The sequence below is a fragment of the Patagioenas fasciata genome, chromosome 23 (genome assembly GCF_037038585.1).
Source record: "Patagioenas fasciata isolate bPatFas1 chromosome 23, bPatFas1.hap1, whole genome shotgun sequence".
Taxonomy (NCBI): domain Eukaryota; kingdom Metazoa; phylum Chordata; class Aves; order Columbiformes; family Columbidae; genus Patagioenas; species Patagioenas fasciata.
The window spans coordinates 7270131-7392026 of NC_092542.1; the positions used below are offsets into that span (position 1 = coordinate 7270131).

Below are 121896 nucleotides of genomic sequence, written 5' to 3' on the forward strand. Positions count from 1 at the left end.
AAAGGTAGACAAAGCCATGTCGTGGGAAGCGTAAGTGGCAGCTGGGCCTGAACATCAACACCAATAGAAAGCAAGTAGTAGTGGTGGGAGGTGACCACCTGCTGACCTGAGTTACTATGTAGGGAGGTTTGCTGCCTACTAGGGGCTGAGGTCTGTCACATTATTGAGAGATTGCTGAGGCTTGTCTGGGGTTGGACTGCAACCACGCACTCCTCATCTGCATAAAAGAGGTGTCATGGAAGGACCTGAGTGCATCAGGAGTGACTACATGGCTCTGGAAGTGAGGGCTTAGGGCACGATCAACACCTTGTGCAGTTAGTGGTGTTGTCAAGGATTTGGTTTTTGCAACCATGGGACCTTCTTTTAGGAATAAGGACTGATGTAGAAAGAGGAGATCCACCTCACAAAAAAACCCAACTCTGCCAGCAGGTTGACCCATCTGGTGAGGAGAACTTTATACTAGGAATGTCTGGAGATGGAGACTAGAAGCAGGGAATACAGGGTGATTGGTACAAGACACCTCAGGAGTGGTACAACAAGGCCAAGGGGGTCTCTCTGAAGTGTATGCATGCAAATACACAGACCCTGGGAATTGAGCTGGAAGAACAAGAGCCCCAGCTGCAGTCACGGAGCTTAGAACAGTATTGGAATGGCTGGTGGCATTGGTAGCTCATGCAACTGGGATGCTGCAACAGATGGATACAAGTCCTTAAGGAAAGGCATGGAAGACAGGCAGGGTATTCCCAGGAAGAAAGGAAAGGTGTTGCCTTCTCAGGTTAGTTTGTAAGGGTTTTGACACGTGTACTTTCTGCAGGGAAAGGTAGCGCTGATGTTCAGTCATGTCTAAAGTGGCAGGTTGCAGCCCTCTATCAGCTCCCTCCAAACTTCCCCAGATGGTCCCCCTTCTTTCTATTTGGGCACTTTCTAAATAGGTCACCTCAGAACATCTTCATATGAAAAAACATGACCTCTTTTATGTCTTGACCCTACCGAATGATGATTTTGTGAAAAATTAGTGTAACACAACTCAGTGTTGTGCCTTATGGAAGGGGAAGGTGATATTCATTTCCAAAATTTGTAAGGGATGAGATTTCATTAAACTACATTCTCACATCCATGTATTCACAAGCACCAAAATGTGTATATGTCAGAGGTCTGGCCAGGATCACTTGGATGCAGCACTGATGATAAAGGACATGGGCTGTTGAGTTGTCATCACATCTCCAAGTCTTTTGCTGACCGGCAATGACAATCCAGTTTTTGATCACATCTTGAATATGTTGCAGATGTCCACAGTTACCGTGGAGCAGTTCTTTGGTAGGATCTGTCTTCCTGTTGATCTGTAACAGAAAAAGGAATAGCATGTGTGATGTTCTGTAAATGCATTGCTTTCCATTGATGAGTTATCTCTGCTGCAGACTTATCAGGGTTCAGCCTTTACAGGCTTCTCAAAAGCAATACGATCATCAGTTTTATTGCTGGAACCGGCAACCTTTGTTATCAGTGCAAGCCAGTCTTTCGAGTGTTGTTCTGCTGTTTCTTTGTGTGCTTACTCAAACACATCTGTCTGTTCAGACTTGATTCAACACTAATCATAAGATCTCTGTTAGATTACTTTACAGTCTCAGTCAACAAGGCAATCAAAGATATAGAATGACTTTAAAACATGAAAGGCTAATACTGCAAGACAAAGAGGATTCAGTGAAATGATCAGACAGCAGGTTCAAAATAATCACAAATACTTAAAGAAGTATTTCATTCACAAATAGTTAAACTGTGCACCACACGGACTTGGCACGATCTTTTGTAAATACAAAAAATATCTTAAAGTACTATGAAAGGCAATAGCACTCCAGCTCAGAAGCAAACTGAGTGTGCTGGTTTGACTGAAAATGGGTTAATTTTCTTCATGCAGTTAGAAACCTTTCTTTTCTATAGCTAGCACACTCATTATTTGGACTTAGTTTGAGAACAAGAGGTAACACCCAGCACAGGGTTATGTTTGTAATTGCTCTGGTCTGATTGCCAAGGACACTCTGAGCTCTGCCCACAGGTGTGAGGCAGCGAGGAAGGGGATGGACAGACAGAGCTGGACTGACACCCAGACTGATCAATGATCAATTCCACCCCATTAGTGTCATGCTCCAGATTTAAGGTGAGTTGTTTCTTCCGCTATTTCTTGCTCTCTTTCTGGAGTGCAGCCGGGGGAGGTCTGTGTGGGATGTTTAGTTTGGCTTTTTGACATTTTGCAGAGACCTCTGGGCTTTTCTGCCCTTTCCTCTCTTTTCTCTCTCTGGGATGTGCTTTAGGACTAGGTGTGGCTTACTGGGACTGGCTGCTCAGCTGTGGACAGAGTTTGTGAGGAATTGCTTTGAGTATCTTTTATTTCTATTTTATATATGTGTATAAATATATATATATATATTTACTAACAGCACTAAGACATGTATACTTGGAAGCATCAGGGAAGTATCACTAGATGTTCTTGTGCTTGTCCAAAGCTGCCTCCAACCATCTGCTGTTAAAGACAGGCCACTGAGAAAAATGGACTGCTGGGCAATTTATGTGTTTCTGTGTCTTCTCTTTACATATAAATATATATATGTATTTTTTTTCCCTTAATTAAGAACATGCAGAATATGCACCAAGAATGTGGATAATATCCCCCAGGTATACAGTGGTTTCATGAATCCTAACCTGGTCTTTTAGACATAGTCTCAAAGAGCTTAGGACAACAATTTGTAAGAGGTTGCACCCCATCTCTTTGCCTTCTCTCTCTAGTCTATGTCGCATCTATCCATGCTCAGGAAAAAGGCAGCACAAGGGAGGATCCCAACATCCTTGCACAGGACAACATCTATGTTAAATAAAATAGGGTAGTGACTATTTATTATTATTTTCTGCAATGTTATAGAAATGAGTCTTCAAGGCTGCTCTGAAGTATCTGTGCCATGTTGTTCATTTCTTCTTAAATTTCTGCAGATCTTCTGCCAGGAAAGATTCTGTGGCAACCCCTTCTGCTCAGACATATGAAAGCTAACCTTTCCATACTCACTATCCAGACAACTGAGAGCAGTAATTCACTCCCCAGTGAAGGTCATCTGGTCTGGAGAGTGGCAACTGAAGAAGGCCAAGTGCTATAGATGGTGTGTGTCCACTCTTCCAAGATGGTCCACTGGAGCTTCTATTGGAAGGAGTCAACACTGGGAAGACAGCTGTCACCAGCATTCTAGTAGCAGATGGCAAAAGATGGTGAGGAATGTGCAAGCTTCAGGAAAGATTGGGTGGTGAGTGGGAACCATATGGATGCAAGGATACAAGAATGTTTGTATGTCTCCCTCTCTGGAGACATTCAAGACCTGTGTGGACACATTCCTGTGCAGTCTACTCTAGGTGAACCTGCTTTAGCAGGGGGGTTGGACTAGATGATCTCCAGATGTCCCTGGTTTAGATTGGATATTAAAAGGAATTTATTTATGGAAAGGGTTGTCAAGCATTGGCACAGGCTGCCCAGGGAAGTAGTTGAGTCACCACCTCTGGAGGTATTTAAGACATACATAGATGAGCTTCTTAGGGACATGGTTTAGTGCTAGAGCTAGGTTGTGGTCGGACTTGATGATCCTGAAGTTCTTTTCCAACAAAATGATTCTGTGATTCTCTGATTCTGTCCCAGTGGAGCTGGTAGAAAGGACTTCTGTGATTTCCCATCCAACCTTCCATTCACTGCAGGACTATAAAAGCTCTGGATTAGGGCAGCTGTGTCTTTATCCAGCCAAGCTGTGGAAGGCTTCACAGTCAGAGTTCTTCCACCTGCCTGTTCAACTGCCACAGGCCTGCACCAACGTCTGGGGAAGGAGTTTTTCCGAATGTGCAGCTTTAACCTCCCAGGCAGCAATTTGTGGCGTTGCCCCTCCTTATGTTGCTTGATGTAACTGGGAAGAGCTTGGCTCTTTTCTCTTTGTAACCACCCTTCCAGTTATTTCATTTATTTCGCCTGTTATTTCATAGAATCACGGAATGTCCCGAGTTGGAAGGACCCACAAGGATCATGGAGTCCAACTCCTGTTCCTACACAGGACACCCCACAGGTCACCCCATGTGTCTGAGGACGTTGTCCAGTCTCTTCTTGAACACTGTCAGGTTGGGGCCGTGACACCTCCCTGGGAGCCTGTTCAGTGTTCAGCACCCTCACCCTGCTCCTCCATCTCCCCTCTTTTTCTTCTCCTGTTTACCAGATTAAAGAAGTTCATCTCCATCCACATGTCTTCACAGACCACGTGTCACAGATCCCTCACCACCTTGGTCCACCTGTACTGGACTCTTTACTGGTTTTGCCCAGGTAGCACCTAGGAGAGAAGTTGGGTGTGTGCCATTATTTATTGAGGAAAATCAGTTGCCTGGACTAAATCAATTGAATCCCAATTAAATGCAGGTACCAGCTGTGGGGAGACATCAAGCTGGGCTGTATTTACTATTTAAAGCAGATGAATGCTAAGTGGAATATCAGGATTCAGCATATCCCCGAATCCACTGCAATAGGAAAGCAGAAAGGATGCTGATCTGGTTAAATCATATCTCATCACAACTAGACTGACAAACATCAAAAGAATACCTGCATCATCAACTCTGATTCCAGTGTCTGGTAGTGAAAATACTCCTTTGCTGTGTCATTGGTTTTATAGGCTTTTTATTGCTTATAAACCAAATTGTGTAATCATTGGTACTTTATATGACCCTAGACATAGTTAAATTATTACTCAAAGGACAATCACACCTTTGTGTGTTCAGTGTTTGCTGAGCGCTCATTCTGGACCCTTGCATGTACCTGATTGGTGGGAGGGAGAGCACCACCCAGGGACAAGACCAATACCGTCAAAATTGTTTGCAATCATTTTGCATTTTCCTATGCGTAAGCTCTTGACATTGAAATTTCTTTTCCTCATCAAACAAAAAGACCTAAGAAATTATTTTCAGCCTTCCTACTCCTGAGCATTTGAAAGGAAGGAAATGTTTTTACTGGTAAGATAACGTCTTTTCTACCTGCCTCAAATTCTGCCTGGATTTCAACAACAATAACAACAAGAAGCCCTTAGGGGAAAAGAAATTGGGGGATTAGCAGACTTTCTGAAATATAGGAAAAATGGGCAAACCAGGGCATGATAATCACCAGCTGGGGGAGAAGAGGGAGGTTAATGGGAATAGAAGCAGATAGACACAAAATGTCTGGACAGAAGGGATCCAGGAGTGAGACTAGGGACCAATGTGGGTGGGAATTTGGAAAGAAATTATGAGATTAGAATTTTAATAGGATCTAAGTCTGGTTGTTTGAGAACACTGGTAGCTAGAACTAGAGAAGAGACCCAAGGTATGAGAAATATGTAGAAATGGATACCTTTTAAACTAAGAAAAAATACCTTACTGCCCCACAGAACTTTCACAGAATAGAAGGAGAAATGAGCAGGCAAATCACGTAAGGAACAAGAGAGTCCAGGGGCAGAAATGAAAGGAAAGTAATAAAGAAAGTTGGAAAAAGAGACACATTGCAGAATCTAGGAGAAAAAAAACCTCAGACTCCAAAAAGTAAGGGAAAGAGAATGAGAACTGGGTGTCAGTAGGAAGAAGGGCCAGAATTGGCAGCCCTTGGAGACCAGTAAGTAAACAGATGTATCTGGGAAGATCTGGAGACTGATGCAGAATTTTGGAAGAGCTAAGCAGAGTGTTGAGAAGGGTAAGAGAAATTTTGGGGGAAAGATGGGGTAAATTTAAAGTAGAACAGGCACAGAAGTCTCTGCATGCAATAAGAGTGAGAAAATGGAAAAAAAATCAGATTACTGATGATTGTAGACTTACTGATGGACATCGTAATACCAAGTTACAGAGTAATATAATGACAAAGGGACTCAGAGGGAGTAAGTATAAAGTGATGAACTTTGGGAAAAGCAACCACGCTGCGAGTCTCTGAATTAACCAGTGCTTTAAAAAGCTCTTGGAATTACATAGTTGATTGAATCTCTTATCTCAGTGCTCAACAACTGGAAAAAAAAAATCCAGTTTGGGGACTTACTAGTAAAAGAGCAGAGGACACAAAACAAAACAAAAAGTAATTGAACCATTGCATAAATCCAGGGAACATTAAATTTTACTCTGCATTGCATCAAAAACAGAGGCAAGGTGACCAGTTACTTTTCGTCATGCAGTGGTTCTGAGCAAAGCCTGACAACATTTGTGGGAACACAGACCACACTTTCCTTCCTATGACTCATAAGAGAAAAGGGTGATGATTTAAAAACAAGAATTCATAGATGGAGGTTCTGGACTAAAAGACCATTCTGCATACCTAGTCTGAACTTGGACTTAACTTTTACTAGAGAAAGGTAGGCATGTGTTAAGGAAGAATACATATGTGATAAGGAAGCGGATGCAGAATATCTGTTAACAAAGATAATTCAGGCAATACTTCAAACAGCAGATACTCATCCTCCCTTGCAAGCTGCTCCATTATTTAATCACACAACCTAAAAAGAAATTGCATCTAAAACTTTGAATTTTCTAACTGACATTTTGTTAGACCCTTGACATAGAATCCTCCTTTTTATCACCTTTCCCTCTGTGCAAATGTCATTCTGTGTTAGGAAGTCATCTCACCTCCTTGATACACTACGTTATAAAATACAACTGCGTACTTTCTGAGTGCAGGATCAAGTGAGCTGTGGCAGCAGTAGTGGGAATGCTGTAGTCTGTCAGAACTCAGCACCATTGCCAAGAGGATTTTCTCCACGCTGCTGCTCCATCCCCATGTACAGTATCTTGCTTCCGCCTCTCTAATGCCTGTGAAGCTACTCAGCGTGACACCCTGGGGAACCAGTTCTCCAGAAAGTAGTTATTTATTTTTGTCACTGGGTCAGCTTCCCAGTGTATCCAGTTTTCTGCAGAACTCCGGAGATGGGATGAGAGTAGCAGCTTTCATAGAATCACAGAATGTCCCGAGTTGGAAGGACCCCCAGGGATCATCGATTCCAACTCCTGTCCCTGCACAGGACACCCCACAGGTCACCCCGTGTGTCTGAGGACGTTGTCCAGTCTCTTCTTGAACACTGTCAGGTTGGGACCGTGACCCCTCCCTGGGAGCCTGTTCAGTGTCCAGCACCTCTGGGTGAAGAACCTTTTCCTCATGTCCCACTGACCCTCCCTGGCACATCTTCTGCCATTCCCTGGGGTTCTGTCACTGTCACAGAGAAGAGCTCAGCCCTGCTCCTCCTGCTCCTGCTGAGGAACCTGCAGCCCATGAGCTCTGCCCTCAGTCTGCTCTGCTCCAGCTGAGCAAACCCAGGGACTGCAGCCGCTGCTCACACGGCTTCCCCTCCAAACCTTCACCCACCCCAAAGCCTCCTCTGGACACTCTCCAGTAGCTTTATCTCCTTTTATCCCGTGTCCCCAACCCTGCACACAGTGAATGCTCCAGGTGAGGCCGAGCAGAGCAGGACAATCCCCTCCCTGCCCGGCTGGCCGTGCTGTGCTGGATGCACCAGGACACGGGTCCCTCTTGGCCCCAGGGACACTGGTGGCTCATGTTCAACTGGTCATCGACCAGAACCCCAGATCCCTCTCCATGGAGCTGCTCTCCAGCATCTTGTATGTATGTATGTATGTATGTATGTATGTATGTCTGTATGTACAACCAGGGTTGTCATGTCCCAGGTGCAAAATCTGGCACTTGCCCCTGTTGAACTTCATGGCGTTGGTGATTGCCCAGTTCTCCAATTTGTCCAGTTCTCTCTCCAGGGCCTCTCTGCCCTCCAGAGTGTTGATGGCTCCCCCCAGTTTTGTGTCATCAGCAAACTTACTAAGTAATCCCTCAAGCCCTGAGTCTAAGTCATTTATGAAGACATTGCAGAGTGCCAGCCCTAAGATGGATCCCTGCGGAACCCGCTAGTGACTGGTCGTCAGCCTGACATGTCCCCATTTACTAGAACCCTCGGAGCCTGACCCGTCAGCCAATTGCTCACCCACTGCTCTGTGTGTTTCCCCAGCTGCGTGCTGGACATCTTGTCCAGGAGGATCCTGTGAGAGACACTATCAAAGTCTCTACTGAAATCCAAAAAGATCACATCAACAGGCTTCCCTTGGTCAACTAGGTGGGTAGCCTTGTTGTAGAATAAAATTAAGTTCGTTAAGTAAGACTTTCCCCTCGTGAACCTGTGCTGACTGGGACCAATGACTGCATTGTCATTCAGATGTTTTTCAATAACTCCCAGAACAATCTTCTCCATGATTTTGCCAGGCACAGAAGTGAGGCTGACGGGACTGTAGTTACCGGGGTCATCCCTATTGCCCTTCTTGTAGATTGAGACATTTGCCAGCTTCCAGTCATCTGGATCCTCCCCAGATTCCCAGAAGTAAAAGACTGTAAATGAAAATTGTAATAATTTTCAAAAAGCCAATACAACCTCAAAGGTATGGATGGATAAGCTTTATTTTTATGTTTTAGGTACTTAAGTTCTTCCCATGCTGAATGAGAAATATGTTTGCAAGTCTAACCTTATGGCCATGGTTCTTCTGTGTGTAATGGTTTCTGCTTGGCTAGCACATAAATATGTCTGCAGATGAACTCAACTCTCCAACTACTTTACCAGAAGGATCAAAATGGAATCATAAACTAGTGATGACAGGAGATCACTTACACTTTTGTAGACCATGTGTCAATATCACTGGATGAAGCAGAAATTAGAGTCAACCCCACAAAATGTAAGATAACGTATAGGGAGGTCATGTATGAGGGTGCCTTCTGGGAAGGGGACCACAGACACATCTGGACATGAAAGGTCACAGTCTGTCAAAGAACTACTGTTGTGACAGAATGTGGTGTCCAAATAGATGCTTTGTATTGCTGAAAAGTGCTCCTGACATGGAAAGCAATCTGAATGTCATCCTCTATAGGAAAATGTAAATGCTTTCATTGCACAGAACATTTGGCTGATTCCTGGGAAGGTGTTTGTTGAGAAGCGAGATGTTCTTTCAGGGATTAGTTCCTGAACAATGTCCCTGTGGCTGAACTGGTGTGAAGAACTTGGATGGAAAACAGATAATGCAGGATGGGTTCCTGGCCTATGACTCAAGAAAGGAGAAACAGATAACTAAGGAGTATGCCTCACTGCATGAACTCACACCTGGAAGGTTTAAGTACACAGCTAGCAGAGAGGTGCTGGCTGATGTCCTTCTGGAGAAGGATTTTACAGTTCAGAAGGTAACTCAGAAGAAAGAATGTATCAATACAAAATACCTGAGCTTGAATTGGCAGAAATACACGACCTGACAGGAGCTAAGGGAATTGATACCTCATTTTCCCTGGTGGGAGCCAGCTGCTGATGCTGGGCCCGTGCTTACCAATTGCCACTGTGTCAGGTACTTTGCCAAGGTTACCTGTGACATTCAGTTCCTGGTGTGCTTTCCTTCATCAATAGAAATGGGGCTGGCCTGACACAGGCCAATCTTTGACTCAGCTGAACATCAGACCTTTGTGATTTTACTCATGGTATTTCTTTCTCTTCAACAACCACATTGTCAGCCACATCTCTGTCATGAATGAGAAAAAAAACATTAGTCCCCTAGGATGTGTATTGTGTACGAATCCTTTTTGTACCTCCAAATGACTGGCTGTTCTCCAAGTCATTCCTCTTGTTGGTGAGCCTGTACCTTGTCTACATGTGATATCCACCATCCTTGATTCGGGTGATGTAAGCCACTTTGATGACAGAATCTTCACAGACATCTGATGACAAATCTCTGTATGAAGTGTGATCTCTCTATGATCTATATATGATGTTCTGAAGGCCTCATGCATAATTAAAAGACATTCCTGTCTAACAGGTGTGAGAAGTTTGGGATACCATTTTGGAGACTGTGAGGATCCATTAGGGGAGGATAGACCCTGTTGTCACTCTTCCTGCATCCCCTTTTACTAGAAGCTACAAAGGAGAAAAGATCTTATATCTAGGGAAGCATCTCTGAAATTTCTAAAAAGAAATGAACCCATGTCAAGGCATACCAGCATCACTAGACACCATAGTCAAGAGAAAGATAAGCATCTCCCTGAAGAATCCTAGCTTTAGAAGATGTCTCAGAGTAGGCAGGTGAGATAGGCACCACTGTCTTACCGTTGAGTAATCTCAGCTTTGAGCAGCGTGCAGGGTTTGTGTGACCAGGCTGCCCAGGACTCTGGACACAGTCCGGCTGGGCCCAGGGCGCAGTGCTCAGGGGAGCATAGAGCAGACCTGTGGGCTGGAACATTGACTGAGGGAAATTGTGCAAGGATTCGGGGCTGCAGAAAGAAGGGTTCAAGTTGTCTTCACAGGAGGAGCAGAGGACTTTGTTAACAAAGGGAATACCTGCCACCACAATCACTGAAACCCTTCGAAATCTTTATCCAATATTCTTTCTTTGGGACTTAGTCCTAAATCTCCTTTCAATTTCCTACACCTTGATTCGTCTCAAGCCTTTCTTGCTATAATTGAGAACAGTTTCAGTAACCAACAGGAGAATAGAAAGGTCCTTTTATTTTCCTTTTTCCAACTGCAGTCTGTATCACTTCAGCTGTGCTTCATCATGATCGTATAAACACAATGGGTTTGCATGTGTTCCCATAAACAAAGAGCACAGATAAATTTGCGTTGCTTAACACAGACACTGTTATGCTAACTAAAAGCATAACATTTGAGAAAATTTTCCCAAATAATTAAAAAAGAAGTCAGAGAAATGTACATATTAGTGTTCCCTGCCTATTTTCCTTGTTAAAACAATGTCAGTCCTTTAACAAGGGAGTAGAAATAGTGCAATGTATAGGAGTAACGGTTTGATTTGCCCATGAACGTGGATGAGTCCTAAACTTCAAAATTAGTCTAGAACTATATCAGATCAGCACATAAAAGCCTGTAGCTTGTTTAAAAACTGATTATAGAACTGCACTTCTGTTCCTCCTCAGATATTGGACAAGCACTCAGAACCAAGGCCATGGCAGCTACTGAGAAAACCTCATGATATTGGGGCAGTCCCCAAAGACTGAGTGTATATAAAGTTTGTTCCAATGGCATCTTTCCTTACACAACAGATTTTATTACCAGAAATGTACTGATCACTACTCTCATAGATTTGTTTGAAGTTAACTTGAGATGCAAGTGCATCCAAGCAATATCTCCTTGCTGAGACATGGGAAACTTCTGACGCAAAGAAACTGCTTAGTATTCACTTTGATTAGGCTTCCACGTAAATCTGATGAAGATGACCAGGGAAATGTGGACACTGCTGCTGTCCTGTACTCTCCAGAATACCTACTGGAGGTGTATTTCATCTGACTGACAACTTTGTCATCAATGAGGCATGAGAATGTATATTAAAGAATATGTGTAACAAGGAAAAAAGGATAAAGAATATCTGTGATCAGCTACAATGATTAAAATGTGATTGCACCAATATTCACATTGTGTTACTCTTCTAAAGAAGTCCAGTCTGCAGAAGATTAGGCATTTCTGCTGGTGAATGTATTTACCTTTGAATTTTATTTCTCTCCTGCAATGTGTTCTTTGAACTTAATGTTCTGATTTAAAGGTTATTGATTTAGTGACATTGATAATAAAGTGTGATTTATAGCTAAATTATGGGTCCTTCTGATTCACTGATTTCATCATAATACTGATTAAACCCTGCCAGCTCTTCCCAGGCAGCACACAATGACAGGGAACCTTGCTGGGCTTCAGGGGTCCAGCACTGTGGGGAGGTCCCCAGTGATCCAACCTGTACTGTGATTAGAGGTAGAGTGAGAGGCTGACAGCATGAACCAGCATGGAAATGTTGTATAGATTCTTTGTAGGATCTGTTCACAGCACTCCGACATGATTTCCTGCCTTATTCCGCCCTTTGCCCTTCTTGCATGTTGTGCGTACTTATTACATGCAGCAATATAGAAACACAATACAGATTTTTCTAACAAGAGCCCTGAGCCAAGAGTTGATTGCCTGTAAACCTCACATCAGGTGGGGAGAAAGATAGCAGCAACATGCTGACGCTTGTACTCTCATTAGTGATTAAACATTAATAGGAAAAGCACGCAGATGCCACCATCCTATCATCCAGCATAGCCTGGGAATGGAGGAGGTGACTGTGCTGCACCGCAGTGGGGAGGTCAGTCCTGAGGATTTCCTTCCTTAGCTGCCTGGAGTGGTTAAATGCTCCTATAAGGAATATGCTGGATTCCAAGATTTATCCCAAATTGCAGTTGTCACTGGACTAAAAGAAAAAAAAGATGGAGATGGGAGGATGTTCCATCATGCATGTGATGCTGTTGTGGAGACAGCTCCAGGCTGTAGTTATAACCCGCAGACTTTGAAATCCATTCTTAATCTCCCTGTGTGACGTTTTGGCCTTGAAGCAAAAGCTTGTGCAAATGTAATATATGATATGACACTCTTATTACACTTATGTAATAACAGTATAATTGTGTATTAAATTTCAAAATGCTTCTGGTGCAGCGGGCTTTACCAAATTTCAGAAAAGACTTTTCTTTACCGCTCATTTTTCCTTCACTGAGGGGATGCCATTTATTTCTGTAATTTGAGCACTCCAGTCAGGAACACTTTGAAAAGCCGCTGCTTCAGCTGGAGAAAAGGAATTGAACACTGTTCCCATGTCCCACTGGGAAGAGGTTTAAAATTCAGGTAGCTTCTATGTGTTTACATGTGTTTACTCCCTTTGGTCGCCTATTCCTCAAGGCTAGGCAGGAACAAAATCATTAACCTAATCACAATCATTACCGTCACAAACTGAACTACAGTCACTAGCTAAAGACCGCATCCTTCCAAGATCACATCTGTCTTCTGCCCGTGGGCTCAAGGAAGATGTGAGGAACATGGTATGAGAAGTAACTAGGGAAGCTCTTTGTGAGCTTCCATGTTACCCAGGCCAGCAGCAATGGACAAGGTTATGTTCTACTCTTTTACTATCCCTTGGGTACTTTGTGCCACATTTGTCACCACATGCAGTACATGCTGTCCGTGACGCAAAACTCCTCTATCTAGTCCTCACACATAAAATAAGCAGAGCATGAAATACAACCATGGACAGTAAGAAATATTTTTCACAATGATTTGTTTTTCTACTCCCTTCTGAATTTACACAAAAGGAAGTGTTTTTATGGCTGCTTCATTGCTGCTTGCACATTATAGGAACCTACTTTATATGTTTATCTAGCAACAATGTCATAACATTGTTTTCATCTTCCTGGAAAGATACTAACTATACAGGGAAAGGAAGTAGACTGGATGCAAAACATGCTGAATATTTTGAGAAGGGACATTGTGAGGAGTGGCAAACATTTTCTTGATGAAAATGCTGCCATTGGGAAACATAGTGTTGATCTGATGTGTTATTTTTTGATGCCTCTGAACTATTTCCATTGAGATGATTTCTTTGTGTACATCAGATATATGAGGTGCTCAAGATGTTTTACATAGTAAAAGGACTTTCTGTTCCCGAGGTACAGAAAGGCATTCGAAGGTCAAGAGGTGCCTCAAACTGTTATGAGTCCGCATCTGAGAATGAGCCGTTTCAAAAGACATTTATAGTTGGGTGATATCTGCAAATCATGCATTGTCTAGGCAGTGTAGGATTATATATCACATATACTATGTACACTAAGGCTACGTATTATCATGTATATCACAGAATCGTAGAAACACAGAATGGTTGCAGGTGGGACGAGATATCTGGAGGTCATCTTGTCCAGCTCTCCTGCTCAAACAGGGTCGCCCAAAGCCGTGTTCAGATGGTGTATGAGTATCTCCAAGGATGGAGACTCCACAATCTCCCTAGGCAACCTGCCCCAGTACTCGGACACCTTCACAGTGCAAAAGCATTTTCTGATGTTCAAGGGAACCTCCTGTGTTTCGGTTTGTACCCATGGCCTCCGGTCGTGTCACTGTGTACCACTGAAAAGAGCCTGGCTCCATCCTCTCTGCATCCTCCTTTCACCTATGTATATACTTTCATAAGATCCTCCTGAGCCTTCTCCAGTCAGATGAATGAACCACCAGCAGACAAATGAATGTGAAACTTGGTCATGCAGGTCAGAGATGTTAGTTAAATCTCATCCAGATGTAGAAAATTACTGCCTTGACAAAAGGCAAAACTTCTCTGTTCTTTCCCAATGGGACAGACCTCTGACTGCTCTCAGGGAAGCATTTGCAACATGAAAGGTGGTGGCATCTAGTCTATCCAAACTATTTATGGACTTTCTAAGAGCTGACAGAGGCAAATTTCACTTCAGTTCTGCAGTTCTGACTGAATTAGAATATTTGCATAACTCCTGCTATGGGAATGGAAAACAAATCCCAGTTAAGGCATCCACCACACTGCGGTGGTCCTGTTTCCATGACCAACAATGAGTAGAAGCATTTACAAACTACCAGTCTCTGCTGGAAAGAAAAAGTGATCTTTTTCGCATTTATTCCCTCTCAAACTTCCAGAACGTGGAACCTCAAAAGAAGATCTTGCTTTTTTTCTTTTTTCGTTAATACATAAGGGGTAATTTTCATAAAGATGCCTCAAATAAACCAATTAAATTGTGTCAGCTTAACAAACACATTAAACGGTCTGAACTCTCAAAGGACATTGCACTAAGACTTTTATGTGGTCTCAGAAACTTGCAGGTTTGATCTAATTATTATACTAGAGAAAAATTCCTTCATCCGTTCATTGTCTTTTTCTTTTGCTTTCCACCTCTGCGGCACTTCATACCTTACAGGGTCCGACAGTACTTAATGGGACGCCATGTACAGTTAGAAATCAATTTCTATGCACAAGAAGTACCACACTCCTGAAATCAAATATAATTCAGACCATTTTTTAGCAGGATGGTGGTGGTGGTGGTGGTTAGGGTAATCCTGTGCTCAAAAGTAAATCTGAATCCTCAGAGCTTATAAGGTCTGACTGTTTCCTAATGGAGACTGAATTACTGAACCTAATGTTTATTTTAAAATATCATAGAATCATTTAGGTTGGAAGAGATCCTCAAGATCATTGATTCCAACCATACCCTAACTCTGGCACTAAACCATGTCCCTGAGAACCTCATCTATGCATCTTTGAAACACCTCTGAGGATGGTGACTCCACCAATTCCTGGGGCAGCCTGTTCCAGTGCTTCACAACCCTTTCTGGGAAGAATTTTTTCCTAATATACAATCTGAACCTTTCCTGGTGCAACTTGAGGCCATTTCCTCTTGTCCTATCACTTGATATCTGGGAGAAGAGACCAACACTCTCCATGCTACAACTTCCTTTCAGGTAGTTGTAGACAGTGATAAGGTCTCCCCTCAGCCTCCTTTTTCTCCAGGCTGAACAGCCCCAGGTCCCTCAGCTGCTCTTCATGAGACTTGTGCTCCAGACCCCTCACCAGCTTTGTCACTCTTCTCTGAACTCGCCCCAGCACCTCCATGTCTTTTCATTAGTGAGGGGCCCAAAACTGAACACAGAATTCAAGGTGGGGCCTCACCAGTGCCGAGTACAGCGGTACAATCACTTCTCTAGTCCTGCTGGCCACACTATTCCTGATACAAGCCAGGATGCTGTTGGCCTTTTTGTCCACCTGGGCACACTCTGGTTCATGTTCAGCCACTGTCACCAACACCCCCAGGTCCTTTTCCACCGGGCATTTCCCCAGCCTGGAACGTCCATGGGGTTGTTATGACCCAAGTTCAGAACCCGTCACTTGGCCTTGTTAAACCTCAGAGAGTTGGCCTCAGCCCGTCGGCCTCAGCCCGTCAATCCAGCCAGTCCAGATCCCTCTGTAGAGCCTATGCTGCCAGCCACCTTTCATCTGCACCACGAAGTGAAATGCCTGCCATTCTCAAGTGAAACTGCACACATTTACTTACATATAAAACAAATGAAAAAATGGGAAATAAAGTGGGTTACAGCATCTCACATGTAATTTTTGATCTGGTCATAGTTTCTTTTCAGAGTGTCTTAGGGGCTTTTGACCAGGGCAATATAATTTACATGATGGTGACCACTTGTTTACAACAGGAGACCCGTTCTGGATTTTTGTTCAAGAGTTCCTTTAGTTTGGCCTTTTGCCATCCTGCGGTTTTGCAGGGGCCTCTGGGCCTTTCTGCCTTTTTCTCTCTTCTTCCCCCAGCAGTGGCTGTTCAGGACCAGGTGCTCTTTTCTGGGACTGGCTGCTAGGTGCAGGTAGAGTTTGTGAGGAACTGCACTGAGTATCTTTTATTTTCTATTCTATTGCCATTTTATTAATATTAGTAGTAGTAATGGTGTATTAGTATTATTTTGTTGTTTTATTAAACTGTGTTTATCTCAGTCCACGAGTTTCTCCATTCACTTTTGATTCTCTCCCCTATTTCTGTGTGGGCAGGGGAGTGAGCAAACAACTGTCATAGTTGTGATTGCTTGCTCAGGTTAATCCAGTCTTCCTCAGCTGTTCGGTCTTGCAGCCAATGTAAGAGTTTTCCCCTGTAGCCATTTTTGGATGCAGAAGCAAAAGTGGCTGGTTTTCTTAGCAACGTGTAGTCAGAGTAGCCATCAGCCGAATCTCTGACTGAGTCTCAAGTGGTCAAACAGTCCCTCCAGAATCTTTCCAGGGGATAATTTTACTGGACCATTTCAGTATTAATTTTCATGTCTACCTCATGTTTGTGGCTCTTGGGCTAGCTTGCATCCCGCACCCTGGGCTCTTTCCAAAGCAAATAACACCTAGGACATGGTAACAGGAGTGTGCCCGCTCACCAGTGCCAGTCAGGGTGCACCATCCAGTGTGCGTGTTCCTGTGCACAAGTGAACGTGGTCCTTTTCCTAGATGTGCATGGTAGATGCCTGGGTTATTTGGGTAAGGAATAGTGACAGCTGATTGTGGTTTTGAAGCTTTGGTATGGCTACTCAGGTTTCCAGCTTCTGTCTGTCACATGCTGGAGTGTAAAATCTTTTCATGGGAAGAACAACAGGTCTGTATGATATCCCTATTCTCCTTTTCTAGCCCACTTCATTGCTGTTTGAGGATGTTCAGCAAAGGCAGATGGCTCGGAACATGATGAATGTAAAAGTCCTCTCCCTAATTTACTGGTTCCCTGTTATTAGTAATAGCTGTAATTCCCAAACGTATTTGGACTGCAGTCCCTTTCAGTACCAAATGTAGTTCATAATTCCAGCTCTGGATGACTGCCTGAAATAATGTGAAGCATTGATGATACCAACACAAAGGATATGGTGAACCTCAGCTTAACCCGTGAAGCTCAGTTTGAGAAGCACTAACTGGAGACAGGAACACTCATACAATCTTCTTTCAGTTGAATGAAAAGCAGAAGTAATTTGAAAGATACTGTGTCATTACAAGGTAAATCACTATTTCTATCTTCATAAAAAGAACATTTGTTTGTCATTCATACAGAAGAAAACTCAATCAGTGAGACAACTTTTTATGTCATAATTCAGTAACTTTTATCACATTGTAAGTAGGAGGCAGGAAATGAAGGAAACACGAGACAATAAATGATAAGAAGTGGCAGTCCTGACTTTTCCAAAGAGAATGATGTGTTGTAAAAGTCAGTCTCACTTGCTTTATAGGAAAACACGGGACTATTTATGACAAATTTTAGAACTTCAGAGACATTTATGACTCACTGCAGCAGGCAGGCCCTGCTTCATGTTGTGCAACTCCCTTGTGAGCTCTTCAACACAGCTCAAATAAATAACTGGACGAAGAGCACAAACTGCCTTCTGAGAAGGAAATGATAGGAACACACATGACATGATGGACGTAGGATATAAAGGAGATGGCCAAACAAATGAAGATTGTTATGAATCTCTTTGAGCCATCTGAGAGATAATAAAATTGTTGACTAACAAGTCATGTACTATTGTGTACCCTTGACCCTGAAGAGGTTTCAGTAGTTCAAGGATCAAAAGTCAAAGGCTGAGTGAATTTTCTTGAAACCTGCCCCTGTGCAATGTAAGCCTGTATCTAACAAATGGAGTCCGTCCCTTTGCTTTGGCTCTGGGACATCACATTCTCCAAGTGCTATTATTAAAAAAAAAAATAAAGAGTAACTTGTGAGTTAAAGTATTTCTTAATGTGATGAGAAATGGCTGCATGAGGCCCTGGGCTAGGAACTGGGCTTCTGAATCAGTTTTTTGCAATGCTGGTCTTTTTCATACAAAAAACTCAGGTATGCTTGAAGTATTGAAGAGTGAAAAAATCAAGTGATTTTACAGCCCAGAAGTAGGAGAGCTCTCAGCTTCTGGAATCTGTGAAAAGGTTGAATGGTATTTTGTATCGAGGTGGTGTTAGGGCTCTGAGGGCACCATTAGGCCTTAATGGCCCTGACCCAACTGGGGTCATGAGCTTCAGTTCCTGCCTCAGCTTCCTTTCCAGCAAAGCCACAGATATGCATGTGGCCCTGAACCCTATTAAAAGGGATCTCAATCCATGTTCTCATTTCTAAGGCTGACTTTGGACCGGTCTTTTCATTATGGACCTGTCTGGCAGTTATGGGGTAGTATTAGCTGCTGACTACCATCACTAGACCTCAACCTGACATACACATTGACTTTCCAGATTGACCTCAGCACTGCCTCATCATCATAAACTCTTCTGCTAATCTGGATTTAATTGAGCTTAGCTATGACCTCTGGGTTTGTCATGGTGACCTCACCCAGGGGCTGTGGGACTGTGCCATGGCCAGTGAGGCCATTGCCCCACCAGCCATGGGATTCCTCTTGGCTCCACATCCCCATGAAGCATTGACTCTGGAGACACTTATAGAAAAGAAGTGGAAGAAAATAATGAATTTTATAATGGGAGGGTTTTAAAGGAAAAATAATGGATTTGGAAACTAGAAAGATGTGTGAGGTAACACAAGCCTAGTGGTTTGGTAAAAAATATGGGAACTGACCTGATCTTTTTGTGTAATACAAATTACCTTTTGAAGAAAGGGGTTTGGACTGTGGTTTCATGCCCACGAGTCAACTACGTCAAAATTAGTTCTTTCTGATGTAGGATTTCATTCAACTTAGAATTTGGCTTATAAACATAAACATCACGAAGCCCAGAGTGCAGTGAGAGCCATCTGCTCACTGAGGGATGGGGAACTGGGAACCAAGAGCAGACCCACAGCCCTGGGACAGGGCTCTTCCAGCCACAGCACGGCCCCACAGCACCTCAGCAAGGTGAGCAGGGCAGACCCAAAGACCAGGCTCAGGTTCAACAAAGAGTTCAAATTTTCAGAAGAATTCATGGTGGTGAGGCAGATCTGAACTTAATTTGGGAAGTCAATGTGCATGTCAGGGCCAGTTTTGGGGCCAGTGTCAGTAAAGAGAATCAGATAGAGCCCTGTGATCACCAGGAAGGACCATAATGAAGAGACAGGTTTGAGCTCAACCTGGGGAGCTGGTCTATGAGTTGGGCTCCTGACCATCAAGGCCCATGGCCAGGTACGTACATGTCATGGTGGAGACCAGTTCTCCTACAGTACTTTGGCTGTGGTGGAGACCAGTACTCCTACAATATAGCTCAGGTAGGCCCAGAGCTGGACTGAAATGAAACCCATGGGCAGGGGCTGTGGGTGGAGGCCTCAGGTCACCTTGTCAGGGCCATTAAAGCGTACTTGGTGCCCTCAGATCCCCAACAGATGACACTAAAAGACCTTGACAATGCAGTGCAGGACCTTGTTGGTACTCTTCGGAGACGAGTGTATGATTAGAGGCTTCTCTTTTGTGCCAGGAGTAGCCAGTCATCATCATTGCCACTCCTTCACATCTGACATGATGTGCCCCTGCCATATGATGACTTGCTGCTTTTGGCTTGTATACCAGTCAGCTCTGACATGGCTTGATAACAGAAACAGCAGATAAAAGTTGTATATGGAGCAGTATTTATCTGTTTGACTTCCAAGCTCCCAGTATCCCAACAGGAATGTGTTCAGACCTTTCTGACGATGGTGTGTGGATGGGCAGCCATGGCTCTGGTGGGGGATGTTCAGCTGCTCTGCCGGATGGCATTTCAGAGTGAGCACAGAGATGGCTTTCATCCGTGTTAGTGTACTGAAATGCGTTTTGGGTTTAACAGGGTGTCTCCTACAGGCATTCCCAGTTCTGCTCCTCCAGGCTGGGGATCCGCTCAGCACCAATGCCATGGGCAGAAGTGGGAAACCTGACACCTGTGGCTGCAAGGACACAGGAGCATTTCTCCATGTTGTCGCTCTTAATCTGTGCTTCTCTTTCCACCTACAGGAGGTTTCATCATGATCAGCTATGTGTGTTGTTCACTTTCTTCCCCTTTCAGTTCCCTGAGAGCCGGGTTCACATGTAGACAGGAGAAAGAGAGGAGGAGTGTGGAGCTCAGCCCTTGCAGTGGGGGCTCTGCTCTCCATGTGTGTCTGTGATGTGTGACAAATATCACCTGCTGGGCTTCTGATGCAGTTGTGTCATCTATGGGCTATAGAAACTCCCTGTCAGTCTAGATTTGTGCTTCTGTTGGCTGTGAAAGGTTCTAAACTAGTCATCAGGTTCCGATATTTTCTGAAAGTCAAGAGCTATTAAAATTGGGGGGGGGGGTATTAAACTCAAGTCTGAATTTGCATAATAAAGTTGCTTTGAACAGGATCCACTCCTGTTATTGAAGAAAAAAAAGCCAAACAGAATTTGAAAATAGTCTCTACTCTTTAGTTTTGAATTCATCTGACACTGCTTAATCAGAGAAAGTGTCCCTTACGTATCACCTGAATATTTTTAATTCTTATGTGTTGGTTCTGTTTAAGGTATTATCCTACATTTCACAGTGGTTTGAGGTTATGGCGACGATCCTGAAAAGCATCTGTAGGGCTTTTTTGTTACTGTTCTTTTTACAGATCTATTTATTTCTTAGCATGCACAAGGATATTTGGACCAGTTTGTAGCATCATCCTCTACAATGTGTGGTTTTACAGACTTCTCATGTAATAAAATACAAATTTGTTTTATGTAAAAACCATTTCACTACCAGAGTTCTGTATCACAAAGGTCCACAAAAACCCATGCTCTAAAAATTACACTTCTGTCCCTTGATGATTGTAAATAAAAATGGAGAAGAACAAAGGCAAGTAGTGCAATTGACTATTCTTTCCTAAGTGACATCCATGTGTTTATGCCACACAGTTGTGTTACATCCTTACCTTGAAATGTATTTTTTTCAAATAGAATAATCACCTATGTAGAGTTTCTTTATGTTGACCAACAAATTAGCATAAGCTTATATAACACTTGCTTAATGTTACTTTTCCCAGGTTTCAGTTCAAGCTAACGTGCTAAAATTCATTCTGTCATGCCAACATACAAAGTTCCCAGCCAGGTCTCTGGGTCATTTCTGCGCTTTCATGTGGGCAGTGACACAAGGTAGTTCTCATGCACAGACTCTTTCCACAAAGGTTGTATATGAAGGTCTGCTACAGCTCAGGACAAGGAGCGGAGCTGTGCAGGGAAGCAGCGTGTTTGCACACACACCTGCTCACTGCTCGCTGTCAGGGTTTTCTACACATACATCAGGGAACAGTCTAAGTTTGCTTGCCCTTGAACACACTTTGAGGTGAGGCTGTGGGAGGAAAAATATACTGAAAATATGTTGTTAACCTCGGGATATCTGACACTTGCCTGAGGATACCAGCTAATGTCACAATTTGGAATGGTTCTCCCCTCTACAGTCCAACGGTGCAATTAGGTGAGATACCTGAGCTGAGACAGCAGCTTACTGCTTCTGAGCAAAGGGCTGTGATTAGCTGAAGACCTTGTCTTATCTCTGTCAATAAAGGCAATGAAAACTAGAGGATATTTCATTGATATTTATCTTGTTTTTCCTCCATTCGCTCTCTTGTGTGTTTTTAGAACAGTGACCTTGAAGGTGACACTGATGAGTGCAGGGTCAGAGGAGGAGAGAACAGGTTTCCTGTGATGGAGCACTTTTAGAATTTGCCATGCGTGTTACTTCTTAAAGCAAATAAATCTTCTCCATTAAAGTAATAACACCCCGCTAGTGATGGGGATGCCTCTTCGCACATTATTAGCGGTTCAGCAGGTCAGTGTGGGGTTTCTGCACAAGTTTGAACCCTGCAGGTCGTTTTCCCACAGACTGCAGGTTACGGCGGGTCAGTGGCTGAGCTGGTAACGGAGCCTGATGAGACATTTGCTCTGCTCTGAGGTGCTGTGCCCTCAGCCCCAGGTCCCAGAGACTGCTGGGAAATGCAGTCCTCAAACATTGGTTTCTCCAGAAGGCTTTCTACAGGCAGCTACAAAACTGGAATTCCACTTTGGCTTTCTTAGTTTGTCTCATTTATTGTGTGCTCCCCTTCTTCAGGAGAAGTGACACAATCCTTCTTCTGTACGATCCCTCGTTTATTAGGAATCTCATCCCACAAGTGCAAAACAGAGGTCTGAGTCCCCCTTTTAACCCCCTTTTTCTGTATAAGACAGTGCTGTGCACACTAGGCCATAATCAGTCTGCGGTGCTCCTGTTGATGGGAGGGCACTGTGTGCAAAGGGGCAGAAGATTTGTGGAGAACGCACCCCAGGGTCCCAGCCCAGCCCTCTCCCCTCACCTGAACATGGCAGCGTCAGCAGCGGATCTGGGCTCAGGTCTTGTTGCCAGAGAGTCCTGGGGGTCCTGGGGACAGCAGGGTGACCATGAGCCAGCACTGGGCCCTTGTGGCCAGGAAGCCAATGGGCCACGCTGCTTCTGTTTGGGGCTGTTTTCTTGGGAGAGGTGTCCGGGCACTTGTACCACAGCACACTTGACCTGTCTGGGAGGGAGATGCTCCTGAGGTCTCCCCACAAGCGGTGCTGCCCGTGCGAGCCCCACCATCCACCCCAGGGTGTTCCAGGACCCCGTCACTGCACCTGAGCGTCCCCCCGTCAGACTCAGTCCCGCGGGGGCTGAAATTCAGATGTGTGTGACAGATTGGCACCCGGCCCTGGCCTGGGTGTACGTGTGGCTCTGTTTGCTCCGGGAACCAGAGCAGATTGCCGCTGTACACACACAGAGGAGCTGTCTGCCAAATTAAGTCGGTTGACATTTTACTTCTTAGAAACAATTTTTGCAAATCCTTCAAGCATTTCATGGACTCTCCATGTTTCAAGAAAGTATTTTTTGATAACACTTTGGTTTCAGCTTCAATTTGGCTCAGGGGAAGGACAACCAGATAAGGACTCAAAATCAAAACTGTGAGGAAATATGAAGTGTATTATTTTGAATTAGGATTTCCAAACACTCACCAAAATCAGCAGGAAAAACAGCAACAACAACAGCAAAGCACAGACCCCTGCAAGAAAACAGGCTGGGAGAAACAGCAAAGGGACTTGGACTGAAACCACCCGGGCTGCCCTGGACCTGCTGGAGAAGCACAAAGTGGGGAAAGAAGTGTCTGAAGTGAATGGCTGGAGAGGCCATGGCTGAGCAGTGTGCCAAGAATAAGTCTGATGGGGAGGGTGCAGAGCTGTAAATGCTCTTTCCTCGCGGTCTGGGATTAGAGAGCGGCAGCACGAGCACAGCTTTCTGAACAGACATCAATTTCCCCGGTATGAACTGTCCTGTAACCCTGCCATTGCATTCAATTTGAAGTCCTCCAGGAGAAGAGATGAGCTTCCCTCAAACAGTCAGACAAATGATTTTAAAACAATTGTGTTGTTGGTGCCATCCACGGGCCTGGGAGGATTCATCCAAGCCCTTAAACACTAAAACTGTGAACATTTCCTGACCTGTTTCTCTCCTAGCCTGCCTGGGAAAGGTCCAGGGGAGTGCTGCTGATCAGACAAACAAGACAATCTGTTTTCTGTGTGCTCATCTTTTCTTGATCTTTCTTATCTCTGTACCTATACTTGACATTTTCATTGTCATTAGTCTAATTCCCAAACACCCCAGTGATACCCAGGCACCTTCAGCACCAGGTCCAGATGGATAAAACTACCAGTGATACCTGGGGTGGGTTAGAAGGGGGTGGTCAGTAGGTCAGAAAGGTTCTCCTGCCCCTCTGCTCTGCCCTGGGGAGACCACACCTGGAATATTGTGTCCAGTTGTGGCCCCTCAGCCTCAGAAGGACAGGGAACTGTTGGAGAGAGTCCAGCGCAGCCACCAAGATGCTGAAGGGAGTGGAGCATCTCCCGTGTGAGGAAAGGCTGAGGGAGCTGGGGCTCTGGAGCTGGAGAAGAGGAGACTGAGGGGGGACTCATTCCTGGGGATCAATATGGAAAGGGGCAGTGTCAGGAGGATGGAGCCAGGCTCTTCTGGGTCACAACCAGTGACAGGACAAGGGGCAATGGGTGCAAACTGGAACACAGGAGGTTCCACTTAAATTTGAGAAGAAACTTCTTCCCAGTGAGGGTGTCAGAGCCTGGCCCAGGCTGCCCAGGGAGGTTGTGGAGTCTCCTTCTCTGCAGACATTCAAACCCGCCTGGACCCCTTCCTGTGGAACCTCAGCTGGGTGTTCCTGCTCCATGGGGGGATTGCACTGGATGAGCTTTCCAGGGCCCTTCAACCCCTGACATTCTGGGATTCTGGGATTCCGAGTCTTCCTTGCAAAATGCACAACCTGTCCTCTCTGCATGGGCTGCTCGAAGATGTTGTCTTAAAGATTTATCAAGTTAGATTTAACAGAAAATAATAAGCCATATTTCTATATGTAGATAAATAACTGTAAGGTTAAAACAAGTCCAGGCAGTCATTTGTGCCAGGGAATCCAGTTTCCAGTGGTTCCAATTTCAAGGAAGCAGGAAGAGCCTTATTCTGAGACTCTCTTTGGCATTTGCTGTTGGATGTTACTTGTCCTGGAGTAGTCAACATACTGGATGTGAGGAATTCCCTTCTGCACCCACATAGCTTTTCTGTCAAATAAACAGGAATTTATACATCAAATATTATTTTTTTTAACATCACTTCTGGATTTAGGCATCTAATTCCTGGGATAAATGCTCAGCTTTATAGCACTGACAGTCTTTTGAGAACTTGGTTGCTGAGTTGAGAGTCCCATATATATAAAATGGATATAATGATTCAACAGTTAAAAGTAAAGGGGAATAAGAACTTCAGATTGTTAGAAGTTCACAACAATATTAACACGATACATTTTACTCCAGTGAAGATCCAGACGTGAAAGACCTTATATAGCAGAAAAGTAAACTAAAAGCATCACTAAAAAATCCCCTCACCAAAACCCAGCAAAAACATAAACAACAACAAAAAGTCCCAGTTTACTACTGGCTTTTATTTCATATGCAGCATATAAACATGGCCAGATCTTTTCTTCACAATCTTTCCACCAATAAATAAAAACACAAGGCAATGTTTTAATTTCAAAATTATTTCAGCTTTGCAGTTTGGACTTCCTTTCTCCGAAACAGAGCTTAATGAACATGAATATCTGTCAAAAGAAGGGAGCTTCCATACAACTATGTAGAAAGTGTTCCTGTGCTCCTCTATGTCCATTCCCTAAACTGGCAACAATTGGTACAAGTAACAGACTGAGAATTTTCTGGCTATGAAAGTGTTGCTAAACACCAGTAACTTGTCCCCAGGTTACTTGCTGCAGTTCTGTTACAAACATAAGCATGGCACACGCAGACCTACAGGTAGAGAGACAGTTATCCCACAGGCTGGAAAGCGTGGGCTGGAAAACATGATAACCCACTGCTGCTGGGTGTTATGTGTAGGGGAAGCCGAATCACAGGCAGATTTAGATATTAAAAAGGCTGCAGGAAACTGCTGAGGTTCACCTGTTCTGTTCCAATCCAGACAAACTAGTGGAAAATGAAACTGTGCCTGGGACATTTTCATTCCAATGTGACACAACTCATGCAGAACTGAAACCTCCCAGGTGAGGTTTACAGCCTCCTTGTTGCCAGAACTGCACTGCTGGTGACATCTGACCCAACCACTCCAGGAGTACCCCTGGTATATGTCTACATGAGCTAGAAGCTCCAGTTTGACTGTAGTGGAGATGGAGCCCAAATATTGATTTGTGAAAGTATATGATCTTGCAATATGAATGCAGAAACTTCCTAGCTTGACACATCTTCTTCTGATTGTTGTTCAAAAGCAACCAGCGCAGGCAGCATTTGCACAGATTTCACACAAATCAGCGTCTCGGACTGCCATGTCTGTTAGAGAGAAAAGAGATGGTTTCAATGAGATGGCAAGAGAATTTCTGGGAGAACAGAGCCACATATCAAGGCATTTGGAGACTCCTTTTTATTACTCTTGTATGAGTTTTAATGTTCTTTGAAGTTGTTACTAAGTGAAATTAGTTCTTGCAAAAATATGGCTTAAAGAGTTAAATTGAACGTGAATTCATTGCAGAAACAATGGGGACATGTGGAGGCAAGAGAACAATAGGACGTCTTGTGGGAGGGTGGTGCAGATATGGCTTATAGAATTATGACATTTCTTACATTGGTAGTATTTCTTCCTACAGTGTCAATTATATTAAACAGTAGATAAATGCAACATAACAAAATTAAACAAACAAACAAAACAACAGACACTGTAGCAGTCAGTTCAGGAATTGTTATGTGTGTCTTGCAGACAGATCATGCCAAAGAGTGATTCATCTCACTTGATCTTACACCTCTTTTAGGTTACCTGGAAAAATACCTTCTTCTATACTGATTGAAGAGAGCAATTAGACCTGCTCACAAGATGTAGTTAGCTAGAATGACTGATATAACCCTTGGTTGTGGGCTCTCACTTTAAGTCACAAGAGTTGTTGTGCAGCTCCTCGGAGGAAGTTCTTCCATGGTTACAGCAGCCTGATCTGCAGCCAAGCTCAGCACAGCAGGAATGTTCTTCTAGGGGGTTCACACCTAATGTAGTCCAACCCTCACAGGAGGGGCAGGAGAAAGGCAGCATGGACTCTCTCAGCTGCTTTAGAAGTGACAGAACGGTAATTAAATGTCTTTGCTTGCTGCTATTTGAATGTTTATGGTTGAAAAGTGTGACAAAAATGGCAACTATGTAATATGAGATACATACTCAGCCTCTCAAAAATCATGGCTGCATCTTCTCTTTCGCACACGGGTTGAAACTCCTCAGGGAGAGACTTTTCATCACATGGAGAATAGCCAGCCATTGAAACAACCATGCGAGGGTTACTGGGTCTGTTCTCATCCATAAGCTCCTTTAGCTTCTTCACAGACTCAAGCGAGAACTTTAAGTCTCCATCCTATGTAGACAGAACCAGAAACAAAAGGCATCAGGAAGTCAGTCATTAGGCAAATCCGTTCCATTTCAACCACGAGCTCTCCCAAAGACTGTAGTAGAGGGAAAAGACAATGTTGAAACAAAGCCTAGATAAAGCCAGTGCTGACTGAAGGCAAAATGACCAGCTCTTCAAGGCAAAGACCTTTCAGAGCAGCAGCGAGACCCGGTTGGCTGGTCACCATGTGTCACAGTGGATGGAGCCAGAATTAGTGCATTTCTCGTTCCCATGACAGAGACCCACGAAATCTGGGGTCAAAAGGTACAGGCTGGGAATCTTCAGCCTAGAAGAGAGATGACTCGGAAATACATGGTAGAAATTTACAAAATCATGAGTTGAATGGTGGCAAATGGGAATTTATTTATTTCTTCTAACACACCAGTAGAGAACTTCCAAGTGCTGGCTGTCATGTGGCAGGCTCTAACCACACAAAAAGAGTTATTCCCTCACATTACACATTATTAAGAGCTGAAATCCTTCATCTCAAGGTACTGTGGCAAGTTCCCATTAATTTACTACTTGTCCACACAATTAAGGGAACACAAATTATTGGCAGCATAAGACACTTCTGACTGAAGTGTCTCATATCAAAAGCCTCAGGAGGACAGGATATTATTCAGGGAACTATTACTCAATGTTTTAGACGCTGTGCCTGTTAACAGTCATGCTCTTAGTTTCAAGTGAATCCCACAGTTGAGGTCATAAACTTAAATTGCAGGTGTTGCAACTGTTAAGCTATGTGCATAAAGTCTGAGAATGTCTGCAGATAATCAGAGTTTGGCCTAGAAGAGAAAAAAACATTTTCAAATTGATCCTTAGCATGTGTTTTAAACTGGTTGAATGACCAACATGTAGTCAGTATGATGACCAAGTAACACCTACTCATTCAAGGAAATAAAGTGAAGCGGCTGACAGAGCATGAGACCAAGTATTGCCACTGGTGCCATAGTCTCATGAGCCCAGTGTTGGATAGTGTGAGATAGGGGGGAGGTAGCTGGTTTTGGTGCCTTGGGATTTTTTTTGCAGAATCACAGAATTTTCGTGTTAAAGAATTAAAAATTCCCATCCAGATAAACTCCAGCCATGCATTTGCTTAACAAAGTCAAACTCTTTTCTACTTACAATCGGTTTATGATTTTACACAGGTTAATTTATCCACCATGGCTGCCTATTAATTTTTCCTGTATAAATGCAGTTCTGCATTCAGTTATTGGTCACAGACCTCAAAAGCATAAAAGAGAACTAGAAAAGGATGGATTTCCATGGATACAGTTTCAGAGAAAACAGAAAGTAGGAATTAACCCTGAGATGTGTATGTCCTGGTGACAAAAAACAACAACAGAACAACAAAAACATGAAACAAACCCCCCACCAACATCAGTTAAGAAAGATGTATTAGAGAGAGCTCAGGCTGAGCAGTATTCCCCTCCAAGCTCCAAGTGCGTACTGTGTTGCTGAACTAAGAGATTTTATCACAGAAATATTCATTCAAGATCTGTCATGGAAAGTGTTGAGATAGTGATAATCAGTCTTCAAAAACATGACACGAATCAAATGAAATTCACTTCTGCTTTGCAAAACATTTTGTTAAATGAACTACTTCTGACATACTACAGGAGAGGGAAGAATTGGGAAGAGTTTCAGAAAACAAGAGCATAAGCCAACTTTGTGCACCAAGTAATTAGTCAGACCTTAGGGACCTTAATAGAACAAGTGAAAGGAGTGCAACGCACGTGCAGAGCACACTGCACATATATGGGGGGAAACACAGATTTAATTATTAATGAGATAAGACTTCAAACTAGAAACAGGAACCAAAGCTGCACTTCCTACACTTTTACCCAACCTGGAAAAAGCTATTCTCATTTAGTTATTTTTTTATGCCTCCAGGTGAAAGACAGGTTTTTTTTCATTAAGCAGGAAGCTATCTGTTCCCCTGGAGAATCCAAATGTTAAAGGATGCTTAGAAAAAAAGGAATAGCTTAAACCTGCTATCTCTGTATATCTCTGACATCCAAAGGAGAAAAACAGGATATTTCAAGTCACAAAGATAGTACCTTATCCCTGGAAACCTACTGTGCAAATATAAAGAAAGCACATAATTGTTTAAGGAATATTAGTTCTCTTGATACTCTCAGGAAGTTATTTACATTGCAACCAAATTGAAATCTCCCAAGCTGTTTCTAAGAATGAGTGCAGACAGATCCAACACACTCATAAGAACAGGCAAGAACACTGAAGTACCTTCTTAATTGCTTTCATGTTGCATACAGTATCAGTCATAGGTGCTGCGTATTTTGGAAAATTTGATATAGCCTCCTCTAATAGCTTATTGCCTACTAATATTTCATTGGATCCAGCTAAGCATTTCTTTCACCTTTTTTTTTGTGTGATATGTGTGTACGCTCCAACACATAAGCTTGCAGATCATTTTCATAGAGTTCTTGCAGTTCCCTAGTTCTTGCAGCTTCAAAACACGTAGGGTTATGTGCAAAAGAAAACTCTGGAAATGCAGTGCCTCAGTCAGCAAGGGATATCAGAGCAGTGAAAGGGCTGATGAAGTTAATTAAATTGCAGCAGCATGTTATCAAATTCTGCATCATTTTACAGAAAGAAAAACTAAACTGTAGGAAGATGAAGTTGGATATCAAGGCAGAGCAAAGCAAAAATTCAGGTCTGTGAGTTCAGTTCAAGATTCCTGTTGCAGCCACAACACTTCACATAGTATCAGTACTTTATTGAACTTGCGATAACAACAAATTAAAGAGCAGAAAACTCACCTGAACATAGACTTCCTGGGAGCTGTGCACCAGTAAAAGGACTGCAAAGACCGTAAAGGAAATAGAGCCTTTCATAGTGCCTGCGAAGTATAGCCTTTCCTAACCTGAATATATTTTATTTTCTCTGGCTTTGGTCTTTCTTTGTCTTCCGTTTGTGCCTCTAAGACTTTCTCTCGTCTTAGCACTCAGACTGGTGAGCAGTCAGAGCTCTACGCTCCCAGTGCAGAGCTGGAGCTTTATAAAGACTTCACACAACATTTTCTTGGTAATCCATTAATCTAGGCTCTTTATTGACCTATAATAAACCCTCAGTGGACTATCGGTTACCTACTAATTAGCAGAGTAGGCCAGTCACACCCAGGCAGGTTTATGAGTGTCTCCCACTTTGAGAAACTCGTCATGACACACACACTGGCAAAACATTCTGGCCTACAATAAAAAACTGGTAGAGATTGATTTAACACAACATCTGAAGCTCAGTTTCCATATGGGAAATGCGCTCAGGTTTCTGACCACTTCCAGCAGAGCTGTGAGAAAGAAAGAGATTTGGAAGGAGATAAAAAAACCCACAAATCTGTGATCTGCTCTAGGTGTTCTGGCTTTAGCAGGTGGGTTGGACTGGATGATCTCCAGAGGTCCCTTCCAACCCCAAACATTCTGTGATTCTGTGATTGCTGGCCAGTCATTTCTCTCCTCTGGGGACTCTAGGGACTAAGACAGTAGCAACAGACTGAGGCAGAGGAACACAGGTTGTGCCTGTATGCAATCATACATAAAATATCACCTTACAGCTTTTTGTATTAAAATGGACACACAGAAAGGCATAGGAAGTGTCACTAAGGATAAAGGATGCCACGAATCAAATCTATTTCTCTGTGACTTCCAGTCTTATACAGAACAATGATAATGTCTCACAGATGGAGAAACATCAAGATGCCTCATTCAGCTCAGTTCTGCCCATCAAGCTCAGGTCCTTGAATCTGTAAACGCATTCTGGAGTATGGTGGCTCTGGAGTAACAACAGAGGAGGGCAACAGTTAGTTACTAAGAATCACAGAATAACAGAATTGTTAGGGTTGGGAGTGACCTCTGAAGACCACATAGTCCAACTCACCTGCTCACGCAGGGTCACCAGAGCAGATCACACAGGTGGGTCCAGGGGGTTTGAATGGCTCAGAGGAGACTCCACACCCGCTCTGGGCAGCCTGGGCCAGGCTCTGGCACCTCCCAGCAAACAAGTTTCTCCTCATGTCCAGATGGAGCCTCCTGTGTTTCAGTCTGTGCCCGTTGCCCCTCACCCTGGCGTTGGGCACCACTGAACAGAGTCTGGTCCATCCTCTGACACCCACCCTGAGATATTTATAAGCATTGATAAGATCCCCCCTCAGCTTCTCTTCTCCAGCTCAACAGCCCCAGCTCTCTCAGTCCCTCCTCATAAGAAAGATGCTCTAATCATCTTCATAGCCTGTCACTGGACTCCCTCCAGTAATTCCTTGTCCTTCTTAAACTGGGGAGCCCAGAGCGGGACCCAGTAACTCCAGATGAGGCCTCCCCAGAGCAGAGCAGAGGGGAAGGAACAACCTCCCTCACCTGCTGCTCACACTTTTCTGAATGCAGCCCAGGTCTCATTGGCCTCTTGGCCACAAGGGCACATTGGTGACTCATGGCCAATCTGTTGTCCCCCAGAATTCCCAGGTCCTTCTCTGCAGAGCTGCTTTCAGCAGGTCACCCCAACCTGTACTGGTGCCTGAGGTTGTTCCTACCCAGGTGCAGGACAATACACTTGCCCCTGTTAAACTTTGTCAGGTTCTTCTCTGCACTTCCTGAGCTTGCCTATGAGGAGGTTGTGAGAGACAGTGTCAAAAGCCTTGCTGAAGTCAAGGTAGACAACATCCACTGCTCTTCCCTTGTCTACCCAGCCAGTCACATCATCACAGAAGACTATCAGGTTGGTCAAACATGATTTCCTCTTGGTGATCCCATGCTCACTGCTCTTGACAACCTTCTTTTCCTCCACATGCTTGGACATGATGCTCACAATGAGCTGTTCCATCACCTTTCCAGGGATGGAGGTGAGGCTGACTGGCCCCTAGTTTCCTGGGTCGTCCTTCTTGCCCTTTTTGAACACTGGAGTGACATTGGCTTTTGTCCAGTCCTCAGGCACCTAAATCCTCTTCTCCAAGACTGTTCAAAGATGATGGAGAGTGGCTTTGCAATAACATTTGCCAACTTTCCCAGAACTCGTGGGTGCATCCCATCGGGGTCCATGGATTTGTTCATGTCCAGATTGTCTAAACAATCTCCAACCTGATCCTCCTCAATCAAGGAAAGTCTTCTTTTCAACAGGCTTTCTCGCCTATCTCTAGGGTCCGTGATACCCGAGGGCCAGTTTTAGTAGTAAAGATGGAAGCAAAGGCATTCAGTAACTCTGCCTTCTCTGTATCATCCTTCACCAGGGCACCCTCCTCATTCAGCAGTGTACCTACATTTTCCCCAACCTTCCTTTTGCTGGTGCTGTACTTGAAGAAGCCCTTCTTGTTGTCCTTGACATCTCTGGCCAGATTTAATTCCAAGTGGAGTTAGGCCTTCCTCACTGCAACCCTGCACACTCTAACACCCACCTCATATTCCTCCCAGGTGGTCTGTCCCTTTTTCCACACTACATAAACATCCTTCTTCCACATGAGTTTTGACAGGACCTCCTCAGTCGTCCATGTTGGTCTCTTACATTCTTTCCTTCATTTCCTGCTCAGGGATGCATCGGTCTTGAGCTCAGAGAAAATGATGTTTGAATATTAACCCTACCTTCTAGAGCCCTATCCCATGGGATTCTTCCAAGCAGGACCTTGAACAAGCCAAAGTTTGCCCTGCTGAAGTCCATGCTTTTAGTCTTACTTACTGTCCTTCTTTCTCCACACAGGATCCTAAACTCCACCTAAACTCATCCTAAACTCACGGTTGCTGCAGCTAAGGCTTCCCCCAACCCTCACATCTCCAACCAGTTCCTCTTGGTTTGTTAGGACCAGCAGCACAGCTGTCCTTGTTGGTTCCTCCACCATCTGTGCCAAAAAGTTGTCACCAATCATCTGTAGGAACCTCCTGGACTGTTCATGCTTTGCTGTGTGTCCACCCCGCAGATGTCAGGGTCATTGAAGTTTCCCATGAGAACCAGAGCATGTGATTGTGAGGCTACTTCCAGCTGTCTGCAGAAAGCCTCATTGACGTCCTCCTGATCAGGTGGCCTGAGAGAAACTTTCTCAAATCTCAGCAATGTTTGATGCTGGCAAAGTCTCTAATTAGTTCTTACTGTATTCCAATCTATTGCTAAGATTACAATGAAAACCATCATGCTGCTTGGTTTAAAATTCCTGAAATGGAAGCAGCCTAGAGTTCCCAGGCAGTGGGATTGTATGGAGGGAACAAGACTTCTCTTATTCAGTATACCCCAAAAATGTCAGTAAGTTTGAAGCTGTCATTTACCTGACAGCGCTGACTGCTTACTGATAGACTTTGCTTCTCTCCTTTCCACCAGTCCAGTCTACTCCTCATCCATGCAATCTGAACCCCTAGGAGCATCTTTATTATCACAAAATTAGCTTCTTTTCTCTGCTTTCTGTGCTGTCAGAGCCAACAACCAACAGCACTTGCAACTCCAGAACAATTCATGTCTCTGCCCTTAATTACTCCAATATTGGTCAAGGGTATAACAGCAGAGGGCATAGAAACAGCCTCCTCCTACAAGCTTTGCAGGAGTCAACAGGACACAGACATGCCTAGCATTCAATTAGGTGAAGCCAAGGGTAAGAAACCAATTTAATGTAGGGAACAAAAAGATATATTGAGGGCATGAAAGGGGCAATTGAAACCCCACCTCTCATTACATACTTGGTTCCCAAAACCCAGGACACCTGAAGTCTCAGGCAGCAGCCCCAGAGTTCTCCTAGTTAGTTACTTGATGAGCTTTATTCATATTGGAGGCAGATCAATGCCCTCTGGGACTCCTCCAAGATCTCACAGATATCTCCAGGAGTGTTCTGGCTTCCTCTGGAGACAGCTGAAGTTGTGGGTAGTAGCCTCAAACTACTCCTAGGTAGTTCACTTAACTGTTTTGTCCATGTTGGAGGCAGGTCCATGCCTGGAAGCTCCCTGTGACTCCTCACAGGTATCTATGGGAGCGTGTTGGCCTCTACTGGAGAAAGCTGAAATCCCAGGGAGCAGCGACAGACTATTCTGCAAGTAGGAAGCCAAAGAGAATTGTGTATGTTGGGGCAAGGTCCATACCCCACACCTTCTTCAGACTCCTCCCAGGCAGTTCTGGCATGTTTTGATCATCCCTGGAGAGTATGGAATTTGGCAGGTAGTAGCCTCAGACTCCTCTAGGGAATCCACCTAAGGAGTTTTATCAATGTTGAAGGCAGGTCCATGTTCTGTACCTTGATGGTACAGGACCAGTTATTTGGAGTCAGTGATCCTTAAGGGTTCATTCTATCTCCAGATCTTCTATGATTCTCAATGTGCAAATAAGGAGGTTGCTGAAGTGGTTTTAATTGCTTTTAAAATCAATAACACATGGATTCAAGTGCATCTACTACATTCAGTTTCTGATGCAGTTTGGAGTTTCACCTGTAGTTCAAGTTCTCTAGTCCTTACCATCATAACATCCTATAATTAGTCACTTTAACACTAATCATAGAATCAGAGGATCATAGAATCATTTTGTTTGGAAGAGACCCTCCAGATCATCGAGTCAAATAATAACCTAATTCTAGCACTAATCCATGTCCCTGAGAACCTCATCTACATGTCTTCTAAACACCTCCAGGGATGGTTACTCCACCACTTCCCTGGGCAGGTTGTTCCAGTGCTTTATAACCCTTTCCATGAGGATTTTTTTCCTAATATCTAATCTAAACATTCCCAGGTACAACTTGAGGCCCTTTCCTCTCATCCTAGCACTTTACTTGGGAGAACAGACCAACTCTCTCCATGCTACAACCTCCTTTCAGGTAGTTGCAGAGAATGAGAAGGTCTCTGCTCAGCCTCCTGTTCTCCAGGCTGAACCCCCCAGGTCCCTCAGCTGCTCTTTGTAAGACTTGTGCTCCAGACCTTTCACCAGCTCTTGTTGCCTTTCTCTGAATTCTCTCCAGCACCTCAATGTCTTTCCTGTAGTGAGCAGCCCAAAACTGAACACAGGATTCAAGTGGTTGAATGCCTGGCCTCAAACAGTAGCGATCAGTGACACAGAGTCTGTTTGGAAGCCAGCAACTAGCGGTGCACCCCAGGAGTCAACACTGGGTCCAGTCCTCCTCAAAATCTTCACGAATGATCTGGATGATGGGGCAGAGTGTACCCTCAGCAGGTTTGTTGACACCAAGCTGGGAGGACTTTTGTCTGATTGAGAACTTCTTGTGAAGAGCAAAAAGGAAAGGCTGTGTACCTGGTTGAAATTTGCCCCTTTCTCTCAAGGTTAGTCTCTGGTTTGGGACAACTTCCTAAGTAACATGTACATCCCTGTCCAGTGATTCCCTGGACCTGTACCAGGCAGCAGCCAGGTTTCCCAGTGGGGTTTTCCATTCCTCCTTCCAGAAATGGGACAGAGTTTGCTCACACAGTGTCATACAGAAAGGATATTACTTTTCCCACATATTCAGACTTCATCATGAGACACATCAGATCAACAGGAACTGGGGAAGGCCGATATCAGTAAGCAGAAAAATAAAACTGGTAAAAGAAGAAATCCTGTTGTGTTGTTATTTATTACTGAAATCTCATCAGCTTGGCTACACTCCTGGAGTCTCTCAAGAGTTGATAAATTCGGGAAAATCACGCAGGGAGACTTGGCTTCTCATGGTATTTTGCATGTTAATGAGCCTTCTGGTTCCTGAACTGCAGATACTGAAAGAATGAACTTCTAAAGAAAGAAAAGGCTTTGTGAGTTCCATCCAAGTGTGGGGAGTGAAGGAGAGTTAGACAGGAAGGTCAGCTCATGGGCCATGTTGAGCACTGTCTAACTGCCCCCCGGCAGTGGCCATTCTCCATCTCCCAGGTTGAAAGAAGGCACACAAATAGGATATTAGGAAAAATTTATTCACAGAAAGGGTTGTGAAGCATTGGAACAGGCTGCCCCAGGAAGTGGTGGAGTCACCATCCCCAGAGTTGTTTAAAAGCTGCATTGATGAAGTGCTTAGGGACATGGTTTAGTGCTATAGTTAGGTTATGGTTGGACTTCATGATCTGGAGGGTCTCTTCCAACCAGAATGATTCTATGATCCTCTGATTCTATGATTAGTGTTAAAGTGACTAATTATAGGATATTATGATGGTAAGGACTAGAGAACTTGAACTACAGGTGAAACTCCAAACTGCATCAGAAACTGAATGTAGTAGATGCACTTGAATCCATGTGTTATTGATTTTAAAAGCAATTAAAACTGCTATCACTCAAATGGCAACACCTCTCAGAGAGTATTATTTTCCCTAAAAAATTTCTGCTTTCTATCTTTTATTCCTATTTCCAGTATGTGTGTGTGTGTGTATATGAGGAGCTGTTTATCCTGATTATTATATTCCTGGCCAGCTTTTTCTTCTTTGCCAGTACTGGATCCAGATGAGCATCCAGTGCCCTTGTTGGCGCTCCAGGAAGCTGTATTAAGAAGTTGTCCCAAGATTCTCCAGACTGTTTGTACCTCATTGTTCTACCTCGTCCATGAACACCAGGGCCATTACAGTCCCCCACAAGAATTGGCTCATTGACCTAGAGACTTAATTGAGTTGCTGACAAAAGAATTTTTATGCTGTAAGGGTGACACTGTGTTGGCAGTTATGAACCTCTCAATCAGGTTCAATGAACCTCTCTCAATGAGAGGTTCACACATGCCAACACAATGTACTGGCTTCTCTAATCCCCAGAGACAGGAACTAACCCTGCAAGAGCTGCATACATCTGAGCTGCCCATTCACACAGGGGGCATCCCCCATCCTCACCTTCCCTGTAGCTCTCTTTGGTAGAGCCTCTGTCCCTCCACTGCATTACCTTAAGTGAGTGAACTGTTCCACCACATCTAATTTCACCCCGAAACACCAGTGCTGCAAGGCTCCAGCTCCCCTCTGCCTGTACATGTTTGGGCTGCAGTCTGTCAGCTGTGGCACTGGGGCTGAGCACAGATAAACATGGTAACAGGGACCCAAGACCTCTCTTTGCTGGAGTGGTTGGCAGATGGTAATGCAACAAGGAAACAAGGTGCCCACAGCCTGCCTTGCAGTCTCCAAGGCCAGAGAAACAAGGCTGGGCAATGACACCTTGTCCAGAGAGGCATTTGGTGTAATAAACACCCACAACATTATCCCCCTTTGTAACTTCTACCTTAATTTTTACCCATAAGGACTCCACTCATTCTTTGTACCTCCCCAGGCAGAGTTCAAGACATCTGAGTTGCTCTCTCACATAGAGTGCAACTCCTCCACCTCGCTTTGCTGTCCTGGCTCTCCTAAATAGTACAGAGCCTTCCATGACAAAGTTCCAGTCATGTGAGCTGTCCCACCAAGTCTCTGTAATACCAATGAGATCATGGCCCTGCAAATGCACACAGATCTCTAACTCTTCCTGTTTATTCCCCATGGTACATGCACTGGTGTACAGACACATTGGAGAAGTACACAAGCAGGTGGGTTTTTCATGAGGGGTGCAGAAAGATCCACCACAGCCCTATGTATCCCTGAGGCGGTTGGCCTTCTGGTTCTTATATTGGGAGGCAGCTAAGGAAAATTTGTCGCTGCTCTGGTTGGCCTGGCTTGTTCCCCAGTTGGACATGATGGGATGAGCATCGCCACTTTGGACCCCACCCCCCGAGCTCGTCAGTTTAAAGCCTGCTTCACCTCATCCCTCTCTGCTTGGTGTCTCATCCCACAGCACGTCACAGATGAGCCTGATATCATCCCCCTCCACCATCAGGTCTAGTATAAAGCCCTGTCAGTGAGCCCTGATAGCTTGTGTGCAAAGACCCTCTTCCCCTTATGTGTAAGGTGAGCTCCACCTGACTGCAGCAAACCAGGTGCCATGTAGACCATCCCATTATCAAGAAAGCTAAAATTGTGTCAGTGACACCAACCACAGGGCCGTGTATTAAAATAGTGCACCCATCTGTTTCTTCTCATGTCATGGCCCACAGCTAGAAGGAGAGAGGAGAAAATAACCTGTGTTCCCAATTCCCTCACAAACTGTCCCAAGGCCTGAAGTCTCTTTTGATCGCCCTTGGACTACGGGTCGCAATTTCATCACCACCTGCACGGAAGATCATTGTCCCAGCACCAGAGTCTTTTTTTTTCCCCTCCATGCTGCAATGGCCTTTACTAGTGGAAGCAAGTTGGGCTGAGCTGGCCTCTGAGACAGCTCAGCTCTTTTCTTTTTTAACTGCATGCCAATGCTTTTCCTCTTTTCCATGTTTTCTTTCTTCTTCCAGTTGCATTCCCTGTTAAAGGTAATTATGATTTGGCTTTGGATAAAAGCCTCCCTGAATGTGTGCTGGATTCAGAGCAGTGTCATTGAGGGTAGAATTGTCCCCTTCTTTCTGAAGCAGAAACAACTCGATTTGGCTCTTCCATTAGCAATCCCATGTAGTAAAACTTTCTCCTCTCACCCTACACACACAGCCCATCCATGCTGCTTCCTCCAGTGCTGCAGACACATGGGCAAAAGTGAAGAAAGGAGAAAGAAAATCCTCTAGAAATGTTTTACTCTTGGGAACTAGTCCTAGCTCCAAATCTTTTTTACTTCCTATATGGCTACGAGCACACAGACTCCCAAGGGTGCAATTTCTTTGGCTACATTCCACACAGATTTTCTTGTGTTTTCCCAAGAAACTGACGTGGCAAATTTCAGATCAGGTGCCAATCCAAACACCCATAATCAGAAAGGCTTAGCATCTCCTTCAACTTCAGCAGATTTTTGTTAATGTACTTGCATTTTTTATCTTTTTATAAATATTGTTCTAATTTTTTGTTCCAGACTGAGATACCTGTCAAGTGCTAAAGACAACATAAACCTAGGGAACCACTATTTTTCAGGAGCTAACAACATACCAAACATCACTTGACACCTGCTAGTACACAGATGCCAGCATCACGAACTACTCCCTGAATACCTGTATTTTCTTCTTTCTCTCTCTGCTTAATAACCTATTAGTGTAAAGTAACAGCAAACAACCAGGGCATGTGTTGCAGACACTGAGGTCCCTCAAATGGGGAAGCCAGAGCAACTGAGAGCTTTGGTCTCTCGCTTCCTCCTAATATTAAGATCATGACACAGACCTCCTGGAAAAAACATCAAGAGGCACAAAGCACAAGGTGAGTATTTGACTGCTCTGCAGGTCAGGTTAGGGCATCTCTCATGCTGGCAACTGCAGGCACAGCAAATGGCTGTTACAACTGCTTCGCAACACGTATTCACATCTGGAGTAAGGTCATTTTTGTAGTGTTTGTTCAACAAGGTAGGAAACTGGAGTGTTTGCCCCGTCCAGCAGCTAAGCCCGCGCCAGCTGCTCGCTCACTCCTTTTCTCTCTGCAGTGGGATGGGGGAGAGGAAAGAAAGAGCAAAAGCAAGAAAAAAGTGAGGGTTCATGTAAGGACAATTTAATGATTCCAGGGCAAAAAAAAGGAAAACGATGCGATAGCAACCATTGACTGCCTCTCACCAGCAAACTGATGCCCAGCAATCTTCTGGCAATGGCTGTCTTGGAAAGACTCACCCTAGTACAGGTTTTCTTGCTGAGCATGATGCTACAAGCTATGGAGCATGATACCTGTTCAGTCAGCTTGGGACAGCTGTCCCGGCTGTGTCCCCTCCAACCTCCCGCGCACACCCAGCCAGCTCCCTGTGGCAGCGGACTGAGAAACAGAGAAGGCCTTGGTTCTGTGCAAGCCCTGCTCTGCCATAGCTGAACATCAGAGTGCTGTCAGCACTCAAATCAGCACCATGCAGGCTGCGATGAAAAGTTACCTGCATCGCAGCCAGGCCCAGGACAGAAACCCTTCTGTGCCTGCTCACAAATCTTATTCCTATGAGAAACCCATGAAAAATAGGTCATTTGACTGATCAGGGAGTAATCTGGAAAGACTCCTGATCTGTGGCTGGCATCTAGCTTTCCTTGCATAACCCAGAAAGTATGCACGAGTCTGCGCAGTTTCTTCTGGACCATGGGAAAGGCCTCTCTTGCCTCTGTTTCCAAGGATAAACTCCCAGAAGTGGCACCACAGAGTTATTCTTCAGCCCCGCTGAGAGCCCCCAGCAGCAAATTCTGCTTCCTAGCATGAGGCCCAACTTGCCCTCCCCAGGCAGAAAAAAAGTGTAGATGAAGGGACATCTGGAAAATAAGACAAGAAACAGAAATTCTAAATGTTCAAATGTCCATTCATATGATTATGTGAGCCCAACAGTATAAGAACATAAGACTGCTGGATCAAAGAGAAAAGTCACATCAGTTTTTCCCTCGCCGCATGTTTCTGCCATGCAGCCCTCATGGAGAGAGGAGAGCAGGAGCCTGGACGCTGTACAGTGCACTTCACGATGAGACAAGAGCTCTCCCCAAAGCACCTGGAGCTGACACCTCAACATCTTCTGCCCTGGGAAGCGCTGCTGCCCTCGCCCTCACCACACTCAGCGACCGAGAGCTGCAGCAGCTGACAACCTCATCCGCACCCACCCTCATGTCCAAGGACGAGGAAAGTGAAACGTTGCTGCTCCTCCCAGAGATGTGTCACACTGTCCTCTGTCAGGGAGGACACAGCTAACGGAACTGATTCATTCGAAGAGTCTGATCAACACAACCTCCAAGTTGAATGACCCAGCTCCCTCCAGTTCTGATGTGAATAGAGAGATGCTTCAAAATATTCTGGATGAAGAACCAACTTTTTCCCCAGAGGAGAAGAGAATCAGCAGCATGCTGGTGGAACAGGCCATCCAGACTGATGTGGTGCCGTCTAGCCCTAGATGTGGCTCATTCAGAACATCTTCAGAGCTCAAGGTGCCTGTCTTCTGAGCCCACCTTCTTCACCGAAGGAACTGGGTGAATTTTCTCTTGGAATCTGCAGTGATTCTAGTATCATAATAGACTTCAAGTGATCCAAAGTCTGTCATCTTTTTGTCTCCTATGGAGTCTCCATGCACAAAGTGGAGCACAGAGTTAATCAAAACCATTTAATGAAAGAACCTGACTTTACAGAACCTCATGCTGATGAAGCCTTTGGGTATGTCAATATTGTCTTTCAGCCACAGTCTCCTCAGAGATTTGGCTCTAGCAGCCCCTGCTGTACCAACTCTCATGCAGGTTTTCAGTACTCCAAGAGTACTCCAAGACCCCATTTACAGGATCAGGGCATTGCTTTGTGGTTGTGGCCTATGGCCCCACCCTGTTTATGCCATAAACCCTTCAATATCAAAACCTGAAGTCCACTCTTTCCCTGGGCACCAGCTGGCTGAAGCAGGGAGAAAGAGGGATGAGACATCATAAAAAGTTACTGTATGTTCTGGCAGAGTCCATCATTTTGTTCCTGGCTGTTTGATTTGCACTATAAATCAGTTTGAAAACATGTTCCTTGTTTCAAAATGAAAAAGCTGAACCCTGCAGCTCTATGAGATGTTTTTAACTGGTGTTTCTAACAGTACTGCTGCTTACAGAAATAGTCCCCCTGCTCCCAGGCATCGTGTCCCTCCCTTGTGCTGGTGTCCTTCTGGTGCCAGCACATCTGCACAGTGAACAAGACCAGGGAAATCAAGGAGAATTACAGCGAGTGCTCTGTGTGTTTGTTGAATTAGTGTTCAGCTCCATCGGTTGTGCTGGGTGGTTCACTGAGCAAATGCACAAGCACTTTGCACTGACCCAAGGGTCACAATGGGAACAAATGGCCAGAGAAAGGGAGGGTATTTCTTTAGGCATCACTAACCTAGAACATCTGTGAAACTACAGTGCTAATTAAGCAACAGGGAGACTTGTTCCCACTGTGGGTATCACTCATGTACTGCAGAAAGCATGCTAACATGTTCCATTTGTTGTCCAAAGTACCAATTCAATTTAGGGGTAAAACGCATATTCCCCAGGCAGGTTCCAGCTCATTGTTCATGATGCTCTCACGCAGTGCTCGTTGGCTTTGGTGGGATTGTGGTTCAAGTAACCTTGGAAGAACAGCACATGAAAGGCCACCTGTACACAACTGCATTTCAAAGCTCCTCTGTAACTGCAGGCGACTGAGCTGCCACACTCACAAAATTTCCTTCCTTTTTCCTCTTTTTCCTCCAAGAGCACTAAAGGTGAGCTACACAGTGCCTTGTAGTGCCAAAGAGTAAATCTCTAAGCATAAATGGTTGTGTAACTGCATCGCTAAATAATTTTTTAAAGAAACTGGAGCTCCTGCCAGCCTGGTTCCAGTGATAACCATGGAGAAAGAAAAAGAAAAGTAACCTCACAAGTATTGGGTTTGTGTAGCAAGGTTTTAGGAGCAGGGGGGGTTACAGGGGTGGCTTCTGTGAGGATTTTCTAGAAGCTTCACCCATGTCCAATAGAGCCAAGGCCAGCAGGCTGCAAGATCATCAGCCAAGGCCAAGATCATCAGTGATGGTGGGAGCACCTCTGTGATAACGTATTTAAGAAGAGCTTGGAAAACTGCTGGGCAACAGCAGCTGGAAGAAAGGACGAGAACATGTGAGAGGAACTACTCTGCAGACACTAAGCCAGGTCAGTGAAGAAGGAGGGGGGAAGGTGCTCCAGGTGCTGGAGCAGAGATCCTCCTGCAGCCCATGGCGGACCCCGCCGATCAAGGGGAGGCACCCAAAGGAGCTGTGACCCTGCGGGAAGCCTGCGTGGGGGCAGGCTCCTGGCTGGAGCAGATTTGTGGCAGGACTTGTGACCCTGTGGGGACCCATGCTGGAGCAGTCTGCTCCTGCCCGACTGGACCCCCGGGCAGGGAGCGTGGTGGAGCAGCTGTTGATGAACTGTGGCCTGCGGGAAGGACTCGCTGACTCTGCACTGCCTGGCTACTCAGAGTTCACGCACTTCTTACTCTGTCTGCCCTGCGCTCCCTCTTCTGTCACTCTGGTTGCTTGACTGTCCTCCACACAAGAAAACACAGTGGTGTTGCTCGTTCTTAGATGGGGGCTTCCCAGATCCACAGGGACAGTCAGGGAGCTGCTGGGCTGGGACAGCTGCAGGGGAGTGGGCTGGGGGGATCCGGGGCTCTGGGCTCAGGGGGCCGGTGCCTGCGCTCCTCACGGGTGGGCCCGGCCCCACCTCGCCCGGGCCTCAGCTGGAGCACAAACCGTGTGTTCCAAAAGCAAACGGCGCCGGCAGCGCCGTGCCCAGGACTGCAGTTCCCAGCGTGTCCGACCCTGCGGGGACACCCGCGGCCCCGGGGCAGCCGGGAGGAGGGGAAGGGACAGAGGGGCGGGGAGAACAGGGGGAGCTGGGCAGGGGGGCAGGAAGGAAAGTCCTGGTGAGGAGGCGGCAGAGGAGGGAGCAGGGCCGAGCTGGAGGGGCCGGGGCCGGGGCCGGAGGGTGTCGTGGGGTGACCCTGGTGGACACCAGGCCCACCCGGATGCTCCAGCCCCGTCCGGACCCGCGGGGTCTGCGGAGCCGTGTCCGTTCCTGGCCCTGAGCCCCAGGGCCCACGGCTTCCTCTTCAAGACTTGGATGCGCTCTTTGGAGCGTGGCAGGAGGAATCCTCAATTCCCGTGTGTCTGAACAGACGTACGTTAAAAAAATGTTATTGTTTTACACCTTTTTTTTAAAATATAATTTTCACAAGCTGATGATGAATTTCAAATGTAATTATTCAACTATTTTACTACCGGCCACCCGTCACTTTCCTGAACAGGATATTTTCAAACAGTTCAAAGGTTGTGTCTCGTTTGACATAATTAGGGCTACGAAAACCTGTTGCTGGGGAGAGAGGCTTTTTACTTTTCTGGGCCTGGCCCAGGACCTGTGCCAAGGCTTCGCTGCTTGAATCCATAATTAAGGCTCTGAAATTTAAGGATGATCTTTTAACTGCTCGCTGCCCACCACCTAACATTAATTTCCTATTTTTGAATAGCAAACCAGAGCAGTTTCAGGTTGAAGATGACAACAGTTGTCAGAGTGGGGCTGCATATTGCTGCCCCATCCTGGCTGGACCCAGGCAATAGGAGTTTCAGGGATCTTGCCCCAAAATATGGCTCAGGGCTGTGTTTTTGCCCTGTCCCTTTGAAACAAGGAAGGGAAAATAATTGGCAGAAACACTTTCCCTTGGAGATGCTCCTTTTCTCTCTGTCACTGCTGTGCCCCGGGCCTTGCTAAAACCCATCCCCTTGTGCCTCAAATCCTTTTGAGGCCTCTCTCCCCTCTGGGTGTTCCCTTTGGGTGCCCCCAGTGTGCCTGTGTGCCCCTCTGGGTGCCCCACATGTGCCTCCATGCCTCTTTGGGTGCCTCTCAGGTCCCTTTGGGTGTCCCCCAGTCCCCTTTGGGTGCCCCCCCAGCTCCTTCATGCCCCTTTGAGTACCCCCAGCTCTCTTTGGGCCCCCTGGGGTGTCCTCATCCTCCTTAAGGGCCCCCGGCCAGCACTGGCACCGTGCCCCGAACCTGATGGGCGTCCCCAGCTGCTGCTGCAATGGAGGAGACGTGAGTGCCCCCGGGGCTCCCGGCAAGCGCCCCATAACTGGACCCCCCCTGAAACCCCACTGTTTCCCCAGGGTGCCCTCGGTGGAAGCCTATGAAGCAGCTATGGTGCTGAGTGGGGTGGGGGATGCTCTTGGGTACCGGGCAGGCCTCTGGGAGTACTGCACCTCGGGACCCCAGATCCACGCCGAGCTGGCTGAGCTGGGGGGGCTGGAGGCCATCACCCTCAAGCCCCCAGGGTGGCCCGTCAGTGATGACACCATCCTCCACCTCGCGACTGCTGAAGGCCTGGCCACAGGTGCGGGGGAGGGAAGCCGGGGTCTCCCCTGCACCACACAGACACAGGCAAGGGTCCCCAGGGGGTGGGGTCCCCAGGGGGTGAGGTCCCCATCGAACGCCAGGCCGATGTTCTGGGGCTGTGAGCTGTCCCTGTTGTACTTTGGGTTCCCTGGAGGGGTTGAAGGTCCCTGTTATAAGCTTTGGGCAGCATGGTGGGGGTCCCTGTTATACCCCTAGGCTATATGGGGAAGTCTCTGAGGAGGTTTGGGGGTCCCTGTTATACCTCTGAGCTGCTATAGGGGGTTCTTGAGGGAATTCTGGAGGCCTTGTATACTTGGAGGGTCCCTGTGAGGGGCTTTTGGGGGTCCCCAGCCAGCCCAGGAAGGGTGTTGGGGGACATCCTAATTCCAACCTCTTTATAGGGCCTCCAGTGAGGCTTCCTATTTCCCCTCCAAAAAATCAGGGGCATCCCCATTTCCCCTCAGAGGAGGAGGTCTTATTTTTCCTCACAGTTTGTAGAAATTTGTGTTCCATTTCCTCCCGTATTTGGTGCTAGGGGTGGGATGGTGGGGCAGTACATTTCCTCTTACCGATTTGGAGGGCTCAGGGACCCGGTTGCCTCTTTGCAACCCAGTTTGGGGTTCTCAGGAGGATTCCCCAGTTCTCCTGATTTTTGGGGTGTTGATGGATGTTGTCCCACTTCTCCTGTTGAGTGGGGGGTGCATGGGAAATGTCATCCTTCCTCTCCAGCTTTAGAGCACATGGTGCCATGTCCCCTTTTCCCTTCAGTTTTGAGGTATCCATGGGGGCTGTCACCCTTCCTCTCAGGTTTTGGGGGTCCATGCAGGGTGTCACCCTTCCTCTCAGGTTTTGGGGTTCCATGGGGGTGTCCCCTTTTCCCTCCACTTCTGAGTGTCTATGGGGGGTGTCCTCCTTCCCCTTCAGTTTTGGGTTGTCTATGGAGTGGTTTCTCCACCGTTTGGTGGTAGTGCAGTGAGGGTCCTCCTCTTCCCCTTCAGTTTTGGGGGGTGCATGGGACCTGTCCCTCCCCTCCAGTGGGTGGCCCAGGGGGTACTCACTAACCCCCCACTCAGGTCTGGAGGGGGAACCCCTCCTGCAGGAGCTGTCTCGCCGCTACGTGGCCGCCATGGGTGACATGGACGGTCGCAAGCCAGGACCCACCAGCATCCTGGGTGAGTGGGGTCCAAGGGTCTGCAGGGAGCCAGGCTGTGCCAGGAGGCCTCACACCCCCGATTTCCCCCAGGCACTTCGCAACTGCGACCTGGGGAGCCTGAGGGCTATCGCATCCCCTTCAACCCCACTGGCACTGGCTGTGGGGCTGCCATGCGCAGCCTGGCCATCGGCCTGAGGTAGGGACATGGACAGGGAAAAGGACAGTGGCAGGGGGGATGGGAACATGGGGGCACACATAGGGACAGCAGGACGGAGGTGTCAGAGATGGGGACAGGATAGGGATGGGGACATCAGAGCTGGAGGGATGTGAATGTCAGAGCAGGTGGAATGGGGACACAGGGGAGTTGGGAACAGGGACATGGAGAGGACAGGGACACAGAGGGGCCATGAACAGGGAGACAGGTGTCAGATCTGGATCAATGGAGACATGAGGATATCAGAGCTGGGGCAGGGATAGAGACATGGGGAGAAGGGGGACAAAAGAGGGACAGGGATACTGGAGTGTCAGAGATGGAGAGATGGGGACATAGCGGGGCTGTCGGGTAATGGGATGTCAGGGCCATGGGATAGTCAGGTACAGGGACACAGGGGTGTTAGAGCTGTAGGGATGGGGACATAGGAAGATGGGGCCATGGGGTGTGGGGACAGGGGGCTGTTAGAGCTGGAGGAGTGGGGACCTGAGGGTGTCAGAGCTGGAAGAGACAGGAACATGGAGGGAAAAGGGATTGGGACACAAGGCTCTCAGACCAAGGGGGGATGGGGACATGGGAGGCAGGGACAAGAGGGTATAAGGAGACATGGTGACGGGGACATGTAGGTGTCAGAGCTTGGGGGATAGGGATGTGAGGGTGACAGAGCTGGAGGGAAGGGGACATGAGGTGTTAGGGATGGGATAACAGAAACATGGGGGTGTGAGAAGTGGAGGAGTGGGGACACAGGGGGACGGCAACATGGGGATGTTGGAGCTGGAGAGGACAAGGACCAGGCATTGGGGATATGGTGGTGCTGGAGTTGGGAAGCTGGGGACAGTGAGGATGGGGGATCCAGGGTTGTCTGACCTGGGGGACTGGGGACAGGGAGTCATAGTGGACAGAGAACATGGGGACATTGATAAAGAGGATGGGACATAGGGGTCACAGAACAGATGAGAGGGGGACATGGAGGTGGCAGGGCCAGGGGAGATGGGGACAGCTGGGACAAGGACAGTGGGGACAAGGGTGGTCGGATGGTGATAGGGAACAAGGGATACAGGGACAGGAAGGGGACAGGAGAGGACAGAGACAGGGCTGATACCAATGCAGGTACCCACATGCCTGGGAGCTGCCAACGCTGATCCGGGTGAGCATCGAGAGTGGGCGCATGACACACCACCACCCCACGGGTAGGTGCCAGGCAGAGTGGGACGGGGAGGAGGGGACACTACAGCCCCCCTGAAATCCCTGTCCTTGCAGGGTACCTCGGGGCGCTGGCGGTGGCCCTCTTTGGGGCACTGGGGGCTCGGGGAGAGCCCCCAGAGCGCTGGGGGGCTGAGCTGCTGCGAGTCCTGCCCCTTGCATGGGACTACGTGGAGGGAGCTGGCATGGCTGTGGAAGACAATGCTGCTGCCTGGTCCTTCTTTGGGGATGCCTGGCACCGGTGAGGGGGTACTGGGAGGAGCTCAGGGGGTCAGTGGTGTCACTGGTGCCTGCGAGGCCCTCTCTCAGTCGTGGAGATGCGCTGCATTGGTGTCAGTGCTCTGGCCCAGTGCCTGGATGTCTCCAGAGTCCTCTGTCCCACTGTCACTGATGTCACTGCTGACCCTGGTGCCCAGTCTGTCTGCAGGGTTATCAGTGCCCATCCTGTCCCTGCTGCCCTCAGTGTCCCTGACAGTTCTGTCATCCTCAGCTGTGGGAATGTGGCCCAGGGCTACCGCACACCCGCACTGACCTCAGTGCCCCTGGTGCTCTAAGTTTCCCTCCTGTCCCAACTGCATCCACTGCCATGGTGCCCCCAGGTGTCCTAACTGTCCCCAGTGTCCCCACAGGTGCCTGGTGTCACATGGGCTGCTGAAGAGCCGTAACCTGGCGACTTCCAGTGTCACTGATTATCCTGTTGCCACTGGTAACACCAATGACCCTGATGGCCCCAGTGACACCAGTGTAGATAGTGACTCCACTGTCACCATGTGTCCAGTGTCCCTGCTGATCCCAATATCCCCAGCGACCCCAGTGTCCCCATATGATTCCAGTGTTCCCAGTAACCTCAATGTTCCCATATCCCTGCAGGTACCTAGAATCCCGTGGGCTTCTGGAGGGTCGTGGCCCACCGCAGGTGCCATCCCTTCCATCACCAGCTGAGCGGGATGTGGCCTACATGGGCTGGGCACTGGAGGGGTGGCCAGGGCGCAGTGGCCATGACGCACCCATGGTGGCTCTGGAGGCCCTGCTGGCAGCCGGCGGATCCTGGGGAGACCTGTGTGCCAGGGGGGTGCTTCATGGTGGGGACAATGATTCGACAGGGACTATCGCTGCTGGGTGCTGGGGTTTGCGGTGGGGGCTGGCGTCCGTCCCCCCTGGGCTGCACAGCTGCCTTGAGCACCGCGGGCGGCTGCACGACGCTGCCCACCGCCTTCATGCACTGGCCTGGGGGAGACACTGAGCCCCCACCCTGTCACCTGCTGTCCCCCTGCTGGGAAAGGCTCTGTGAGTCCTTTTCAGAGACCTTCATGGGGTCCTGGGAGGGCCTGGGTCTCCGGGGGTCAGCAGGGAGCTTCTTGGAGTGCTGGAGGGCTCAGGAGGGTCTGTGGGGCTCAGCTGTGACCTTCACAGGGTCCTTGGGCAGCTCAGGAGAGTCCCTGGGAGGGCTGCAGGCAACTTCACAGGGTCCTGGGGTGCTCAGGAGGCCCCTGAGAGACCCTGGGAAGAAGCAGGGCCCTTCAAGGGGTGCTGAGGAGCTCAGGTAAGCCCCAGGGAGGGCACTGTAGCCACATCCAGGTGACCTTTTATCTCTCCATTAGTTAGAGACCCCAGAATTTCCCAAGGAGCCTCAGTCTCCCCCACAGTAAAAAAAGTGTCCTTCTGAATCACTCTGTGTCTGGATTTGTGCCCTGCATCTCTTTTCCTGTCACTGCCACTGCTGAGATCCCACCTGTGTGAGACTCTCTACAGTCAAATCTCCAGGCTGAACAGTTCTGGGTCACACAGCACTTCCAAGAGTCTCCCAGACATGAAGCATCTCAAGGACCTGTTACTGGACTCTCTCACAGTCACTCACACTCTCTTGTACTGGTAGCTTGGGACTTGGACCCAGTGTTCAAAGGGTGGGCTTGTCAGTGCCAAGAGGAGAGGATGACCCTACTGCCACACCCCTAAGTGCTACCCAGGATGGTGACAGTTTCTTCTCATGTTGCCACTTATGGTCACCTTAATGCTCACAGCCCAAGGTCCTTCCAAGCAAGAAGTGATGGTCATCCAGGGTGATGGGCCCCCAGGGTTAACAACCCCAAGGGCGATGGGCCGTAGATGTGATGGGCCCAAAGGGTAAACCAAGCTGATGAGCCCGTGGGGATAACCACCCCAAAGGTGATGTGCCTGAAGGGTGTTTTGCTCTGGCTTTAACTGCCCAAGAGTGATGGGCCCCCAGGGTTAACCACTGTAAGGTTGATGGGTCCCACAGTTAACCACGCCAAGGGTGAAGGGCCCAAGGAGTGATGGGAAACCAGAGTAAAACACCTCAATGGTGATGGGCCCCAGTGTCATCCACATCAAAGGGTGGTTGTGTGCAACGATGTTGGCCCTGGGGGTTAACCACCCTGAGGGTGATGGGCCAAAGATGTGATGGGCCCCCAGGGTTAACCGCTCCAAGGGTGATGGGATACCTGGGTTGATGGGGGTTGACAAACCAAAGGGTGATAGGCTCAAGAGGTGATTGGAAAGCAAGTTTTGCCACCCTTTGGGCAATAGGCTCCCATGGTGATGGGCCTACAGGGTTAAAAATCTTATGTGTGCTGTGCCCCATTGTAGACCACCCCAAGGGTGATGAGTGCCCTGGCTGATAGGCCTCCAGAATTAACCATCCCAAGGATGATGGGCCCAAGGGATGATGGGTCCCCAGGGTTAACCGTTCCAAGGGGTATGGGCCCTTGAGGTGATGACCACCTGGGGTTTACCACCTTAAGGGTGATGGGGTCAAAGAGGTGATGGGAACTTGAGGGTTAACTAGCGCAATGGCAATGGGTCCACTCATTGATGGACCCCCAATGTTAATGACAACAAGGATGATTGTTAACTACCCAGAGTGGGTTCTAGGGGTGATAAGCCCACAGTGTTAATCAACCCATGGGTGATGAGCTGCTGAGGTGACAGTCACATAGAGTTAGCCACTCCAAAAGTGACAGGCTGAAATGGTGTTGGGTCCCCAGAGTTAGCAACCCCAAGGCTGATATCTGCTGAGTTGAATCACACCAAGGATGATGATGAACCTCAGGGCAGTGAGACCCCAGGGTTAACACCTAAAAAGGTGTTTGGCTCAAGGTCTGGTGGCCCCCCATAGTTAACCACCTCAGGGGTAATGGGCCCAAGAGGTGATGGGAAGCCAGGTTTCACCATGCCAAGTGCTATGAGCCCCCAGACCGATAGATCTCCAGAGTTAACCACCCCAAAAGTGATGAGCCCAAGACGTGATGGACCTCTAGTGTTGAACCATCCTAATGATGACATACCCAAGAAATTACAGTTACCTGGGGTTAAGCCACCAAGGATATTGGGCCCAAGGTATGAGAGGCACTAGTGTGCCTCCTCCATCCCGAGGGTTATGGGGCCCTGGAGTGATGAGTCCCTAACATTAAGTAGTTCAAGAGGAGATGTGCCCCAGTATTTATTCCCCAAGGGTGATTCGTCTGTGGGGTACTGGGCTGTCAGTGTTACGCACACCAATAGATATGGATTCCCATGTAATGCCTCCCCCCACAATTTGATAGCTTGAAGGATGATGGGCCAAAGGTGTGATGAGCCCACAAGGTTAACCACCCTAAAGGTTATGTCCCTAAGGGGTGAAGGGCCTCAGGGTTAATCACCCCAAGGGCGATGGGCCCAAGGGCTAATGGACCAAATGTGATGGGCCCCTGCGATGATAGGCCCCCAGGGTTATCCACCCCAAGTGTGATGGGAACCCAGGGTTAAGTGTCCCAAGGTTGATGGGGCCAAGGAGTGATGGGCCCCTGGTTTTAAACACCCAAAGTTGAGGTGTTCCGAATCTGATGGGTGTCTGGGATTAAACACCCAAAGGGTGACTGGGCCCAACGGGTGATGGACACCCATGGTTAAACACCTCAAAGCAGATGGGTCAAAGGGGTGTGGGTCCCAGAGTTAACCACCCTGAGGGTTTTGGGCCAAAGGCGCGTTGGCACAACATAGTTAAACACCGTAATGCTGATGGGCCCCTATGCAGCTCAGAGGCTGGGGTTTACCAACCAACGGTTGATGGGCCCACAGGTTTAGCTACCCCAAGGGTGATGGGCCTAAGGGAGGAGGGGAAACCAGGATTAATCACCTGTACTGGTTTTGTCTGTGACAGAGTTAAATTTCTTCATAGTAGTTTGTATGGGGCTGTTTTGTATTTGTGCTGAAAACTGTGCTGATAACACACTGATGTTTTAGTTATTGCTGAGCAGTGCTTACATAGCATTAAGGCTTTTTCTGCTCATCAAGCTGTCCTGCCAGTGAGCAGGCTGAGGATCCACAAGAAGTTGGTGGGGTACACAGCTGGGACAGCTGACCAAAGGAATATTCCATGCCACAGGATGTCATGCTCAGCAATAAAACTGGACAGGGAGGTGGAGGCTGGCAGGGGCTGCCGTTGCCTGGGGACTAGCTGGGCATCCATGGGTGCTAGGCTGGGAACTGTACATCAATTTGCAGCCCAAATCCTAATTTTCAAGGTTCAAAGCCTCATTTTTAATAGTCAACCCCTGAGTTTTTAAAGCACAAACCCATATTTTTATTATGCAATCTTCAATATTAAGGTAAAAAGAATATTTTTATATCACCAAAGCCTACTTCTAGGGGCCCAAATAGTCATTGTTGTGATCCAAACCCCCATTTGTAGAGTACAGAACCTCATTTATAAGATCCAAGGCCACTTTTGAGGTTCAAAGGTTCATTTTAAGAGTTCAGAGTGCCACTTCTCATAGAATCATACAATAGTTTGCGTTGACCAGGACCATCTTCACCCAGATTAGGTTGCTCAGAGCCCTGTCCAGCCTGGCCTGGGATGTCTCCAGGAATGGGGCATCCACCACCTCTCTGGGCAACCTGGGCCAGTGTTTTACCACTCTCTGTGTAAAAAATTTCTTCCTCATGTCCAGCCTGAATCTTCCCTCTTTTAGTTTAAAACCGTTAATGCTTGTCCCATCACAACAAGCCCTGCTCAAAAGTCTGCCCCCATCTTTCTTATCAGCCCCTTTAAGTTTGGAAAGGCTGTGATAAGGTCTCCCCGGAGCTTCTCTTCTGCAGCTGAACACCCCAACTCTCTCTACCTGTCCCCAGCAGAGCTGTTCCAGCCTCGGATCATTCCTGTGGCTCCTCTGGCCCCTCTCCAGCAGCTCCATGTGTGTCCTGTGCTGAGGATCCAGAGCTGGACCAGCACTGCAGGGGGGTCTCACCAGAGCGGGACAGAGGGGCAGAATCCCCCCCAAACCTGCTGGTCATGGGTCTAGGGATGCAGATGTCCTGCTCCACCAAGTGGGATTAGGTTAGCTCTGAATGTGACGTGTGTCCTGTGTCACCAGGTGAGATCAGGTGTGAGTTAACTCTGGGTATTTCTGTGCGGTAATACAAAGTGAATGACAGACAATCCCTCCAGAGGTCCAATTCAGGGGTGAACTTACTAAAAGCACTTAGTGGAATACAAATGACAGCGATTAGTGTCTTGGCAAAAGTATATTAATATACCACAAAACTTAGAAAGACTTTAGCAGCAGAACTTACAATGATGTTACTTTTATATGTTCAAGAAGAAGGAAAAGAGAGAGAGAAGGAAAACTAAGATATCAGCGAGAGAGAGTAAGATATCACCGCTCCACAGGTCAACCAGTCCCGTGACGTCCTCTGGAGAGGGGGTGGACTTGTTGAAGATTTTGGTTCATGCCACCACCTCACGTCATGCGTGAGGTCAATTTATATGCAAGATAAGAGAGGGCGGTTCATCTCCTCTCTCTGTTCGCTCTTCATGCTAATTAGGAAGACTCTTCTGGAAATGGGTGTGGGATCTTCAGACTAGGGGAAAGTTCACAGTACTGACCAGAAGTGAATGATTTTGCCTGACAGAGGTAGCTGTTGGTTTGTGGTTTCTTGTGGTAATTGGTTGTCTGACAGATGATTCATCTCTATCATCCCAATTAGATCACGAGGCATTCACAGCAACACTGTTAATTGCCTCTGTCTTAAAATCTATGTTTTGTTTCACAAAACCTTGGGAAAGAAAAGACAAGGTGTCTGCCTCCACAGCCATCTATCTTGTCCACCCAAAGTATCAAAAACTAGATATTTAAGCCATAACATCATTCTTTGTTTTAACTGGGGTGGGGGGAGTGCTTCAAGGTCGTCACAGCAGCCCAGGATATGATTGGCCTCTGGGCTGCAAGCACACGTTGCTGGCTCATGTCCAGTCTTTCACACCCAGTACCCCCAAGTCCTTTTCTGCAGGGCTGCTCTCCATCCCTTCATTCCCAGCCTGTATTGATATCGGGAGTTGTCTCGACTCAGGTGCAAGACCTTGCACTTGACCTTGTTGAACTTCATGAGGTTCACACAGGCCCCAAAGTCTGATTTTGAAGGACCAAGGCCTTATTTGTAGAGTCCAAATCCTAATCTATGGGGTCAAAGGTTCACTCTTGGGCCCAAAGCCTCATTTTTTGTATCAAAAGCCTCATTTTCAGGGCCCAAAGCCTCATTTCCATGAACCATAGCTAACTTTTAGGATCCAGTCTGCAATTTTGAGGGCCCAAAGCCCAAGTTTGAGAGTTGAAATACTTATTTTGAGCACCCAAAGGCTCATGTGATGGTCTAAACTCCTAGTTAAGGGCTCAAAGCCTCTTTTTCTTAAATTCCAAACCTAATTCTGGACATCCAAAGACCCATTTTTAGAGTGCAAAGCCTTAGGTTTGGACAAAGCATTCTTTCAAGGCACATAATCTAACTTCAGGATTCAAAACCTCAGTTTCATTTCTGAACCTCTAATTTTAAGGGTCCGAAGACCAATTTTTAAGGCTCCAACTCTCAGTTTCAGTGTTTAAACTCTCATCTGTATAGTCCAAATCCTCTTTCAAAAATCTAAGCCTCAACTGTAGTGCCCAAAGCCCTGAATTGGGAACCAAAGCTTAATTTCTTGGGTCCATATAGGTACCAATAAGCTCCCTTCTTTTTCTGAGTCCAAAGTTTACTTTTCAGCCTCTAGCCCATAATTTTTAGGGCCCAAAGCCCCATTTTTAGGCCCAAACCCTCCCTTCTGGGGAGTGCAACCAACCAGAGGCCCGGTGAACAGGGCCAGCAGAGATGAGGCAGTTAGTGCAGTGGTTTGCGCAGGCAGGGCAAGCAGGCAGGGCCAGGAAGCCCTGCAAGCTCCTGTGAATTACCTCACCTGGTTGTTGTCACCATGCAGAAGGAGCTGACTATGGTTTCCACTCGGAGCAAAGTTAAGTATTGGGCACTCAACAGGAAAGAGGCAGCAAACCGGACACAGGAACATGCAGCCACCGAGGCCTCAGTCTGCAGAGAACGTCAGAGCCTTTCACTGGTATGGAGTGGCAGTAGAGAAAACAGCTGTGTGAGGTGTGAGCAGGTGGATGACCTGCTCAGCCTGGTAGTAGAGCTGAGGGAGGAGGTGGAAAGGATGAGAAGTATCAGGGAGCTGGAAAAGGAAATCGACTGGTGGGATCAAGCTCTGGCTTCCCGGGGGCAGGTAAAATCACCAGCCAGAAATAAAAATCAGGGGATTCTTGTATCCTCCCCTTGCCTGACTGAAGAAGGCAGGGCAAGGGATGAATGGAAGAACGCTCACACTCGGGGTGGCAGGAGAAACACCCCCGTACCCATCCTGCCCTCTCAGATGCGTCTGTTCAACAAGCATGAGGCTCAGGATGTGAAATGCAGCGACTTGAGGAACAGGGGAAAATGGTAGCAGGTTCCTGAGGAGGGGTCCTACTGTGACCACCCCACCCGCCCAGGTTCCCTTGCAAAACAGGTGTGAGGCTCTGCCAGTGGAACCAAACAACAACGTTGAGGGAGGCGGTTCCACTAAGTTGGAGGTGCCGCAGAGGATCAGTCACCCTGCACCCTCCATCAAAACAGCTCCCACAAAGAAAACAGGCAGGTTGTAGTCGTAGGAGACTCCTTTTTAAAGGGAACAGAAGCTTCTATATACAGGCCTGACCCACTTCTCAGGGAAGGCTGCTGCCTCCCTGAGGCCAGGGTTAAAGACATGAAAATAAAACTTCCTGCCCTGGTTAGGCCCTCAGATTATTATCCCCTAATAATGTTTCAGGTAGGCAGTGATGAAACTGAAAATGGAAATCTAAAGACAATCAAGAGAGACTTCAGGGCCTTGGGACGACTGGTCAAGGGATCAAGAGCACAAGTTGTGTTCTCCTCTATCCCCACAGCTGCAGGGTATGATGAAGAACAATGCAGGAAGACCCAGCAGATCAATACCTGGTGCAGGACTCATGTCCCTGACAAAATTTTTGTTCTTTTGATGATGGGTTGACTTCCATGGCACCTGGCCTGCTAGCGACAAATGGGATGCACCTGTCTCAAAAGGGGAAAAGGATCCTGGGGCAGGAGTTAGCAGGACTCATTGAGAAGGCTTTAAACTAGATTTGAAGGGGGAAGGGCAAGAAACCAGATGTGGCAGAGGTGATCCCAAGGGCAACATGTCAGCATTTGAGGGAAGTGCTGGCAAGGCCTTTCGGTCTGCTGTCCCAGCGGAAGCAGGGGATGGAGAACTGCGCAATAAGAGAAACACAAGGGTTATTGATGTGTCAAAAGCCGTGGAAGCACTTGATGATGGCCACAATGGAATTAGGGCTTCTCAGCAGAAAGAGGTGGTGGAATCAATGGCCTGGCTGAAGTGTATCTATACGAATGCACGCAGCATGGACAACAAACAGGAGGAGCTGGAAGCCATTGTGAGGCAGAAAAACTACAATGTAGTTGCCATCACAGAAACATGTTGGGATGACTCTCATAACTGGAGTACTGCATTAGATGGCTATAAACTCTTCAGAGGGACAGGTGAGGAAGGAGAGGAGGTGGGGTAGCCCTGTGTGTTAGGGAGTGTTTTAACTGTCTGGACCTTGATGAGAGTGATGATAGGGTTGAGTGCCTGTGGGTGAGAATCAAGGGGAAGGGCAACAAGGCAGACATCCTGGTGAGGATCTGTTACAGACCACCCAACCAGGATGAAGGAGGCAGATGAAATATTTTGCACACAGCTCGTAGAAGTCTCTTGATCACCAGCCCTTGTTCTTATAGGGGACTTCAACCTACCAGATGTCTGCTGGAAATACAACACAGCAGAGAGGAAACAGTCTAGGAGGCTCCCAGAGTGCATGGAAAGACAATTCCTGACACAGCTTGTCAGTGAGCCAACTAGGAAAGATGCCCCATTCTATCTCTTGTTTGTGATAGAGAAGGACTTGTGGGCCGTGTGTTGGTTGGAGGTCACCTTGGGCACAGTGATCATGGAGTGATTGAGTTTTCGGTCCTCCAAGGAAGGAGGGTGGTCAGCAGAACTGCTACTTTGGACTTCCGAAGGGCAGACTTTGACCTGCTCAGGAGGCTGGTTGGCAGAGTCCCTTGGGAGGCAAATCTGAAGGACAAGGGAGTCCAGGAAGGCTGGTCTCTCTTCAAGAAGGTGACCTTAGAGATGCAGGAGCAGCTGCCCCCGTGTGCTGGAAGGTGAGCCGGTGGGGAAGAAGGCTGGCCTGGCTGAATAGAGACTGTGGCTGGAACTTAGGAATAAAAGGAGAATTTATAATCCTTGGAAGGTGGAGCAGGCTACTCAGGAGGAATACAAGAATGCTGTGAGGTTATGCAGGGAGAAAATCAGAAGGGCCGAAGCCCAGCTAGGCCTGAACCTGGCCACTGCTGTGAAAGGCAACAAGAAATGTTTCTATATAGATCAGCAACCAAAGGAGAGCTAAGGAGAATCTCCATCCTATGGTGGATGCGGGGGCAACGTAGTGACGGAGGATGAGGAAAAGGCTGAGGTACTAAATCCTTTCTTCACCTCTGTCTTTAATAGGCAGAACAGTTGTGCTCCAGGTACCCAGCCCCTCTGAGCCAGAAGACAAGGATGGTGACCAGAATGAAGCCCAAATAGTCCAAGGGGAAATGGTCGGTGACCTGCTATACCACCTGGACACCTACAAGTCAATGGGGCCAGATGGGACCCACCCAAGGGTGCTGAGGAAGCTGGCAGAGGTGATCATTAAGCCGCTTTTCATTATCTAACAGCAATCCTGGCTAACTGCGGTGGTCTCACTTGACTGGAAGTTGGCTAAAGTGATGTCCATTTACAAGAAGGACCAGAAGGAGTATCTGGGGAATTACAGACCTTTCAGTCTGACCTCAGTGCTGGAGAAGGTCATGGAGCGGATCATGCTGAGTCCCATCATGTAGCACATACAAGAAAACCAAGTGAGCAGGTCCAGTCAACATGAGTTTATGAAAGGTACGTCCTGCTTGAGCAACCTGATCTATTAGGTGACCCACCTAGTAGATGAGGGAAAGGCTGTAAATGTTGTGTACTTAGACTTCAGTAAAGCCTTTGATACCGTATCCCACAGAATTCTCCTGGAGTTGTGGTGAACAGAACCAAATTCAGTTGACAGCCAGTCACGAGTGGTGTTCCCCAGGACTCAGTATTGGGGCCAGTTCAGTTTAATCTCTTGATCAATGATCTGGACATGGGGATTGAGTGCACCCTCAGTAAGTTTGCAGATGACACCAAGTTGAGTGGGAGTGTTGATGGCAGGTGGAAGGCCACACAGAGGGGTCTGGACCAGCTGGATTGTTTGGCTGAGGCCAATTGTATGAGGTTTAACAAGGCCAAGTGCTGGGTTCTGCACTTAGGTCATAACAACCCCAGGCAGAGTTACAGGCTCAGGGAAGAGTGGCTGGAAAGCTGCCTGGCAGAAAGGGATCTTGGGGTGTTGATTGACTGCCAGCTTAATATGAGCCAGAGTGTGCCCAGGTGGCCAAAAAGGCCAACAGCATCCTGGCTTATATCAGGAATAGTGTGGCCAGCAGGACTAGAGAAGTGATTGTGCCACTGTACTTGGCACTGGTGAGGCCCCACCTTGAATTCTGTGTTCAGTTTTGGGCTCCTCATCATAAGAAGGACATTGAGGTACTAGAAGGAGTGCAGAGAAGGCGACAAAGCTGCTGAGGGACCTGGAGCACAAGTCTGATGAAGAGCGTTTGAGGGACCTGGGGCTGTTCAGCCTGCAGAAAAGGAGGCTGAGGGGAGACCTTATCACTGTCTACAACTACCTGAAAGGAAGTTGTAGCATGGAGGGTATTGGTCTCTTCTCCCAGGTAGCAAGTGATAGGACAAGAGGAAATGGCCTCAGGTTGTGTCAGGGGAGATTTAGATTGTATATTAGGAAAAAATTATTCCTGGAAAGGGCTGTTGGGCACTGGAACAGGCTGCCCAGGGCAGTGGTGGAGTCACCATCCCTGGAGGTGTTTAAAATGTGTTTAGACGAGGTTCTTAAGGACATGGTCTAGTGGTAGAGTTGGGTTATGGTTGGACTCGATGATCCTAAGGGTCTCTTCCAACTGAAATGATTCTATGATTCTATTATCTGGAGTCCAAGCCTTTCTTTTTGTACCCACAGCCTGTTTTTAGGACCCACAGTTCCATTTTTAGGGTCCAAACCCTCATTGTTATGGTCCAAAGCCTTATTTATAAGTTCCAATATTTACACTTTGAAGGTGCAAAAACTCATTTTAGGACCCAGAGCATTGTTTTTAAGGGAACAGAGCATCATTTTTAAGGCCTGAAGTCTGATTTTGAAGGTCCAAAGCCTCATCTCTGGAGTGTACTTTATAGTGTCCAATGACTCATTTTTATTTTTCAAATCCTTATTTTTCAAATCTAAAGCCTCATTTTAGACTTCAAAGTCTCATTTTTAGGGTCCAAAGTCTCAATTTTAGTTTGCAAAGTCTCATTTTCACAGTCCAAACCATCATTTTTAGGATCTAGCCACGCATTTTTAGGGACCAAGTCACATCTTGGTTCACATCTTGTGTCCAAACCCACATTTGGAGAGTCCAAAGCCCTATTAGGGGGTTCCAAGCCTCAGGTTTAGGCCCCAAAGCCTTGTTTTTAGGGTCCAAATCTCTGATTCTAGGATTGAAAGCCTCAGTTTTGTGGTCCAGACTCTCATTTAAGGGTACACGCTTCTCACTTAGGGTGCAGAACCTCAGTTTCTTAATGTCCAAAGCCTCATTTTTCTAATCCACTTTTTAGGGTAGTGGTAGGGGTGGTAGTTTAGATGGTGCCTGGAGAGGTGCTGGTGGGTTTAGTGGGGGTGGTGGAGCTTGTGGTGGGAGGGGTGGTGTGGATACTTGTGGTGGCAGTGGGGGTGATGGTGAGGATGGTAGTCGTGGTTATGGGAGTGGTGTGGGGAGGGTACTGGTGGTTGTGGGGGTGGTGGAGGTGATGGGGATGATGGTGGTAGTGGGGGTGGTAGGGATGGGAGTGGTCATGGAGGTGGGGGGTTATGGTGGGGGCGGTTTGTCAGTGTGGAGGGCATGGTAGGGGTAGAGGGGTAGAGTAGATGGTAGTGGTGATGGTGGTGGTTGGGCCAGGGGTGGTGGAGGTAGAATAGGTGGTAGATGGGGGGGGTGATTGTTTGGGTTCATTGTGGGGGTATTGAGTGTTGTGGGGTTGCTTGTTGGGGTGTCTGATGTGGTGGGTGGGGTTAGTGGTGGTAGAGGTGAGGTGGGGGTGGTGGTGAATGTGGTGGTGATACTGGTGGTGGCAGTGATACTGGTGGTGGCAGTACTGTTGCTGAGGGTGGTGGGTGTGGCGGTGGTGGTTGTGATGGAAATGGTGGAGTTGGTGGGGGTGGGAATGGTTTGGGCGTTGTAGGGGTGGTGGTGTGCATGGTGGTGGGGGTGGTGATGCTGGTGGTGGTGGAGGTAGTGGGGGTTTTGGGCAGGGTTGTGGTTGCAGAGCTGGTGGTAGAGGGTTGGTGGTTGTGGGAGTGGTGGAGGTGATGTTTGTGCTTGGGGTCATGGTGGCTGGGATGCTAATGAGGGTGGTGCTTATGGTGGTGGTGCTGGTAATGGGGGTAAGAGTTGGTCTTGGTTGTAACAGTGGTAGTGGGGGGGCTGGTGTTGGGGAAGGTGGAGGGGTTGTTGATGGTGTCATAGGTGGAAGTGATGGTGGAGATGGTAGTTGTGGTAAGGCTTGTGGTGGTGGGGGATGTGGTTGTGTTGCTGGGCGTGGTGTGGGGGTAGTTTTGGTTGTTATGGTGAGGGTGGTAGGGGTGCTGGTGGGGGTGCATGTTGTGGTGGGGATGACGGGATTAGGTGGGTACTGGCAGAGGTGGTGGTGGGAATGGTTGCGGGGGGAGTAGTGGTGGCGGGGGACAGTGGTTGGTATGGTGCTGAAGGTTGTAGGGAGTGGTGGCAGCTGTAGTTAGGATAGTAGTAGTGGTGTTGTGGGTAGTGGTGGTGGTTCTGGGGGTGGTGGCAGTGGTATGGGTGGTGGGGATGGTGGTTGGAGTGGTGGGAGTGGTGTGCACAGTAGTGGAAGAGGTGGTGAGGGTGGTATGGCTGGTGGTTTTGCAGGGTGTGGTGGGGGCAGTGGGGGTTGTGGGTGTGGTGCTGCTGAGTGGGTGCTGGTGGGAGGGGGTTGGTTATGGAGGGGAGTGGGGTGACGACAGTGGTGGGGGCCATAGGGGATGATGTTGCTGATAGCAGTAGTGATGATGGTGGTGGCAGAGAGGGTTGTGGTGCAGTGGTGGTGGTCACTGGGGGTGGAGGTGGTGGGGACTTGTGGTGAGGGTTCTGGTGTTAGAGTTCTAAGAGCCACAAATCCTACAGCTCCAGGGACACTGGGGCTGCAAAAGGCATCGCAAGGAGAGCACGGCACCAACATTGCCCATTGCAGAAATTTCTCTCCTGGGCCACCCATGCATGCAGGACCTGTCTCTGGGTGTAATTAGGGGTAGGGTTAGGGGAGGGATTCTGAGAGCCACAAATCCTACAGCTCCAGGCACACTGGTCTGCAGAAGGCATGCCAAGGAGTGCACAGCACTGCACCAACATTGCTCCCTGCTCCCTGCACCTTTCTCATCTGGGATACCCATACATGTGGAGACCTCAGCTCAAGGAACGGGATGCCATTAGGTTAACAGCGTTAGGGTTCTGAGAACCACAAAGCCTGTAGCTGCAAGGACACTGGGGCTGCAAAAGGCACGCCAAGGGGAACATGCTCTCTGGTGCCACCTGCTCAGAAAAATCTGTTCCTGCTGCTCGAGGCCTGCACATGCACAGTGCTGCTCTTTGAACACGCTCTGTGCTGCTGTCTGGTTATTAAAATTCGGTGCTGCATCTCAAGAGCTGTACCTGCACAGCTGCACTCTGAACGTGCTGTGTGCTGTCACCTTGCGACTGAAGTGTGGAACTGCTCCTAAAAAAACGGCGCACCCGCAAAGGCTCGGGTTTGCTGTGCTCTCTGCTGCCGCCTGTTGCCTAAATCTCGGCACCACGTGTGGAACACGGTTCTGTGCGTGTGCTCTCTGCTGGCCCTGCTGACGGATTTCTAGTACTACATCTCAAACCCCCACCTGGGTAGTGGCCTGTGTAAACACACCTGTGCTGCTGCCTGGTGAGTAACATCAGGTACAGCAGCTCACAAACCGTGCATACACACTTGTGGCACTGGAAAGTGCGGTACTGCAGCTCCACTCCGCGCTTTCACACTGGTACAACCCTGCTCCATGCGGCCGCCCGCCCGTACCGACCATGCGGTGCTGCAGGGCCTGTGAGGTCGTGACACTGTGCCAGTTGCTGCCTCTCGTTAAGGAAACACCACCCCCGCCACGTGCCTCATGATTCTGCACATAGATGTATGTGGCTTCACACACATAAATGCAAGGATTGTCCTTGCAAACATTTCTGTGTTTGTACAAGTGTATGCCTTCATGTCTGTGTCTGCAGACGCATGGGCATTTAGTTGGGTGCATAAGCATACAAGTGCTGGTGTGTATTCACATGCATTTGTGGAAACTCCTGTGCCAATGTGTAGGTGCACAATCAAGAGTGTGCATGTGGACAGATACTAGGGAAATATGCTAGGTAAGGCTCCAACAAAAGCAGAAGGCAGAGCTGAAAGACTTTCTTTGCAATCCTTTGCAGACTCTTCAAAACCACATGAAGAAATATACTTAGCTGTGGGTCTATAAGACAAATGCTACCAAAGAGCTTTTATAGTGAAAGAAGGTGAGACTGTGGGTTCACAAGTTTGATCATGGTGCAAAAGTGCATGCGCCTGTGAAAGTACAAATATGTGTGTAATTGTTTTATACCTGATGAGGAGAAAGGCAAGAAAATAAAAGGCAAAGCAAAGAATATGGAAAACAAAAGGGAAGGGGAGATAAGGTAAATGAAGGCAAGGGAAAGCAAGAGAAGGTAAAGCAATGAAAAAGGCAAGGCAAGCAAGGAAACAGAAGGCAAGGGAAAAGTGAAGACAAGGGAGAAGGCAAGTAAGGCAAGTCAAGGAAAAGGCCAGACAAGGCAAAAGGCAAGGCAACGCAAAGGAGAAGGGAAGCCAAGGCAATGCAATAGGTAAGGAAGGGCAAGACGAAAGGCATAGGAAGGGAAGGCGAGGGAAAAGACAAGGCAAATCAAGGCAAGAGGCAACGTAAGTCATAGGAAGGCAAAAGAATACAAAAGGCCAGACACAGCAAAGCAAATCAAGGCAAGGCACAAGGCAAGGCAAGACAGAATCCAAGGCAATGCAAGGGAAGGAAACACAAGGCAAAAGGCAAGGCAAGTTTAAACAAAGGCAAGGAAAGGCATGGCAAGGCGATGGAAAAAAGGCAAGGCAACTGAAGGCAACAAGAGGCAAAAGGCAATGCCTGGCAAGGCAAGGCAAAAGGCAAGGAAGGGCAAGCAGTCCTACAACAGAGGGTCATGTGAGAGACCAGGCAAGGTAGACAGCTGTTTAATGTCCTCAGTCTCTACAGCTGCTATACCAAAGGCCCACTAATACCCTTTTGGGTCCTTAAAATACCCTATCCTGGGATAGTCTATACCAAATATGCACGGAGCATCTGAGCCAATCAAAACAGAGTGCTTTTCCCACTCTTTTCCAGGTAGACCCACTTCAGCCTCTAATACAGTCAGTTCCTTGGATTCCCCAGTCACTCCTTCAATAATGAAGGATTCGGACCGTTCATGATTCGGTGGCATCACGGTACCCTGTCCATCAGTGTCTACCAGGACTTTATACTCATGTGGTTCTGAGGTACCAGGTCATCGAATCCACACCGTCCTCTGGCTGTTCTTCACCTTCACCTTGTTCTATTCCAGAAATAACCTCTCCCTGCTCTTCATCTTCCTTCATAATGGATTCCAATTGTGTTTTCTTTTGCCTCCTGCTTGAAGCAGCAACTAATACTGCTGAAGTCTGAATGGCCACATCACATATTGTGGAGATTTGTGTGGATGCAGTAACTGACACTGCAGTTGTAGTTGTCACAGCTACAGTGACAATTGTTGAAGTTGTAATGGCTGCAGTATCTGCAGTCAGCGTTGGTGTGGCTGTGATGCCCGATGCTGGAGTTGCAGTAGCAGCATTAACTGTGGTTGGCACTGGTGTGACCGCAGTATCCAAGGTAGGAACTGGAGTGGCTGCACAGCTTGTCGAGGGGGTTGCAGTAGCTGTTGTATCTGTTGTCAGAATTGGTGTGTCTGCAGAATCTGTCACAGGAGTTTGAGTGGCTACAGTGCACATTGCTGAGGCTTCAACAGCTGTAACACCTGTCGCAGAAGTTAGAATTGCCGCAATCCTCCTGCGTAGTTTTACCACCAGCAAAGACTGACACACATTCCAGAGACCAAGTGATACCAACAAGTTTCACTCAGTTGTCTAGGGATATTCAAAATTCCCAAAAGCATCTGTAATTTTCCCTAATGAAAAAGACAAAGAGTAGTTGAACAGCTCTCCTAAAAGATCACTCCTGCAACTGAAAAAAACCCAAAAGGTACAGTTCTCTTTAATTTCTTTTGCTTCTACCTGAGAATTCCAAAAATGCGTACTCCTGAAGTATGACAACAATGAATAGAAATACACCATCAGCTTAACTATCACCACATAATGCAATGCTACACAACCCAGCAACAAAGCTATTATACCAACTTTATTGCAACTTCCAGAGATTATGTTCTGCACATAAACACTAAAAAGAAGCATCAACCCAAAAAAAGGCATTATTGAATACAACCAAGTTAGCAAATAAGACAAATAATACCAGATTTGCAACACCATCCTTTAAATCAAGATAATAACTGCAATCTGCTTTATCATCACCAAATGACCCATAAAGCACACAAGGTCTATCATTTTCTGAGGTGTCCTTCCACCAGAGGATTAGAACTCCAACCACTCAAATTGGGAGTCCGATGTTGTCTCACTTGCCCTACCCAGGAAGCTGTTAAGGCAAATTGTCAGAGACCACTCTTAGCCCTTCTCACTCAAGCCCCACCCTATTTGGTGCAAATAAAGCTGTCACCTTCTACTGCAACATGATGATAAGCTGTGGCAGATGCTCTCTGTTAACCCTCAGCCCTCTCCACTAGGAGAGGTAACAGGAGGAAAAGGAAGAGAGACTTACAAGTTAGAAAAGTTAAAAATGCTACTAATAAATAGAGAAAATAATACAAAATATACAAAATCAATCTTGAATTTCCTGGGATAGTGCAATTGCTCCAGCGGCTGCAGGGCAGGTACCTGGAAGTCCTGGGCTGGACTTGGTAGCAAAACGGGACTGGATTCAGGGATGTAGGGTCTGGAACCAGGCCTTGGATTGGAGGCATGACAGGCAGGATCCTCTTTAGATGCCGGCCATGGTCGAAGAGAGCGAGACCCTCATGATCTCCCACTTCTATAGGGTGTATGACGTGGATGGGATGGAATACTTGGGTCAGTTTTAGTCACCTGTTCTGTCTGCCTCTCCTTGCAAATACGCCCCTTTAACTTACGGGACATGCAAAATTTATCAGTAACCTTGGCTGCCATAGGAATAAGTCTAAACATGGGGCTCTTCTGCATGCCATTGGTACTGTTATCAGCTCTGGAGCAAACAGCATCTGAAAAACAAGCAGACAAATTCAGAAAAGTGCAGTTACTTAGAAGAACTTAGCCGAAAGTAAAATTCACTAATAGAGAGCCGGTTTTGTTTATAATAAAGCCAGGAACGATCCTACAACCATCTGGTGCGTCACAATAAAAGTGGCTGCTTTTTAACACTTTCAAAACAGTGTTAAGGAGCCTTTTTGCCAACTTTTCAGTATCACTGCCCTCCTGATCCCACCACACGTTGGCGGGATTGTCTCTGGGCTGACTCATGCTATGTGGTGACGAGCCACAGAGAGCAGAGCCTGGTTCCTGCAGGCCATAGCCATCACAGGTGGTCTGTGACACCACCAGCTGGGATGTTCCTGTGGCCCCCATGCAACTCCTCTGATCTGGGCACTGGTGGTCTGCAGGTCACAGTTGGCCGCCTTCAGCTCTGACGCGTGCAGCACCGTATCTACGGCAGAAGGACCCTGCATTGTTCCTTCCATGCAGAGCTTCTTCCTGCAATGCAAGGGGATCTCCCCGGGCAGGCTGAGCGCTGACCATGGCAGGCAGTAGAGTCCCTGCCACAGCACAGACATGGGGTGCAGGGACCCTGCTCTGCAGGACAGCCCTGGGCACCCCTGGGTACTCACCCGGCTTCACAGCTGATCAACATTGCCAGGCAAGATCCCTGTCCTTACTGATCCCGCAAGCTGTGGCTGTCCCAGTTTTAGGAGATGCCTCCAGGAGCTACAGCTGCATTGCCCTGCACCCAGAGACTTACCGTGTCAAGGACTGCAGAGGTTTCAATTCCAGTGAACTCTCAGCATCCTCCCACCCCAGACTGCCTTTCCCCTCTCTCTGCCTGGCTCCTCTTCTCTCAGTGATGCAGGCAGAGCCCTCAGCCCTGCTGCGCTTTGCAGAGGAGCTGCTCCTGGGCAGAGCTGTCTCTCTGCAGCGCTGCCGCTTACCATGAGCTCCCTCTGTCCCAGGAGCCCAGCCCAGCTCAGCAGCGCAGGAGCAGCTCAAGGCACTTTAATGACCCCTCTGGTGGGTTTGGTGCTCAGTCCATGACAATCAGATGGTGATAGGAAGTTGAAGAAACTCCTCAAGAAGTCAAAGTCTGATGCAAACTCAAAAGTTTCTTGTAGTGTTAATGGGTCCCAATGTGGGGCATCACTGACATGGCTTGTGTACTTGTCAGGAGAGAAAACTGGAAGCAGTGAGGACAGTTAGGTACAGGTAATGTAAAGGTGACTCTGGTGTGTCAATCTGGATGTGTTACTTAAGACAAAGGTCCAATCCCTGATCCAAGCATCTGAGAAGGGAGATTGTGTTCCCCACTGTGCTGGTTTGACTGAAAATTAGTTAATTTTCCTCATGCAGTTAGAAACCTTTCTTTTTCATAGCTAACATGGTCGTTGTTTGAACTTAGTTTGAGAACAAGAGGATAACACCCCAGAACAGAGTTAATCTTTTTCAGTTGCTCTGATCTGGTCTGAGAGCCAAGGACATTCTGAGCACTCTGCCCACAGGTGTGAGGCATCAAGGAAGAGGGGGCATGTATGGGGCAGAGCTTGACTGACACCCTGGTTGATCAATACGAGTATTCCATCCCATTAGTGTCATGCTTCGTATTTAAGGAGAGTTGGAATCTTCCAGTCTCTGTCTGGCTCTTCTCTTTGGTCTTGGAGACCTGTTCAGGGGAGTTCTGTTTGGGACTTTCTTTCATTCGGCCTTTCTCCATCCTGCCATTTTTCAGAGGCCTCTGGGCCTTTTCTGCCATTTTTCCTCTTTTCTCTCTGCGGGTTCGGCTCTGGGACCATGTCCTGTTTCCTGGGAATGGCTGCTTGGTGCGGATGGAGTTTGTGAGGAATTGCATTGAGTATTTTCTAATTTTTTATTATATTTCTATTTTTATATATATTTACTGGTAGTGTACTGTTATTTTGTTATTTTATTAAACTGTGTTTATCTCAGTCCAAGTTTCTCCATTCCCTTTTGTTTCTCTCCCTTATTTGGAGGGATCGAGGAGTGGGGTGAGTGAGCAGCTATCATGGTTATATTGCTAGCTGGGGTTAAACCACGGCAACTGGAGATAAGTAAAGGAACAGAACAGCATCTAGTAGAAGAATGTTTTGGCTATTACCAAGAACTTATTTTCTCCAGCTGTGGGTGTAAAATCACAACTGAAGGTCAGAACTTTACTTGACAACCTTCCTGACAAAAATGAAGAGATCCAATAAAGAAAGGGAAGACCCCAGACTCTAATTTTGCAATTACACACAAGAGAGGTGGGTGCTTGGATTGGGGGGGATATAATTGTCCAGGTTATTTCCCACTGAGAGTCCCTTTTCAGGAGGTACCAGCTCAAGCTGTTCTACCCTGGAATCCATGCCCGACGTTCTGCTATGGGCAGCATAGGGAAAAAGAATTTGTCTAAAAACAGTTAGAGAAACCTTGTTGATGCTAGATGGTAGGTCCATGATTGGTATCTGATCTGAAACTCTGCAAGACAGCTGAGTTATGAGAGGGGAAGACTTTCTGTTTTGCATTGAGTCAGCATTGGCGAAGCTTTTCTGTATCTGATGGAGCCAGCTCAGGTGAGTGTATCTGCAATGGCCAGTGAAATCTGCAATGGCCTCTGTGGCGGCCTGTCCAGCTGCAATGCCGTCTGCAGCAGCAAAGACAGCTGCATCTGCAGTGGCATGGGTAATGCTGTGAGTGTCTGCAGTGGTCTCTGCATCTGCAGTGGCACCTGCATCTCCGATTGTCTCTGCACCTGACTGCCTCAGCAATGGTCTCTGCAGTGATTTCTACAATGGTATCTGCAGCTGCAGAACAATCTGCATCTGTAGCACCTAAACCAGTGTCTGTAGCTGCAATTGTATTGGTTTGGTGTCTTCATTATCAGGAATGGTATTGTGACAGATGCACAACCCCCCTGCCAGCCAAGCCTCCAGCAGTTTGGTCCAGTCTTCAAAGAAGGGGAAGGCCCGAGCTGCAGCTGGGACAAGAATTCCTGTTGGGAAACCCACGAAGAAGCAGAACAGCAACTGAACACTGACAAGTTGGGAGTGCAGGGAGTCTTGTGTAGATCTTGCCCACTGTGTGCAATTTGACTATGAACCAATCACTTTAATCCATAATATGACAACCTGGGGGAGCCTACTTTGAACTCTCTGCCAGAGAAGTGTGGCTGTATGGTAATGAGCTGTCAACAATATCTGCGGCTAAAATATAAGGGTCTATCTGAAGACAGTGAAAGAATCCAATGAGAAGCAAGAAGACCCCAGACTCAAATATGGCTATTGGACTGGATCAACATGGGAGGTGATGGTAAATAGTCTGTAAAGGTATAATTACCCAGTGACTTCTATGCTTGAATTGGCACCTCTGCAAAGGCACAAGCCCAAGCTGACTCTGCTGCTGTACTACTCCATTAAATTATTTATTTCTGTGAATGTCAATGCTTGAGAGTTTGCCTCAAGAAACCTGGGAACCAGCCTTCAGAGCAACCTGACACCAGGTCCCTAGAGGGGAGGTAAGCAGGTTGAGATGCAGAATGATGAAAATTTAAGAATCTAGACAAGCCATATAAAGAACTGGCAGTGGACACTGACCTGTTTTCCCTTACCCTCTATGTATCGTAGACATGAACTGTTGACCAAATCTGGGGCTACATTTGGACCCAGCCACACCTGGACTCCTCTCTGAGAAGGAGTTCAGAAAGCAAGGGGGTCCATTCTGAATCCTGTGACTCAACGGCAGGGCCTTCCTCTCCCTTTTGCATTTCCTGTCCCCATAGAAATCACAGAATCATAGAATGTCCTGAATTGGAAGGGACCCACAAGGATCATCAAGTCCAGCTCATGTTCCTGGATAGGACAACCTCACAGTTCACACCATGTGTCTGAGGGTGTTGTCTGAATGCTTATTGAATCCTGTCAGACTTGGGGCCGTGACTGCCTCTCACAGAATTACAGAATGGTTGGGGTTGGAAAGGACCTCTGGATATCATCTAGTCCAACCCACCTGCTAAAGCAGGTACACCTAGAGTAGATAGTATGGGAATGGGTCCAGGAGGGTCTTGAATGTCTCCAGAGAAGGAGACTCCACAACCTCCCTGGGCAGCCTGTTCCAAGCCCTGGCACCTCAAAGTAAAGAAGCATTTCCTGATGTTCAGATGGAACCTCATGTGCTTCAGTCTGTACCCCTTGCCTCTCATCCTGTTGCTGGGCACCACTGAAAGGAGTCTGATCCATCCTCTTGACATCCATCCTTGAGATACTTATAAACATTGATCAGATCCCTCTCAGCCTTCTCCAGGCTGAACAGATCCAGTTCTCTCAGTCTCTCCTTATAAGAAAGGTCCTCTAGGCCCCTAATCATCTTTGTAGCCTGCCACTAGACTCCCTCCAGTAACTCCTTGACCTTCTTAAACTGAGGAGCCCAGAACTAGAAGCAATACTGCAGATGGGGCTTCACCAGGGCAGAGTAGAGGGGGAGGACAACCTCCCTCAACCTGCTGGTCACACTTTTCTTAAGGTACCCCAGGATACCGTTGTCCTTCTTGGCCTCAAGAGCACGTTGTTGACTCATGGTCAACTTGTTGTCCCCCAGAACTCCCAGGTCCTTCTCTGCAGAACTGCTTTCCAGCAGGTTCTTCTCTGCCCAGTCCTCCAACCTGTCCTGGTCTTGCTGGATGGCAGCACAGCCTCTGGAGTAGCAACCCTTCCTCCCAGTTTGGTATCATCAGCAAACTTGCTGAGGCTGCACTTAGTCTCTTCTGCCAGGTCATTGACGAACAGGTTGAACAGGATGGGACCTAATACTGACCCAAGGGAAACCCCACTAACTAGAGACCTCCAACCAGACTCTGTACTGTTGACCACAACTGTCTGAGCCCTGCCATCCAGCCAGTTCATGATCCATCTCACTGTGCATTCATCCAGCCCGCACTTTCTGAGCTTTTCTATGAGAAGGTTGTGAGAGACGGTGTCGCAAGCCTTGCTGAAGTCAAGGTAGGCAATATCCACCGCTCACTCCTCTTCTACTCAGCTAGTCACACACAGAATGATCAAACATGATTTCCCTTTGGTGAACCCATGCTGACTGCTCCTGATAACCTTATTTTCCTCCACATGCTCGGAGATGACATCCAGAATAAGTTGTTCTATCATCTTTCCAGGGATGAAGGTGAGGCTGACTGGCCTGTAGTTTCCTGGGTCATCCTTCTTGCCCTTTTTGAAGACTGGAGTGACACTGGCATTTGTCCAGTCAGCAGGCACCTCTCCTGATCAGTAAGAGTATTCCATTCCATTAGCATCATGCTTCATAGTTAAGGAGAGTCAGGATCTTCTGGTCTGTCTTGCCTTCTTCACCTTCTTCATTCTTTTGTTGCAGCCGTGGCAGTTATGTTTGGGACTTTTGTTAGTTTGGTCTTTTGCCATCCTGCCATTTTGCAGGGGCCTCTGGACCTTTATGCCTTTTTCCTCTCTTCTCTCTCTGGGATCAGCTGTTGGGACCAGGTGCTGTATCCTGGGACTGGCTAATCGGTGTGGACAGAGTTCTTGAGGAATTACATTCATTTTATTTTATTTTATTTTATTTTATTTTATTTTATTTTATTTTATTTTATTTTATTTTATTTTATTTTATTTTATTTTATTTTTTTATTTATTTTATTTTAGTATATAATCTAGTATTCATATTTTGTTATTTTATTAAACTCTGTTTATCTCAGTCCAAGTTTCTCCTTTCTCTTTTGATTCTCTCCCCTATTTGGGGAGTGGGGAAGGGAGTGAGCAAGCAGCTGTTGTGGTTATATTGCTAACTCTGGTTAAACCACAACACCTTGCTACTGAGCGGACAGGGGAGAATATGACTTGTGCTCCTGATCCCTTAAGCAGTTATCCTAAGGCCCTGAAATGCCTCTTGATTGCCCTCAGATTTCCTATTGCAACCACATCTCTGCCCACCTGAAACATCAGTAGCTGATAATAATCTGAGGGTCTTACCAGGGTGGGAAGTTTTCACATTTTTAACCCAGCCCCAGGGACACAGCAGACCTCCCTTAGAAGTGGGTGCAGTCTGCATATTGACCAGTCTTCTCTGCATTCTGGTTATTTCCCCCTGGCCCGATGAAATTTCCCATGACTTTTAATCGTGTTTAGAATTTTCTATCTATCTGCAAAAAATACTCCTTGTGTAGTTTTCCCTTTGGGAAGATGAAGCTTGTTGGAGTCAGCTGGGAATTGGCATAGAGCTGAGATGTTGTTTGATCTTTTTGGTAAATCCTATAATGTCTCACTTTTGCATGTTCAAAAGTAAGGAAAATATTTTTGTGCCTGTTTGCAGCCAGCTCTCTAAGGAGAACAGCTGGGAATTAGTGGAAGGGGCTTAAGATCCAGCTACAGACTTCAGTGGAGAAGTCTGATATGAGGAAAAGTGGTGTAAGTCCCAGGTGGCCAATGACAGAAATAGTGGTGTTGGGAGGTGGGGATCAAGGCCGTCCATACAGTGTTAGACCTCAAGGGACTGTTTTTCCAGTCCATCCAGACCTTGTAAAGGACATCCTGGATCAATATCAATTAAAAAGTCCTGCTGCCACATTATCCATAAACTGAAAAATAATGAAAAAAATCCCTAAATATTAAATGCTCATAGAAATTTTCCCCTTTAACTAGGCTCCCCAAACCTCTCTAATTAACTGTACAGGTCTTGAAAACTTGAAGAAATTGTAGTAGAGACACGGTTCATCAGAGCTTTCTCTACTTTTATGAGCCACATGGTGTATTTGGTGCTTAGCCCATGAACTTCAGATACTGAGAGGAGGCTGAAAAACCTCTCAAGGATTTAAAGCCAGAAGTAAATGCCAAAGTGTATTGGAACGGTAATGAGCCCAACTGAGGGCAGTTAATGACAAAGTTTCCTCACGGACTTGTTAGAGCTCTTTTTGCCTTGCTCCTCTCCCTGAGATCCCCAGGCAGAGCCCTCAGCCCTGCTGCGCTTTGCAGAGGAGCTGCTCCTGGGCAGAGCTGTCTCTCTGCAGCGTTGCCGCTTGCCATGAGCTCCCTCTGTCCCAGGAGCCCAGCCCAGCTCAGCAGCACTTTAATGACCCCTCTGGTGGGTTTGGTGCTGAGTCCATGAACATCAGATGGTGATAGGAAGTTGAAGAAACCTCTCAAGAAGTCAAAGTCAGATTCAAACTCCAAGATGGAAACCCTCCTGAGGAGGAGTCCATCCTCAGCCACAGCAAGGAAACCGAGAATACCATCCTGCCAAATCCTGTCGGCTGCAGGATGTGCCAGCTTCAGGAGATCCCTCCAGGAACTGCAGCTGCATTGCCTCATAGTCAGAGACTCACTGTGTCAAGGACTGTGAAGATTTCTCCTTCCATGAAATCTCAGCATCCTCCCACCCCACATTGTCTTCTACCTCTTGTCTGCCATGGAGCTCAGTGCAGACGGTCCATGTGCAGACCTCAGGGTCCCCAGGAGGAACAGGAGCTGCCCGGCCCCATGTCTGCACGGCCAAAGGAGCAGCCCCTGCAGTCCTGGCTGCAGCCGTCAGGCTGGGGGTGTCTCGGGGGCACCGCAGGGATGTGCCCAGGCACAGCGCCAGGAGGAAACCACACACTTCCTGCCCGGGCGCTGTGGGGGGAGCGCAGGGGCTGTGGTTTGTGCACCTGCAGGTTGCAGCTCTGATCCACCCGTGGGGAATAACGGCCCCTCGGTGACACGCTGACAGTCAGGGACATGTCTGAGCCTCTGGGCTGCATGTCTGCTGCCAGGACAGGGACGTGTCCCAGCTCCAGCCCCTGTGAGGGACCTTCCGTGAGCTCTCCAGGGAGCAGTGGGTGAGACAGCGCTCGTGGGATGGGGCTCTGCCCTGGGCTAAGGCCCTTTCCCAGCTGCTGCTCCCAGCACAGCGGGGTCTGTCGCAGGGACAGGGTCTGTTTCCTTCCCTTCCTGACACAGCCCCAGTGCAGTCCCAGCCCCGTGGGTCTTATGGCACAAGAATGGTTGGACACTCACACCTTGGGCTCTTGGATGTGCCTGTCACAGGACATGCTCAGTGCTCCTGGTCCATACTGCAGTGCTCAAGGAGTGAAAAATCTGTTTCCCTCAATACAGCTGGTCCTGTCCTGTGATGCTCCACCACCACAGTGATGTGACACCTGCAGCGGAGCCGTCCCTCATATATGGTCATGAATGGTGCTGGAGAAGTTCATTGGAGGACTGGGCTGTGTCGGAGGGGAGATAGCTCCCGATAATGTCTAAAAAGGTGTCGCTGCTTTGATTGGCTCCTCCTGTAGCTGGGCTGGCATCTACAGACATATATTGCCCTCCCATCATCATTGTTCCCACAAGTTCCCGGAGCTGTGGCAGGGAGCACGGCACAGAGGGATGCGCCATCAGGGCAGAAGGCTCAGGATGGGCACAGAGAGACTCCTGTCCCCTCAGACACTGTGGCTGCTCTTCTGGGTACAGCTGTGCCAGGGTAAGTGCTGACTCCCTTGTCCCACCACCCAGGGCCAGAGGGTACAAGTGTGGTCATGAGGATCTGTCTGGGAATGGGGTTTCTTTGCAGACGTTACTGAGACAAGGGACAGAAAGTACTCAAATCCGTGGAATCTGTGCCTTTCTCTGTGCCCATCTGGGTGGGAGAGAGTATCTCCTTTTCAAGGGCTCCAGTGTTAAGGGTAGTCTGTGCCCAGCTGGATTCAAAGACCCCCTGTCCTGGGGTACCCTTTTTGGACCCCCTATTACCCAACACTCTGCCTCTGGAGCAGGCCTCGCTGGCGATGGCAGCACTCAGAGATACCCTGGGCACTGCCAACATCTGGGGTGCCCCAGAAGGTTTGTGTGCTGCTCACCACTCCTTGTTCCAGGGGAGACTTGACCCCACGAGGGTAGTTTGTGCCTCTCAGAGAGAAGAGGACAGGGACATTCAGTAGAGAGATGTCCTTTGTGAGGGACCTGGCTCAGTGCAGGGGATGGGCTGATGCCAGGGCAGAGGAGGGGATGTGGGTGGGAGGATCCTCTGGATGGTCTCAGTGGGAACAAAGAAAGCCCTGGGAGTGGGGTGGGTTTGGATGGTGCCAGGGCACGCGGTTTGCATGGGAAGCTGCTGCCTGGGAACCTGAGGCTGTTCTGGGTGTGCTAGGCTGCAGAGGAATGGGTGCCCAGCTGGGCAGTGTGCGGGTGGGCTTGGGCGCTGGGCAGGCGGTTGTTGGGGTGGGAAGAGGTGCTTTGTGTGGTGGGGTGGAGAATGACCCAGCAGTGCTGGACCTGGCACCCCAGCCTTGGACAGCTGTGGGGACAAAAGGGACCTTCACACTGCACTGGAGACAGACTTGGCCCAGGCAGGAGGTTCCCCCAGACATCCAGTACTGGGGCTCGGCGCTCTCCTGACTCATCCTGTGTTGGTGTTTGAAGGTGCTGTGGAGGTGAGGCTGGCGGATGGTGACAGGCGCTGTGCTGGAAGAGTGGAGGTGAAACACCAGGCACAGTGGGGGACCGTGTGTGATGACTACTGGGGCATGAACGATGCCGCAGTGGTTTGTAAGCAGCTGGGCTGTGGGTCTCCTGTTAAAGCTCACTGGCTTGGTGAATTTGAGCCAGGATCTGGCCCCATTTGGATGGATGATGTTGGCTGTAGTGGCACCGAATCTACCTTGTCTGAGTGCAAACACAAAGGATGGGGTGATCATGATTGTTCTCATACTGAGGATGCTGGAGTGACATGTTCAGGTAAGGGGTCAGCATGTTCCCCACTTTGGGACTGTGATGGGGGAAAAGACCAGGCTGTGCTTTCAGGGAGCAATGAATATGCTGGAGCAGGGCCCAGTGTGACCAACCACACTGTGAGCTGGGACTATAATTCCTGGTATAACCGGTCCCTGGGGAAAGCTGTGTGAGCGCTGCAAGGACAAGACGCCATGCAGGAAGTGCTGACCAGCCCCTCCTGCCTGCCCACAGCTCCCCACACTGACCCATTAAACAGGGTCTTTGCCAGCACTTACTGACTCTCATCTCTGCCTGCTGTCACCCTCTGAGGCAGTGTGAGGGCAGGGAGACATGCCGGTGTCCTGCCCCCCTGCTTGGCCATTGGCCTGGGACCTGTGCACCTCTGGGCAGACAGAGCACGATGTCCCTGGCTGAGAACACCCCACTCAAGCAGGCATGGGAGGGGTCTGGGCAGGCACCAGCTGTGATAACAGCTGCTCCATTTCTGTGCTCTGGGACTTCTCCCACCTAAAAGGAACCTCCCAACACCCCAGGAACACCCTGGGATCAGAGTGAGCCTCTGGTTGCACTGAGGTGATGATGGTCCTGCCTGGCCCCAGGGTCTGCAGGGGCTGAGCAGGCTGCATCAGTCATCGTCACCTGGGCCAGTTCTCCTGGACCCCAACTGCTCACACTGCTGCAGCGCTGGGTGGACAGTGCCAGGCAGCACAGAGGACCTTGTGTGGGAGCACTTTGCCTGAGCAGTACCTGTGGCTGAGTGTGCGGCACACACACACCTCGAGTGCTCAGATGGTGTAGTGAAGGGCTGTAGGGGTCTTGGAAGTGTTTGTGTCACCAGCACTCCCCCAACAGCTTCCTCTGGGATGTGCAATGGGCAGTTTGGCCACAGCATGCTTGGAGGTGATGTGGGATGTGGGCATGTAACTGCCTGACAGCTCTGGGAACTCCCAGTTCTCTTGTTGCCTTTATTCTTTTTTTTCCCAGGATTTGTCCGTCTGGTGGACGGGAAGAGCCGCTGCTCAGGACGTGTGGAGATCCATGACGAGGACCAGTGGAAAACTGTTTGTGATTCACACTTTGGCCCCAAAGCTGCTGACGTGGTCTGCAGGGAGCTGAAGTGTGGCATGGCCCTGCCTATGGCTGGAGGAGGTCACTTTGGAGAAGGGGCTGGTCCCATGTGGGATGGAGAGCTGCAGTGTGTGGGGAATGAGTCCCTCCTGTCCTCCTGCCCCAAGAGGTCCCCCAGTGACCAGGCCTGCACCCAGATGAACAGCGCTGCTGTCACCTGCACACGTAAGGACTCAGGGTGGGGTGTTGAACACTGGGGTGAGCCCCAATCTGAGGAGGGGACGGTTTGTGCTTGTGGAGATAAGGGAACTGGAGCATCATTTCCCACAGGCTGGCAGAGAGGTGACTTTCCTGGGGGGTGCTTTACAAGGACGTGGCTGGGCTTATGCCCCAGGACAAAGTGAGATCATGGGCTTGAAGGGCTCCTTGGGATCATCGTGTTGCTATATGGGAGACACACAAAGGCCTGAGATGATGAGCTGTGAGGTGCCCAGGGCAAACTGTGCCCCAGAGGAGCTGGGGGTCCTGGTGACAAACATCAGTGTGTGCTTAGGAAACCCATACAGGCTTCTTCCCAGGGTTCTGGCTGGGGAGGAGTGGGTGCTCTAGGTGGGCCTGGGCCAGGGGACAGTCCAAGGGGCCGTTAGGGTAGAAGGAAGTGCTAAAGGCTGTGGGGCCACAAATGACCCAGCAGTGCTGCAGCTGGTCACTCCCAGCCATTGCACAGCTTGTGCAGACAGAAGGGACCTCTGCACCACCCTGGAGACAGACTGGAGGTGGATGGGCTCCCACCCTGACACCCACAGTGCTAGGGCTTGATGCTGTTCTGACTGCTGCTGTGTCAGTTTTCGAAGGTGCTGTGGAACTGAGGCTGGCGGATGGTGGCAGGCACTGTGCTGGGAGAGTGGAAGTGAAACGCCAGGGACAGTGGGGAACCGTGTGCGATGACAACTGGGGCATGGAAGATGCTGCAGTGGTTTGTAAGCAGCTGGGCTGTGGATCTGCTGTTGGAGTTGGCCAGGATGGCTATTTTGGGCCAGGATCTGGCCCCATTTGGATTGATGGTGTTGACTGTAATGGCACCGAATCTGCCTTGTCTGACTGCACACTTGGAGGATTGGGTAACTATAGCTGTGGTCACTTTTCTGACACTGGAGTGATGTGTTCAGGTAAGGGGTCAGCCTGTTCCCTGCTTTGGGGCTGGGATGGGGGAAGGGACCTGGCTGTGCCCTTAGAGAGCAACCAGCATAAGCTAGGGCAGGTCTCACTGATGGTAGTCGAACCACTTAGTTGTCTTGCCATTGCTCATGTTCCCAGTCCCTGGGGAAAGCCCAGAGGGTGCCTACCCCAGGGTGAATTAACACTGCCTCAGTGTCTTAGCTCTGCCTCAGTGTCTTGGGCTGCACATGAATCCTCCATTCTTGCCCTGGGGTGCCCACTGATCTCCACTAATCCCCACCCATTCTGCCAGTTCCCAGCCAACAAGGCTGAGGATCCCCATGCTGTAAATACCACGAGGGGACTTGCCCAGTGCCCCACACCTTGGTGGAAGAGAATGAGATGTCTGGTCACACTGGTTTGTTCCCCCTCAGAGACATATGTACCTCGACAGCCTTGGAGGGACTTTTCAGAGAGCACGAGTGCTGGGCCCTGGGCAGTGGAGCAGGCAGCAAACAGCCTCTCACTGCCCATCCCCAGGGTTTGGCTCTGTGGTCCTGCACCATGAGGCTTAAGGAGCTTGACAGCTGCTTGATTCTGTCTGCTTCTCCTGCATCACCCCATGCACAGGCTGGTACTGGGATGTCCCTGGGCAAAGCTGTGTGAGCGCTGCAAGGACAGGACGCCATGCAGGAAGTGCTGACCAGCCCCTCTTGCCTGCCCACAGCTCCCCACACTGACCCATTAAACAGGGTCTTTGCCAGCACTTACTGACTCTCATCTCTGCCTGCTGTCACCCTCTGAGGCAGTGTGAGGGCAGGGGGACATGCCGGTGTCCTGCCCCCCTGCTTGGCCATTGGCCTGGGACCTGTGCACCTCTGGGCAGACAGAGCACGATGTCCCTGGCTGAGAACACCCCACTCAAGCAGGCATGGGAGGGGTCTGGGCAGGCACCAGCTGTGATAACAGCTGCTCCATTTCTGTGCTCTGGGACTTCTCCCACCTAAAAGGAACCTCCCAACACCCCAGGAACACCCTGGGATCAGAGTGAGCCTCTGGTTGCACTGAGGTGATGATGGTCCTGCCTGGCCCCAGGGTCTGCAGGGGCTGAGCAGGCTGCATCAGTCATCGTCACCTGGGCCAGTTCTCCTGGACCCCAACTGCTCACACTGCTGCAGCGCTGGGTGGACAGTGCCAGGCAGCACAGAGGACCTTGTGTGGGAGCACTTTGCCTGAGCAGTACCTGTGGCTGAGTGTGCGGCACACACACACCTCGAGTGCTCAGATGGTGTAGTGAAGGGCTGTAGGGGTCTTGGAAGTGTTTGTGTCACCAGCACTCCCCCAACAGCTTCCTCTGGGATGTGCAATGGGCAGTTTGGCCACAGCATGCTTGGAGGTGATGTGGGATGTGGGCATGTAACTGCCTGACAGCTCTGGGAACTCCCAGTTCTCTTGTTGCCTTTATTCTTTTTTTTCCCAGGATTTGTCCGTCTGGTGGACGGGAAGAGCCGCTGCTCAGGACGTGTGGAGATCCATGACGAGGACCAGTGGAAAACTGTTTGTGATTCACACTTTGGCCCCAAAGCTGCTGACGTGGTCTGCAGGGAGCTGGAGTGTGGCATGGCCCTGCCTATGGCTGGAGGAGGTCACTTTGGAGAAGGGGCTGGTCCCATGTGGGATGGAGAGCTGCAGTGTGTGGGGAATGAGTCCCTCCTGTCCTCCTGCCCTAAGGGGTCCCCCAGGGACCAGGCCTGCACCCAGATGAACAGCGCTGCTGTCACCTGCACACGTAAGGACTCAGGGTGGGGTGTTGAACACTCTGGCTGGGGAACAGAGCAAGGACCATGTGGCCAAGAGTTAGGGCAGGAGGGATCGTGGGACTGTCTGCTGCATGAAAAGTATAAAGAACCTGCAGAAAGACATGGTGTCCTTCTGGGCTCTCTGCCACCTACCAAGAGTACAAAAGGACCAACCCACCCTCTCTCCTCCTCTGTCCCCAGAGTACACAGGGTTCAGGTTGGTGAATGGCAGCACAGCGTGTGCAGGGAGGGTGGAGGTCCAGGTTCTGGGGACCTGGGGGACCCTCTGTGCCTCCCGCTGGGATCTCTTGGATGCCCACGTTCTGTGTCGTCAGCTCAACTGTGGGTTTGCTGAGTCCATTCCTGGAGGAGAGCATTTTGGGAGAGAGACTGGCCTCATCTGGAGAGATTCCTTCCACTGCGATGGGACTGAAGCCCATCTGGGACAGTGCCCAGTGGTAATCTTGGGGGCCTCACCATGCTCTCACGGCAATGCTGCTGCTGTCATTTGCTCAGGTGAGTGCTGGGAAAATGGTGCATTAGCTCAATTTGCCCTTTGTGTGAGACATGGGCACCCAAAGCAGCAGTCCCACGGCAGCACCAGGCTGAATTTCTCCATAGAGGAGCCCTGGCTTCCCCAAGAGTGGCCTGGAGGGCCTTCCCTGCTCAGACTGACCACGCTGCTCTGGGAGAGCTGAGGTGTGAACACAGGCAGGCGTTTGCCCCCAGGGCAGTGGCTTAGGCTGCAGCACCACTGCCAGGCCTGGGCTCTGTGGGATGAGCCCAGAACAGGGCTGCAGCTCTCTTCTCCATCCCTGCAGCTGCAGACAACTGCATCCCATCCCCACAGAGAGCCCTGCAGAGCCTGATCCCACCACCCAGGCACTGCCCAGGTGCCCCCAGCAGCAGCAGACCTGGGTGTGAGCTGCAGAAAGGGTCTGAGCTTTGCCCTCACTTCTTGTCAGCAAAGGGCTCAATCGTGTCCTGTTTGGTCGGACAACTCCCCCTTGCCCTCCTCCCTGAAGGCTGCTGTGCTTCCCGGTGCCGCTGATGGCTGTGGCTCCTCTGCTCTCCCCAGGCCCAGCCGACTCTGCGTCCCTGCGGCTGGTGGGTGGCGGGAGCCGGTGCGATGGGCGAGTGGAGATCTTCCAGCGCGGGACGTGGGGCAGAGTCCTGGATGACCAGTGGGACGTGCGGGAGGCCAGCGTGGTGTGCCGGCAGCTGCGGTGTGGAGAGGCAGAAAAAGCCTACAACCCCCCAAAGTCTGAGCGAGGGACAGGCCCCGTGGGGCTGCGAGGAGTCCGGTGCGCAGGGCACGAGGCCAGCCTGACCCTCTGCAACACCTCCCTGCCTGGGAGTGCCCTGTTGGGAGGGGTTGTGGAGGACGTGGGAGTCATTTGCTGGGGTGAGCAGTGCTGCATGGGTCCCCAGATGATGGGGTGGGGGAGCAGCCACCGCCTTACAGCAACTGGGGTTTCTTGCTGCTGCAGGGAGCCGGCGGGTCCGGCTGGTGAACCAGCCCAGGCGCTGCGCAGGAAGAGTGGAGATCTACTACCAGGGCAGCTGGGGGACCATCTGTGACGATGGCTGGGACCTGTTCGATGCCACTGTCGTGTGCCACCAGCTGGGCTGCGGAGGGGCGGTGGAGGCGGCCAGCTCTGCTCGGTTCGGGGAAGGCTCCGGGCAGATCTGGCTGGATGGTGTGAACTGCTCTGGGGCCGAAGCTGCTCTCTGGGACTGTGCTGCCAGGCCCTGGGGGCAGCACGACTGCGGGCACAAAGAGGACGCGGGTGTCATCTGCTCAGGTCTGTGCTGGGAGCTGTGCCGGGATGGTTCCCGGGGAGGCCAGGATGCAGGGAAAGCCGGGCATGGCCAAGGCTGTCCCTGGCTGAGCCACTGCCTGAGCCCGGCCTATGGACACCCATGCATGGGTGCCCTCAGTTCACTGGGGTCCCTGGGGAGCTCAGCTGTCCCCCAGGGTGAGCTGGGAGAGCAGGGACTGTGTCCATCAGGGACTTCTCTCTGCCCTGGGTGCAAGGGGGACTTGCTGGCCCTGCCCTGCCTGGCTGGGGGTCTGGGGAACACAGAGGTGTCCTGGCTCCCACAGCTCCAGACCAGCCTGTTCCTATTGCTGCCTCTTTCCTTCCAGAGTTCGTGGCCCTGAGGCTGGAGAACAGTGACGGCTGCTCCGGGCGCCTCCAGGTTTTCTACAATGGGACATGGGGGAGTGTTTGCTCTAACTCGATGACTCCTGACACAGTGTCGCTGGTGTGCAAGGAGCTGGGCTGCGGGGATAGAGGATCCCTGGAAACAGGCCTGCCCTATGGCAGGGTGTCTGGCCCTGCCTGGCTGGATTACGTGGAGTGTGGGGAGAGAACCAGCTCCTTCTGGCAGTGTCCCTCTGCTCCCTGGGACCCATGGTCATGTGATAACCTGCAAGAAGAGACCCACATCACCTGCAATGGTAACTCTAAGCCACTTGGGCACTGGTGTCACCCCAGATTCTGCTCCCCTCTGGGCACAGCCAAATTCAGACAAAGAGCCTGGAGGGGCTTTTCCTTTCCATGTCAGACTCTTCTGCTGCCCGTGGCACAAATGTGACCACAGCTCTCAGAGCCCCACATGTTCAGGAACAGTTGCAACCCAGCAGTTCCCAGGGGAGGCAGAGACATCTCCTGGAGAGGTCTCAGAAGAGACCAGATAGGCTTCAGAGGAACCTCCCCTCCATGGGCACCCTTCTGCTGCTCTGTGACCAAGATGGCACACAGAGGCACAAGCAGAACTCAGCTCCGCTCTCTTCTGCACAATCGCTCAAGGCAACCCCTTCACCACAGTGTTTCCTTCTTCAGGAGGACACCCAGAAATGCCTCCGAAGCCTTTGGCCCCGTGCCCCAACTCCAGCAGCTGCACAGGTAGGGAGCTGCGCCTCTGTGTGCTCCTCTTGCCTGGCAGGGCTCTGCTGTTTGAGTGCCATGGGAGCTCTTTGCCTTCTCCAGACAGGGAGAAGATCCGTGCCGTGGGAGGCGAGGACGGGTGCTCGGGCAGAGTGGAGCTCTGGCATCACGGCTCCTGGGGGACAGTGTGTGATGACTCCTGGGACATGCAGGATGCCCAGGTGGCGTGCAGGCAGCTGGGCTGTGGCCCCGCGGTGTCTGCCCTGCATGAGGCTGCTTTTGGGGTGGGGCAAGGCCCCATTTGGCTGGAGCGGGTGGAGTGCCGGGGGACGGAGTTGTCTCTGCAGGACTGCTGGGCCCGGCCTGGGGACGGGCGTGCTTGCTGGCATAAGGAAGATGCTGCTGTGCACTGCTCAGGTGAGCAGCAGAGCTGGGACCCCTTGCTTGGGTATTGGAAGGGAGTTGGGGAAGGCCTTTTGCCTGCTTGGTCCTGGCACAGCCCTTGACCTTCTGAGACCAAGAACGTTCCTGTGGTTCCTGTGGCAGCCTGGTGCCAAGCCAGGTGCAGTCTTGGTGGAACTGGGTGTCCTTGGGCTGCTGCTCGTGGGGCCCTGCAACTGCAGGACCATCCCCTGGGCTGCCTGTGCCATCCTGCCTGCCACCCAGAGTAGAGGCCCTGGACCCTGTCCTGACCTACCTTTATAGCACTACAGGAGGGGAAATTTGGGTGGGATGTATCAGGGACACCTACAGACACACATGTGGTGTGTTAGAGAGGGGGGTCCCTGGTACATGCACTCCCATCCTCTCCATCGAGCTCTCCTTTTCCTCCTCTGCAGCTGCACCCAGGACAGCAGCATCCCCACCTCAAGCAGGTAACTTGTCCTCCCTCCAGAGCTGGGTATCCCTGGGGCCAGGCCCTGACCCACAGGTAGATGGAAGGGGCTTCTTGCTGGAGTGTGAAACTCCCAGAAGGAGGCACTGGGGTGACTGTAAGTGGGCTGGGGAGGGTCGTAATTCCCTCAGCAGGGTGAAAGCTTCTCCATCACACCCCTCTGGGGCTCTCTACCCCCTGCTGCCTTGTGTGACGAAGGTCAGGACTGATACTGCCCCTTCCATGTTCTTGCCCATGCAGATCCCCCTCGGGGCCGTCCCACTGCCAGCGGAAGACTCTCAGTGCCCATCATCATCTGCATCATCCTGGGGGCCCTTCTCTGCCTGCTCCTGGCCCTCCTGGCTGGGCAACTGCTCAGTGCCAGAGCTGGGCACAGAGGTGAGTCCTTCCATGGAGGTCCCAGGAGTGATGCCTCCTGGAAGGGCTGTGGGTGTCAGTAGGGGCACAGGCAGAGTTGAGGGGATGATACTGTGTGCTGCTACCTGTCCCACACACCTCCCCATTGACTGTCTGGCTACAGGGCACCAGCAGCAAGGGGTGGAGAGAGCCCAGAGGTGATGGGAGCAAGAGGTGGAGCAAGAAGAGAAATGGCAGAGCAGGACAGGGGTAGATGTTAGCCTGGGGGAGATGTTAGACTGGGGAAAATGTTAGCTTGGGGGAGACTCAGTGCTCTGAGTAGTAATGGAGGGAGCTCTGGGGCAAGGGAGAAGATGGGAGGAGCACAGGGCAGCAGGGTCCATCTCCATGTCAGGCCCCCTGACTGACCCTCTGCCCAGCCCTGCCCAACCCCTGGCAGGGCAGGGGCCATGCTATGGGCTCATGGGACAGACAGGGGTCAGTTCTAGGTGGAGAGGAAATATGGGAGCTGCTCTGGGGTCAGACATGGGGGGCATGACCCAGGGGCCAGAGGGGCATGAGTGTTTTCTCTGACGGGATGATGCAAGGGTGATGCTGCCCCAGGTAATCTCCACAGCAATGTGGCCCCCACTGGGGATATGGCAGCCATTCTGGGACAGCACAGTGCCGCTGTACTGTTGGAGCAGTCCTGGGATGGGCGAAGGAATGGGTTTAGGGGAGCTCAGTGGGGTCCCATTGCCCCTCTGCCTGTCCCTGTGCCAGCCCGGCCTTTGTCCCCAGGCTCCAGGAAAACCCAGGAGCTCTTCCCCGAGGCTGTGTATGAGGAGATCGGTTACAGCCCAGTGTGGGAGAAGCAGAAGAGGTTTGGTCGCTCAGGTGGGTGTGGGTCCTTCCTGGAGGTGCATCTGCAGGACCCTTTGCCTTGGCCCCAACCCAGGGCTGATCCCCTGATGCCTCCAGCCCGTGGTCCCTGTGGTGGTGGGGCTGTGTGGTCTGTGGGTAAAGCACCCAAGTCCTGGGCTTGGGAAAGGAGCTTCTTCCCAACCAGCTTTGCCCATCACAGCCGGACAGCCCCTCTCTTCCTGCCCCTGAACCCCATGTGATACCTGAGGAGTTCAGGGAGAGAGGTCCTGGGGTAGCTCTGGGAGCACCTTTGAGACAGGACTTGTCCCAGGGAAGCAGGGTGAATTCCCAGAGTTCCTCCCCATGCAGCCCCAGCTCTGTGGGTCCCCCTTCCCCAGCAATGCTGACCACAAGTCAGATCAGTGGGCTCACTCCATAACACCCTCTGCATATCTCTCCAGGCTCCTCTTCAGAGCAGTCCCTTTCAGAGCAGTCGCTGACCCAGCTGCAGCTCTACCCTGGGCACCATGAGGAGGAGCGTGGTCTGGGATCAGCACCAGGTAATGGAGCAGGAAGGGGTTGATCTCCCTGCAGACAGGAGATGGACAGAGGTGTCACTGAGTGTCACTGTCAGAGATGGGGAGCACTTGAGCGTCTCTTGTGGTGCTGCCAACACCAGTGTCTCAGTCTTGTGTGCCTGTGCATTCTCTTATTCTCTGTTCCACAGGATGTATCTTCTCACTGTCACCAGCTCCCCTCTCCTTTCAGATGTTATTGTTCTGCCCGGGGATGACCCAGGAGATGGCTATGATGATGCCAGGGAGGTTTCTGACCCTAGGGAGGACGTTGCCCCTAAGCAGGGAGCTTGGGAAATGCCCAGGGTGCCAGAGGAGGGAGCAGGACCCAGAGGTGCACCCAGAGGTAAGATAAATTTAGTGCTGCTGGTTCCTGGGGTGCCATCCCTGCCACCATAGTTGCTGCTGTGCTGAGACCTAAAACTCCTGTGAAGGGTGAACCTGCCCCCGGAGTTCTCAGTGGAGGGACTGAAGGGTGAGAGAAGGAGCTGAATATGGTGAGGAGCAGGGATGAAGGTGATGCACAGACCACATGGGACAAACTGCAATGTCCTGCCTTGCTGCTTGCAGGGCGCCGCCTGTGCTCCCAGAGAAATGCTGAGGTCCCTGGAGCTGAAGGAGACACCTCATCCCTGACCCTGGAGAGCATGGGCTATGATGATGCTGAAGAGGACTCTCTGGCACATCCTCATGAGGACACAAAGGCTGTGACAGAACTGGGTGTACAGCAATCCCTGAGCCCCTGGCCAGGAGAGCCCATCCCTGCTGTGCAGCTGGGTGCAGCCAGGAGGGAGGAGAGGTCAGTGCAGCTGGGAGACCCATGATCACCAGGGAACCATCTACCTTTGCCCATGGTCAGCAGAAACAGCCCAGATTTTCCTTGATTTTTTTCCCCCACTTTTACCCTGTGCATCGTATTTGTTTTTATTAAAAATCTCAGGAGCCTTTGACCCGGAGCCGGTCCATGTCTGCCCAAGTGTCATGAAATCTTCTTGAGTTTGATTAGGAGGAGCAGAGAACTAAGACATAGTGGTGGGGAAGGGGCATGTCTCAGTGATGGCAGGCTTGGGGTCAGGCTGTGGGGCTGCCAGAGCCCACAGTCCCTGGTGAATAATTCTGCTGATACAGATGTCTCCATCCTGCTTGCCATAGGCAGTTTCTAGTCAAAATGTCTCTCTAATAGGTCACATGATGCACCTCAATGCCCATTTCTTGACTCCAAGATCTCCAAGCTACTCTTTCCCCCAGATCCTGCCTGGGCCATGCTAGTCCCACAGTGCAGTGATCATGAGCTGCCGTGTCAGGGTGAGTCTTGGGCTGTGACCCCATGGGAGTGAACTGTAGGATGGTCACAGTTCCCTTAAACTCCAGATGACCCCAGAGGTGATCATGGCCCACAAACCTCTTCCCACAATGGTCAGGAGGCAGGTCTGCTCCCCAGTGCCCCAGCATGGGGTGCAGAGCCACTTTCTGGGACACAGGGCTGGGATACCCTCTCCTCTGGCTCTGCCAGGGCCTCAGTCTTCATGGGCTGCTCCTGCAGCCTTGGGCCATCAGAGACCCCAAGCACTCTTGTCACAGCCACAGAGCTGCTTTCTTCCTGAGCAGGGGCTGTAAGGCCCCACAGCAGCCCTGAGACCCCCTCCTCCTGCTCACCTCCAGCTTCTGCTGCCTCACCGGGGCGTCAGCATGGGTTTGTGTCAGGGCAGTACTTGTATGTAGGTACAGTAGGGATGGCAGCAGGTGGGATGGAGGCACCTTTCCTTCAGCACTATTGGAAGGCCAGGATGTTGGTGAAAGTATCCCCAGGAAACATGAGCTGCAGCCCAAAGCTGTGATTCAGCCCCCTGGCCTGGGGAAGGGCTCATCTGGGAGGATGCTCATGTGGTCACATTTCCATGACAGAGGACGTTTTGTGTCCCACCTCTGCTGGTAGCTGGGCCAGGATCCCTCTCCCTTGGCTGGGGCTTTCACCTGCTCCAACACCCATGGACAGAGAAACCTCTCACACAGGCACCAGGTAGGGAGAAGGGTTGGACACTTGGGCAGGACTTGGAGTTCAAACTGGGTCTCCACACCCCTATGGTTCTTTTCTGAAAGGCTCCTCTGCTGTGGGCTGGCAGAAGCATTGGCTCCCTGTGAGGAGTTGCTGCAACTCAGTACTGCTGCAAGCAACAGAGTCTGACCCTAGAGTAGAAGACAGGAGGAGATGGCCATGACGAACATCCTCTCCCACTTCAGCATTGCCCTGTTCCCTGCTGGGAGCTCCATCCACGGGGTGACCCTGGGGGGACAATGGGGGAGCCCAGGCTCACACACGCCTCTGCCAAGCACCCTGGGGCCTTCCTGCTGCCAGCCCCCATGGGAGAGCTGCATTCCCAGTGCAAGACCCCCATGGTGATTGGTGACATGCATGTGTACTGCAAACAGCCTCAGTCCCCTGGAAAACTCCCACTGGGGCAAGCTCCAGTCCTGCTCTCCCTTTTCTGTGTGCACATGTACACACAGGGTTCCTCACTGAAACACAGGCAAGAAGCGTTTCCACAAGCACACAGATATGTGCAAAAACTACCACCTGTATGCATACAGGTATGCAGAAAAGCACATACCTGTTCACACATGGATATATAATGTTGCCAAATAGCTCATTTAGCCAAGGAAGAGCGGAGCTTGATATCAGGCAAAACTCGTATCCGAAGGAACCTGGGCAACTTCCTGCATATTATACATTATACTCTGTTCCAATTTTCCAGCCTTGTTTACTAATATCACATTCCTTCCACTCTGTCTGAGGGTTGTGGTGCCGGCCACTTGGGGATGCTCCTGGGCTGTCCCTGCCCTGCTGCCCTGCTGCCATGTCCAGGGCTTGGGAGGAAAAGCCGCTGGGCTCTGCAAATCTTACTGGTGCTTGGCAATGACCAAGGTGTCACTGAAGAGGAAGAGGTCCCTCTTCCTCGTTGCATAGCCCTGGGTCACCTGCACACACTGCCAAGAGCAGTGGCTCGCCTGATGCTGGGATGGGCATGCATGGCTGATCGTGCATACAGGGAGCCTACCTGGAGCCACGGCAGCAATTCACCTGGCCCATCCCAACCAAGCCAAGAGAAGCCTCCCGTAGGGCACGCCTGTGGGGCACAAGGTGCTGGCCAGACAGAAGGACAAGGTCTGCCAAAGGGCATTCCAGTGCCGAGTCTTGCTGCGGGGCAAGAGCATGGCTCTTCCCCCTGACACTCCATGTAGGCACAGAACCATTGCTGGGACAGCGTCAGGTCAACACAGCCCCCCATTGTGACTGCAGTGCTGGGGGAGGGACACTGGCGGCTCTCCCCACTATGCCCATGTCTCTCTGGTGCTGGGAGCCCAGCCCTGGGCACAGCACTTCAGGCCTGGCCTCAGCAGTGTTGAGCAGAGGGGAAGGGTCACCTCCCTCCAGCTGCTGGCAAGGCTTTGCCTCGTGCAGCTCAGGGCACCACTGGCTGCCACCTTGGGCCAAGCCCACCTCGCTGGCTCCTGCTCAACTTGGGGTCCACCAGGAGCCAGGACCTTTTGTGCCACGCTCTTTGCCAGCAACTTTGCCAAGCTGCTTTGGCTCACAAGTCTGTGTGCACGTGTCCCAGGATCCTTCATGACCATAGCATTGCTAGAGATTGCTCCTCATTTCCTAGGCAAGAACTCACCAGTGCTATCATCCTGCTGGTTGATTGATAGGAGAAAGCCACAATGAACTTCTTTGTTTTCCAGCCCCTAATCCTCACTCACAGGCTCTCAGCTACATCACCCCTAACCGTAAGGGTCAAACCTCTCCCTTACATACACTGCAACTCCCCCACCTCACCTGCCCTGTCTGTCTGTCCTCAACAGCCTGTTCAGCCCTCCCGAGCACTGATGCTCTCTGACCATTCTGCACCAGGGACAGGAAAGCTTGTGCGCTCAAGTTCCAGCTTCACAAGAGAGCACAGTCACCTGAAGTATGACGTAAATACGGTATTGGCATAGAAGTGTGAGTTGAAGCAGCATCTGCCTCTTGTGAAAACAGGTAACAACAGATCATGCCGTTCAGTCAATTATTAGTTGCTTCATGCACAGGAAAACTGTCCATTAATTTAATCTTTGGTGTACAGGCAGGGCCTTGCTGATGTTCCTCTGTCACAGCAAGTGTGTGGATGTAAGGCTTTTTGCAGACTTGAGAGTTTTCCTGTTTATTCTCTTAAGAAGGAAAATCTTGCTGTGTACTCCTGAAGTCTCCCTTAAGCTGGTGGGTTTAGAAGAGGATGGGGAGCTCTGGTTAGCTCAGGGAGGACCAGGCAGCATCACAGGCAAAGCAGACTGGAACTTGACTTCGTGAAAATTAACAGAATTTATTGATAGATGAAACTTCTGTGTCTCCCCCATCTTTGGGCGGATCACCGCGCACCCTGAACCGATACAGGCAGGTGTAGTCCAGGTGGCCCCAGTTGCTCAGCACTTGCAGCCTGATGTAACTCCCGACCACAGGGAGCTCGTTCTGCAATGACAAGAAGAAATGAGTCGCCTTTTCCTCTCTGGCATGTGAGCACTGACAGAAGTGCCACAGCGATGGCCTCGTTCAACAGCTTCCTTCCAGCTGCCCCACGGGGGCTTTTGACCTGTCGTGGTCAAGATGTTCCCTCACTGGGCCATGAGAACAGCAAAGGCAGAAGCAGCGGCCAGATGCCTCAGCAAATACACTGGAAAGTTCTCGCCTGCTTTGGGACACAGGCTTCCACAGTCAGAAGACCCAGTGCTGGGGTCAGTATAACGTCTCGTTGCCTTCTCTAGAAAGCCTCCCTGTCACTACTCACTGCCAGCACCAACAGAATCCTCAGGAAGCCCAGTATTTCTGGTCTTTAACTGGCAGATCAAACCCAAAATGAAAGAGAAGAAGAGCGGCAGTCCAGGCATCCACCACCAGGAAGTTAAAGCAGAAGAAAGGCCAGCATGGCACACACTGAAGGACAGGGCTGCCTCTGTAGCCCTTTGGCAGGGAAACCTCTCCCCATCCAACCGCATTTCTCTCCCACAGTTCTCCTGTTCCTGCCACACAAGATGCTGAACTCTACCATCTCGTGATCACTGCAACCCAGGCAGCCCTCAACCTTTACTGCTTCGACCAGACCCTCTTTGTTAGTGAGGATGCGATCCAGCAGTGCACCTCTCCTGGTCGGCTCCTCCACCATCTGCATGAGGAAGTGATCATCAATGCACTGGAGGAACCTCCTGGACTGTGGCTGGCTGGCTGAATGGTCCTTCCAGCAAACATCAGGGGAGTTAAAATCACCCACAACAACCAGGGCCTGTGACTGTGAGGCCATTCTCAGCTGCGCACAGAAGGCCTCATCAACTTCCTCAGCCTGATCTGGTGGCCTGTAATAGACACCTACAACAGTATCACCCCTGCCAGCCCGTCCCTTGATCCTGACCCATACACTCTCAACTCGTTCCTCATTCGCTCCTGGGCAGAATTTAGTACATGGTAGCTGCTCTCTCACATAGAGAGCAGCTCCACCACCACGCCTGGCTGGCCTGTCTTTCCTGAAAAGGGCGTAGCCATCCATGACCACATTCCAGCCATGTGAACTGTCCCACCACGTTTCTGTAATTGCCACCAGATCATAATCTCCCGACCGAACATAGGATTCTAACTCCTCCTGCTCATTCCCCATGCTGCGCGCATTGGTGCACAGGCATTTCAGGCAGCGAGCAGAGCACACCAATTTCTCCCTAGGGGCACAGGAGGCCACCCGGTCCTCATCCGTTTTGGAATGCTGCCCCACTGGGACAAGCCCATCTACAACCCCATCCCCCTTCGAGCCTAGTTTAAAGCTCTCCAAATGAGCCCAGCTAATTCCTGCCCCAGCATCCTTTTGCCCCTGCGAGTGAAACCTTTCCCGTGTAACACTGTCCAGACTGGAGTCTTAGAAAACCAGCCATTATCAAAAAATCCAAAGCCCTGCCTGTAGCACCAGTCTTGCAGCCAACCATTTAGAGACTGAATTTTCTTATTCCATCCCACATCGTCACTTGAAGATGGAAGGAGCGAAGAGAAGATCACTTGAGTCCCTGAGTCTTTCACCATCCTTCACAAGACCTTGAAATCATTCTTCATTCCCCTCAGACTACAGGAAGCAACTTCCTCCCCATCTGTCTGGAAGACCAGCAGCGGGTAGCAGTCTGTCAGGTGCACCAGTCTGAGGAGCTCTCTAGCAATATCCTTGATCCGGGCTCCAGGTAGACTACAAACTTCCCTAAGATGAGGGTCAACCCTGCATATTGGGCCCTCTGTTCCTTTCAGAATGGAATTTCCTATTACAATCACTCTTCTTTCTTTCTTATCAGAGGCAGTCTTAAGTTGTGAAGTCAACCGCCTCTTCCTATGTGATCTTGTAGGCAGGCTTGGCACCACCTCCTCACCTACCTCCTCCTCCAGATCCAGGGCCTCAAAACTATTACGGAGGGGCACCTGGGGAGGCAAAGCAGGCAGGGAGGGGGGCTGCCCATGATGCCGAACTGGAATATATTCTAACCCTCGTCGTCTTTTAGGTCCCCTCCCTCTGCCCGACAGCGACAAGGGTGGGGGTGTCTCAGGACTTCTGCCTCTGTCCGACAGGGCAGGAGGTCCATCTCCTTTTCGGGGGTACCTCCCTGGGGCCTTTCCGACTGACACGTCAGGGTGTTACTCCACCAATGATCCGTCGATGAATTTATCCCCGGGGAGTCCATATGCCTCTGTCCGGTCTTCAGTCCAGCTGAACCGCCTCCGGCTGGGCCGCTCCAGGCTTTTCCTCAATCGTAGTGAGACGCCATTCAGAGTATCACGTCGGGGTCACCATTTGTTGGAGTGAATAAAGGACTCAGCATTCCGATTCAATGTGAATCACACAAAGCCATTTATTTCAGAAACAAGCCTCCTTATATATGCAACTATTCTCTGCTCATGCGTCCACGCTCCAATCATGCATTCACTAATTGGATATCATCTCTGTTCACGAGCTGTCCACGCGCTGGAGTCTCACTGATGATAGGTCTGTTGATTTATGCTATGTTGAGGCCTTGTTATTGTAGAAATGCCTCTCTCCCACAGCAGGTACTGCTCTCAGCTTTTGAGTTGGCCTTGAAATTCCTGGCTGGCTCAGTAACAAATCTCCATCTAACAGTAACCCCTCCACACTTCTTTGTTTTCCAGGCCCTAATCCTCACTCACACGCTCTCAACTACATCACCCCTAACCGTAAGGGCTACAAAGTCAAACCCCTCCCTTACACACACTGCAACTCCCCCACCTCACCTGCCCTGTCTGTCCCTCCTCAACAGTCTGTTCAGCCCTCCCAAGCACTGATGCTCTCTGGCCACCTTTCACATACGATAGAGCAATAAATGCTTGTTCTTGAGAAGTAGCCAGAGATGCTGAGGCCACGCACTTCAACACCAGACACCAAACTGTGTATTCAGCTCCTCGCAGTTTACATTCCTGTATTGCAGCTTTAATATTATTTTTTATATTCTTAGGTCAGCTGCTGTTCCACATTATCTAATCTTTTATTTTCCAGTGCTCTCCTGTTGCATCCTTTGGCAGGTGATGTTCTTGTCACCAGGTATGTCATCCTTCCCACATGTGATTTGCATGGTTTCTATGTGATTCATGGTGCTTCACTTGTTCTAACTTCTGCCTTCTGATTACGTGGTGATGTATCTGTCTCTGTGTTTGTGTGGCAGGTGTTACATCAGAAGCATTGTCCCAGCCAGGTCATTGCATCTCTTTCTCTTCTCCCTCTGCTGTCAGCATGACTGTGCCAGCTGTCTGATGTGCTTTCTGACCTCATGGACCCTCTCATCCTGCCTCCCTTCTGCTGTTCAATCTTTTTCTGCAAGAGAAGTGACAACCAGTCAGGGTCCCCTCTGTGGCACCTGGGCCTTCCAGAGCTGGACGGCTGTTGGGAACTGTCACCATCAGCCAAGGCTCTGTGTGAAGTCTTCTCCTGGCACAGGAACAGCTCTGGCTGTGCCTGGTGAGCACCACGCTGCCCCAGGGAGAACAGCAACACTGGCAGTGACTCCTGGGCAATGTCCAGCTGGGCAGAGATGATTTGAGGGCAGGTTGGCAGCAGACCCTGAGGCTGTGCCGGGGGTGAACACATCTGGCTCCTCCCAGCAGGATTTTTGGAAGTCCCTTCCCAGCTGTGAGTGCCAGGCCAAGGGCACGTGGCAGAAAGATCCTCATCCCCCAAGGGTCCCAGCCCCCCACTGTCCTCTGTCCCCAAACTACCCAGACCTCTAAACAGGTTGTGGCTCTACCTGAATTATCTTCAGTTTTAAGACAAAAAAACAACCAAACTAAAGTGTACTTCTGGATGAGGATGGACCAGGTCTGGGATCAGTACCAGGGGTGCTGCAGGAGCAGGTGTTTCCCAGCATGGACAGACTAGGGGGACCTGTCATCCTCAGCACCCCTGGACCCCACTATGGCCCAGTTCAGCAGCCCTGGGCATGAGGGCTCAGCCCAGGGACAGCCCCACACCCAGGGTCAGAGCGGTTCCTGCTGCCGCCCCAAGGTTCACCAGCCCCAGTCAGCCCTGAGCCAGAGTGCAGGTGTCTGAGCTGGGCTGAGCTGGAAGAGGTTGCAAAACAGCTCATTGGGAGGAGGCGATGGAAGAAGGTGCTGTGTGTGTGGCACCGGGGATGAACTGACACCCTCAGTTTGGTATCTGGATCCGTGCTGGGCTTGCACATGGACTAAGCCCCAGCTCAGAGCACAAATTGCTGTTATGAGGCCTGGGTGCCAAGCGCTGTTCCTGCTGTCTCCTCACTGGTGTGACCCGAGTACAGAACTGCCCTGCCTGCTCCTGCCTTGGGGCTTGTGGAACTCGGGTGAAAAGGAAAGACAGACTCCTGTGGTTACGGGATCTCTTAAGTGTCCTGAGATTGCTTTGCTAACCACTCTTTAACGTTTCCTGTACTACTCACTATATATGTGCCCAGAGAGTCAAATGAGGCATGAAACAACTTTCCAGTTAAGGGTTTCCTCTTTACAAAAACACACACGTGCGTTTTCTCATCAGCAACAGACTGAAAGATGGAAAGTGAAGCAGCATCTGCTTCTTGTGGAAACAGGAGATAGCAGATGGTTCCAATCAGTTGATCCTTAGTTGCTTCCTGCGCAGGAAAACTGTCCATTAATTCAATCTTTCATGTATAGGAAGGGCCTTGCTGATGTTCCTGTGTAGGTAGCGAGTGTGTGGATGTCAGGCTTTCTGCAGATTTGCGACTGAGTTTTCCTGTTTTCCCTAATAAGGAAAATCTTGCTGTGTACTCCTGAAGTCTCCCAGAAGCTGGTGGGTCGAGAAAAGGATGGGGGAGCTCCAGTGAGCTCAGGGAGGACCAGGCAGCATCACAGGCAAAGCAGACTGGAACTCGACTTTGTGAAAATTAACAGAATTTATTAACAGGTGAAACAGGAACCTCTCCCCCATCTTTGGGCGGATCACCGTGCACCCTGAACCGATACAGGCAGGTGTAGTCCGAGTGGCCCCAGTTGCTCAGCACTTGCAGCCTGATGTAACTCACGACCACAGGGAGCTCGTTCTGCAATGACAAGAAGAAATGAGTCGTATTTTCCTCTCTGGTATGTGAGCACTGACAGAAGTGCCACAGCGATGGCCTCGTTCAACAGCTTCCTTTCTGCTGCCCCGCGGGGGCTTTTGACCTGTCATGGTCAAGACGTTCTTGTCCTGCTCTACCTCACTGGGCCATGAGAACAGCAAAGGCAGAAGCAGCGGCCAGATGCCTCAGCAAATACACTGGAAAGTTCCCGCCTGCTTTGCGACACAGGCTTCCACAGTCAGAAGACCCAGTGCTGGGGTCAGTATAATGTCTCATTGCCTTCTCTAGAAAGTCACGGAAACAGAACGGCCTCCCTGTCACTACTCACTGCCAGCACCAACAGAATCCTCAGGAAGTCCAGTATTTCGGTCTTTAACTGGCAGACCAGCAGTCGTGCATCCTACGGGATGTGGCCGCTTGTGTGCACTTGGGGTCCAGACAGTCAAGCTGATGCCAGCTTCAACTGTGGTGCACCCAAAATGAAAGAGAAGACTGGCAGTCCAGGCATCCGCCACCAAGAAGTTAAACCAGGAAAAAGGCCAGTGTGGCACACACTCAAGGACATGGCTGCCTGTAGCCCTTTGGCAGAGAAGCCTCTCCCAATCCAGCCCCATTTCTCCTCCTCTGCTACAGTTCTCCTCCCTCTTTGTCCCCATACCTTCAGCTGGAAAGTCTGACTGGGGTTCAGCGCCGCCTGGAAAGTGAACTGTCCCAGGAATGTTCCGTGCTCCTCGTGTTCTTCCTTGAAGCCCTGCAGAAAACCAGGGGTGGAGAAAACAAGAGTGTCTGGTGCACCATGGAAGACTGAACTTCAGTCACTGAAGTACAAGGTTATTTCAGCTACATAGTCCTGGATGAAGAGCACAAGGAAAAGACCTGAAGACCTGAAGCTGCAGGTGGGCAGCACACCACACTTGCCCCCTCAATGAGTCCAAGCTTGCAGTCAGAAAAGGAGACACTCCCAGTGAGAGGGAGGTAACCTGAGGATCACAAATGTCACTAGGATTGTAAGCCAAGAAGGTTTAGGACCATGCACTGTCCAGCTCCTTTTCCCTGTGCCAGCTCCTGGAGTAGTATCTTGCCCCAGAAGCATCCTTTTGAGTGGTACACTGAATAAAAGAGGAATACAATGGGAAGGGGGCAACTCCAAGGAGCCTGTTTCTTCTGAGAGCCAGGAGGAAGCTTCAGGCCACCGGACTCTTTGACCCATCTTCATCCCCTGCTTAGAAATGCCGTGCAACCCACTCCAGAGAAATCACTTACGTAGACAGCAAAGTCCTTTGGAGCTCCAGAGATACTGTCTCCATGGAACTCTGTCCCAGAGACATGGTCCATGGTGACTGCTCTGGGAATGACCGACACGGACAGTTTGATGAAGACGTGTCCCTGACTTCCTGGGAAGGGCCAGCAGTTTCCAGGATGGTTTTCTGGCTGAAAGGAGAAGAAACTACATTTAAATGGAGAAGGTTGCCCTGGCTCTCTCCCAGAGCTCTGCAGCCACCTCTGCCATTCTCGTTCTGTGCCGTGCTGACAGTTTGCACAGCGACTGGGCAGACACAAACTGCAGGAGCAGCCTGGCCTGGTAGAAGCTCATGTGGAGAACCTGGGGCACTCTGAGAGAGGAAATACTCAGAAAGGAGACACAGGAGAAGAGCAGGTCCATGCGAGATGGAGGCAGGAGAAGAAGCTTCGAGGAACAAAGACAGCGAAAGGCAACTCTGAGCAGCATGTGTGGTTCATTCTCCCAACCTTTGTCTTACAGCTTCTTGGTGCTCCTACCTCCAGAATAAGCTCAGGGGACCTCATGTAATCCATCAGCGGCAGAGAATACAAGAAGACTTTGGAATTCGCAGTCCGGAAGGAAGGAGAAGTCCTTGAACGAACGATGGTAGCCCCTGGAAATTCAAATATGAGCATGGTCATCAGGCAGTGTCAGAAGGAATATTGCCCTGTTGACTTGGAAAAAGCTTCTCAGTTGTCATCCATGTCCTACAGTGGGTTACCCTCTTTCTTACTGGCACAATCCCTCTGGAACACAGAGGAGGGAGTCATCAAACTGTTGTATGGGACCATGGAAAAAGAGAAGACTGTGAACCAGCCTTTCTGTGCTTCCCATGGGGTCTGGCCAATTACAGGCTCTGTCACTGGGAGCACGTTTAGGGTACGAGGTGACCCTTGACTTCTCGTCCCTTCTCTCCTGTCCCTGGGCACGTTCCAATGCCCATCTTGTCAGTCTGGACAGGAAGCACTTTGGAACTGGTTTGTATGTACAATGTCACGGCACCTGCTGATTTCAGGGCGTAATCAGGCATCGGGACCTGCATTTCTTCCAGTTTCTCCAGGGCTCGATTGATGATCTCCTGAACAGCCTGGGAAGGAACACAAAGGACAGTGCCTGTTAGAAGGAAAAGGAATGGGCAAGCAGCTCCCCTGCAAGGCCAGCCAAGGTGAACGGGGACAAGGCCCATCTCAGATGGAATGAACACCCAAATTGCCTGGAAGCCTCCCACGTTTGCTCTGCTGTGATTGACAGGATCAGAGAGGGGGAGCTGCTCACTCCAGTGCTCTGAATGCTGGAGCTGTAGGAAGGGGCTTTTCCTGTGGAGAAGCCCCAGGCCAGGCAGCACAGACAGACAAGCCTTCTGGGCATAAGATAGGATGGGCTTAACTCTGCACTGCTGAGACCATTCTTTCTTTCCAGCCCTCCCTTGCGGAGGACCTGAGATTTGGAGGCAGAGGAAGGTACGACTCAGACAGCTGTCATTCCCATCACGCTCTCTCTTCCCCATAAGGAAGTGTGGGGCAGCAGGAAAAGGAAGCGTGACCATGACAGCACTTGTTCCAGCAGGACCAGCCTGTTGGCTGTGACAGGGAATGGAGTAGGATACATGCCGAGGGAGGATAAAACCCCTGAGTAGATCCTTCTGCCCTGTGCCCTTACCCGTCCGGTAAAGCCTGGGACCTTTGCCTGCTTCACGCCTTCCTGGAGAGCCCGCTCAGCAACATCCTTTGCACTCCAGAGCAGATGATATAGCTGTTCCTGGAGCTTAAGCAGCTGGATGGGCAGGGGCAGGGTTTCGCTCAGGTCTCCTAACTCTGCTGAAGTGCTCCAGAGCTTTAAGGTGCCAAGTTGTCCCACACGGTAAACACCTGTCAGACACACACCAGAGATTAGAACTTGGTCTAAGGCTGGCTTATGCCTCGAGCTGCCCACTTCCCTTACTGTGTCTCTCCCAAGTGCCTTAGTTGTCTCTTGTTGTCTTTGACAGTGGCCATCATGGCCTACGGGCTCTGCAACAGGCAGATGTTCCCTGTCCTGGACTGTGCTACTTGTCCTTCAGAAGATTCTCAGCCCCTGGGGCAGGAGAGCTCAGCCCCGGCCTCTCCCTGGGCTGAAGAGAACTGGCTTAGCCCTCCTGGGGAAGGCAAGTCACCCCTTCCTCACCCCACACCCATCCCGTTGGAGCAGGGACTGGCACAGCTCTGTCAGGGACTTTCTGCTCTTAGCTGAGCTCTTCTGGTCACAGCAGCACAAGTGGACCAAGGCAGGATGGAGCCTTGAGTACCTCCTAAAGCACCATCCTAAGGTCAGAGCTCTACAGATACTCACCAAAAGAGAACAGACCAAGAAGCAGCATCAGCATTGTTGCTTTCAGCGTCTTCATCTTCCTACAGAGCAGGTAAAGGAAAAGGATGGTGAAGCTGGCGGTACCCGTGCAGATCAGCAGCAGACTGGAGAGCAGCAGCAGGGACTGCAGCCCTTGAGCCTGGCGTTCCTGGTGTGTGCGTTGGCTTGGCCCTGCATCAGCTCGAGTCACTGCTGGAGTTGTCACCAGTTGCACCAGTGGGGGATTTGTCACAGCAGTGATTGTTTCCTTAGGAACAAAGGGCTCAAGACTGACTCCGGACTAAGAGCAGGAGTTGCAACAAGAGCTGTGGCCACACTTCATGTCTGTGGGGCTGGACAGGGATTCTTTGGAAATGGAAGGGACATAATGAACGCCTATTTCTCCTGTCCACCATCCAATCGGCACTTGTGCTGATCCAGTTCTCCACTCTCAAGAGAAGGTTCAGCCTGTGCCCCTACAGTTCAACAGTTGCCAGGCGGGGATTTGTGTCTCCCCTCTCGCAGCGTTTCTTTAGCAGCCGCATTATCTCTGGACCTTCTCTTGGCATAACAGCAGACAAATTCAGACCGGGTAAAGAGGGAGAGAGGGCTGAATGTCACTGTGTGCTGGCAAGCAATGGGCAACCAAGGAAGTGCCAAAGAAACCCTCTGGTGTCTGGGCCCTGCTGCCCTGAGCCTGATCTGCCAAGACACAGCACATGCTGCTCTGCAACGGGGAAATTCCTCCTGCCTGTTCCAGGAGGCTCTCAACAGGCTCACAGCGCACACTTCATCAGGAATAAACAATCCCCTTCTGTTCTCTTAGAGAACTCCTTGCACTCCTGAGAGGATCTTGAGCCCTTTACCTAAGGCAGAGCCCTGGTGAGGAGCTGACCAGGTTTGCAAAGGAAACCTCCTCTGTCAGGGACACAAGTCAGACACACGGCCAACAGCGGACACGCTGGTGTCCTGGTCCCAGTGGAGAGGAAAACCAAGCAGGCTCAGGGATAGAACCCACCCTGCAGAGCACAATACAGGACGGAGCTGAGCTCTCACAAGTACTGTGGCAGGCTGTATCTGGGCCACCCCCTGGGAAACTCTCTGTCCCATCCAAAATGGAGCTGTCCTTCATTCTGCAGAGATCAAAAGCTTTCTGGGTCCAGCCCTTGCATTCACGAAGAGACTGAAAGGTGGCGGCTGCCTTCCAGCAGCTCCAGACCCAGCTCTCAGGCTGCTCTAGTGTTCCTCTCCTGTCCACCCTCCACCCACCCCACTGACAAGGTGGAAAAAAAACACCTTAGGAAAGGGGAGGAATATTATTCAAACCTACCCGTTCAGACGTTCAACCATCTCCATCTGTCTCTTGGTACCTGCTGAGGTGCAGGTAACAAGCATCTTGCTCGCTCCAGAGTGAGCCAAAAACTCTGCGATCTCAGTTCCCTCAAGATCGAGAGTGACAAAGGCGCAGAGAGACCCCTGGTTTTTATACCCTGCTGTGCCGACCTCAGCGCTGATGCTGTTTTGTGACATCAACGGCAGTGGCTGATGTCACAATGGAAGAGGCTGCCCCACATTTCGAGGCAAAGTCCAACCTGACAGGAGCGGGTTTTGCATTCCTGTCCGAAAGGGAAGAAATCGTTCACCACAGAAAGACGGGAAAGGTACAGGAACATATTAGAATCACAAAACAGACTGTCATCCACTCTTCCTCTTGCTTATCAAGGTTCAGATAGTGTATGAAAAAAAAAAACCACAACACTAAAAAAGTAAGATAGCTGTTCTTATTTTATGGAACGCGTTATATCAGCCACTTAACAGTAAGTCCAACTCCAGTCTGAACCTCAGAATAAGAAATGCCATCTTAGAATTTCCAGGAAAAGGAAGGGCTTTGAAGTGCACCGCCATGCAAATACACATCTCAGATCACAGACCACCTGCCCCGTTACCTAAGGCACTGATGTTCTCAGCAGATTCGCAGCCACTGACATCTTGAAAATAGAACAAAGTCTCATATTCTTTAGCACCGAGCATGTAGGTTGGAACAGGATCTGGTAAAAAAAACATCTGCATTCAGTCTGGTTTCATTTGAGGACATCAGGACAAGTTCAGTTCACATTCACAAGGAATCACAGCAGGTGCCACCTGTCCCTGCAGACCCCAGCACGGCTCCTGTGCCGGGTCCTGAGGAGCAGGAGGCACAGAACAAGAAACCTCCCTCAAAAGAAGCCCCCAGCCACCTCTTTCACCAAGCTGCACAGAGCAGCAGTTGAGAACAACCTCTGCCACAACTACCCCTGGCTCTGCCGTCTGCACAAGGAGATCAGCTCTGTCTTGGCTTTTTTAGTGACGGACTGAATCCAGTTCTGGTTTGCTGCAGGCTCCAGCCCAGGAATTCTGGGTGTCTCCTGCTGCTGCTGGAGCAGTTCTTTGCCAGGATTTTCAAGATTGGTTTTGTATATTTTGTGTTATTTTCTCTATTTTATTAGTAGCACTAGTAAAGCATTCTATTTTCTTTCCAACTCTCTCTCTCTGTCCTTCTTTGCCTTCCAGCCGCCTGTACTCAGTGGGGAGGGGGGGACGCAGGTGGTTGGCGGGGAACAGGGCGTTAACAAAGCATCTGTTACAGTGTATTGTCACCCTGCAATCAAACCTTTATAGTGTTTTATTCCCCTTCCTTCCATTGGCCAGGGCTGATGATTAGAGTTAAATCACATTTATTCTCAGGCAAATGTTTAGAACACGTCTGCCCTATACAGCAGCATTTCAGGTTCTTTCCCTGATTATACTGTTCAAGGGTCAAAACAAATGGATGTGAGGACAATATATAAAATGCACATATAACATTATTTATTGTGTAACATGCATTATGTAAAAGGCAATATATTATTTAAAATATACATCTTATGATTTATTATGCATAATGCCTTTCCATACTACACATCACGAAGTATACCCACCTAGATCTGTGCAGCGTATTAATATTATTATATATTATACATTACACATTATACATTATAAATTTTATATAATATATTATAAATTATAAACTATAAATTATAAACTATATATTATATAATATATAATATATATTATATTATATATATTGTATATATTTTATATATTATATATATTATATATTATATAATTTAGAGTTTATAACTTATAATATATAATATAATGTAATGTAATGTAATGTAATGTAATGTAATGTAATATAATATAATATAATATAATATAATATAATATAATATAATATACAATTGTATTATATATATTATATATTATGCATATATATAATATTATATATTATATGATATATGTTATATGTTATATGGTGGCCACCATTGATTGCGGTATTCAATCAGATTGTCCCTGGTTGCTGTTCCCCAGGGGGTCCAACAATCTTTTTCTGATGTCACAAAATGCATCCAAGGGGGATGATTTCTTCTGAATCCCTGCTTTCGATTGTCCAATACCCATCTCAGAATCACAATATCAGGGCACAGAAAAAAACAACTATCACTAAAGTTATCTTTATCAAACTCCTGTTTCCTCATTTTTCTCTTCTAATTACTGTTTTCTCTGTCTTCCTTCCCAAAGCGCTGGTGTCCCCCCACGAGGCAGACAGCTCCACAAGTCTCACTTGGGTCACAAGTATCGATACACCCAATTCCAGAAATTACTACACACCTGCAGTGCTGGGGTCTCCACACATCTCACGTGGGCAGCATGCAAACCAAACCAAACCAAACCAACAAAAAAAGTGACTTATCTCTATTGATGGGGCCTTACCCAGATCCCAGGCTGGTCCAAGGATCTGTGGTCTCTCCCAGGAATTCCCTGGTGCTGGCGTAAGGTTCCAGAGATCCTGGGATCCATGGGACGACAGGAGATTGTCCTGTCCTGAGTCCCCAGAAAATCATACCAGAAAGTCATCAAAATGACTCGTTAACACAGTTTTGAATGTGTTAAAAAGCAGAAATTTCTATTGCAGTGCCCCGGACGCTCGGAGGATGGTTCCTCTAATTGAGCGTGCGCAGGACTTGCACTTCTTGGTGTTTATTACACACACCTATTGCATATTCCTTTCTTTCTACCCCTTAGTTCATGCATTAAACATAAATGATTTACGTAACCCCGCCCTTTGCCAGAAGTCCATCTTTGGCATTCCAGGGTCTTCATGGAGGGTCTCTGGTGTCCCCGGTGTCTTCGCAGCTGCTGCCCCCAGTGTTGGCTCCTGGGCCTGATCTCTTGAGCGTGCATGGTGTCGTCTTGTGCTGCTACTCAGCAAAAGTCACGCAGCTCTTTCTTCATTTGGTGGAACATTCCGCTTTCCCAGCTTGCAAACCAAGGACACCCTGCTGTGCCTCATGTCCAGTCTCTACAAAGCTGCTGTTTCTCCATTCAGTTCCTGTTGTGTCACTGCGCTGCTTCAGGGCCCACACGCCCCTGGGGCGATGCTCTCTCTGATTGGCTGCCTAAGGTGTCACTCTGCCCAGGCGCGGTGCCCACCCTTCCCTTAGGTGATGTTTCCTCTGATTGGCTGCCTGGGATTGCCCCCTTGCTCCTCCCATCAAATGATTGGTCAGAAAGCCTGTCAATCATCCATACCCCACTCTCCTTCCAGGCATGATTGGTGGAGCCAGCATGGCCCGCCCTTCAAGTGCCCACCTGTTCAACCCTTGCCACCATCCCTGCAGCCTGAAAGCTTTATTGGTTGGATACATATCAATCACGGACCTTCTCCCTTCCTCCTCAAATGTGATTGGCCGTCCTGACTCCTCCACCGACTTCCGGGCAGTTGTTGCCAGGCAACGAGCTCCACTTAAAGATGAAACTGGGGGCTCTCAACAAAGGCCACAGGTAATGAAAGACATGTTGGGACCCTAAAAATGAGGATTTGGCCCCAAGAAGGAGGCTCTGGGCACTCAAAAGGACGGGCAGATGCTACAGATGGTGCTTTGGGCCCTGAACACAAGGAGACCCTCTTGGTTCCCATCCGAGCTGGGTTTGGTGCCCGTGACCCCACGGAACAGACACCTGTGCTGTCCAGAGTGACCACGGAGCAAACGGAGCCCAAAGCCACGGACTCCATGAGCTCAACGCTGGTTGTGATATTTCACAGACGTTTCACAGGGGTGGTCCATGGGCAGATGAAATCGGGGGCAGAATCAGAATAAACGTGAGAAAACCTATGTGTTGAGATTAAAATCGGTTTAATAAGTGAAGTTAAATAATGAGAATAATTATATATTGTAATGAAAAGGCAAATAGAGAAATAAAACCCGAGAAAGACAAGTGATGCAGATGAAAACAATTGCTGCCCACCGAGGCACCGCACGGGTCACAATGACCGGGCTGTATATCTTCCTCCTGGGGCTGGGGCTGCCCCACTTTCTCATGGCTTTTGCCTGGAGAGAGAAGAGCGCCGATCCAAGCAATCCTGCTGCCATGAGGAGGATGAGAGTGCTCAGAGGTGAGGGGTTGATGGGACATTGGGGGCTGATGCCAGCTGGAGGCCATGACTGTCCCTGCCACGGGCTGGTGGCTGCGTCCTCATGACCGGTCATCCTGCTGCCAGGCAGCTCCCCGAGGGCTCTGGCGCCCTCCTCTCCCCACCCTCCATGGGGCAGCTGGGGACCCCGCTGAGATGACGTGGTCTGGCCAGCTCTTGTTGGGGCTGCCCAGCCTCAGCCCTCCCAGCCTCTTCTCGCAGAGCCCCATGCCCATCCCATGCCCAGCTCAGGGCCCCCACGCTGGTCTCCCTTCAGCACCTTGCTGTCATTCTGGCCCTGGGGAGCCCACAATGGGCCAAGTCCTGCAGGGGGTTCTTCCCAGTTATGCTGTGTGGGGAAGACTCCCTCTCCTCACCCCCCTGCCTGCCCTCTTTCTGGTACAGTCCGGGAAGGGGTGGTGGTGCTGGGGGAGGCTGGGACGATCCTCAGCCTCCCTTATGCAAAGCCCTGCAGCCAGCAAAACTCTTTCTTCCAGCTCTGTACTCGTGTGTGTGTTCCCAGTCCAGACCTGCCAGTCCTGAGGACTCAGGAAGGGAGATGGGGACTGTCCCTGTGGCCGTCACCACCTTTGCTGCCATCTGAACTTCTCTGTTAAAGTGACTGCAAGACCAGGAGGTGAGGAGGGAGGGGGTTGAGGGCTCTCCTCCCTGCCCCTGGCTTCCCTGAGTGCCACCACAGAGGGGCATCTTGCCTGACGGCACCTCTGCTCTCCTCCGCTTTGTCCCCAAGTGCCCATCCTGCTGCTCTAGCTGGACTAATGCCACCGCTGTCTGCTTTTTTCCCAGGAGCTCTCAGCACCCTCTCCTGGGCAAGGCAAATCCTCTGGCATAAAACCTGGCATCTCTCCAGTGCCTTTGCCCAAGTGCCTAAGCCCCTCCTGAGCTTTGCTTTGGGAACTGACCCAGCACCAGGGCTCCTGCTGCATGAGCAGCAATGCTGTGCACCAAGGTGCAGGTGCTCATGACCTTCCCCTTCGTCTCAGTCCATTTGGATCTCTCATTACAGGATAACATACTCTGTGATTTACCCTTCATTTCATGATTTCATTAAGAAACTTGCCCTGGGAATAAGGGCAAAGCCAGTCCCATCACTGCCCTTTGTGGTCTGTCCCCAGGGTGACGAAGTTGAGACATACCGGGCGTTGGAGAGCGTCCTGCAGCAAGACAACGGCTGTTTGACGAGCAGTGTTGTGAACCACCTGATAGCAGAGGTGTCCAGCGACATGCAGGCAGCCCAGGTGAGCTTGTTCTCTTTCACAGCCACCAAAGCAGCCTGCCTCCCACTCTGGAATTAGAGCAAATACGGAGTGGGGCAGAGATGTTCCTCAATCATTCAGACCCAGCAGAGGGCCTAAGGGCAAGGCTCTGGGGACTCGTCATCGCGAGGAATTTGGACAGGGAACGCAGAGACCTGTGAGGAAAAGCAGACTCGGGGCTGTTTTTCACAGCCCCGTAAGAGCTGGTTCACAGTAAGAGCTGGGTTCAAGCTCAAGACTATTTCTCTTCCCTTGAGGAAAGGCCATGGAAACCCACCAACCCCACAGAGAGGTCCCAGGAGGTCTGGAGTCCACAACAGTTTGTTCCTGGCATCTCCATGGATAGGGAGAGGGCTGTGCCAGGGAAAGGCCTCCGTCCTCTCACCAGGGAGCTGCTTGCCTACCTCAGGGTACCAGAGGCGGCAGCTGCCCAGCCCCAAGCACAACTGCCCCGAGGGGTCTTGCAGAGGAGACGGAGTCATTCACCCTCTGTGAGCACCTCTGGCTTTTCTCATGACTGTTTCACCTGTGGCACTTTTGCAGGGTGTGGCAGATGACGTGAAGGCAGCTGCTAGCAACATCCTGGTGGCTCTGGCCCGTTGCCACTTCCACTTGTGATGTCCGAACTCCAAAGCCAGCTGAAGGCCATGGGGAAGGTCCCTGAGGAGACTGTTCTCCTTACCTTGGGCAAAATGGCCCGCAGCTACGGTACGGCATGCTCGGCCTCCTGGTTTGGGTAGGGGTCTGTGATCATGGGGAGAAGGGATCCTTCCCCTCCCTACACGCCCTGTGTGGGGCTGGGGGGCTCTGGAGCTGCTGTGCCTCCTCGCCCCACGCCAGGGCTGGCTGGCAGCTCTGCCTTACCAGCCCCATCCCAGTTCCCCAAGGGTGGAGACAAACATGAGGGGTCTCTGGCCCCACTGTCCTTGACACTTCCCTAAAGGGCTTCCATGTGCCCCCCTTGGGAAGGCAGCCCTCCCCACGCCTTCTGGCATGTCCTGCATGGCCCAGCAGCCTCAGCCTTGCCAGAGATGGACCCCAGTCTGTCGTGTCTCTTCCTGACCTTCTCGGGCCCTCTGTCCCTGCCTTCTCCACAGCCCCACGGTGCATCCCCTTTGTGGGAATGACGCTGCTCGCCCTGCACAAGATGCTGAGCCAGGTGGGCAGTGGTCAGATCCTGCGCACTGTCTGCAATGGTGAGTATCAGTTCCTTGGCTGGGGTCCTGGTGCAGGAGCTGGGTGGGTTTTCATGCCTCCGTGTGATCTTAGGAGGAACATGGTGGGTGTCAGCCCAAGGCAAGGTCAGGCCTTGCTGATCTTGAACTGCTGTCAGTGTGTAGAAGGAGCTGGAGAGGCTTGGGATGTTTCTGTGGGCAGGACGCAGCGGTGCTGCATGGAGGAACTCCTGGGTCCCTTCCTGTGGCTTTTTTTCCCCTGCTTTCCTCTGGGATTAAAATCCCTGCCTGAAAGGGTGAGTATGTGGGAAGGGGAGGGAAGGGGCTACAGTGAGAAATGCTGGAGGGGAAGGAGTGATTGAGGAGCAGAAGGTGTGCTAAGGTGGAGGAGAGAAACAGTGGACTGTTTGAATGCAGACACCTCAAGAGCAGAGATGGCCCTTGAATTCAGTTCTGGTCCTGGGCTGAGCTCTGCTGAGACTGGGACTGTCATTAAAGCAGGCTTGGGTGAGGTTGCAAGGGACCATCCCTGCTGCGGACTCTCACATGCTCCCTTTTCCTTTCTCCTGGTGCAGTTCTGGAGCAATGGTCAAAAAATATCACAATCTACTTGTGCCAGTGGGAGCAAGGCCCCTTCCCTCACAAGGGGCCAGCACAGTTCTGTGAAGCCATTTACCCCATCTTCTGCTATGCACTGGCAAACTGGCTGGACTGCAAGGAGGTAGAGGTGAGAAGTGCTGCTTTCCACCCTGGGGCTGCAGTGGGAATGTCCACATGGGTGTGTCTGTCTGTTCCCAGGGGGTGCGAGCAGAGGGGCGAGGGGAACAGGCTCCCTGGCGAGAAGCAGCCGAGTCCCGTGGCCTTTCTGCAGGGAGGGCTGGTGTGCCAGCATGGGGAAATGCTCTCTCTTCTGCAGAGTGAAGGCCTCTCCCGCAGGGCAGAAGGGAAAGGGAACCCCCTCCCAGTGGGAAGGGGAGGGTGGTGTCCAGGGGATGCTGAGTGCTAGGCAGACCTTCAGCCATCCAAGCAGAGCCTCTCCCTTCCCTCTCCAGGACAACCAGGCTGTCCTCAGGGCAGTGGTTGCCATGATGGGCGTCCTTCTGCATGAGGAGCAGCACCGAGAGCACGCCTGGGGGCAGCTCCTCTGGCTCCTGCACCAAGATCAGGAGGTCCCAGACACATCTCGGGTCACCAAGGTGAGGTGTTGTGCAGGGCCTGGTGTGGCTGCTGCGCTGGGTTTGTGCCAGTGCCACGAGGTGCTGGGGAGCTGCGGGGTGCCAGGAGGAGCTGGGAAGCCCTTAGAGAAGTAAGAGGAAACCTGAGGAGACCTGAGGTGACCTGGATTCTTTGGGCAAGAAAAGAGCAACCCAGACGGGGCCAGGGGGAGGCAACAGTTCCTGTGCCTCATCTTCTCAGGAAGGGAGGTGCTGCCACCTCCCTGGCGCTCCGTGTGTGGGTTTGCCCTAATGCCCAGGCCCATGTCCAGTGCCATCCAGTGAGGTACAAGGTCTGATGAGTGGGAAGTGCCGGGAAATGGAGTCGTCAACAAATGAGCAAATGAGGACCCCCATGCAGGAGGGTTTGGGGATTTTCCTGGCAGCCAGTGCTAGGGACTCCCCTTCTCCCACATTGCTGGGTTTCTCCTTTCCCTCGTGCCTTTCAGTGGCTTTAGCCTCCTCTTCCTCCCCTGCTCTCTTGTAGATCCTCAACCATGTCCTGGAGATGCTGGAGGGAGTTCAGACACAATTCCCACAGGGCATGGACATGTTTTCTCTGCACAAGATTTGCATGGTCTGGCAGCAAACACGCAGTGTTGGAGGAGGCCTCTACAACCTGGGCAATACCTGCTTCCTCAATTCCGTCCTGCAGTGTTTGACATACACCCCACCGCTGGCCAACTACTTGCTGTCTCACCAGCACAGCCAGTCCTGTGAGTCCTTTCTACACATTCTTTTATACCTCTTGGGCAGCTCTAAATGATGAAAAAAACACTGTGACTCTGGGAAGACAGCTCTGACTTTTCCTCTAGAAGCTGCCTTCAAACATCACCCTCAGAGCAGGCTTGGCACAGCGTAGGGAGTACGTCAGTTTGATGCTCATAATCCCAGGGAAGATTGCTTGCTTCCTGTGGTTAACGAAGTGCATCCGAAAGGCATGCCTGTAGAAAGCCTTTGGCATTCGGCGTTCCTGCTGCTACCCAAAGATACTAAAATGGAGCATGTGGGCACCTGGGATTCTCAGAGTTGCATCCCAGCTCGTTTGTGCAGTGCCCTCCTGCTGTGGTAAACCATACGGTCACTGGTGAAGCACGAGGAGGGAACAACCCCTAGCAAGGCGAATGAGGTGGCGTCATATGAACATGATCAGAAATGTGCGTGGAATTGTATTAGAAGTGGGAATTTTATGGGGGAGAAAAATCATTCCTTCTTCATCAAACCCTTTGAGTCTTCCTTCTTTTCCTCCCCACTTAGGTGTGGAGGAAGGCTTCTGCATGATGTGTACCCTGGAGGAGCACATTGAGGAGGTCTTCTCTTGCTCGGGCAGTGCCATCGCACCTGTGGCTGTTGTCAGTGAGCTGCCACGTGAGTCATTTCAGATGGTTTCATGTGGAGGTATTTTACATTTCTGAAGACCCCTGTGTGTAACTGCTTTCTGCAGGTTCATGTTAAGGAGGAGAGCTTTTAGAAGGGTCAGTTTTCTGTCTTTTTTCACGGAGGTCAACATGAAAACCTTCTTCTTGCTCAGGAATAGAACAGTTCCAGCTTGATGCCCAGGAAGACGCACATGAATTCTTTGGTTGTGCCATGGGTGCCATGCAGAGAGCTTGTTTGAGCAGCAGCAGCAGTAAGTAAGCATGAGCACATGACCATGGAAATGTTCTCTGGCCTTTTGACCCCCTCCCTTTACAATCATCAGTGAAACCATCTCTCCGGGGGTCTCCTCACAAGGAAACTCTTGGAAGAGCAAACTCTCTGCCTTCCGCCTTCTGAGCCATGATTACCATTTCTTTCCAGCCAGGACACATCTTCTCAATCCAGCACAGTCATTGATCAGGTCTTTGGAGGATTTCTAAGATCCAGAGATAATTTTTAAAAATATAACTGTCCTTAGAACAGTCTGTGGCTCTTTTGCTGTTTGTGTTAAACTACTTTTGGCACATGGCAGCATGTCCAGGCTGTATTGGTCATTGAAATGGGTAGAGTTAGTCTCCTTCCCAACCTGAGAAGCTTTTCTCTTTGCCTTCCAGTAACGTGCTTGAGCTGCAAAGCCGTTTCGGACACCTACGAGGCATTCCTTGATATTCCTTTGGATATCAAGGTAAGATATTTGGAAATGGTGGTGCTAAATGTTTCAAGGTCCCTGCAGGGGCCTCGTTTGTCTCCAGTAAACTCCATTGACTTCAAACTGTGGGCTGTTAGTAGGCAAGAGCGTGGTGGTGGATGGGAAGGGAACTGGACTTATGTGCTCCTTCCATAAAGGCCCTGTAAATGGGACCCTGTGCTGAGTGCCAGCTGGGCAAAGAGCAAGGATGGTATCAACAGCCATGATGACGCTGTCCTACCACCCTGCTTTGGACTCCTCAGTACGCACGTGATTGCTGGGCAGGTGGCTTTTGCGGCTTTGGCTATTTTTGACCAGCCAGAGCACGGGACACTCTGGTGCTGCCTGGGGGGAGCTGTTTATTGGGATAACACTGGCACCACATGGGGAGCTGTTTCTTGAGATTTTGGGTTTCCAGGAGCTCAGTGCTCTCCTTTCTTTCTCGTCCAGGCAGCCTCATCTGTCACCAGAGCTCTGGAACACTTTGTCAGACCTGAGCAGCTAGATGGCGAAAACAGCTATAAATGTAGCAAGTAAGATCTTTACTAATGACATCTTCACAGTAGATACTGGGTTATGGTCTTGTATGTCTGGGAGCACTAACTAGGTTTTGACTTCACTGAGAAACCCAGTTGTGACACAGCTTGGGCTTTTGTGTGTTTGTTTTTGTTTCCCGTACAACTAAACCACCTGAATCATCCACAACTTCGAAAATAATGCATTTGTTTCTAAGTTGGGTACATTTTTTTTCCCTTCTGCCTGAATTGGGCAAAACAAGCCTTAACACAACCCTACCTGGATGGCAGGTGGAGCGTGGAGATGACAGGTCGCAACCGTTGGGTCTGTGTTTGTTTTCAAGGTGTGAACAGCTGGTCAGTGCATCCAAGAGGCTTACAATCCATCAGTCCTCCAATGTCATGACACTGTGCTTGAAGAGATTTGATCCTTTCTCTGGCAGAAAGATTGGCAAGGTATGTAAACAAGTGCACGTCCACCTTGTCTGCTTGGAAGGAGTCCTTTCCTGAAGCAGAATGCTTGTTTTGGAAGTTGTTCATGTCTGCACACGATGGCTATGGAGTGCAGCTGCCTGAGAAAAAGCAATGCCATAGCTCTGCCTTGCTTTTTCCCTTGTGGTGAGAGAAAAGTTCCAGGGTGAAGATAAGCATCTGGGTGCTTATAAAGAGTTGGTTTGGCCGAGAAGAGTTTTATGCCACTTTGGTGATTAAATGGCAACACCTGTTTCTGATGAAACAAGAAGATCTCTTTCTATTCCTCTGGCCATTGTTTGGTGCCAAGATTTTCTCAGGCTGCTTCCTAAAGACTCGCAGGATAATTTTGGAATCCTCTTGATCTCTCCTTAGGTTGTGCAGTACCCGTAATATTTGGACCTTGGCACATACACATCTCAAGCGGCTGGAGGACCACTCCTCTATTCCTTGTATGCCATCTTGGTCCCCAAAGGTTACAGTTGTCAGGCAGGACACTATTACTGCTTCATAAAGGTAAAAGTCAACTATGTGATTTGTGTTGGTCTATTGTGTCCTTCAGTGACGTCCTGCCTGTGTTTTGGTTTATAAAACCTTGTCATGCATCTGAAGATAGAATTGCCTTTATTTGCAGGCCAGCGATGGACAGTGGTACAAGATGAACGATGAGTCTCTGGTTCCGTGTGACATCAAGAAGGTTCTCTGCCAGAGTGCTTATTTACTTTTCTATGTCAGGTAGGAACAAGTGTGAAAGGATGTTCAGAATACACTCCCTCTCCTGTTACTGATCTTGTCCTTGCTGTTCTTCTCCGGTGGGTTCTGCTTTCTGTCCTAAGAGAGAATGACCATCCAGCTGAGTTCTGTCTGCTCTGCAGATGGCCCCATCCTTTCTTCTTCCTCCTTGTTTGGCACTAAACACTTGCACTTGTGTAAATTGCCAGCTGTCTGCTCTCTGGGGCTGGCTAGCTGTGAAAAGAGGTGAAACAGGGGTCTGAGAGGATATGAAGATGAAATCCTTCTCTGAAAGGGGCAGACATGGCTGGCAGACCGTGATCTAATTTTCAGCTTCTGCGTGTCATATCAAGTGCTGCCAGAAGATGCCAGGATGAGAGTGAAGCCACACGGAGGCTGCAAAAACAACCCTAAACTAAGATCCCTGTTGCTTTTCCAGAAACCATGATTTGACCCCTGGAGTGGGTGCTGAACACCAAGCGACACAGAGCACTTGGTTGGTAAAGTTGGTTCAAGAGGTGAAGCCTTCTTTTCTGAAGGCTTCATGGCACCAAGAAAGCCAGACTTGCACCCTGGGTCGATATGGGAGCAGCAGCCTGGGAAATACCTGCTTGAACAGCAATGTGCGCTCCCCCCAGTGCCCGTTCACCCAGAGGCTGCAAATGAAAAACCTCCATGCAGAAAGAGAAAACACTCCTGTGCAGAGGAGGGTGAAAGTGCGCCCGAAAGAAAGTGATGAAGGATGGAAATGAGCCTTCTGGTGACCCAAACTTGAAAAGCAAATGCTAGAAAGGGAAGAAGATAAAGAAATCCAAAGAGAACACTGGAGAGGAGGACTATAAAGGAGGCAGCGTTTGCAGCCTCCCCTGGAAATGTTGCTGACCTCTCTGCCAGGTGTTCCAGGTGCATGGCTTATGGACAGAAGCCTTCAGAGGCACAGAGGTGCCACCATCATCGCTGATTGGCTCAGCCTTGGCCAGGTCTGTCTTGGAGCCGGCTGAACTTGACTCTATGGGACACAGTGGAAGTTTCTCGCGGCTTCCCATGGAACCTGCTCCTGTAGCCCTTTTGTACCTTTTTCCACTAAGGAGGGAGGTTGGTGGGGAGCAATTGTTTTCATCTGCATCACTTGTCTTTCTTGGGTTTTATTTCTCTATCTGCCTTTTCATTACAATTTATAATGATTCTCATTATTTAATTTCATTTAATAAACTGATTTTATCTCAACACATGAGTTTTCTCACATTTATTCTGATTCTCCCCCTGATTTCATCTGCCCATGGACCGCCCCTGTGAAACGTCTGTGAAATGTCACAACAGCCGTTGAGCTCATGGAGTCCATGGCTTTGGGCTCCATCTGTTCTGTGGCCACTCTGGACAGCACAGGTGTCTGTTCCGTGGGGTCACGGGCACCAAACCCAGCTCAGATGGGAACCAAGAGGGTCCCCTTGTGTTCAGGGCCCAAAGCACCATCTGTAGCATCTGCCCGTCCTTTTGAGTGCCCAGAGCCTCCTTCTTGGGGCCCACAGTTTCATTTTCAGGTGGAGCTCATTGCCTGGCAACCACCAACCAGAAGTCTATGGAGAGTCATTTGATCCAGGACAGCCAATCACATTTGAGGAGGTGGGGTAAGTCATGTGACTGATAGGTAACCAGCCAATAAAGCTTTGAGGCCTGCAGGAAGGGTGGTGAGTGTTTAACAGCTGGGCAGCATTCAGGGGTGGGCTGTGCTGGCTGCACCAATCATGCCTGGTGAGAGTGCAGCACATGGTGATTGACAAGTGGTCTGACCAATCATTTGATGGGAGGAGCCAGAGGGATATCTCAGACAGCCAGTCAGAGGAAACAGCACCTCAGGGCAGGGTGGGCCCCAAACCAGGACTGAATGACAGCCCAGGCAGCCAATCAGCTGCAGGATCAGCTCAGGGGAGGAGACTGACAGCCCTCCTGACCAATGGTGGCACAGCCCAGGCTGAGCAGGCGGCTCTGTGGGCGGCCAGGCTGAGCTGTGTCCAGCCCTGGGGCCCTTTTTTCCTCCCCCTGGGGCCCTGGGGATGCTGTTGCTGCATCTGGCTCAGGTGTGCATGTGCTGCTCTGGCCTCGTTCTCCTGGGCGGGGGAAAGGCACAGGGTGCACTTTCTGGCTTTGGAGAGGAGCTGCTGGGGCTGGGGCTGGAGAGAGCAGGAGCAGGAGAAGGGGAAGCAGCTGGAGGAGAAAGTGCAGGGGATCCCCACAGCTGCTGCTCCAGCTGCACAGAGACAGCTGCCCCTCTGGGTGAGGAAGGTGCCTGTGAGCAGCCTCAGCAGAGCAGATCACAAATGTGCCCTGCAAGTCTGTGTGAGTGAGGAAAATTCCAGTGCAGCCATGTACTGTGTGTGTGTGTGGGAAGCCTTGTACTGTAAGAGCTGTCAGACACCCATGTGTTCTTTAGGTGGAGGACGGGCAAGAGGCTGGAGCTACAGTGGAGGAAAGGAGGAAAGGACAGACAGACAGACACAGATAGGAGGGCCTGAGCTCCACAACTTGCCTGGCTGTGCAGAGAGCAGGAGCTCTGGTGAGTGCTGGCCCTTGGGGTCATGTCACCTCTTCTGTGTCCCTGTCCCTCCCTGCCCGCTCCCCTTTCCTCCTGCTCCCTCTCCCTCTTTCTACCTCTCTTCCTCTTCCTGGCTGATTCTTCCTCCATCTCTTTACACATCCCTGTCCCTATTTCCCTCTTGCTGTTCTGTCCTTTTTTGATTGTATGTCTTTCTGTCCTGTTCTCAGTCCTGTCCTTTCTCACTATATCCGCCTGTCCAGCTGACGGCCCCTTCTTTCCTCTCTCTCTTGCTCTGCTTTTCCTCTTGCCATGTCTTTGTCCTGCTGCCCACCACAGGTGTTTTTTTATCCCTTCAGTGCTGTCTTGCCCCCCGTTCCTTTGCCTGTCCCCGTTCCTTGTTCTGTCACCCTGTCCCAGTCCCGGTGTTGGTTTTCTTTTTTTTTTTTTTTCATTTCATTTTCTTCTTCCACCCCTTTGTGCTGCTCCCTGCCCCCGTCTTTGTCTCTCCTTCCCTTTGTTCTGCTGCCCAGCTCATTTTCCCTTCTTTCTCCAGCTCTCTGTCCTGCTCCCTGCCCCTCTCATTCCCTCTCTGTTTCTCTGCCCTTCTCCCTGTCTGTTCCCCACTCTGGGTTTCTGTCCTGCTCCCTCTGTAGTTTTCCACTCTCTCTGTCACTCTCTCCTGCTCCCTGTCACTTTCGTTTCTCACTCCATCTCTGTCCTGCAGCCCAAAGCTGTTTTTTAGTCTCCATCTCTGTCCTGCTGCTCAGCCCAGGCTTTTTTACCTCTATCTGTGCTCTGCTGCCTGTCTCTCATTTTCGCCTGTCTTTCCCTTTGTGCTGCCCCCCGACCCTTTTTTCTCTCTTTGTTGCGCTGCCCTGCTCCCTGTCTTTATGTTTCTCTGACAATCCATGTCCTGCTTCCTATCTTTCTCTCTTTGTCTGTCTCATGTCCTTCTTCCTATCAATTTTCCTTCCCTTCCTCCCCTAACTGCTGCTTCTTTCTCCACCTGGATCCTGTTCCCTGCCCCTTCTACCCTCTCACTGTCCCTCTGTCCTGCTTCCTGTCCCCATCTTTTCTGTCTTTATTCTTGCCCTGCTGCCTGTCCCACTGCTTCTGGCAACAGACCCCAGTCCAGCTGCCTCTGCCTTTTATTTTTGCTCTCTTCCTCTCTCCTGCTCTTCAGCCCTCCTTTTCTCTTCCCCCAGCTAACTGTGGGTTTTCTCCCTTTGTCACCCTCTTCATCCCCATCTTACCTTTGCTTTATTTCTCGGTCCCTTTGTTCTGCTCTCTGTCCTTCCTTTTCTCCATCTGTACATAATCCCTCCTTGTCCCTGTCTTTCTCTACCCAACCTTCCTTTTTCTTCTCCTCCCCATGCCCCGATCCTCTGTCCTGTTCCTCGATCCCTGTCTTGTCTCGGCTCCTTGTCCCTATTTGTCTTGGTCTCTCCAGCTCTCCAGCCTTTTCCTCATGTGTTTCTTTCTCTCTCGCCTCCTCTGTCTTCTCTCTTGTCTGATTTGCCTCTGTCCTCCCCAGCAGCTTCAACTGAATGACCAGGTGTCCCTGTGCTCTGGTACTTCCTGAGCACTGTCCTGGGGAAGATCTGTGTCTGTACGGCTGGGGGTCATTTAGGAGCTTGTCTCCTTCTGCAGATGGCAGAGCCAGGTGTAGTTGTGGCAGAGGTTGTTCTCAGCTGCTGCTCTGTGCAGCTTGGTGAAAGAGATGGCTGGGGGCATTTTTTTGAAGGAAGGCTTCTTGTTCATTGCTTACTGCTCCTCAGGACGCTGCACAGGAGCTGTGCTGGGGTCTGCAGGGATGGGTGGGACCTGCTGTGATTCCTTGTGAATGTGAACTGAACTTGTCCTGATGTCCTCGAATGAAACCAGACTGACTGTAGATGGTTTTCTTCCCAGATCCAGTTCCAACCTATGTGCTCGGTGCTAAAGAACAAGAGACCTTGTTCTATTTTCCAGACATCAGTGACTGCGAATCAGCTGAGAACATCCTGCCTTAGGTAACGGGGCAGGTGGTCTGTGATCAGGGATGTAGAGTTGAATGGCAGTGCTTTCATTAACGTTTTCTGGTCTTGCCACTTCAAAGCCCTTCCTTTTCCTGGAAATTCTAAGATGGCATTTCTTATTCTGAGGGTCAGACTGGAGTTGGACTTCCTGTTGAATGGCTGATAGAATGTGCTCCCTAAAGTAACCATCTTGCTTTTTTGTTGTTGTTTTCCAACACCATCTGAACTTTGATAAGCAAGAGGAAGAGTGGTTGACAGAGTCTGTTATCTGAGAGTAACATGTTTCTGTACCTTTCCCGTCTTTCTGTGGTGAACGATTTCTTCCCTTTCGGACAGGAATGCAAAACCCGCTCCTGTCAGGTTGGACTTTGCCTCGAAATGTGGGGCAGCCTCTTCCATTGTGACATCAGCCACTGCCGTTGATGTCACAAAACAGCATCAGCGCTGAGGTCGGCACAGCAGGGTATAAAAACCAGGGGTCTCTCTGCGCCTTTGTCACTCTCGATCTTGAGGGAACTGAGATCGCAGAGTTTTTGGCTCACTCTGGAGCGAGCAAGATGCTTGTTACCTGCACCTCAGCAGGTACCAAGAGACAGATGGAGATGGTTGAACGTCTGAACGGGTAGGTTTGAATAATATTCCTCCCCTTTCCTAAGGTGTTTTTTTTCCACCTTGTCAGTGGGGTGGGTGGAGGGTGGACAGGAGAGGAACACTAGAGCAGCCTGAGAGCTGGGTCTGGAGCTGCTGGAAGGCAGCCGCCACCTTTCAGTCTCTTCGTGAATGCAAGGGCTGGACCCAGAAAGCTTTTGATCTCTGCAGAATGAAGGACAGCTCCATTTTGGATGGGACAGAGAGTTTCCCAGGGGGTGGCCCAGATACAACCTGCCGCAGTACTTGTGAAAGCTCAGCTCCGTCCTGTATTGTGCTCTGCAGGGTGGGTTCTATCCCTGAGCCTGCTTGGTTTTCCTCTCCACTGGGACCAGGACACCAGCGTGTCCGCTGTTGGCCGTGTGTCTGACTTGTGTCCCTGACAGAGGAGGTTTCCTTTGCAAACCTGGTCAGCTCCTCACCAGGGCTCTGCCTTAGGAAAGGGGCTCAAGATCCTCTCAGGAGTGCAAGGAGTTCTCTAAGAGAACAGAAGGGGATTGTTTATTCCTGATGAAGTGTGCGCTGTGAGCCTGTTGAGAGCCTCCTGGAACAGGCAGGAGGAATTTCCCCATTGCAGAGCAGCATGTGCTGTGTCTTGGCAGATCAGGCTCAGGGCAGCAGGGCCCAGACACCAGAGGGTTTCTTTGGCACTTCCTTGGTTGCCCATTGCTTGCCAGCACACAGTGACATTCAGCCCTCTCTCCCTCTTTACCCGGTCTGAATTTGTCTGCTGTTATGCCAAGAGAAGGTCCAGAGATAATGCGGCTGCTAAAGAAACGCTGCGAGAGGGGAGACACAAATCCCCGCCTGGCAACTGTTGAACTGTAGGGGCACAGGCTGAACCTTCTCTTGAGAGAGTGGAGAACTGGATCAGCACAAGTGCCGATTGGATGGTGGACAGGAGAAATAGGCGTTCATTATGTCCCTTCCATTTCCAAAGAATCCCTGTCCAGCCCCACAGACATGAAGTGTGGCCACAGCTCTTGTTGCAACTCCTGCTCTTAGTCCGGAGTCAGTCTTGAGCCCTTTGTTCCTAAGGAAACAATCACTGCTGTGACAAATCCCCCACTGGTGCAACTGGTGACAACTCCAGCAGTGACTCGAGCTGATGCAGGGCCAAGCCAACGCACACACCAGGAACGCCAGGCTCAAGGGCTGCAGTCCCTGCTGCTGCTCTCCAGTCTGCTGCTGATCTGCACGGGTACCGCCAGCTTCACCATCCTTTTCCTTTACCTGCTCTGTAGGAAGATGAAGACGCTGAAAGCAACAATGCTGATGCTGCTTCTTGGTCTGTTCTCTTTTGGTGAGTATCTGTAGAGCTCTGACCTTAGGATGGTGCTTTAGGAGGTACTCAAGGCTCCATCCTGCCTTGGTCCACTTGTGCTGCTGTGACCAGAAGAGCTCAGCTAAGAGCAGAAAGTCCCTGACAGAGCTGTGCCAGTCCCTGCTCCAACGGGATGGGTGTGGGGTGAGGAAGGGGTGACTTGCCTTCCCCAGGAGGGCTAAGCCAGTTCTCTTCAGCCCAGGGAGAGGCCGGGGCTGAGCTCTCCTGCCCCAGGGGCTGAGAATCTTCTGAAGGACAAGTAGCACAGTCCAGGACAGGGAACATCTGCCTGTTGCAGAGCCCGTAGGCCATGATGGCCACTGTCAAAGACAACAAGAGACAACTAAGGCACTTGGGAGAGACACAGTAGGGGAAGTGGGCAGCTCGAGGCATAAGCCAGCCTTAGACCAAGTTCTAATCTCTGGTGTGTGTCTGACAGGTGTTTACCGTGTGGGACAACTTGGCACCTTAAAGCTCTGGAGCACTTCAGCAGAGTTAGGAGACCTGAGCGAAACCCTGCCCCTGCCCATCCAGCTGCTTAAGCTCCAGGAACAGCTATATCATCTGCTCTGGAGTGCAAAGGATGTTGCTGAGCGGGCTCTCCAGGAAGGCGTGAAGCAGGCAAAGGTCCCAGGCTTTACCGGACGGGTAAGGGCACAGGGCAGAAGGATCTACTCAGGGGTTTTATCCTCCCTCGGCATGTATCCTACTCCATTCCCTGTCACAGCCAACAGGCTGGTCCTGCTGGAACAAGTGCTGTCATGGTCACGCTTCCTTTTCCTGCTGCCCCACACTTCCTTATGGGGAAGAGAGAGCGTGATGGGAATGACAGCTGTCTGAGTCGTACCTTCCTCTGCCTCCAAATCTCAGGTCCTCCGCAAGGGAGGGCTGGAAAGAAAGAATGGTCTCAGCAGTGCAGAGTTAAGCCCATCCTATCTTATGCCCAGAAGGCTTGTCTGTCTGTGCTGCCTGGCCTGGGGCTTCTCCACAGGAAAAGCCCCTTCCTACAGCTCCAGCATTCAGAGCACTGGAGTGAGCAGCTCCCCCTCTCTGATCCTGTCAATCACAGCAGAGCAAACGTGGGAGGCTTCCAGGCAATTTGGGTGTTCATTCCATCTGAGATGGGCCTTGTCCCCGTTCACCTTGGCTGGCCTTGCAGGGGAGCTGCTTGCCCATTCCTTTTCCTTCTAACAGGCACTGTCCTTTGTGTTCCTTCCCAGGCTGTTCAGGAGATCATCAATCGAGCCCTGGAGAAACTGGAAGAAATGCAGGTCCCGATGCCTGATTACGCCCTGAAATCAGCAGGTGCCGTGACATTGTACATACAAACCAGTTCCAAAGTGCTTCCTGTCCAGACTGACAAGATGGGCATTGGAACGTGCCCAGGGACAGGAGAGAAGGGACGAGAAGTCAAGGGTCACCTCGTACCCTAAACGTGCTCCCAGTGACAGAGCCTGTAATTGGCCAGACCCCATGGGAAGCACAGAAAGGCTGGTTCACAGTCTTCTCTTTTTCCATGGTCCCATACAACAGTTTGATGACTCCCTCCTCTGTGTTCCAGAGGGATTGTGCCAGTAAGAAAGAGGGTAACCCACTGTAGGACATGGATGACAACTGAGAAGCTTTTTCCAAGTCAACAGGGCAATATTCCTTCTGACACTGCCTGATGACCATGCTCATATTTGAATTTCCAGGGGCTACCATCGTTCGTTCAAGGACTTCTCCTTCCTTCCGGACTGCGAATTCCAAAGTCTTCTTGTATTCTCTGCCGCTGATGGATTACATGAGGTCCCCTGAGCTTATTCTGGAGGTAGGAGCACCAAGAAGCTGTAAGACAAAGGTTGGGAGAATGAACCACACATGCTGCTCAGAGTTGCCTTTCGCTGTCTTTGTTCCTCGAAGCTTCTTCTCCTGCCTCCATCTCGCATGGACCTGCTCTTCTCCTGTGTCTCCTTTCTGAGTATTTCCTCTCTCAGAGTGCCCCAGGTTCTCCACATGAGCTTCTACCAGGCCAGGCTGCTCCTGCAGTTTGTGTCTGCCCAGTCGCTGTGCAAACTGTCAGCACGGCACAGAACGAGAATGGCAGAGGTGGCTGCAGAGCTCTGGGAGAGAGCCAGGGCAACCTTCTCCATTTAAATGTAGTTTCTTCTCCTTTCAGCCAGAAAACCATCCTGGAAACTGCTGGCCCTTCCCAGGAAGTCAGGGACACGTCTTCATCAAACTGTCCGTGTCGGTCATTCCCAGAGCAGTCACCATGGACCATGTCTCTGGGACAGAGTTCCATGGAGAAAGTATCTCCGGAGCTCCAAAGGACTTTGCTGTCTACGTAAGTGATTTCTCTGGAGTGGGTTGCACGGCATTTCTAAGCAGGGGATGAAGATGGGTCAAAGAGTCCGGTGGCCTGAAGCTTCCTCCTGGCTCTCAGAAGAAACAGGCTCCTTGGAGTTGCCCCCTTCCCATTGTATTCCTCTTTTATTCAGTGTACCACTCAAAAGGATGCTTCTGGGGCAAGATGCTACTCCAGGAGCTGGCACAGGGAAAAGGAGCTGGACAGTGCATGGTCCTAAACCTTCTTGGCTTACAATCCTAGTGACATTTGTGATCCTCAGGTTACCTCCCTCTCACTGGGAGTGTCTCCTTTTCTGACTGCAAGCTTGGACTCATTGAGGGGGCAAGTGTGGTGTGCTGCCCACCTGCAGCTTCAGGTCTTCAGGTCTTTTCCTTGTGCTCTTCATCCAGGACTATGTAGCTGAAATAACCTCGTACTTCAGTGACTGAAGTTCAGTCTTCCATGGTGCACCAGACACTCTTGTTTTCTCCACCCCTGGTTTTCTGCAGGGCTTCAAGGAAGAACACGAGGAGCACGGAACATTCCTGGGACAGTTCACTTTCCAGGCGGCGCTGAACCCCAGTCAGACTTTCCAGCTGAAGGTATGGGGACAAAGAGGGAGGAGAACTGTAGCAGAGGAGGAGAAATGGGGCTGGATTGGGAGAGGCTTCTCTGCCAAAGGGCTACAGGCAGCCCTGTCCTTGAGTGTGTGCCACACTGGCCTTTTTCCTGGTTTAACTTCTTGGTGGCGGATGCCTGGACTGCCAGTCTTCTCTTTCATTTTGGGTGCACCACAGTTGAAGCTGGCATCAGCTTGACTGTCTGGACCCCAAGTGCACACAAGCGGCCACATCCCGTAGGATGCACGACTGCTGGTCTGCCAGTTAAAGACCGAAATACTGGACTTCCTGAGGATTCTGTTGGTGCTGGCAGTGAGTAGTGACAGGGAGGCCGTTCTGTTTCCGTGACTTTCTAGAGAAGGCAATGAGACATTATACTGACCCCAGCACTGGGTCTTCTGACTGTGGAAGCCTGTGTCGCAAAGCAGGCGGGAACTTTCCAGTGTATTTGCTGAGGCATCTGGCCGCTGCTTCTGCCTTTGCTGTTCTCATGGCCCAGTGAGGTAGAGCAGGACAAGAACGTCTTGACCACGACAGGTCAAAAGCCCCCGCGGGGCAGCAGAAAGGAAGCTGTTGAACGAGGCCATCGCTGTGGCACTTCTGTCAGTGCTCACATGCCAGAGAGGAAAATACGACTCATTTCTTCTTGTCATTGCAGAACGAGCTCCCTGTGGTCGTGAGTTACATCAGGCTGCAAGTGCTGAGCAACTGGGGCCACTCGGACTACACCTGCCTGTATCGGTTCAGGGTGCACGGTGATCCGCCCAAAGATGGGGGAGAGGTTCCTGTTTCACCTGTTAATAAATTCTGTTAATTTTCACAAAGTCGAGTTCCAGTCTGCTTTGCCTGTGATGCTGCCTGGTCCTCCCTGAGCTCACTGGAGCTCCCCCATCCTTTTCTCGACCCACCAGCTTCTGGGAGACTTCAGGAGTACACAGCAAGATTTTCCTTATTAGGGAAAACAGGAAAACTCAATCGCAAATCTGCAGAAAGCCTGACATCCACACACTCGCTACCTACACAGGAACATCAGCAAGGCCCTTCCTATACATGAAAGATTAAATTAATGGACAGTTTTCCTGCGCAGGAAGCAACTAAGGATCAACTGATTGGAACCATCTGCTATCTCCTGTTTCCACAAGAAGCAGATGCTGCTTCACTTTCCATCTTTCAGTCTGTTGCTGATGAGAAAACGCACGTGTGTGTTTTTGTAAAGAGGAAACCCTTAACTGGAAAGTTGTTTCATGCCTCATTTGACTCTCTGGGCACATATATAGTGAGTAGTACAGGAAACGTTAAAGAGTGGTTAGCAAAGCAATCTCAGGACACTTAAGAGATCCCGTAACCACAGGAGTCTGTCTTTCCTTTT

At 49.8% G+C, this 121896-nt stretch overlaps 5 protein-coding genes across 7 annotated transcripts; 3 read left to right on the top strand and 2 right to left on the bottom strand.

The window, feature by feature from the left end:
* Nucleotides 1-25261: 25261 nt before the first annotated feature.
* Nucleotides 25262-30269, bottom strand: LOC136111041 (guanylin-like). Its single transcript, XM_065854864.2, has 3 exons — nucleotides 30052-30269; nucleotides 27046-27235; nucleotides 25262-26174 (listed from the first exon to the last, which is right to left on the bottom strand). The coding sequence occupies exons 1-3, from the start codon at nucleotides 30124-30126 to the stop codon at nucleotides 26107-26109; spliced, it is 333 nt and encodes a 110-aa protein (XP_065710936.1). The 5' UTR covers nucleotides 30127-30269; the 3' UTR covers nucleotides 25262-26106.
* A 14497-nt stretch (nucleotides 30270-44766) lies between these two features.
* On the top strand, nucleotides 44767-49191 carry LOC136111237 (ADP-ribosylhydrolase ARH1-like). Its single transcript, XM_065855246.2, has 6 exons — nucleotides 44767-44988; nucleotides 46064-46162; nucleotides 46234-46339; nucleotides 47465-47544; nucleotides 47615-47798; nucleotides 48428-49191. Exons 1-6 carry the CDS (start codon nucleotides 44796-44798, stop codon nucleotides 48798-48800), a joined length of 1035 nt encoding a protein of 344 aa, XP_065711318.2. The 5' UTR covers nucleotides 44767-44795; the 3' UTR covers nucleotides 48801-49191.
* A 25276-nt stretch (nucleotides 49192-74467) lies between these two features.
* LOC136111222 (scavenger receptor cysteine-rich type 1 protein M130-like) lies at nucleotides 74468-85700 on the top strand. Its single transcript, XM_065855218.2, is given in 20 exon segments — nucleotides 74468-74584; nucleotides 74587-74635; nucleotides 74638-74691; nucleotides 74694-74797; nucleotides 74800-75259; nucleotides 76241-76549; nucleotides 77170-77493; nucleotides 78963-79271; nucleotides 79483-79797; nucleotides 80360-80686; nucleotides 80772-81086; nucleotides 81431-81745; nucleotides 82131-82193; nucleotides 82278-82592; nucleotides 83015-83050; nucleotides 83311-83448; nucleotides 84208-84303; nucleotides 84732-84830; nucleotides 85039-85191; nucleotides 85416-85700. Coding segments are annotated over 20 exon segments (4152 nt in total). The 3' UTR covers nucleotides 85670-85700.
* A 9571-nt stretch (nucleotides 85701-95271) lies between these two features.
* LOC136111107 (SUN domain-containing protein 3-like) lies at nucleotides 95272-99698 on the bottom strand. Its single transcript, XM_071798615.1, has 7 exons — nucleotides 99398-99698; nucleotides 98071-98129; nucleotides 97402-97610; nucleotides 96745-96829; nucleotides 96240-96355; nucleotides 95724-95891; nucleotides 95272-95310 (listed from the first exon to the last, which is right to left on the bottom strand). Exons 1-7 carry the CDS (start codon nucleotides 99595-99597, stop codon nucleotides 95272-95274), a joined length of 876 nt encoding a protein of 291 aa, XP_071654716.1. The 5' UTR covers nucleotides 99598-99698.
* A 13350-nt stretch (nucleotides 99699-113048) lies between these two features.
* Nucleotides 113049-121436, top strand: LOC136111108 (SUN domain-containing protein 3-like). Of its 3 annotated transcripts, XM_065855012.2 has the most exons (9): nucleotides 113049-113130; nucleotides 113484-113606; nucleotides 115500-115600; nucleotides 117499-117557; nucleotides 118018-118226; nucleotides 118799-118883; nucleotides 119273-119388; nucleotides 119737-119904; nucleotides 120417-121174. In XM_065855012.2, the coding sequence occupies exons 3-9, from the start codon at nucleotides 115515-115517 to the stop codon at nucleotides 120723-120725; spliced, it is 1032 nt and encodes a 343-aa protein (XP_065711084.2). In that variant the 5' UTR covers nucleotides 113049-113130; nucleotides 113484-113606; nucleotides 115500-115514; the 3' UTR covers nucleotides 120726-121174. The 3 variants fall into 3 exon arrangements, with proteins under 3 accessions (XP_065711084.2, XP_071654633.1, XP_071654632.1); XM_071798532.1 differs by lacking the exons at nucleotides 113049-113130; nucleotides 113484-113606 and adding an exon at nucleotides 121186-121436 and having other exon boundaries at nucleotides 115529-116228; nucleotides 120417-120509; XM_071798531.1 differs by lacking the exons at nucleotides 113049-113130; nucleotides 113484-113606 and having other exon boundaries at nucleotides 115529-116228.
* The last annotated feature ends 460 nt before the right edge of the window (nucleotides 121437-121896 follow it).

Coding starts and splice junctions, on each gene's coding strand:
- LOC136111041 (XM_065854864.2), bottom strand. CDS start 30,126: ATGAAAGGCTCTATTTCCTTTACGGTCTTTGCAGTCCTTTTACTGGTG. Junction 27,236..30,051: donor CCCAGGAAGTCTATGTTCAG/GTGAGTTTTCTG, acceptor CTGTCTACATAG/GATGGAGACTTAAAGTTCTC. Junction 26,175..27,045: donor CATGATTTTTGAGAGGCTGA/GTATGTATCTCA, acceptor TCTCTCTAACAG/ACATGGCAGTCCGAGACGCT.
- LOC136111237 (XM_065855246.2), top strand. CDS start 44,796: ATGGTGCTGAGTGGGGTGGGGGATGCTCTTGGGTACCGGGCAGGCCTC. Junction 46,163..46,233: donor AGGACCCACCAGCATCCTGG/GTGAGTGGGGTC, acceptor GATTTCCCCCAG/GCACTTCGCAACTGCGACCT. Junction 46,340..47,464: donor AGCCTGGCCATCGGCCTGAG/GTAGGGACATGG, acceptor ATACCAATGCAG/GTACCCACATGCCTGGGAGC.
- LOC136111107 (XM_071798615.1), bottom strand. CDS start 99,597: ATGTCACAAAACAGCATCAGCGCTGAGGTCGGCACAGCAGGGTATAAA. Junction 98,130..99,397: donor ATGGTTGAACGTCTGAACGG/GTAGGTTTGAAT, acceptor CCTGCTCTGTAG/GAAGATGAAGACGCTGAAAG. Junction 96,356..96,744: donor TTACGCCCTGAAATCAGCAG/GTGCCGTGACAT, acceptor TTGAATTTCCAG/GGGCTACCATCGTTCGTTCA.
- LOC136111108 (XM_071798531.1), top strand. CDS start 116,029: ATGTCACAAAACAGCATCAGCGCTGAGGTCGGCACAGCAGGGTATAAA. Junction 118,227..118,798: donor TCCCAGGCTTTACCGGACGG/GTAAGGGCACAG, acceptor GTTCCTTCCCAG/GCTGTTCAGGAGATCATCAA. Junction 119,905..120,416: donor CAAAGGACTTTGCTGTCTAC/GTAAGTGATTTC, acceptor GGTTTTCTGCAG/GGCTTCAAGGAAGAACACGA.